The sequence below is a fragment of the Apodemus sylvaticus genome, chromosome 3 (assembly GCF_947179515.1).
Source record: "Apodemus sylvaticus chromosome 3, mApoSyl1.1, whole genome shotgun sequence".
Lineage (NCBI taxonomy): Eukaryota > Metazoa > Chordata > Mammalia > Rodentia > Muridae > Apodemus > Apodemus sylvaticus.
The window spans coordinates 132,615,474-132,752,843 of NC_067474.1; the positions used below are offsets into that span (position 1 = coordinate 132,615,474).

The 137,370-nt window shown below is 52.5% G+C and overlaps 8 protein-coding genes across 18 annotated transcripts in view; 1 reads left to right on the forward strand and 7 right to left on the reverse strand.

The window, feature by feature from the left end:
- Window positions 1-12,676: 12,676 nt before the first annotated feature.
- On the forward strand, window positions 12,677-46,957 carry Slc6a9 (solute carrier family 6 member 9). 2 transcript variants are annotated; one of them, XM_052177143.1, is made up of 14 exons: window positions 12,677-12,920; window positions 20,187-20,304; window positions 33,270-33,343; window positions 34,011-34,142; window positions 34,566-34,836; window positions 40,862-40,994; window positions 41,121-41,255; window positions 41,344-41,447; window positions 42,001-42,238; window positions 42,333-42,467; window positions 42,577-42,676; window positions 42,791-42,891; window positions 45,385-45,555; window positions 45,662-46,957. In XM_052177143.1, exons 3-14 carry the CDS (start codon window positions 33,271-33,273, stop codon window positions 45,854-45,856), a joined length of 1,788 nt encoding a protein of 595 aa, XP_052033103.1. In that variant the 5' UTR covers window positions 12,677-12,920; window positions 20,187-20,304; window position 33,270; the 3' UTR covers window positions 45,857-46,957. The 2 variants fall into 2 exon arrangements, with proteins under 2 accessions (XP_052033103.1, XP_052033102.1); XM_052177142.1 differs by having other exon boundaries at window positions 12,678-12,920; window positions 33,270-33,426.
- Window positions 46,958-47,042: 85 nt separating this feature from the next.
- Window positions 47,043-49,776, reverse strand: Ccdc24 (coiled-coil domain containing 24). Its single transcript, XM_052177149.1, has 7 exons — window positions 49,616-49,776; window positions 49,384-49,500; window positions 48,695-48,820; window positions 48,139-48,193; window positions 47,764-47,824; window positions 47,567-47,645; window positions 47,043-47,489 (listed from the first exon to the last, which is right to left on the reverse strand). The coding sequence occupies exons 1-7, from the start codon at window positions 49,771-49,773 to the stop codon at window positions 47,285-47,287; spliced, it is 801 nt and encodes a 266-aa protein (XP_052033109.1). The 5' UTR covers window positions 49,774-49,776; the 3' UTR covers window positions 47,043-47,284.
- A 979-nt stretch (window positions 49,777-50,755) lies between these two features.
- B4galt2 (beta-1,4-galactosyltransferase 2) lies at window positions 50,756-60,699 on the reverse strand. Its single transcript, XM_052177145.1, has 7 exons — window positions 60,341-60,699; window positions 58,638-58,993; window positions 58,192-58,427; window positions 54,959-55,149; window positions 54,632-54,754; window positions 54,415-54,519; window positions 50,756-51,616 (listed from the first exon to the last, which is right to left on the reverse strand). The coding sequence occupies exons 2-7, from the start codon at window positions 58,939-58,941 to the stop codon at window positions 51,466-51,468; spliced, it is 1,110 nt and encodes a 369-aa protein (XP_052033105.1). The 5' UTR covers window positions 58,942-58,993; window positions 60,341-60,699; the 3' UTR covers window positions 50,756-51,465.
- Window positions 60,700-61,523: 824 nt separating this feature from the next.
- Window positions 61,524-64,537, reverse strand: Atp6v0b (ATPase H+ transporting V0 subunit b). 2 transcript variants are annotated; one of them, XM_052177147.1, is made up of 8 exons: window positions 64,363-64,537; window positions 63,779-63,827; window positions 63,465-63,548; window positions 63,257-63,334; window positions 62,994-63,063; window positions 62,820-62,871; window positions 62,357-62,547; window positions 61,524-61,824 (listed from the first exon to the last, which is right to left on the reverse strand). In XM_052177147.1, the coding sequence occupies exons 1-8, from the start codon at window positions 64,427-64,429 to the stop codon at window positions 61,798-61,800; spliced, it is 618 nt and encodes a 205-aa protein (XP_052033107.1). In that variant the 5' UTR covers window positions 64,430-64,537; the 3' UTR covers window positions 61,524-61,797. The 2 variants fall into 2 exon arrangements, with proteins under 2 accessions (XP_052033107.1, XP_052033108.1); XM_052177148.1 differs by lacking the exon at window positions 64,363-64,537 and adding an exon at window positions 63,929-64,298.
- Window positions 64,538-65,886: 1,349 nt separating this feature from the next.
- On the reverse strand, window positions 65,887-69,436 carry Dph2 (diphthamide biosynthesis 2). Its single transcript, XM_052177144.1, has 6 exons — window positions 69,116-69,436; window positions 68,336-68,448; window positions 67,934-68,157; window positions 67,055-67,738; window positions 66,792-66,968; window positions 65,887-66,712 (listed from the first exon to the last, which is right to left on the reverse strand). The coding sequence occupies exons 1-6, from the start codon at window positions 69,260-69,262 to the stop codon at window positions 66,585-66,587; spliced, it is 1,473 nt and encodes a 490-aa protein (XP_052033104.1). The 5' UTR covers window positions 69,263-69,436; the 3' UTR covers window positions 65,887-66,584.
- A 2,334-nt stretch (window positions 69,437-71,770) lies between these two features.
- Ipo13 (importin 13) lies at window positions 71,771-92,494 on the reverse strand. Its single transcript, XM_052177141.1, has 20 exons — window positions 91,676-92,494; window positions 89,186-89,922; window positions 82,709-82,849; window positions 82,447-82,588; window positions 82,172-82,338; window positions 81,889-82,009; window positions 81,657-81,804; window positions 81,074-81,255; window positions 80,962-80,988; window positions 80,613-80,747; window positions 80,311-80,454; window positions 78,708-78,788; window positions 78,076-78,213; window positions 77,804-77,900; window positions 75,026-75,078; window positions 72,848-72,914; window positions 72,706-72,764; window positions 72,485-72,574; window positions 72,038-72,219; window positions 71,771-71,934 (listed from the first exon to the last, which is right to left on the reverse strand). The coding sequence occupies exons 1-20, from the start codon at window positions 91,757-91,759 to the stop codon at window positions 71,838-71,840; spliced, it is 2,892 nt and encodes a 963-aa protein (XP_052033101.1). The 5' UTR covers window positions 91,760-92,494; the 3' UTR covers window positions 71,771-71,837.
- Window positions 92,495-103,435: 10,941 nt separating this feature from the next.
- Artn (artemin) lies at window positions 103,436-107,272 on the reverse strand. Of its 5 annotated transcripts, none has more exons than XM_052177159.1 (5): window positions 107,210-107,272; window positions 106,616-106,765; window positions 105,210-105,344; window positions 104,733-104,871; window positions 103,436-104,641 (listed from the first exon to the last, which is right to left on the reverse strand). In XM_052177159.1, the coding sequence occupies exons 3-5, from the start codon at window positions 105,267-105,269 to the stop codon at window positions 104,166-104,168; spliced, it is 675 nt and encodes a 224-aa protein (XP_052033119.1). In that variant the 5' UTR covers window positions 105,270-105,344; window positions 106,616-106,765; window positions 107,210-107,272; the 3' UTR covers window positions 103,436-104,165. The 5 variants fall into 5 exon arrangements, with proteins under 5 accessions (XP_052033119.1, XP_052033116.1, XP_052033118.1 ...); XM_052177156.1 differs by lacking the exon at window positions 107,210-107,272 and adding an exon at window positions 106,989-107,076; XM_052177158.1 differs by lacking the exon at window positions 107,210-107,272 and adding an exon at window positions 106,989-107,076 and having other exon boundaries at window positions 105,210-105,409.
- Window positions 107,273-109,323: 2,051 nt separating this feature from the next.
- Window positions 109,324-137,370, reverse strand: part of St3gal3 (ST3 beta-galactoside alpha-2,3-sialyltransferase 3) — a 206,034-nt gene continuing 177,987 nt past the window's right edge. For all 5 annotated transcript variants that reach the window (XM_052177152.1, XM_052177154.1, XM_052177151.1 and 2 more), the window contains 6 exons: window positions 136,822-136,885; window positions 135,832-135,927; window positions 135,190-135,376; window positions 117,915-118,061; window positions 117,585-117,731; window positions 109,324-110,307 (listed from right to left, as the gene is read on the reverse strand). In XM_052177152.1, coding sequence (XP_052033112.1) covers window positions 110,218-110,307; window positions 117,585-117,731; window positions 117,915-118,061; window positions 135,190-135,376; window positions 135,832-135,927; window positions 136,822-136,885 — 731 coding nt within the window. In that variant the 3' untranslated portion in view covers window positions 109,324-110,217. The remainder of the gene's footprint in view (window positions 110,308-117,584; window positions 117,732-117,914; window positions 118,062-135,189; window positions 135,377-135,831; window positions 135,928-136,821; window positions 136,886-137,370) is intronic.

The following is a 137,370-nucleotide window of genomic DNA, read 5'->3' on the forward strand; positions in this document are numbered from 1 at the left end:
CTGAACAGACTCAGCAGGTTGTATTTATGGTTTCGTTTAAAATCATTCCTAAAAGGGCAGTATCAAGTAGAGCAACATGAGCCAGGCAGTGGTGGCACACGCCTTTAATCCCAGCAGTTGGGAAGCAGAGGCAGGTAGATTTCTGAGTTCGAGGCCAGCCTGGTCTACAGAGTGAGTTCCAGGACAGCTGGAGCTACACAGAGAAACCCTGTGTCTCAAGAAAAACAAATGGGGGGGGGGGGGGAGAGAGCAACGTGGATGAGCGAACTGCTGCCCCGCATGAAGTCTTTGTCCTTTGCATCATTCTCCGAGTCACCCAATGCTTTGATCCTGGGGTATCATCATGGGGCCCATCCTGATAAGCTTTCATCTGCCTCCTTTGGGCTATCCTTGTGTTCAACTTCCTAGATTAGACCTATGTCTTCCCTCTCAAGCTACACTTGTGTTTGCCTCATCTGGGCGAAGCAGAACTTAGCTACCATTATACTCTAGCCATAGCCAGTGTCTCCCAAAAGATAGAGCTGCTGGGAGGGTTCCCGGCTAAGCAAATATTCTTTATGTCCGAGAGACAGATATACTTGGTCTGCCTGAGGGGAGAGCTGCCCAGCCCCCGCCAAGCTTAGTCTCTGTATTATTTTATATTCGTGGCTACCAATGGATGTTCATTGACTCTGATGCTCATGGGGGCCACCAGGAGCCAACACATGCCTGCTTCCGTTAGCCACAACCTCCCCATTCGGGGGTATAGGGTTTCTTTGTACAGTTCTGACTGACCTGGAACTCTTAGACCAGGCTTGCCTCCGACTCAAGAGATCCATCTGCCTCTGCCTCCCAAGTGCTGGAATGAAAGGTGTGCACCACCATGTCTGGCCCAAATATTTTAAACATTAACAGTTATCCTGCATGAGCCTCACCTGCAGGGGCCATTAGCCTAATCCTGACCTCCTTCAGGGTAAGGGGAGGGGTGTGCAGTAGGGATCACCCATGGCTTTTGGTTTCTAGGACCTTGTTTCTTTTCTTTTTTAATTACATATCTGTGTATGGGTATGTGCACCAGAGTGCAGGTGCCTCCAGATGACAGCAGAGATAAGTCACCTGGAGCTGGGGTTACAGGAGCTTGGGAGCAGTTTGCTGGGGCTGCTGGGGCTCTCACTCAGGCCCTCTGGAGAGCAATGCATACTCTAACTGCTGAATCAGCTCTCTAGCCTTTCCCCCCACCCCCACCCCAAATGTTGAACAGTTGGTCAGGCCTTATAAAGCCTTTAAAAGCTTGGTGTAAATCTACCCACATTGGAATCCAAGAGTCACAGAGAGGTACTCTTGCTTGGCCTCCTCTCATCTTATCTGCTTTAGCACCTGACGGACCTACACACATGCTGGTCTCAGTCAATTATACCTGACAAAGCCTCTCCTCCCTCTGAGATTATTATGTCCTGCCACAGGGGCTGCACAACATCAAGCCCCTATAAACATCTGTAAACAAATAAATAGGTCACATTCAGCCCCATAAACTGGGCATCAACTATGTCCTCTCACATGCCCACTTCTCTCTGTTGTCCTCCAGTCCCTGACATCCATGGGGGACCTCCGTTGTTGGTAACCAAGAGTCTCTATGGCCCATGCGAGCCAGTCCGTTAGAAACAACTCCACAGCTCTGGTTGTGCAGCCTTCATCTCAAGGAAGGATGGATAATTATATTACTTAATTTTTCTGCCTACAGCGCTTAGACTGCTCCTGTAGGCCCCCATTCCCCACAGCCTCACAAGCCAGGCACTGAGAGACTCTTTTTACTGCTGCGTTTGACGTCTATTTCCAGCTCAACTGGCTCAGGTGCTGCGTACTCCATGATTAACACAGGTTTCTGTGCTGGACCATTGTGAAGGCCTCTGTCTGCATATTGAATCTCAGATAGTTTTTTCTTCTTTATTAAAGGTCTGGCCCAAGATATTTCTATCTTAGAGTTTGTATTGCTGTGATAAAACACCATGACCAAAAGCAACTTGAGGAGGACAGGGTTAATTTCACTTTACACTTCCAGGTAACAGTCCATCACTGAGGGGAGTCTGGGCATGAACTCAGGCAGGGCAGGAACCTGGAGGCAGATGCTGGTGCAGACTGACTTGCTCCTCATGGCTTGCTCAGCCTGCTTTCTCTAGCAGCCAGGGCGGCCAGCCCAGGAGTGACGCTCCTCACAGCGAGCTGGGCCCGTCTACACCAATCATCAAGCAAGAAAATGTACCACAGATCAGCAAGAAAATGCCGGTCTGGTGGGGGCGGTTTCTCGATTGAGTTGATGCTCCCTCCTCTAGCTTGTGTCAAGCTGACAAGACACTGACCAGGACAGTATCTTTTATTTTGTCAACTATGGACTTTTTCTCCTGACTCTGACTCTTCCTATGGACTCTAAGGTTTTGAATCCCATGAAAAGCTCCTTAGCAGAAATTTGACTTGATCTTCCATCTGACTGCTCTTCCACAAATGAATCTCCACTGAGTGGTCATCCCATCCCACCTTACAACTTTTACTACACATAGCAGTGGCCTTGTAACTCAAGAAACCTGTTGACACTCTTGTCCCTTAAAGCCTGAGGAAATTTCATCCCATAAAAACGTCAGGAGCCCCACCCCCATCCCTGCACACCTACAGGTTCCTCTACCTCAGACTGTTCAGCCTCAGCTCCATCCCCACTACCCCTAGCCAGGACCATGCAATCGCTCCTCCCAAACTTATCTCTGGTTCCATCCGTCCCTGCTTGGACACCGTTACGCTGTGCCACATACGTCTGGAGAAATAGAAACAAGCATCTACTCACATAGGGAACCTCTGACAGAACGAAGTCTGGATACACCAGAATCCAACCTGGGAAATCAGTGAACTTATTGGCATTTCTTATAGGAATATGGGTGAGGGGTCACTGACAGGATCAGAAATGACTGAATGACGGCTGCATCCCAAAGCCCAACCCCAGCATCCAGTGCTGTGGTCATGAAAGCTGAACACCTGGGGCCCACTGAACAGCCTGCAGGCTCAGTGGCGTCACTTTGGTGAGGGACGCCTCTTCTCGGCAGCTCAGCTCCTCTGGGAGTATCTCTCAGTAGCTCCTACTGCTTCTGCAAGTTTGAGGAACTGACTCCATCTGGTCAGCTTCGGGACTTCTGGAAGTTTTTAAGTTGTTTGCTTCCTGAGTCTCAGCAGTTTCCCTGTGGAGTGGAGTGTTTCGCCTCCCTTCAGACAGTGCTTCTCAACCTTCTGGATGCTGCGACCCTTTAGTTCCTTGTGTTGTGGTGACCTCCAACCAAAAAATTCTTTTTGTTGCTACTTCATAACTGTAATGTTGCTACTGTTATGAAACATAACATAAGTACTTCTGGAGATAGAGGTTTTCCAAAGGGGTCACGACCACAGGTTGAGAACTGATGCCATAGAACAACCTGCATCTGAAGACGGAGTGTTTTATCTCATAGGAAATGACAAGCACCAAATAACCTGTCCAGCCAACTGTGGGTATTCTTGATGCTCCCGGAAAGCTGGAGCTGATAAGATGGAGGTGATAGCTTCCTGGAGATAAGTAGCAATGAAGACTTTTCATATTTTAATACATTAATTGGTCTATCCATGTGCAGTGAGAATCAAGAGCTCAAGGTTAGAATGGATAACAAGCAAGAGTCGTCTCCAGAAAAGTGTCCGTCGATCTGTCTTGTACTTTGAACAGCTTATTTACACAGCATGATTTTGTAAGAGGCATTAAATCATTTGAAGAATACTGCTTAGCCAACTTACACAGCTCTCTCTCTCTCACTACCTCCCTTCCCCCTCTCCCTTTTTCCCTCCCCCTCCCTCTCTCCCTTCCCCTCTCCCTCTCTCCACAAAATTTCTCATGTACCCCAGGTTAGTCCAGAACTCACCATGCAGCTGAGGATACTCCGAGGTCCTAATCTTCCCACTTCTACCTCCCAAGTGTTGCTCTTTTTCCCTTCTTTTTTGAGCCAGGGTCTCACAGTGTAGCCCAGGCTGGCTTAACTATAACTTATGGACTAAATATAACTTATGGAAATCCTCCTGCCTCAGACTCTCACATGTTTAAATGTTGACACATCTCATTATTACAATATGAGCAGACACGCACATTCAGAACATTACCACTAGTCTCATCAGGCTTGGGAAACTTTAAATTCATGGCAACGATTTTACCAATTTTAATTTTTATGTGGAAGCTCTAATTTTATCTTTGGCAACAAACACCAATACTTTATTTCTTGGACTAGCACACTCATTTCGTTCATTTTAGAGAAAAGGTCTGACAAATAACCAGTCTGAGAATTACAGCTCATCATGCCGGGGAAATCCAGCTCATGAGCTTCCAGCCATCCCAGGCCCTGAGCACATCTCGGGATCTGTCTCGTTCTCAGGGATCCCCACTCTGGTAGGTGGGCACTCTGCTTTCCATGTGGGTCAGCAGCTCAACAGTCTGGTAAATAAAGTATACTTCCCATTTTACCACACACAATATTAAAAAGGTATGGGCTAAATAAAGGGTTAAGTACAGTCAATCATTAAGCAGGGTGTGGAGGCACATACCTGTAATCCCAGCACCCGGAGACCTGTAATCTCAGCACCTGGACACCTGTAATCCTAGCACCTGGACACCTGTTCTCCCAGCACTTGGACACCTGTTCTCCCAGGAACTGGACACCTGTTCTCCCAGCACCTGGACACCTGTAATCCCAGCACCTATACACCTATAATCCCAGCACCTGGACACCTGTAATCTCAGCACCTGGACACCTGTAATCCCAGGATTTGGACACCTGTTCTCCCAGCACTTGGACACCTGTAATCCCAGTACCTGGACACCTGTTCTTCCAGCACCTGGACACCTGTTCTCCCAGCACCTGGACACCTGTAATCCCAGGATTTGGACACCTGTAATCCTAGTACCTGAAACCTTTTCTCCTAGCACCTGGACACCTGTTCTCCCAGGAATTGGATGCCTGTTCTCCCAGCACCTGGACACCTATTCTCCCAGCACCTGGACACCTGTAGTCCCAGCACCTGGACACCTGTAATCCCAGCATCTGGACACCAGTAATCCCAGCACTTGGACACCTGTTCTCTCAGCAGCTGGACACCTGTAATCTCAGCATGTGGACACCTGTTCTCCCAGCACTTGGGAGGCTGAGAGAAGACCAGAACCTTGGCTCACAAAGCAAGTTATTTGGGGCTGGAGAAATGGCTCAGAGGTTAAAAGTATATTTTGATCTTGTAGAGGACCCAGGCTTGATTCCCAGTCACTGCATGGTGGCTTCCAACCACTTGTAACTCCAGATCCAGGAATCTGATGCTCTCTTTGGACCCCTGCAGTCACCATGCACACACACACACACACAGAGGCAAAACATGCATATAGATAAAAAAAATCAGGACATCTCTAAACAACCTAGCCCTCAGTCCCTACTTCCTTTGAAAAAACAATTCTATGCATAGTTCCTAGTCAGTTGCCAAGTTCCTTAACCCCTACTTACATGCCAGAATTTCTACTTGCTGTCCTCAGTGAAAATATCAGCAAGTCAAAATGACAGATACTGATTTGTTATTATTAGCAAATAGCTTCTGCCTGTGGATGCCCAGAAAGGATCTTTGCACTTAGCAGGATTGGTTAACATCCCAGAAGTGTTCAAATTAAAGAATTACAACAGCTAACCCAGACATGGTGGCACATACCTATAACAACCCCCCCACCCCTGCAATGAGACTACAATCCAGTCCGAGAAGGAAGGCTCAATGGGAATTTGAGGCCAGCCTGGGCTTACATAGTCAGCTCCAGCCTCAGCCTGGATAATAAAAGAATGCAATAGCAATATTTACTTTTTATTTTACTTTAATATATATATATGTATATGTGTGTATGTATATGTGTGTGTTATATATGTGTGTGTTATGTATGTGTCTGTGTGTGAAGGCATGTACATGTCACACGTGTGTATGTGGTGTGTGTGTGTGTGTGTGTGTAGGTTAGAGGATAATCTTGGATATTAGTCCTTCCTTCCACCTTGTTCAAGGCAGGATCTCCTGTTTACCATTGTACTTCATGCTCCAGGGTAGCTGGCCTGTGTCTGTGGATTCATTCCCTGTGTCTTCCTCCTATCTCACCATAGGCACGATGGTATTACAGACCTCCATTACCACTTTGGGCATCTATGGAGATTCAGAATTCATCTGGTCAGGCTAGTGCTGCAAGCACCAAGCACTTTCACCTGCCCAGCTGCTCCTCTAGCCCATTTTTCTTTTCTTTGTTCTTTCTTTCTTTCTTTCTTTTTTTCCGAGACAGGGTTTCTCTGTGTAGCTCTGGCTGTCTCACTCTGTAGACCAGGCTGGCCTCGAACTCAGAGATCCGCCTGCCTCTGCTTCCCAGAGTGCTGGGATTACAGGCGTGCGCCACCACCCGCCCAGCTTCTTTTCTTTTTAAATGACTTTTTAAAAAGCTATCATTCCAAAGTACGTAAAATGCTTTCACAAATATCTCATGGAAAAAAAATGAAGACCAACTCCATCTGTGGTATGATTTGCTTTACTTCCTCAAAAAAAATAAAAGTGGGAGGAGGGGAGGAGGAGAATCCGGCCCAGGGGACTGTATCAGGCATGTGAAGCCATCCATCATGTATGTCATGGTGAGCCTTCACAGTCCTGGGACTCAAAAGCCTAGCGGTGCTGGGAACTCAGGGCCCTCCGCCACCTTCTCTCCTCCCGCAACCCCACTAGCTGCAGATGTCCAGAATACAGTCACACAGTTATGGTCTCTGTCTGTGTCTTTGTCTTTCTGTCTGTCTGTCTGTCTGTCTGTCTCTCTCTCTCTCTCTCTCACACACACACTCACAGACACACAGACACACACATACTCACACTCCCTGCTGTGGCTACTCTCACACAACATAAGTAACAAGCTGAACCATGTGTATGTTACAGCTACACAGTCATATAAAAGCCATAGAAAAGTCCCAAAACAGCCAACAGCCAACTGCATAGCGTTCAAACCAGTCCTTACTGTCTTATAGTCACAGACAGAGAGCCTCGACCATCCTAGACTCATTCACGAGCCTCAGAGACCAGCACGGCCCTACGTTAAACATTGTCTGCCTCGAGGAGTATCCATGTTTCCCTCTCTCTCTCTCTCTCTCTCTCTCTCTCCCTCTCTCCCTCTCTCTCTCTCTCTCTGCAGTCTGTGTATACTCTGATAGCATAGACTTTGGACACATGCCAGCCTGGGCTCAAGTTCAACCTTTACCACTGATTAAGTGTATAATTATTTAACCTGGACATCCTTAGCTCTAGAAAATGGAGATTATTTTTACTTTACAAATTTGATGTGAAGATAACATAAAATAACCAGGCAAATGATAGCATACTGTCTGACCCAGTGTGACCTGAGGAATCACTGTAACTGCCATGTGTGGCTCTTGTCACCAGAGGGCACCAGGGCTCCAAGGTGTCTGTGGAATTTGTTGGAAGCAAATATCCCAGGAAGGCTGGGATTCCTGGAGTCTGGGGATATGTGCAGACTAGGGAGGTATACAGGTGTTTTGAGGCTGGGAAGGTTCTGGTAAACCCTGCTAGGGCCCCTGTATGGTTCTGGGCATGCAGGGCATACTCTAGGAGAAGATCCTGACTGGGAAGGAGCATGCTCAGTTCCCATGCACCATGATCCCTTCTCCCACTCCCGCACTGGGCAAATCCTTTAATCCCATACAATGTCAGGCTCTGGCTACTGCTCCTAGCACAGAGGAAGCCGGAAGACATGGGTTCCAAGTCTCAGAAGTAGAGGACCTGGGGTGCCAGTGCTGGGAAGCAGGGTTCTGAACACCAATCCCCACGCCTCACAGAGACAATCTTCCTTCCCTTTCCTGGGTTGCACCAGAACTTCCTGATCCTGCTGTCTTTCCTGGTACGGAGCCAGGCTCAGCTGGCCTTTCCCCTCTCCCAGCCGGCTCCACACCTGCTCCCCAGGGCCAGGCCCTGGTAAGAGGCTTATCAGACATGTGTTGGGGACAGATAAGGCACACCTCCCCTGTACCCCACATGTCTTATCCAGCCCTGCCTTCCCAGCTGCTTGGACTTGTAGGAAGACTTGCCAGCAGAAGGAACCCCACCCACCTAGGCAACAGGCCACCCTGTCTCCAGCCCTCAAGGGCTCTCTTCCCAGCAGCCTCATTCCCTATGATATCATCACTGTGGGGAAGCTCTGTCCATCATTCATGTCCAAGAGAAGCTGGGAAAGTGGGATCAGAAAGAAGTGCTCCCCAGACACCAGGTCAGCAGCTGGACTGGGAGCAGGGGGTGGTGTCACAGGATCCTCCCCCAGGGTAGAGCTATTTTGGTGTTGGCTGCTTCACACATAGCCACTCCTCTTCCTGTCCTCCCCATCCACAGAGGCTCTGGGTTCATTGGGAACAGGAACAGTGGGAAGAATTTATCCCACCACAGGGAAGCACTGGGTATCAGTCTCAGGTCTGGAGCCAGCCCTGTCCTCCTCACAGGGACTCTCAATATTTGGGAGTCTGAGGGACCTCCGGTCTCATCCCTTGAAACAGCTCTGAGGAGGGAGGGGGGATCATTGGATGGCCAGTCTGATGAACATAGCGCCATAGCATAGCCTGCTGGTCATACATGTTAACGTGTGGCTACCGCTCCTGGTGACACAACACCATGTTATTTATGGCATGCCCATAGGAGTCAGTCTCACAGCCATGTCCTTGGCCACACATGGACTCTGGATGGCCTCATATTGTGCTACACCACACCAACACTCCAACAATGATACACCTCAAGCACCCCATGTGGAGGGGGGGGTCCCCTCTTACTCAGGGCCATATTCTCAGAGACTGACACAATTCTCAGCACACAATAGATACTCAGCAATATTTGGTTAAGTGGCCGATGAATTTGACAGGTCCTGTGACCAGAGTTGGGTGGGGCCTGGGGAAAAGCCATTCTTGCTGCAGCCCCTCTCCAGGCCTAGGTGGGAGCATGGGGGTGGGGTGGAGGCGGGGCATCCCTACTGCTACTTCTGTCATAGCTACTCCAGTCACACCAGTCACATAGAGCCACCTCTCCTCTTCTCTGGTGACCTGTAACTATTGTGGTCTGCAAGTTGGATGTCAGGAACGTTTGGAGGTACGCTTGTTCAGCGTCATGAGCACGGATTTTTGAGTCCTCCGCAGTGCTGGGAATGCTGGCCTCCTTGGCACCGTAGAGCTCTGTTAAAGGCATTTAAGAATCTAGGCACCGACCGCTCTGGAGACTTGGAGGGCTACCTGGACAGGCCAAGGTCAATGTTTCCTGCCTGCCCGACTTCATTTGTGGCCACTGAGGTCCTGCCTGGATCGACTTAAGCTGTCATGAGCTAGGGTGTCATGAGATGACCTGAGAGGCACGTGGAGCCCCAGAGGAACTCATGATTTAAACAGCTGTTCCACACTGGCTCAGGGCAGGGATGGAGTTGTGTAATGATGGTTGGGTTTCAAGTTCAAGAGAGGATGATTCTGAGAGCAAAGCCAAGGCAGGACCCTCCTGACAATGCTTCCTAGCCCCCTAGGCTGGGACTGTAGGAGGTAGGGACCACTGATCAAGCCACACTCAAATTTAAAGTACAGAACACCTAGTGTGTGTGACACACCTCCATCAAGGGGTCACTACAAGTGGCTCAAATCTGCTATTCCTCTTCTATACCTATCTGGACTCCAGTTAAGTCCTCTGATACACAGGATTTAATCCTGCTGGCTTGTTGGTGACAACAGACAGGCACCCAGCCAGCACTGGGGGATCTGCAGCTGGGCCCAGCCCTCCCAGGAAATAACTCTGTAACTAGAGGTTCCTGAGACACACCTTAGCAAGCAGTGGGTGTGGTCCAGCACTGCCTGCCCACATGCTGTCCTGTCCTCAGGTAGCAGGCCACTGTGAGCTGCCCCATCCTTCCACCTGTCTATGAGACCTGACCACCTCCTCTCCACTGGCTGGTCATGTTTTTTCTTCCTGTAGGCCAGCTGCCCAGGGCAGGAACCTCCTCATCAAGCATAAAGGCTACCCCAGCTCTGACCTGGGCTAGGCCCAGACCTGTCTCCCCTGAGACTTCATTCTGATTGGAAAAAAACAAAAAACAAAAAAAACAGACACTCTAGTTCCTGTCTCCCAGACACAGCATTTTCCCATGGAGTGTCTCCGTCAAGCCTCTCTTTCAAGACCTACTGCAAGCAACTGTGTGGCTGTCTGAAGCTTTTTATAATCAGATGGATAACATACACATATCTTTTTTGCTTTGTCACTGTTAACCAGCAAAAATACCTCACAGTCAGGATGACCAATTTCTCCAAATGCCCCCTCAAGATAATAATCTTTCTCCTCAAACCCCGAACTTAAGCACTAGGTTGCTTTTCAAATCCCAAACTTTCTGGAAATACTAATTCTGCACGCCTCCTTCTCTTCCTCAAACCTCCCTAGGCCTTAGCCTGGGGCAGGTGTGTACCCTGGGTGTCTCGCATTCAGTATCCCTGCATCAGCTCTCCTTCAAATGGGTTCCTTAGAGTGGATACGGGACCTACTTTTCACTGGGCCATTAACAAGACAGGACTGCCAGAGGTTCAAGGCCGGTCAGGAATACATAGCAAATTCTGTGCCATCCAGAGCTGCATACATAATGGTCACTGTCTCAAAAACCAAACCAAACCAAACTAAACCAAACCAAACCAAACCAAACCAAACCAAACCAAATCAAACCAAACCAAACAAAAAACAAAACAAAAAAGCAAATAAACAAAAAACAAACAAGAACAGAACTACCCCCCCCACATACACAAAGCTCAGCATAAAATCTTTTAATTCCAGTACTATGGAAACAGAAGCAGGTGGATCTTTGAGTTGGAGGTCAGCCTAGTCTATATAGTGAGATCAGTGTCAGCCAGAGTTACATGGTGAGACTCTGACTCCAGAAAAAACAAAACAAAACAAAACCCAGGGAGCAGAGAAGGACTGTGTGTGTGAAGGGGCACCAACAGGAAGGGCTGAAATCTGGATGTAAATTGAATAAAAAAAAAGGGAAAATTTTCAAAATTCAAAATAAAGTTTTAAAGATTTTCTTAGAGCCCTCTTGATGCCTTTTAGGTCCCTTTCATCCCTCTGAGGCAGATGGAAGCCTCTCCCTCAGGCCAGCCTTCCCTTTACCTGGAGGCTTCCCCGACAGCCTCCTGTCCACCTGTCTTGGGAAGGAGCCGGTTTGGGGAACCTGAAGAGGAGGCAGGATATGAGAGATCACAAACATCTACATAGGTAGAGGAACCCAACTCCTGGTAGGAAAGATGAGAAGTATATAGATACTATCTGCCCACATCCAGGACTTGAGCACACACACACAACTACACAGCCTGCTGCAGGACCCACAGTTACACTTCCAGAAGCTTCTACACAAGCATAGTCAAAGGCCACAGACACAACAGACTGCTCAGGTAGATCTGCATGCGTGTCACCTCCCTACTCTATACAAAACTCAGGTAATTAGTTCATAGGAGACAATCAACCCCTAACAGGCTGTATCTGCTGTGCTCAAGGGTCATGAGTGTCTTCCTAGACCTGATCAACTCTCCAGAATGAACAGACTGTGAGGTCCATGACAGTAGAGAGCATTATGTGAAGATAGTTCTGGGAAAAGGCTGTAGATGAGCCGTGTGGTAGAGACAGGCGGAACTGAAGAGAGAGTGCTGGCTGTTGTCTTTTTCAGTGATTATAAATTAATAAGGTGGTTTCTCACACCAGTCGGTCTTGTGCGCGATTTTGGCATGGATGCACCTGCTTTCTGGAGACTGGATGTCAAGTTTCCTGGCCAGAAAATGATGAACTCGGGGTGCAGAGTGGAATACGGAGCATGTCTCTCCAGACCCGGGGCCTGCGAAGCAACAACAGTCCTGTGGCAATCAGAATTGTCTGGTTTGATGGAAGGTTAGCGGTTTGCTCTAGGCAAGCAAATGTGGAAGCCTGCTCCAGACTAGGCACCACTGCCAGTCTGGAGGCATGCGTTTCACGTGGGTATGCATTCCCTCTTCATTTTGCAGAGAAGGAAACTGAGGCTCAACAAAGCATCTTTTGGCAGAGACTGCAATCCAGGCACCTGAAGTAGGCAGCCTTTGTAGCACAACTAACCAGGTAGGGCTGATCGAATCAGTGTTGGAGAATTCCTGGAGAAAGGGCTCCCCAGCCTTGCAATTCCAAGGAGTGGGTCCCAGGCTTTACTCGGCTGTGCCCAGTCTCTAGCTGCTCTACTCCAAAGGGAACGGAATTTGCTCCTGACTTCTCTCTAGGGGGAACGCAGGCGCAGAAGGCCAGGGGCCTGGCGGGCTAACTGCATCCCCAGCCCCCCAAAGCGCCCCAGGCCTTTTGGCTTCGTTCCAAGTCTAGCCCGAAGGGGAGGACATCTGCTTCCTCCAAGGGTCCCAACTGACGGGCAGAGAGGCAAAGGAGAAGGGGACTCCTTTTCCGAGCCCCACTCCCAGGGGTTCGTGAAGATCAATCATCTGAAAACTAGAGCCACTTGTAATCTTATTCCCTGGTAGGAGGAGCCTGAGTAGTCGGCACGCGGGAGGGAGGAGATGGGACCAGAGCGGGGGAGGGCGGCCAGGGGAGCCGCTCAGGGAGGGGAGGGACTTGGCTAGGTTTCTCAAGCCTTCTTCACTCTCCAAACTTTCACCAAACTCTTAGCCCCCGCCTCCCCGAAACCAAAACACAACAAGCTCTGGAGGAGAGGCAAGCAACGCGGCGGGGCGGGAGGACTGGCGGCTGCAGAAGAGCTTCGGGAGGCTGATGCAACTTTCCCTTTAAGAAAACCACCTGGGCGCACCGCGGTGCGGACCCAGCACGCCTGGGCCGGGGGCAGCAGTATGGTAAGAGAGCTGGGGAAAGGGGGCTTTGCGGCCCTTGCCTAGGTCTGTCCAGTCGGGGTTCTGGGCGTTTCTGTGACTCTGGGAGGCTGAGCCCCAGGACCAGCGTTTGGATGTGTGTGTGGTGCGTGGATGCGATAGCGTTTGCTTGCGGGCATCTGTGGTTAAGAGTGTGAGTGCTCGCACTGGGATGTCTGTCTCGCCGTGAAGGTCTGGGTAGGTGCGTGAGTCTGTGTGTCATCGTTGTCACCAAGGAACTAAAGCAGGCGGGAGGGAGGGTGATTTCGGAATGGGGGTGGTGCGCTGCGTGCCGACGCCGGCTCGGTCGGGGGCGGCTGGTACGGGGCTGTGCGCGCAGCGCCGGAACCGAAGAGCGTCTTCGGTCTTTCTGGGGCGCCAGTGGGTCTGCCGCGGCCCGGAGCCCGCAGCGGGGTCTGTGCTCCGCGTGCAGCCTCTCGCCCCACCTCCTCTCCCAGCCGTCCTGGCTACCTATCTGGCCGCTCCAGCCGGCGGCCTTCCTAATCTGCCCGCCCACTCGCCCGCCGGGTGCCGGTTCCCGCGCGCCGGTGGTTCCTAGGAAGCAGCGAGGAAGAGCCCCAGCGCCCTCCGGTTCTCTTTTGTCCGCGGCTCGCGTGGCTGCAGCTTTGGGAAGGGACTGCGGGGCGGAGAGTGGTTTTGGGGGACTGCTACTCTGGGGGTAAAAATCCACGCCCTGCCACTCGAGCCTTCACTGTAGCCTTCCTTCTGGGCACGCTTGGGACGAGTGCGGGCGGCCACAGGTGAGGCCTGTTTTCCCGCAGCTCCGGGGCGCCTGCCCCCAGCCTGTACCCCGCAGCAGGCAGCCACACACGAGCGGGAGCTGAGGCCAGCGAGCCGGGAGGGGGCTTGCCCGCAGACCCGGGAGGGGCCGAGGACGGGCGGGGGCGGGGCAAGGGGGCGGGGACCTCGGCACCCCGGTACTTTTCCACCGCGGGGGGCGGGGCGGCATCCTCCACGCCAGCTGAGAGGCGCACACGTGGTGGCTGATGTAATGCCCGCCCCCCAACACACCTTGCACACTGATTAAAGCGAATCGGTCTCATTTCGAGGAAGTAGGCACTCCGGGCGGTGCCATGGCTCCAAAAGTGACCGCGCCCCACACAGCCTGCCCGTCCCTGGCCTTCAAGTCCGGGCCGGGCTGCTACTTAAAGGGGCCGCACCCCCTCTCGGGCCTGTTTTCCGTAGGCCACGCCCCTCGCCAATCACTCTTAAAGGAGCCGCGTAACCACCCAGCACTCTGACAGCTCCCTCACAAAGCCTGTTCTATTTTTTTCTTCTTGTTTTTTGTTTTTGTAGTTTGAGACAGAATTTCTCTGCGTAGCCCTGGCTATCCTGAAACTTGTTCTATAGACCAAGATGGCCTTGAATTCAGAGATCTGCCTGCCTCTGCCTCCCAAGTGCTGGGATTAAAGGCATGTGCCACCACTGACTGGTACCTGGTCTGTTTCTTAACTGAAGCAAGTCTGAGGCTATGACCGCTAGAAGATAAAGGATAGAGGGCAAAGAATGGGCAAAAAGAACACCTGAGAGGTTAGAGACATCCTCAGAATGAGAGGCAATAGGTTGGAGAGTAGGCGTTAGGACTGGTTAGGGACTAGTGAAGAACACTGAGCATGCCCAAGTGTTTCAGAGACCTTAGAGACCCCCCCCCCAACCTTCTCCTTATGTTAAGTTCTCAGGATACAGAAGACTCACACCTCTTCCCTGGCAGAACTCTCCAGATAGAGGGGGTGTGCAGAAGCAAGCATCTTGCATTAAGATCCGCATGCCTTATTGCATTGTTGAAGGGTAGCATGGGAGGGTTGACAGCAGAAGAAGGTGGAGGAAGATTTCATGAAGATAATGGCATGGGGACTGGCTTTGATGTGGGTAGGCAATGTACCTACCGGTGAAAACTGAGGACCAGAGACCCTTACAGGGGGGATTACTGCCTGAGCACAGGTGGGGAGGCAGGAAGCCCCTGAGAAAGCTGAAGATTGCAGCAGGTAGCTTGCCCAGGGCCCCAAAAAGGACACTTTATGTACCCAACACTGTCCTAACACTCCTGTGGCAGTGAATAGCGACTGTCTCCTCCCTCCAAACTGTGAAGGACTTGAAGTTAGGGAGACCTGTTGCCTTCAGTTACTAGTGAGAGCTTAAGTCATATAGACCCCTAAAACTGGTCTACCTAGGGGTTGGAAAGATGGCTCAGTGGTTAAGAATGCATACTGGGGCTAGCTGATCTTCCAGACGGCCAGGTCATACAGTTCCTGGCCCCAGTGTCAGGAGGCTCACAATGCTTGTAACTTCAGCTTTAGGGAATGTGATGTCCTCTGTCGGCACTCTCCCAACCTCTATTCCATCCCTGTATGTATGCATTCACACACATACATATAAATAAAACTTAAAAATAAACTGGGAGGTGGTGGTGGTACTGAGGACTTTAAACTCAGTACTTAGGAGGCAGAGGCAAGCACATCTCGTGAGTTTAAAACCAGTGTGGTCTACAGAGCTAGCTCTAAAACAGTCAAGGCTACACAAAGAAACCCTGTCTTGAAAAAAAAATTTTAATTTAAAAAAAATTAAAATAACCCAAAAAAATCTATTTTTAAACAAATTCCTGTGTGCCACCCTTGTGGGGACACACAGATTCCCAGCAAACATTTCATGGGGCTCATAACCACCTGGGACTCCAGCTCTAGGACATCCGCTCCCTCTTCCCTGCACACACATAGTTAAGAATAAAAATACATATATGTTTATAAGTTGGCCCACCTGGCTGCTTCCTGCTCCCCAGGAAACCAGGAGCTCCAATGTGGGCACCTTCATGAGGGAGCCAGTGGACCAGTACTCCAGCCTTTGAGGTGACACAAAGCCTTTGCTCTTTAGGGGCGGGCACGAGGTGATTGGACATTCCCATTTTGGGAAGTCACAAGTACTAAAGGGCTCTGTGACCCTCCCAGCATAAGTCTTGGTGGCTCACAAACAGCCCAAAGTCTGTTGGTCCACTTCAGACCTCCTCTCCCATCTTTAAACCTGCAGCAGCATCGTGTCCCTGGGACTGCTACCAACTTCCTCTCACTGCACCAACAGTGGGCAGACACCCCTCATTTTCTCTCACGATCCTCAGGAAATCACTTCATTACCAAGTTCCATCTTGTTACTGTCTGGATCTCTCTTATCACACCCTTCCCTTTCACTGTCATGAGCTTCACCATCCAAGCCCCTTCCTCTCTGTCAGGGCTCACCCCCATGTTTCCTCACTGCTATCTACAGTGATTCATATTCTCTCTCTGACATTTAGTGTGTGTGTGTGTGTGTGTGTGTGTGTGTGTGTGCCCCATGTGTGCAGTGCCCAAGGAGAAGAAGGCATCAGATCCCTGGGACTAGAGTTACAGATGGTTGTGAGCCACCTGTGAGAAGCGAGCTCCAGTCCTTTGAAGGAGTCGCCAGTGCTCTTCACCACTGACCCATCTCTCTCCTCTCCCTCCCTTTTGTTTGTTTTGTTTTGTTTTGTTTTGTTTTTGAGATAGGGTGTCTCAGTGTAGCCCTGACTGTCGTGGAACTTACTCTTTAGACCAGGCTGGCCTCGAACTCAGAAATCCACATCCACCTGCCTCTGCCTTCTAAGTGTTGGATTAAAGGCATATACCACCACACCTGGCTGTTCCCTTGTTTGTTTGTTTGTTTGTTTGTTTGTTTGTTTGTTTTGGGACGGTCTTTCTATGTTGCCCAAGCTAGTCTCATCCTCGTGGGTGCAGATGACCCTACCTTCTTAGCTTCCTGAGTGTCTGAGACTACAGGCAAGTACTACCACGCCCAAGGAGTGGTGCTTTCAATGCCCCTTGCAGCCATCCATTCTCCTCCCGGCTGTTCTGCCTGAAAGCCTTTAATAGCCACCGGTGGTGTCAGGATGGACATCCAGACCCCAAAGGTTCTTGTCCCGCTCATCTGGTTTGCCTTCCTCTTGGGCTACCAGAGCTTTGCCAGTTTCGATTTTCCAGTCACCTCTGCCCTCTTCGCTTCCTGCCCGCTGCCAGTTGTCCTTTTGCCCAGAGAAGCGTCACCTGCTAGAGAGTTCCTCCAGCACACTGTTTATCCACATCCGTGATTACTTACTGTGACTCCCCACTGCCTTCCCTGGGATGCAGGAAGGCAGACAGACCTCTGTGTTCTTAGCCCAGGCCTGCCCAGAGCAGAACTGCAGTAACTGCAGGTCAACAAACGAATGTAGTTGGAGCTAGCCTTAAAATGCCCGCTAAGCGGTTCAGGCCAGTTACTGTTGGCTGTGTAAACCCTAGGAGGGGACTGAAACTTTAGGGTTTTAAGAAGATGAATGGATGGAAAGAGGGAAATATGGAGAACTTGTAATAGACACAGAAATTAGGCAGAGACAACCCTATACTCCCCACCCCAGTCTTAAGGGAATTAATTGTCAGCTACATTCTTCAGACTGAGAATAGAGGTCAGAAAACATTCATCTGTGGTTAGTACCTGAGGCCAAATCCAGCCCAGGTCTATCAGATCCCAGAACTGCCATCTTCATTATCCTCTACAGTGACCGTGACGTGCTGGTCAGTGTTACTCCGTGTCTGGGTTGGAGCAGGCCTGGGGTCGGGTGTTTCAGCTCTTCAGCACGGTCATCTCCACCCCCACCCACTGCTATGGCTCCAGCCCAGGACCCCAGCATACTAGTCAAGCACCTCCACTGACCTCTCCCCCTGGTTCTCCACTGATTCCTTTTGAACATCCGCATGTTCACAAGGATGGGGCCATTCCCTGGAAAGGGTAAAGGCAGGAGAAGCAGCGAAGCCTCTTACTCCCTCATTCCTCTGGTGCAGATGAGGTCATCGCTCTCCTCCTTGCTGGTGCGAAAGCCACCGGAGGGCAGGGACTGCGCTGCAGTTGGTACACATTGCTCCAGGGACTGCCTGGGCGTGATCAGCAGTGTCTGGTGTAACGGTTTGCTTGAGCCTTCCAGGCTAGGTATTGGCCTCTCTGAGACTCTTCAACTGTAAACCTCAGGAGAAGTGTCAGAGTAGCCCGGTGAGAAGACTCTGTGGACGCAGACAGAGGACAGTCTCAGTTTATTGGGATGCCCAGAGGACATGACTTCCAGCCCAGGAGGTGGCTCATAACAATATCGCCCGCCACAACTGCTATCATCTTTGTCATTACTGGTCCTTGGCAGAAAAAGAGTCAACTTTGGGAAGTCTGGTCTACTTGCCAAAGGGCTGACTGATTGAACAGGACAAAGGTATGATTGCTTTTTGAGGGGCATAGCCCTCTTGTGACTGTCACCAAAAGACCAAAGCCAAGAGCATGGCTTCTTTAAGCGAACACCTTTGTGAGGCAGAATCCAGCCCTAGTAGGCACTGGCTGCTTACTGCCCGCCTTACCCTGTCCAGAGAAAAGGAAACGGAGCCAGGACGAGGAACCTAATGAGTCAAGGGCTGATTTGTGTAAGTAAACAGTGGCCTACCTTTCTTCCGGACTTCTGTGACTTCCTGTGGGTGAGAGGTGGCCCTTGACAGGTGACTATTGCTGAGCAAGTGACTCCAGATAGACCCGGCTCTTCAAGGCTCTCTAAAGGCTGCTCCCGTCTGAGACCTAGTCTGTCCACATCCGCACTGATGGTCTGAGCTTCACCAAGTGGCTCATTCCTCCCATTTTCCCTTCTTCCTCAGCTCACCTGATCACCATGGCTCTTAGAAGCTTCCTAAACAACCCCAGGTTGGCAAGAGCCTCATTCCAGGATCTCTGACTCACCAGGTCCCTTTCAGTTTAGCTCAGCCCGTGCCTGCTAGCTGACCACTGTGTCAGGACCTAGGCCCAGAAGAATAAAGGAAACTCAGTTCTAAGCCCTCAGGTAACCACTGACTCAGGGCTGATAGGCTTCTGACCAAATGTGTGTAACATGAGATGACAAGGACCTAGTAAAGGTCTGTACAAACCAGAAAGGAAGAAGGCATATGCTTGGCCTGCTGGAGAAGTGTTGGGAGGGCCATGGAGAGGAGGTGGCACTCCAGCCCAGTGGTAAAGGACTGGCAAAGTTTCACTTGCAAAGTACCATTGGAGGGACCGTGTTGTAAAAGCAGGAGGTGTGACTACATCTGGTGTGTCCTGTATGACCTGTGACACCACCAAAAGCCCAGCCACCTTGAGCCCAAGCCTTAGCACAAGGGTTGGAGGTGGGCATTGTGGTTGCCTGACTGGGGAGTGCCACTTCTTCCTGGGGAAAGGTTGCAACTACTCACACAGATGATGAAGGACTTGGACCCCATCCCAGTTCTCTGCTCATTTTTTATCTTTTATAGGATTGGGCATCTGGAGAGTCAAAAATAGACCTTTGCCCATTGGGACAGAAAGCCTGGAGAATAAGGGATCGGGGGGAGGGCTGAGAAGGCAGCAAGGAAAGGGCTGAACCCCAGGGTCATTAGAAGGCAGTTGGATCAGGAATGGCCTGGCAGAGGGGGTGGGTACAGAGAGAGGGATGCTAGATTCTTCTAGCTGGTGGTGTGGGCTCCGTATCTTATGGTAGAATCCAACCTCTGTTCAGACCACAATGTCTGCAGAGTCCTTGTCTTAGAGATACCCACGGGCTCATGCTGGAATACTGTGACTCCCTAGCTGACAGACATCCCAAGGCCAGGATCTCTCACCTGGGAAGTCTACTCTGGATATTGGTGCTGTATCTCCGGACCCCATTGCCTGCCCCCTGGCTGGGAATGTCTTGTGTTGTGAAACCATCCTCATCCTCAGAAAGGTGTAAGAAGTGACTCCCACTTCCGCCATGCAGGTCTCTTCAGAAACCCTGCCGTTCTGCCTGTCTCTGGTGTGGGACCTGAATTGTCTTCAGAAGCCCTGCCATGGCCTTCTGTGTGTCTGTTCATGGCATTAGTAACTTTCCTATTGTCTATTTCTGTTCATTTATTTGTTTTTTTTCCAAGGGCTTCTCCATGTAGCCATGGAAGTCCTAGAAGACCTGGCTGACCTCGAACTCCCAGAGATCTGCCTGCCTCTGCCTCCATAGTGCTGGGATTAAAGGTGTGGTGCGTTGTCTGTCTCCACCGCCACCACCACCTGGTTTAGTAACTTTTCTAATCAACTTCTTAGTCCCTGGTAATCCCTCTCAGGCCTACTTACCTCCGCCCCCTAAAACAAAACAAAACCTCTTACATAGTACTTGCTCTGGAGAGCCCAAAGGGCCTGCCTGGTCTAGGACCTTACCTCACTCTGTTTTCTCCACAGCTCTTGAGGCCTGTTGTCTGAAAGGCACTGAACACGAGCGTCTACAAGTGTGGTCCAGGTCTCCAGATTCCCCCAACCCACTGCCACCATGGTAGGAAAAGGTGCCAAAGGGATGCTGGTAAGTATAGCGTCCGGACTTTAGGGAGGAGGGGGACTGTAAACACTGCCTGGGAGATCTCCTGCCGGCTGCTTGCCTTGACACGGGGGCCTAAGAGATTCTACAGGACCAGGGATGCCACTACAGGGCTGCCAAGTGCCAGGGCTTCCCCAGGCCTGGGCAGGCAGCCCCTTACCCAGCAGGTTAGACAGCACTGGGCTCCAGGCCTGGGACTAGGCAGGTTCTACCACAGACCCAGTAAAGGCCTGCCAAGGAGCAGAAGCCGTTTATCCCATCCTGGTCATAAGAGGCACTCTAGAGTAGACACAGGTTGGCCTTCTGAGAGGACAGTAGGACACTTAGGATTGTACCTCATGCCCTCCCAACGCTGGGCATGCTCAGACCCTGTCCTGTTTCCCCCACTTGTCTGTGGCCTTCTCACTGCAGGAACTAACAGATGCCTTCCAAGGTTTCTGAGGTAATTCCATCCCTCTACATCCCCTGCCACAGCCCTTCCTTTGCTTGTGACCTTGGAGCTCAAGAAAAGGTTAAGTCCCTCCACACCTCCTCTCCTTTTTGAAAGTGTCTCACTGTACAGCTCTGGTGTCCTGAGACTCCCCATGTGGATGAGAGCTGCCTGCTTCTGCCTCCCAAATGCTAGGAGTAAAGAGAGGTTCTGATCCTTTCTCCAGCCCTGTTCAGAACCTCTCCAGTCTCTGACTCAGTCCCTTATGGCCACTCTAAAGTGAGCCCCTGAATAGATAAAGATGCGCAGCCAAGCTTGGCCCTGACTCAAGTTCTGGAGGGAGAACCGAGAGTCCCCGGTGGATGGGCCTGGTAGGCTGGATACAGGAGCTAGAAGAAAGCTACAGACCCCATCCCGAGTGCTCTGCTGTATGTTTTCCCCTTGGGATCTTGTTTCAAGGAGAAGCCAAAATGGGCAGGTGTTGAGGTGGAAGCCAGTGACAAAAGATAGTCCCTTTCTTAGCGACCCCACATGCTCTGTGCCTCCTACTGACTTTTCCATTCAGTTAAAGGCTGGTTGGCTTGAGGGCTCTACTGAGCCCTCTCCAAATGAATTCTGTCTCTCACCAAAGATTTCTGTGATTCAAGGGCTCTGTCTGGGGAAACAGATTGAGAGAGGTTCAGATCCTTTCTCTAGCTCTGTTCAAAGCCTTTAGACACCAGCTCTTGACCCAGCCCCTGGAGCCTACTTTAAAGTAACCCAACCTGTTGGAAGTGTACCTGGGCCCATCTGAAATCAGGGTCTCAGGACATAAACAGACGGGGAAACCACCCCACCTACACACATAGTCCAGTGGATTCTGTCGTTAAGACCCAAAGAGGACTGGACCTTTTCCTCTGAGAAGTCTCAGATTGGTGTGGGCCTAAGTGAGAGAGGTATGGCTCTGCCTTCTCCTGCCGTGGAGATTCTGAACCAAGTGAAACCCTCTGAACATTCCGTGGCTGCACTGTTTTTCTCTGGCACGACCCTGGAAAGGCTAGACAGACAGGAGAGATGGAGGTGGGGGTGGGGCGCGTGGGCAGGACAGAGACGCATGAATCATGAGGTCCTCAATCCCTGCCCGGGCTGAGCTTCCGGGGCCCTGTCCTCTGCTGGCTAGCCAGGCCCGTCTGTCTGTGGGAGGGAATGCTGCCTTGGGACTCCCATTCCCAGCACTAGGATGTGCCTAAAGATAGCTGAGGCTTGCTTTCTTCAGTGCCCTCTGCCCTTTGGCTTCTACCCATTGCTGCTTTTGAGGCTCAGAGCATCTGTCCCGTGGGCACCCCTGTGGGTGCGTTTATTCCTGCCTCCACTCAGATCTGCCGATGACCTTGGGCTACTCTATTCTTGGGTCTGTTTGGAGTAGATGCTGCCTCTGTTCGGTGTTTGTCTCTAGGATGCAGTCTCAGAGGTATACTGGGCAGCCACCCCTGCCAAGCCCCACTCCTCTCTCTAACCAGAGAGCTAAGTCAGCACCTTTTGGGCACTGTGTTTTCCTAAGGTCAAGGGGCTATGCTGAGGGAATTCCTTCCCAACAGGCTGTTTCTTGGGATGCCCAGGGACGTTGAAAGAGGACTTCAAGGGATGTGCTTGTGGCCCTTGGATCTTTTGGTTCTCTGTGGAAGTTTTGCTCTGTTTGTGCCCTGCCGTGTAGAGCGTTGACAGCCGGCATCGTACGATGGAGCCCTTGTTCCTGTCATCCTTTGACCCAAGTCTGGGTATGAGGAGCTGAACCTCTCAGGTCTCTTCTGTGTTATCCTTGGTACTTCTGCTTGGCCTCTGGAGCAGGTGTCCCATGGAGAAGCAAGTCACTTCCCAGCACGTGCCCAGGCCCACATGCTTGCGGCACGTGTCCCTCCCCCCACTCTCGGCCCAGATGGTCTCTGCCAGGCCAGCTCAGCTGCCTTCCTCACGGCTCAGTGGCTCCTAGGACAGGCCCGCAAGAGAGCCCAGCTGGCCAGGGTGCCTCGGAGCAGGGGAGCAGCTGGGACGCTTGGGGCCACAGGGGGTGGATGAGACGGTCGCTGCATGTAGACCTAGAGCCTCTGTACACGTGTGGGGCAGGACTAGGTCTCCAAGGACAGGAGCTGGAGGAGGACAACCTAAAACACAAGCACCCCCACCACCCCTGTGTTAGCCTCACCATCTCACACTACGTTCCCACATCAGCCATCTTAGTCAGGCGAGCCTTACTTCTTCCCATGTCTTTAAACACTGATCACCTCTGACACTGGGAAGCTTCCCAGTCACTCTGACCCCAGGGTTCTTGGTGCCAGGTTCTAACTCCCAGAAGGCTCTGTAAGTGCCATAGGCCATCTGAGGCTGCCCCACCCTGACCTGTTCCCTTATATTTTGGCATGAGGATTTGGGTACCTCCCGTCTGCAGCATCTATGCAGGTCCTGGCACACAGTGGGTGCTGGCTCACCAAGCCTAGTCTTGGCATTTAGCAAGGGCTCAACTAGTACAGGCTTGGCACACAAAGGGACATCACCAAGCAGAGAGAGCTTAGCACACATTGGATACTCCCCAGGTAAAGGGCCTGACAGGGTTGGGAATAAGTCTCAGCATGTAGCCAGTGCCTAGCCAGTATAGACTGAGCACATGTGGGTGTTTCCTTAGCACAGGGCCCACCACACAGTGTGCACTCATGCAGCACAGTGCTGGGTACACGGTGGGTGTTTAACCACAGATGGTCAGGATTTGGTACACACAGGTTATTCATGTAGTAGAAGACCTTATACAGTACTTCACACAACATGAACTGATACACAGAGCTCTCAGTATTGGACACGATACATAGTAGGCGCTTTTCTGACAGAACCAGGGGAGCACACAGTGGGTGCTCTCCTAGTACACATCTGGCACATATACATTCCTCAGGCCTTGGACTTGGCAAACAGCAGATACTCTGCTACTACAGGTCCTAGCACACAGTGGGTGTTTTCCTAAAACAGAGATTACACACAATCTCTGTTTTTTTTCTGTAAGTATTTTTTCCTCAGTACACACCTGGATCACAGTGTATTTTTTTCAATATTACGCTTAGCACTTAGTAGGCACTCTGCTGACACAGGCTGTAGCACACAGCACCTGCTTTCCTAGCATAGGGATTGACACATGCAGTAATTCCCTTAGCTCAGAAACTACACATGCAAGAGGGAAGCACCCTCCTTCTGGCTAAAACAGACTAGGCAACAGTCTTCCATTGGTCCCAATGTGTAAAGACTATACATGCAAATGGGATATCAAGGTCCAAAGGGAAAAGGGCCTGGCTTCTGGCCTTCTCTAGTCTTGGGTGTCCCCTCCCCATCATCCCTGTAGCCTGTCTTCTCAGCTCCGCAGCCTCATCCCCTCTCATACAGCTTCTGCTAGCCTTCCCCACAGCCCGCATGCCATAGTCCCGGCTCAGTAGGACCGTCTCTCTAGAGCCACAGAGGACAACAAGGTCCCCAGACTCCTTGCCCCTCTGGAAGCATGCCCACTCTTATTAAGAAAAGTCAGAGGCTGGGGCTGGGGGAGTCGGGGGAGTCGGCTTCCTTAAGTGGGGATGGAGCAGCTGGATTCCACTAATGAGGCCTCATTACGGCCAGGGCCCAGCTGGGCTGCTGCCTCCTGTCCCCATGGCCAGAGCCAGGGAAAGCCATCCAGCCAGGGCTGCCTGTTCTGGGCACCCAGCCCAGCACAGGGCAGCCAGAGCCCAGAGCCCACCCTGGGTGGAAGTAGGCATTTGGGCATCATGGGTGACTGGGTCTTCCTGGAGCCAGTGGCCCAGCCAGGGCCTTGGCCTTCAGTCCGTGCCTGCAGGAAGTCAGGGAGTGTCTAGGGGCCTTACTCCATGGCACAGGCCCAGTGAGCAGCTGTGTCAGTGGGCTCTGAAGCCACTTAGGAGGCTTACTCAAGGCCCCCACAAAATGGAGACAGAGTGTGCTGAGCTCAAGGGGCTCCTGAGAGGCCGGTGTTGGTAGGTGTGGGGTGTCTAGGCAGAGCCTGGCTCATAGAAAGCACCTATGGGTACCATCTATCTGTTATTACCAGCACTATCTGACTTCAGTTAGGGGTACACATTCTCCTAGTTTAGAGAAGCAGACACTGAAAGCAGACAGTTGAGCCAGCTGCCTAGGGTTGTATGTGGAGAGAGACCTGACATCTGGGGTTTGAACCTAGGTCTGCCTCATTATTTGTTTTGCTTGTTTGTTTGGTTTGGTTTTTGAGATAGGGTTTCTCAGCCTTTGATGTCCTGGAACTTGTTTTGTAGACCAGGCTAGCCTTGAACTCAGAGATCAACCTGCCCCTGCCTCCCCTCCCAAGTGTGCTTTTTTTTTTTTTTTTTTTAAGATTTGTTTTAACAGGGCAGTGGTGGCGCACGCCTTTAATCCCAGCACTTGGGAGGCAGAGGCAGACAGATTTCTGAGTCCATGGCTAGCATGGTCTACAGAGTGACTTCCAGGACAGCCAAGGCTATACAGAGAGAAACTCAGTCTTGAAAAACCAAGGGGGGGGGGGGGAGAGAGAGAGAGAGAGAGAGAGAGAGAGAGAGAGAGAGAGAGAGAGAGAGAGAGAGAGAGAGAGAGAGAGAAAGAGAGAATTGTTTTGTTTTTAAATCATGTGTCTACTGGGGTTGGGAATATGTGCATGTAAGTGCAGGAGTCCGTGGAGGCCAGAAGAGGGTGTTGCAGGCTCCTGGGAGACACCTGATGTGAGTGTTGGGAACCAGAGTTGGGTCCTTTCTAAGAGCAGTGTGTACTCTAACCACTGAGCAATCTCTACAGTCCCAGACCTATACCATTATGGCTTTTTTCCCCTAAGCAACATTCCCCCATGAGATCACGCTTACAGACTCGCAGGAGAGCTGTGCTTACACTGGAATTTATTCACGCCTCTATTTGTCAGCTATTTGCTAAGACCCCACTGTGTGCCAGGCCTTTGAAGTCTTAGCAATCTCCAGAGGGATGTGCACCTTCCTAGCGCCAGAACACTGTGCCTCGCTTCCCGTGTCTCTGGCTTACAGTGTCTGGGGACCAGCGAGAAACTGACCGATGAGTATGGCCTCAGAGGATGATTGTGTGGGTTCCGTGATGGAGGCTGACACACAGTGCTCTCTTAGAACTGGATATGGCACACAGTAGGTATCTTCTAACACAGAACCTGGCATACAGGTCAGGTGTGGCTAACATCCACCGCCGTCATGAGACATTGCTAGAATGACCCAGCCAGGCAGTGTAGCTCAAAGCTCCACGCGTCCTTATTCCACACCTGCCTCCCTCGGTCTGGACTTTGTAATGACCACTGTCTTAGTCAGTGCTGTTTTTCTTAAGATAACGGCACAGTCACTCTGCCCTCACAGTCTTCTATGGAGACATCCCCTCATCTTGGTTGGTTGGGAAATCCTCAGTTCACCAAAAACAGGTGCAACCATGGGACCCCGTATCTCCTAGTCTACACCACTCACTTACTCTAAATACTGTTGGCTGTGGACCGTGCCCTCCACCTTCCTGTCCCAGCACCACCAGCAGATCCTATAGGGAACAAAGCCCAACAGCCATCTGCAGCCGCCTGCCCTTCTAGGAACCCACTGGTACCCAGCCTGCAGGCTCAGCTCTAGAGGACAGCTCTTGGAAGGGATAAGCCATCCCACTGCCCTGTCCTATGCTAATTCTGTGTGTGTGTGTGTGTGTGTGTGTGTGTGTGTGTGTGTGTTTCTAGTTACTTGCTGAAAGCAAGGGAACACCACAACAGCCCCATGCCTCACATTCTCCAGCTCCGGAGCGGAGCACCCTCGCTGGGCTGCATCAGGACTGGCCAGAGGGGGAGGGCCAGGGAGGGGGGTAGGCTGAGCTTGGGGAGGAGATGAGGTGAAAGTAATTGACGCTGCCCAGCCCGGCAGTGGGAGAGGCAGGGGATGTGTCGTCAGTGTCCTGCTGGAGCTGGCAGAGGTGTGAATGAGCGGTGGAGACCCGTGTGCTGTAAGCGAGCGAGCGCTTGTCCCAGGATGGCTGCAGCTCATGGACCTGTGGCCACCCCTTCCCCAGAACAGGTCAGTCACCTTCCAGAAGGTCAAGGCCCCCTCCCTGCTACCAGGCAGACTTGGTGGCTAGGTTGGTGGTGGGGCAAGGGACTTAGTGGTCTGTGCCAGGAGGGGCAGGCACAGCAGTGAGACAGACACCAGGCAAAGTGACCCAGAAAGCTGGGACTGCAAAGGAGTGCAGGAAGAGTTAGTTGTGTGGTGGGGGTGAGAGGGAGGCGAGTGGGGGTGTCAGGGCTCCCCCGGCCCAAAGACCTGCTGAGAATCTGCCCCGAGTATCAAAGCTACATTGTCCCAGCTCCCGGGGAGACGGGCCGGAGGTGCCCAGGAATTGTACTAATCAATACAGCCTCATTGTCTGTACCACGGCAGTTACTCCTATGGGGAGAGAGGGTGTGGGGGGACAGGGAGTGTGGTACATGGGCTCGGTGGTGAGAGCTGGGGGGAAGGGGACAGGCAGAAGTCTCTGCTGGAAGGAGAGGCACCCTTCAGAGCGTTTGCCAATGTCCAAGGCAAGCGCCCGCATGGGGTGGGAGCTGTGTATCCTCGGCCTTGGAAGTCGAGACTTGAGAAAAGATGAGAGACACCGTACAGCTAACTGCGATGAGGGTGAGGGGGCTGGGAAGGCTGCCCCCCTCCCCTGGAGGACATCCTGACTTGACCTTCTAAAGGCAAGAGAAGGAATGTCCTCTGAGGCCCTGTGGGCTGGTCTTGGAGAAGCATTATGTAGGCTGTTCTCAAACTTCAGGACTGCCTAGAGCCAGGAACCAGGGCCACTTCCCAGAGTACCATCCTGCTGCCAACTGATGAGGCAGAAGCTGCCTGCAGCTGCCTCTGTGCAGTCTTCCAGGCTGCCAGGCTTCTCCAGGAAGGAAGGTGAGGGCATAGCAGGGCCTACCCAGCATCCCCCATCACTCTCCCAGGACCTGGAACAGAGCCTAGCATGCTTAGGGTGCCTGTCTTCTGTCTGCTGCCTGCAAAATTGGCAGGTCCCTCTCTGTCAATCAGGGCTCTGTATGAGCCAGGACCAGGTATATCCCTGCCTTTCTTAGCTGTCATAAGCAGGCCTGGACTCTGCAGGTGCCTAGAAGGAGTCTTGGGCAGGGCCTGGCATTGTTCTGAGCATCCTTGAAGTAGAATACTCTCAGGATGAGCCAGATTTCACCTCTCCGCCCCCATCCCTGTCTCTCTAGCCTCTAGTCATGTCACAGCTAGGTCTCCAAGGCCAGAGATTGAGGTCTGTAGTTGAGTGTCTCGGTCACACTTGATGTCCTGCTGGGGAAGGATGGAAGCCTGCTATTGCCCATGTGCTGCTTGAGAGCCGCTGTGCACCGGTGCCAGGAGGAGAGCATTTGGGAGAAGAGGAACAGGGGGTGCCTTGAGGTCTTCTGAGGCAGTGCTGACTGTGGTAGCCACTCTGCCTCCTTTCCCCACTGGGGCGCCGAGCAAGTTGCCTGTGATCTGATTTGGTTCCAAGTCAGTCTGGGATGTGAGGTCTTGCCTGCTCTCCTCCATTGAGTTTGTCTTGGACAGACTTCATCCCATGAGCAAACCCTGGGGCCAGAGAGTCCCGAACAAGAAGCCTGCTGGGTCCCAGAGGAGCCCGCCTTCCAGGGCAGCTCCAGAGTTCTGTATCCACGGAGGGCAGGCAGAGGGAGTTCACAATTCACAAAAATATCCCCTGAATGCTGACCTAGGAGGGTGGGAGTCCCCAGCCAGGGCAGAGGCGTAGCTCGGCCTCCAGGGCTGGGCTTCTGTGTCCGTATGAGGAAGAACTGAGGGGCTCCTGCCTCATATTGGCTGGAGTTACATCAGGGCTGGGCCTGCTTGCTATCCCTTAATGATTTTCTGGGTTTTCACATAAAACCTTAAAAAAAAAAAAAAAAAAGAAAAAAGCCAGATGAGGTGGCTCACACCTGTAATCTTAACATCCAGGAGACCAAGGCAGGTTCACTGTGAGTTTGAGGCTAACCTGGGCTACAGAGTGAAAGCTTTGCAAACAAAAGCAATCGACAAGGCTCATGGGCACTAATAGGAAGTGGAGGTGGGGAGACATTCAGAAAGACTTGAGTTGAGGCTGTGAGATAGCTCAGCATAACACTACACGAGTCTCGTGACTTGAGTTTGATTCCAGGATCTCAAAATGGAAGAGGAGAACCAATTCCTGAAGAGTTCACCTCTGACCTTTTATGTGCACATTGGGGCACATATATACCTGCACATAAACATACCCCTACACACACACACACATACCTACACACACTCTCTCTTTCAGTATTAAATAGGTTTTGTTGTTGTTTGTTTTGTTGTAAAGAAATAGCTGAATTGCACATGAGGTAGGGCCACAGAACATTGGTAGACCTAGGAGGCTGCCTGGGCTAAAAACCTACCAGGCCTACAGCAGTCTGTCCTCTGGTTCTTGAGATGGGGCACTGAGATACCTATGGGAGAAGGCGCTTGCCCCAGGCTGCTAGGGAGCGGGTTCTAGACTACCTAGGTCCCACTTCCTCTCTTGGCTGAGCCTGGGGCAGAGAGGGAGCTCCTGATTCCAACAAATGTCCTCCAGCAGATAAGCCAGGCAGAGGTCCGTGTAGAGGACTCACGTGAGCGAGCAGCTGGACTCAGTTCAGACAGCCAGGTGCAGGCAGTGGGGCTGCTCACCTAGCAACAATCACAGTCCTGATGTGAGGATGAATACTTCAGTCTTCGTGGCTGGCTCTGAGAGTGTGTACATGGAGTGTGTGTACGCATGGCCATGCATGTGTGTGTGTACGTGGCCATCAGGTTTCCCCGCTCAGCTGTGGGAAAAAAACTCTCAGTCCATGGTGCCTGGCCTAAGGTGAGATACCCTTTCCTGAAGAACCACCTACTCAGGCCATGGCCTTTCAGAGAGCTGCCAGGAGGAGTGGCAAGGAACAGACACAGTCAGAGGAGCGTGTGTGCCAGATCACAAGGGGAGTCCACCTCAGCTGTCCCCTTCCCCACTAAAGAATGAGCAGGTGGGCGACAGGAAGGGCATCGAGGGGCAGCCAGGGTGACATGTGGTGGGCAGGGCAAGACTGGAACTCAGCCATGCAAGTTCTTAGGTAGCAGCCAGGCAGACAGTCTGGGTCAAACCGTGAGCACAAAGGGCTTCGTTCTTTCCTAGGCATTTCAGAGCCAAGGGTATGGTTAATATTAGTGAGGAAAGAGGTCAAGAGAAAGGAGGGTCTTAAAATAGGAAAGATGATTCAGGGAGGGCGAGAAATTATACAGCATTGAAAATATGGAGCTGGGCTAACCCTGTGGTAAAGTGTTTGCTGAGCAGTCATGAGCACACATACACACACACACACACACACAGACACACACACAGACACACACACACACACAGACACACACACACACACACACACACACGGGTAAGGGAGTGAGCCCTTACCTGGATTGATTTGCTAGAACCTCAAGGGAGAGTTAGACAAAGAACAGGTTTGGAGCACTCAAGAAGCCCCCTCTGGGAGGCAGAGACAGGCAGATTTCTGAGTTCGAGGCCAGCCTGGTCTACAGAGTGAGTTCCAGGACAGCCAAGGCTATACAGAAAAACCCTGTCTCGAAAAAACCAAATCAAAAAAAACAAAACAAAACAAACAAACAAACAAAAAAACCAACAACAACAAAAAAGAAGCCCCCATAGAAAGGAGGGCTTCCTCTGTTGACTGAGAACTTAGACCATCTAGCTACTTAAGATGTACCCAAGATGGAGGCCAGGAGCTAGTGATGAGTGAGACTCCTCACATCAGCACCACCATGCCATTGGGATGAACAAGAGAAGGGGACCCTGTCTTCAGACAGCCCTAATTTCATCAATAACTCCTTGTCCGTGCCTAGTGACAGGCCCCGGTCTAGCTCTTATCCTGGGACGTTAACTTCCTTTATTGCGTGCTTGGTTGAATCAGTTAGCACCCGGCTCACTGGTGTACAGGCTTCGTGGTATTTGTCTTGCCAGCTAAACCCTGGCTTTTGAGGACTAGAGGAGCCTATGGCACGTGGCTGGGAACTTTACACGCCCTTCCCCCATTGGTCCTCTGGCCCCCTCAGACAGGGAAAGAGTAGAATTTAGGGATTCAAATATGATCCTGCTATACTTGGTCAGAGAGGCCAGGAGTCTGCTCCTCGTGGTCCTGGATCAGAAGAGAGGCTTTGAACTTAGTTTTGGAGAGATGGGTATCTTTTGGGGCCTCACTCTTTCCTTGTCCCGGACCCTCAGTTGTCCCTTTACAACGGGAACTACTGTCCTGTGACCCGGCCCTTAGACTCTGGAGCTGCCACAGTCCTGCATTGTGCTCCTAAGTAAACAAGCCCGGGACAGAATGAAAGTGTTATTGTAGGGCCAACAGATAGGGGCCTATGTGGCTGATACTTGTTTGAGTGCAAATAAATCACCCCAAGCAGGCCCCATACCCTTCGAAGCATGGTCCTTTGACCCTGTGGTAGACATACACCTGCCCCAAGATCCCTAGAGGTGGTGATGCAGGATTCTAAAGCTGGTGCCACCATCTTCCAGCGCACAGTGTGCCTCCACGTCCCCTCACCAGCAAGCCTTGCCTGGACCTCACCCTGCTTGGTCTCATGTGCTTTGGGAGCTTCAAGAAACTCCATTTTGTGATCAGGCTAAAGTTGCATCTAGGACGATGTGTGCTTTTTGTTTGTTTGTTGTTTGGGTTTTTCAAGAAAGGGTTTCTGGGTGTGTAATAGCATTGGCTGTCCTGGAACTCGCTGTGTAGACCAGGCTGGCCTCAGACTCAGAGATCTGCCTGCTCTGCCTCCCAAGTGTGGGGATTAAAGGTGTGTACCACCATGTTTGTTGATATGCGCTCTTAGTTCATTTATGTCTTCTAGCTCTAGTTTCCAACTGTGTTGACATTGCCTGGCACATAGTAGGGGATTTGTAAGTCTTGATATTTGGTGAATGAATGAATGAGTGAATGAATGAATGAGTAAGTGAGTTAATGAATACAGATGCCTTTAGCCTGCCAGTTTGCTCTGGGTGCTCTGGGAATGAGGCCCCCTCCCTAATTCCTGGTGCTGTGCCCCTCAGCCTCCTTTGAGAATCTGGAGGGCAACGTTTTCTGAGCTGACTTGAGTGCATGGGATAGTCCTCCCCACCAGCGGTGCTCATCTACCAGGCCTGGGTGCTCCCCAGATCTGCATTCCTTACAGGCCTTTTCAAAAGGCACCGGGGGCCCCAGTGAAGCCATTCAGCTTTGCCTGCTAATATTAGGGTCTGAGAGTGTGTCAGAGCGACAGGCCACCTTTCTAATCATTGGCGAGTGGCTGCTGAATTTGAAGATGTCACTTTCACATGACAGTGTCATGCCAGTCGCTTGGCCACTCTGCTCCAGCCTTGATCCACATGTCTTTTAGAGGAACTCCTGTCCTTTGCTCTCAGGGTCACAGCTCATCTCTGGGAAGCTGTTGATGTACAAGGACTGTGTGTTTCTTTCCTGGTGACTCCCAGGACCCTTAGGCTCTCTAATGACACTCGCAGGCCCCTCGAGTCTAGCATATGGTGGTTGATTCCCACTCATAATGGGGGAGGGCTAGGACAGGAATGGCTTGCAGAAGGGCAGACCGAGGGACTCTCTGAGGTAGTTCTACATCTGAAGAAAGGACTCCTCATGGAGTGTCCTCAGTGCGTCCTGGACAGCTTAACCCAGCACTTCCCACACGCAGGCGGAGCACCCATCAGGGATTCATCTGCAGGCCACCCTCGTTCAGTGCCACCCTTTCCTGGAACTACCCCGGTCCTCAAAGTCTGGCATGGTGCCTACAACTCTGGTCTCCTGTCCTAACTCATAGCCCAGCATCTCCTGCTGTGGCTCAAGTCAGATCCCTCTCTGATCTCCAGTATCCTGCCCAGGTCCGGCCTATCCCAGCTGCACAACCTCCTCTTCCATCCAGGCCTGCTCACCGTGTGCCCCTAGGAAGAAGCCTTCACTAGGGAGCAGTCTAGCCACTGGCTGCCCGTGGGCAGCGTGCTTAGCCTGGCAATGTGGTAGGCGGCGGGTGGGGGGGCTGCCCAGACACAGACCCCTTTGTGCCCAGCCTGCCTTGGCTGCTTGGTGTGAGGCTCAGCTGCTCCTTGGTCCTTAGCCTGAGAGGAATGACAAGGGTTTAGAGGGGTTAGCGGGGCCCTTGGCTCAGACTCCCTCCTTGGTGTCCCCTTTTCTGCTGTTACCAGTTCCTCAGGTGGGCTGGTATACCTGGCATGGAGTCTTGAGGGCTGGGCACCATCCAGCAGCGGCACCTCTCCTCTTCTGCCCAGCCAGCCCTCAGCTCCTGCCAGCAGAGAGGGAAGCCCCAGGGTATATGGCGGGGCAACATGGAGGTCCAAAGAAAAGCCACTGGGGGAGACTCGGAGTATCAGACACAGGGTACAAATGCCTTTACTGATGGTAGCTTCTTTCCTGTCCTTACAGAATGGTGCTGTGCCCAGCGAGGCCACCAAGAAGGACCAGAACCTCACACGGGGCAACTGGGGCAACCAGATCGAGTTTGTACTGACGAGCGTGGGCTATGCCGTGGGCCTGGGCAATGTCTGGCGTTTCCCATACCTCTGCTATCGCAACGGGGGAGGTACCCAGTGGGCACAGGGCAGGGACCACCCAGTTGGGTAGAGCCCACCCACCAGGGCTTGTGCCACCGTCTCCCCAGAACAGATACCACTCCAGGAAGAAGCTGGCTTCCAGCCCTGGTGTTCACCCCCATCCCTTGGGCACATCTTGCCTAAGGTGCAGACCGCCCTCAGATCCTGCCAGCCTGTTCTCTGTGCCTGATCTGCTAGCCTGTTCCTTGAAAGCTAGAAGTAGAGAAAACCACTTGAATCTCCTGGGTTCCCTGTCTTAGCACCCCATATTTCAGCAGCTCCCCAGATAGTACAGAGATATTTGAGGATCCCGGTGTGTGTGTGTGTGTGTGTGTGTATATGTGTGTGTACAAGCGTGCACACGCATGTGTGCATGTGCAGACTTCTTGGGAGTTTCTGTTCAGTTCAAAGAGAAGGCAGGGAATGTGTGTCAGCCCCTGACTGCTGCTGCTCAGTGCTGGCACACTCCTGTCCCAGTGCTGGTGAAGCACAAAGGTTTTCCTGCGGGCGTGGAGAAGGGGACCCAGGGAGGGGTCCCTGGAGCCCGCCCTGAGCCTGGCCTCCTCCACGCCAGGCGCCTTCATGTTTCCCTACTTCATCATGCTCATCTTCTGTGGGATCCCTCTCTTCTTCATGGAGCTCTCCTTCGGCCAGTTTGCCAGCCAGGGCTGCCTGGGGGTCTGGAGGATCAGCCCCATGTTCAAAGGTGAGGTTCCGGTGGGACACGTGCACGCACATCTGTGCACGTGCTCATGCAGACCTGCACACACACACACACACACACACACACACACACACACACACGGAGGCCAGCCCGTCCATCTGTACAAACACGAGCATCCCCTGTGGAGACTCAGTGCTGACCCCAAGCTCAGCATCAGAGGCCGAGGCCATGGACGCACGCTGACTGGAACCCATTCGTATTTACTTGGCCCTCACCTTCACCTCCTGCCTTGCATATCCACAAAGCTCCCTTCCTTCTTAGCAAGGCCTGAACCCTCCTATCTGCAGCTAGCTCTCCATCAAAGACGGCCCCTTGGGCGGGCATTAGGAACTGTTAACCTAGCTGTTAGCTAGGTGAGCGAGGCCGGCTCCTCCCCCAGTGCTGCTCACTGTGCTTTTCCCGCAGGCGTGGGCTATGGTATGATGGTGGTATCCACGTACATCGGTATCTACTACAACGTGGTCATCTGCATCGCCTTCTACTACTTCTTCTCATCCATGACGCATGTGCTGCCCTGGGCTTACTGTAATAACCCCTGGAACACACCGGACTGTGCCGGGGTGCTGGATGCTTCCAACCTCACCAATGGCTCCCGGCCCACTGCCCTGTCTGGCAACTTATCTCACCTGTTCAACTACACCTTGCACAGGACCAGCCCCAGCGAGGAGTACTGGAGGTGAGGGGACCGACCGGGTGGCAGCCCTTAGACCCCGTCTCCCCATCTGGTAGCCATCCATGTCTTTATCATTTGCATGTGATGTCTGCTACCCAGGGGGCAGAGGCGGGTTGAAATGGCAGATATACAGAGGGCCATGGAAGACTTGACGGTGAATTGCTAGTCCTTACAGAGTAGTAGTAGAGGAGGGCTCTGGAAATCTGTCTCCAGAGACCAGTCAGGGCAGGGAGAGACAGCATGTTGTGGAGAGCATCGTGAGGGAGGACCAGAGGTTATTCTCAAAGCTGTGGGGAGCCTGCACCATTGCGACTCACACGGATGGACCGAGCCTGTGGGCTTTGGGGTGGCCTTGAAGGGGCACTGTGTTCACAGAGAACTAACAAGAGTTAAGCTCCTTCTTCATACTGTAGAACAGAAGGCATCATGGACATTCACTAGGCCAGGGATGCCAGGACAGTCAGACCCATTCTATTCAGAGGTGACAAAGAGACCGGTGTCTCTGGGCCCTCTGAAGGAAGGCAGCTACTGGAGGGGTCTGTCTGGACCACCTTACCCCAACTGGCAGATGGAAGGCACAGTGAGGTATTCTCTCTGCATCGTACTGGAGAGTCCTGGGGCAAAGGCCCTTTGGATGTGGGAGGTAGGCCTCATCTGTTTATACTGCAGGCGTCTGTGGCATCTGTGTACCCATGGCGGGTGTAAAATGGTTCAGAGCCTCTGCCCCAAGAAATCATCGTCTGTGGGGAAACAGACAAGACTTGGGAGGCTACCAAATCTCCCTAAGTCTTGGGTGTTCACCCCTCAAACCGGATGGCTATAATTCTTCCCTCGTTGCTTGCTGCAGAGGTGAATGTGCTAACATGGTATAAAAACCATAGATCAGCAGCAAAGACTCAAGGGGCCGTCCGCTCAAAGAGGCAAGATCTCTGTACATTAGGAGCGGGTTCCTGGACATAGAACTATGGAGGTGGCTCTAAGAAGGTGCTGGTGACTTCTGAGAGGTGGGGACAAGGGATGCTGATGATAGCTGCCCAGAAATGGGGGAGAGAAGTTAGGAGGGATTAGGAGAAATTCACGAGTAGGTGGGTAGAGGCCACAGGAGGCAAACTGAAGCTGAGGTTGGGAACAAATGGGACACTGAGAAAAGAGACAAGGATGGCATCTATCCCGTGGTGCCAGCTTCGACGGCAGCCGAAAGGCTTGAAGCTTCCCTGCCGTGTGACGGAGGCCAGAGGTGGGGTGCACAGGACCCTGGGCACACGGAAGTTGTTGCAGGTCCTCTAAGTCCAGTCCTGAAAGTGCAAATCCCACACAGCTGTGGGAAGAGAGCAAGACAGAAATCCCACCCAGTCAGAGGAACTGTCCGCTGGAGGTGTGATGTGCACTGGGCAGCTTGACCAGGACGGAAAGGCAGAATATGAACTTCCCTAAAGTTCCCTGAAGCTCCCAAAAGCACAAACCCTGCAAACCAACCTTAGCTCAGGCAGATGCTACAGTTTTGCCTGCCTCAGGGGCAAAGCTCCTGAGACTTTAGCCAGTGAAATCAGTGGGGAATAGCTCTCAGAGAATCTGCCTCGGGAGGCATACTGAGGGGACAGCTGGGCCCTGCTCCGCACCTGGGGCTGTGCCAGGCCTACCTAACTAGCTCAGTTCCTACCCCCAGTGGCTCCCTGCTGCCACCTCCTGGAGAGCCAGGAAAGATACTTCCCCTCCTGTGCCGTTGGTGATTGGACACTGCCCCAGATCTCTAAGCTATATCCCTAACCTTCTTTTTACATTTTCATTTTGAGGTTGGTCTTGAACTTGTGATCCTCCTGCCCAAGATCTAGAGTAGCTGAGGTTGTAGACCTACATCAACAGGTCTGGCTGACAAATAGTCCTTAAGAGAGAGAGCAGTGCGGTTGGAAGGAGCCAGTGGGCAGAAGACTTGGCTAGCATGTCTAGGTCCCTGTGTTGGATTCCCTAGCACCAGAGGGGAGGAATAGAGCTGCCCAGGCCTCACTGATTAGAGTGGGGGAGGGAGAACTGATACTCCTGCCTACTAGGTAACAGTGCATTATCTCAGTAAGCCTTGTTAGCACTGTTAGCACTTCAGATTTATAGACTGACATCCGAGGTTAAGAAACCTAACAATTCTGGAGGTGGCTGGGCTTTGTGTACCAGGCCCTGCCTTGGCTCTGCCTGGTTGTCCAGTCCTAGGCCAGTGGTGCACTGCCAGTGTTCCTAGTCCGAGGTGTTCCTTTAAAAAGTGGCATGATGCCTTTACCAGTTTATGAATAAAGAAAACAGTCTACCAGAAAGATGAGGATGGCTGGGGTATGGCGCCATGGTAGAGCTTGCCTAGTATCGGAGGTCCCAGGTTTGATCTCCAGCACCGAAACGGAAACAGACAGACAGACAGACAGACAGAGGTCTTTAAGTGGAGAGAATCTGGAAGGTCAGGCTTCCAGCCACTCCTCCCTGCTCACCCTTCATGCCCCCTTCCCAGACTTGTTTTATACTCTTCTATGCTTGTCTGAGTACTGCCTCTGAGCTCATGGCCAGCCTATCGGCTCCACAGCCTCTGCCGCAGCCAGCCCCGCCCTCGCCCACCCTGGTGTCTCATGCCAGCTTCATAGTCATGCGGACATCTCAAGTCCTGGGTCTCCCACTAGCCCACTGTGTATTCATGGGAGGCTACCAAATCTCCCTAAGTCTTGGGTGTTCACCCCTCAAACCGGATGGCTATAATCCTTCCCTCGTTGCTGCAGAGGTGAATGTGCTAACATGGTATAAAAACCATAGATCAGCAGCAAGGACTCAAGGGGCCGTCCGCTCAAGGAGGCAAGATCTCTATATATCTGGAGTTTAGGGTTTTGTTTGTTTTGTTTTGTTTTTGACGTAGGGTCTTGTATAGCTCTGGCTGGTCTGAACTCCCTATGTAGAACTAGACTCGCTTTGAACTCACAGAGATCCTCTTGCCTCTCTGACTTCCTAAATGTTGAGATTAAAGGCCCATGTGTCACATCTGTCCCCACCTCCCTTTCTGAGACAGGATCTTACTCATATCTGGAGAAATGTCAGGCAGGAAAGGAGGCGATTCTGGTGGCCCACCTGTAATCTCAGCTACTGGGAGGCGGAGGCAGGAGGGTCATAAATTTAAAGCCAAGCTATGCTTGTGACTAGTAAACCTAGTCTCAGGAAAGAAAAGGGGGGGCAGAATGACTCTTAAAGAGGGCATGCAGCAAGAGCCAGCTTATAAATAAGTCACGTTCCAAGCGCTCTGAGGTTAATTGTTTGATCTCAAAAGCACATGGTCCAAAGAAAAACAAGAACTAAATGTAGAATAACCTAAAATAAAGCTAGAATTCATTCCTCGTTTCCCAGGCTGACCGTCTGAGCTTTGTGGTCCCAGTACAGTAATGTTGCACTCATGCAATAAAAATAACTGAAGACTGCCATTTTAGCGTATGTTATTAGGCAAAGTTTGTTTTCTAAATCCTTTAAGTGAAAAAGGTTTTCTTGACTTGACTGTTGGCACGTGGGAAAAGTGATTCAGTAGAAGCGGAGGGAGCCTGTGGTTATTCTGAAGGTGCCACCTCTCCAGCACTGGTGTCTAACATAGGAACACCGGGGCAGAGCTGGCCTAGGCTGCCAGGAGCCCCAGTCTGTTGCCTTCAGCTCTGAATGGCCTTGTCTGTCTATCTCAGTGGGCCAACAGAGTTGTTTTCTGTGTGTGCTCCAAAGAGGGAAAAGGCGGGAAAGCGAGGCCAATGTGGCCCTGTGGCTCCTGGACTTCACCCCTCTGACTGCTGATTCCTGGGTGCCTGAGCAAGGAGAGGGGCATGGCAGCCTCAGATCTGACAGTTAGGAGACCTGGGTAGAGGGTGGAGGAGTCGGACAGCACCCTCTGCAGGCCACGTTGCCAGGCCTGGGAGGAAGGTAGGAAGCCAAAAGGTTTAAGTCCACTTGGGTGGGTCAGGCAGGCAGGTCAAGCAAACACCAAGTTCCAGCTCTGACAACATCAGTCCACGAAGATCCAGAGTCATATCCCATGCCAAGTCTTCAAACATGTCTGCACGAGGTTTGAGAGCTGAGGTGGGCATAGCTAAGGATGCTGAGCAGGCGGAGAACAGCCTCCAAATGGGATGTATACTGACCGGAAAGAAAGGAGCCTGTTTTACCTAGTTATCCCCGTGTCTCAGGCTGATGTTGGCGGTCCTATTTGCAGATGAAGAAACTGAGGCTAGAGAATGTCTTCCTCACCTCCTTCACACCGCTAGCCTTAATCTAAGTTCCTGGGCCTCTCTCCTTTCTGCCTCCCAACCCATTTGCCACAGTGTCCACTCACTCAAGATCAAATACTGTCTGTCAGCGGCAGGCACTGGGGACGTACAGCCAGGAACACAGTGAGCAAAACCTCCTGCGATCACAGTGGACAGTGGGCAAAAGCCATAAAAAGGGCTGGGGTTGTAGCTCAGTTGCTAGACTGCCTTCCTTGCATGCATGCATGAAGCCCCCAGCACCCCTATAAAATCCGGAAAGCCGGTACAAACCTGTAATCCCAGCATTCAAGCAGAGGAAGTGGTAGGATCCTAAGTTCAAAGTCATCCTTGACTACACAGTTCGAGACCGGCCTGGGTGACATGAGCCCTTGTCTCATGGAAAGCAAACAAGCCATCAATAGCAAAACGTGTGAAACAAGAGGATATGTCTGCTGTCAGGAACAAAGAGCAGCGGGGGCATGCTGGGCTGCGCGGAGAGCTGCATTTTATGTTATAGTCAAGATGATCACCTTGAAGAGTGGCCTCAAAGACTGGAGGAAGCAGGGGTTCCAGACAGGGCCAGCTATATCCTACACTGGGATATAGTGTAAAACATGGCCTATTGTTCACATGTGAAATAAATCTCAAGGTGGCCCAAGGCCTTATGAGCACACAGCTCTCTGGGGAGAAAAAGACGCTACTCAGACGAAGGCCGTGGGGCATGCTAATGTGTTTGAGAAAAACCAGATCCCGTCAGTGCAGGTAAATCTGAGCAAAGAGAAGGAAGGAGGATGGGCGATTGGAGATATGGCAGGTCTGGGGACACTGGATTCTGTAGGGCCTGTAGCCAGTGAGAGGGTTCTGAAAGCCACTGCAAGACCTGGAGCCACAGAGAGACTGTCCCAAAGCAAGCAAACAAAAGCCTCCCAGCTCTCCCATGGCCCTCAGGAGGGAACTGGAAAATTCTTCAGTCTCATTCCACAACCTCTCACAGCGAGGCCCCTTCCCATCCGCTGCCCTTCTCTCTGTCTATCTTCTCTCCTGCTTGTGCTAACCAGCAATGTCCAGGCTGGCCATGCTATCTCCTGGCCCCCTGCCCCAGTGTTCTGCCCACCACCCCTTCACCCACATCCTCACCCTGTAATCCCAGCCTCACCCCTTCAGGGAAGTCTTTCAACCTGGCTTTCCCTCCAGGTGAGACACCCCCTCCGGAGTCTCTCTGCGTGTCCCTCCTGCCCACCGCAGTCCAGCTTGCACTCTTCCACAGGGCCAGGAAGAAGCCGGTCCCATTCTAGGGCCTGGCACACTGAGTATGTGATTGACTGAGAAAGCACAGCCTGCCTGGCATAAGGCCCCAGGTGGAGCCACACCCACATGGGGAGGAGCTAGAAAGGCATCATCAACTCTGCTGCCCACTGTCAGAGCTGGTGCAGACGGTCAGGGTGTACCTCTCCTAACAGCTTCCTGGAGACTGTGCTTTTGAGAGGATGAGTGGGCATTCCTACTGTGGAATGCACGTGAAAGGACCTGAGCTGGGCCCACGTGGAGACTGGGAACATCCTGCCCCGGGAGAGAAGACCAGCTCAAACTTGACTTAATCTTTCAGAGCCCTTGAGGGGTCCCAGGACAGACTCCAGGGCAGAGGGCTGGGGTCCTCAAAGCAGTTTCCATTCTCCCATAAGTGGACTTCTGGGCTCTTGCAACATGGGGCGTGGATCATAAGACTTGGTTGCTGGGCAGCAGAGGATGGCCCTCAGTGACAGTCATCTCCCCATCCCCAGGCTGTACGTGCTGAAGCTGTCAGACGACATTGGAAACTTTGGAGAGGTGCGGCTTCCTCTCCTCGGCTGCCTCGGCGTCTCCTGGGTGGTTGTCTTCCTCTGCCTCATCCGAGGAGTCAAGTCTTCAGGGAAAGCAAGTACCCTCCCCAGGCAGGGTTTGTTCCCACCCTGCCTCTCCCGTCTGGGTTGCTGGGGTTAGGGAGGTAGTACGGGGGTTGGAAGGGCTCTAGGGGAATCCACGGACGCTGTCTTGTCCCAGGTGGTGTACTTCACAGCCACGTTCCCCTATGTGGTGCTGACCATTCTGTTTGTTCGTGGAGTGACGCTGGAAGGAGCCTTCACGGGAATCATGTACTACCTGACCCCACAATGGGACAAGATCCTGGAGGCCAAGGTGGGAGTGGACACCTGACCCCCAAAGGGACCAGGGCAGGTGCATCCAGCATCGGCCTGCAGTGGCTCACTGACCGTCCTCTCTGCAGGTGTGGGGGGATGCAGCCTCTCAGATCTTCTATTCCCTGGGCTGTGCATGGGGTGGCCTCATCACCATGGCGTCCTACAACAAATTTCACAACAACTGCTACCGGTGAGCGAGCGCCCCCTGCCCGCCTGGAGGCCTCCCCTTTTCCATCCTCTCTACAGCCTGACTCTGGCCCTACAGGGCCATTGGGTTCCAGTGCAGCTGGCTGCCTCCCAGTGACCTCCTGCACTCATGACCTTGAAGTCTTGAGGATCTTGTATGTCAAGTGTGAAAGTAGAAAGCAAAGCACTGACCAAAGAGGGGGATGGGGTGGATGAAGGGTCAGGAATCCTGGAGATAGGATAGAAAAGGAGTTAGGGCACCTTTCTTTGTTTTCTTTTAAAGATTTATTTTACTTATATGTAAGTATGCTGTAGCTGTCTTCAGACACCCCAGAAGAGGGAGTCAGATCTCATTATGGATGGTTGTGAGCCACCATGTGGTTGCTGGGATTTGAACTCAGGTCCTCCAGAAGAGCAGTCGGTGCTCTTAACCACCGAGCCATCTCTCCAGGCCTCTTTCCTTTTAGAATGTCTAATCCCCGTGTCGTCTTCTAGCCCAAATCGAGGAAAAGGAAGCAAGCCGGGTCTCCTAAACGGTCGTGTTTCCTCCCCCTCAGGGACAGCGTCATCATCAGCATCACCAACTGTGCTACCAGCGTCTATGCTGGCTTCGTCATCTTCTCCATCCTGGGCTTCATGGCCAATCACCTGGGTGTGGATGTGTCCCGGGTGGCCGACCATGGCCCGGGGCTGGCTTTCGTAGCTTACCCCGAGGCTCTCACGCTGCTTCCCATCTCCCCGCTCTGGTCCTTACTGTTTTTCTTCATGCTCATCTTGCTGGGGCTAGGTACTCAGGTATGACCCGTGTGTGGGGGGGGGGGGGGTGGCAACTTGGGCAGGAGGAGCTGGGACAAAGTGCAGGCTCTTATTCTGATAGCTGTGGCTGTAGTTCTGCCTCCTAGAGACCCTAGTCACTGCCATTGTGGATGAGGTGGGAAATGAGTGGATTCTGCAGAAAAAGACCTACGTGACCTTGGGTGTAGCTGTGGCTGGCTTCTTGCTGGGCATCCCCCTTACCAGCCAGGTAAGAATGGAGATGTGGGGGTGAGGTGGGGCTGCACTTGCCAGGCAGCTGAGAGTGGCCGAGCAGCCGGGTCCGTGGCCCCCTGCCTCACCCGTCCTCTGGCCCACAGGCGGGCATCTACTGGTTGCTGCTGATGGACAACTACGCAGCCAGCTTCTCCCTGGTCGTCATCTCCTGCATCATGTGTGTGTCCATCATGTACATCTATGGTGAGTGCTGCCCTTCCACGGACACGAGTGTCCCTGTCTCGGCCTGGCCCCCTCTGTTCTCCTGAGCTGCTGACAGTATCTCCCACCTCCTCCGCCTCATCGCTGTCTCTCCAGGGCACCGGAACTACTTCCAGGACATCCAGATGATGCTGGGCTTCCCTCCGCCTCTCTTCTTCCAGATCTGTTGGCGCTTTGTTTCTCCGGCTATCATCTTTGTAAGTCCCTTGGGGGCCCTCCCAGGTAGCTCCGGCTTTGGGCATCTAAGAGGCCTGGATGGTCAGATGTGTGCACACTCGGGGGTGCCAGGTCCTGGCCTTGGGTTAGGAAGCATATATTAAGCCCTGCATTTGACTGCAGCCAGTAACATGCACAGAGCTGCACAGTCAGGGCCACAGCCTCACTCCCTGGCATCCCTGCCCAGCTGCCGACAAGGGGCCTGGGGAGCCATTGATATCAGTGTGGCTTCTGCCTGCTTCACTGTTCATACCCAGGCCTCTGTGGAGGCTGCCCCTAAGCAGGGAGACACAGGGGAATGTGGCACTCTTCCACAGCCCCAGGACCTGTGGGTACAGGGCTAGGAGTCAGGTTGGCTCTCTGATGGGGGCCGAAGTCTTAAGCCCTCAAAGGCTGGGAAGTTGGATGGCTTTGAAGGGAGCACCCCCATTTCTTCGAACACCGAGCATCAGGGGAACATATCAGAGAACACTGCACTGCTGTTAGGATTCCCTGCAAGGCAGGGAGGCCGGTCCTTCCTCTACCCTGTTCACATGTTAACTTAAGCAGCCCGCTCTGGATTATCAGTTCTCCCGCTCTAAGGCACAGGGATGTTAAATAGGCCCACCACATGCTTAATAAGGGGCAAGAGCCCTGTTGCGCCTGTGGGCGAAAACAGGCTCATTTTGCTGCTTCTGTTTGAAGTGGGGGTGGGGGGGTTTAATGGCATAATGGTCAAATACAGAGAAGAGGGTCAGAGGACTCACTCGGCGGCAAGGCAGTGCCCAGAGCTACCTGTGTCCTGCTCAGTTCCTCAGACTCGTGGAGAGCTCTAGACCAGACTTCCACACTGGCTCATATTTCTGAAAAAAAGGTCCCTGGAGGACCGAGGCCTCCACCACATGGGGTGTGGGATGTTCCTGGGCCTGGCACAGACAACAGTTCTGGCCACAGGCCCGGCATTGAAACAGGAGGAGCGGAAGTCTCCTTTCAAGGCTGAGAGGCCAGAGAGGGCTGGAACCACTGCCCAGCACCATGCCTTCTGGGGGTGTGGCATTGGCCCAGAACCAGAACATTCTCCTGAAGGCTGGGAGGCCGCACTCTAGTACCTGGGGTTACCCACCAAGGGCCTTAGCCTGCATTCTGTGGATTCCCTAGGCAGAGAGACTGAAGCAGGCAGTGTCCAGAAAGCTGGGCTGGCGGGACGTTACGGTGAGGATTTCAGGCTGTGCAGGCATAGTTCTCTTCCGGGCTTTATGTACCTGTGACAGTTCTTGACAAACCCGGTCTTTCTATAACTGCAGTAAAGGAATTACCCTCACATACATCAGGCTTTGTTAAGCCAGGTACGGTAGCACTCGCATTTAATCTCAGCACTGGGGAGGCAAGAGGCAGAGGCCAGCCTGGTTTACATAGGGAGTTTTAGGTTAGCTAAGGTGACACAAGTGAGACCTTGTCTAAAAAACAAAAAAAGCAAACACACACACACACACACACATAATCCACTAGATTAGTAAACATGCACACACATATATGATGCCGTGGGGAGGATGCCCTAGGTTCCAGGTGGGCAAGGTCAGAGGAACTGAATGCCCAGGATGCCCAGGATGCCCCTCAATGCTGAGGGCATGTTGAGGCCTTCCACGGGTCCTCTGGGTGTGGCCTATGAGCCACCTGGCCAAATCTCCTGTTTCTTTTAGATCTTTAGCTTGCCTCATCTACCTCTGTCGAACGAGGTGTGTGTCTACTGCTGGACACAGCATTTGTCAGCCTCCGGGCACTCTCCAGGCTGACTGTCACTTGTTACCACAGCCACAGTGAGGCAGGACCTTACCTGGCTTGCTCCTCGACCCCCTTCCCAACCTGAGCATCTCCTGGCACAAATCAGCTCACACAGATCAATGAGATTGTGCAAGGCACCTTAGACCCAGAGTCAGTGCGATAATCTCTGGTGCTCAGGCCGTGCAAAATAGGAAACAGCGTGGCTTTGAGTTAAACAAAATGGGAGATGCGACAGAGAGGCCTGATAGGCAGAAAATCCAGAAAGGCCTCCTGAAAGAGGTGGCACTGGCTCAGGACTGGACAGGGATGCCGAGGGTGGGTCTGCAGGATGAACAGGAGGAGGAGTTCTGGCTGCGGGGAAAGCCTAAGGCAGGCAGATGCGGTCAGCAGGCAGAGCTGAAGCCTGCGGCTAGGAAGTTGTCCTTCTCTCTCTCGGCAGTACAGGGTTGAGAGGGCGGCTGCTTTCCAAAGGAGGCAGCAGCTTGTCTGCTCTCTGCCAGTTGAGGACGCTGGCAAAACCCTCTTTCCACTTATGGTGCCTCCATGCCCAGCCCCTTGCTGGGGCCCTACTTCTTTTACGCAGGTGTTGACAGTTGCCCATGCCCAAGCCACACCCCCTTTTGCTGGCCTGGGAAGAAGGGTTGCTGTGAGGAGGGCAAGCCTGGGGTCCAGGAGGGCTGTTGCTCAGCCTCAGTTCATCCTCTCTACTCTAGTTCATTCTCATCTTCACGGTGATCCAGTACCGGCCAATCACCTACAACCACTACCAGTACCCGGGCTGGGCTGTGGCCATCGGCTTCCTCATGGCTTTGTCGTCTGTCATCTGCATCCCATTGTATGCGCTGTTCCAGCTCTGCCGCACAGATGGGGACACACTTCTTCAGGTGAGGGGTGAAGACGGGCGGGACCGGATGGGCAGGCGAAGTGAAACCACTTCGAGCATTAAGGGTTCTCTTGTGACACACTTTTCACTGTGCCCCCTGCCTGCAGCGTTTGAAAAATGCCACAAAGCCAAGCAGAGACTGGGGCCCTGCGCTCCTGGAGCACCGGACTGGGCGCTATGCCCCCACTACGACCCCCTCTCCTGAAGATGGGTTTGAGGTCCAGCCACTGCACCCAGACAAGGCCCAGATCCCCATCGTGGGTAGTAATGGCTCTAGCCGCCTCCAGGACTCCCGGATATGAGCACAGTCGTTGCAAGGGGAAAAGCCCCACCCAATCCTTGCTCCCACCACAGAGACTGGGGAGGCGGTGGACAGGTGGAGGCCTGCCCCATCATGCCCTGGCCAGGTTGGCTGCTGTCACCTTGGCCACCACTGCTCATGTCCCCAGTGTTTACACATCCTTTGGATGCCAAGACAGCAGCTGGGGGTGGGAAAGCGATGGGGGGATTGTGTGGGGGTAGGGCATGGGGCAGCAGTGTCCAAAGCACTCTGGAGGAGGTCTCAGGCCAGGTCCCCAGAGGCCTGCCAGGCTTCCTATGGCCTCTGATACGCTCATGCTCTGACCTGAGCTGTCTCACTATGGGATGAGAGGGTCTGTGTCCACATCCTACCGGTTCCCCTCCAGCCTCGTGACCAGTGTTCCCGACCACAGAACAAACCCTAGCCTCTGCCCAGGTACATCTGTATCTTCCTACTTGGACAAGGTGAGGGCCCTGGGGCTGTACAGTGTTACTTGTTGGACCGCACCACTCAGCCCTGTTTATTTGTGTAATTATTTTTTTAAAAATTGTATTACCTGTGGTTGCCACCCCCTGGCCCACCCCCTGCCCCAGCCTTGAGCCCAGTCTGTCTTCCAGGCCTGCCTGCACCTCATTTGGCTGCTCCAGGGTCCCTGTCCTTTGTTCCAGCCCTGGTTGTCAGGCCCAGCCATCAAAGGCCACGACCCAGCAGTCTGCCCAAAGCACTTGTTTATGGAGGGAAAGAAGGGGACTTCTCTGTAGGAAGCTTGAGCCCAGAGCCCTGGGGAAGGGGACCCTGCACGACATTCCCTTGCTCCCCTCCACCAGGCTGAAGGCCCAGTCTTCCCAGATGTGCTAAAACCCCATTCAATGTGCCAAATGTCCCTAGCCCACATGCCCGACCCCCCTCTGCAGTCAGAGCACCTTCTCCCAAGGCCTACAGTCCGTTTGTCTGTCCTCTGTGCCCTCTGCAGTGACAGCCCTGGCCCAGCCACTTCTAATCCTCTGTAGCAATAACGGTGTGCCGTCCGCCACTGCCCAGTGCGCAGCACTAGGGTTTTAAAGTCCGTAGGTTTTAATGAAATTTCTATTCCTGTCTCTGAGCTGCTGATGTGCTTTATCTGGGTCCCTAGGGGACAAAAGTCAAGCTGGGATGGGACCTCTGTCCTCCCAGCCTCTGTGGAGGCGACGGGCCAAAGGCTTCGATGGTTAGAACAGGTGTCCTGCCACTCCGTTCTCGACAGCAGTGATCTGACAAGGGTGGGGCTGGGACCAGACCAACACACAGCTTGTGGAGGACGGGGTGGGAGGGGTAGGGGGGGACATGTGAGCTCATCTGAGGATGAAGCAGAAACGGAGCTGTGGCAGCTGGAGGCAACAACAGATGGGCGAGTCTCGGCAGAAGCAGAAGCCTGTTTGTGAGCAACCCTTCAGGTCGGTGCCTGGGATGCTGCACGGGAAACTGATGTGGCAGTTGTCTCTTTGCAAGAGCTGTGCCGAAGTTGCCGTCTCCAGCGGCGGGCGCTTGCCTGACCTTGAGGGTGGGGGCAGTGCTCCGAAGGAGGTGTAGGCATGTAGCCATGGAGACAAGGGAGGGGTCTAAGGCCAGGAATGGATGACCTCAAAGGCTTCTGCCTGCACAGGATGGGCAGATGTGAGGTGACCATGATCTGAGCTTCTCTCTATACTGCCCACCCTGTGTCTCGGTGTACCTGTGCTTGGCCACGGTAAAGGAAGGTCCCAGAGAGACCTGCAGCTCCCGTTCCATGGCCTTCTTCTGATCCTTTATCTCTGTGGAAGGGCACAGCTGAGATAGCACCTGGCTCTTCTAGAGTATTTATGGTAGTATGTACAGTATGGGGTAAAGGAAGGGGACTGGGTACCCCAGGGGCTCGCCTGGGGTTCTTACCTCCCAGGGTGGGCATTAGGGTGTCCTGGCCAGCCTGCATCTGCTCCATTTCCAGACAGTGCTGTGGAGAAAGCCTGAAGTCAGAGACCAAGAGCCTGAGTATGGGCTCAGGAATAAGACCATGGAGCCGCTTGGCCTAACTATCATGAGTGTAGCCCGTGGAAAGCCAAGCTCAGCGCGACGGCAGCTAGGGATGCACTCAGACTTAGGACGCAGGAGACCGAGGCTATTGAGTGGATTGGTCTAAAACTGCCAACCATGGCTTGAGAGAAATGGGCGTAGGACTCACAACCTAGATCTGCACATATATACAGACACACAAACGTGGTCCCCACTAAACGGAGACTCTGGGGGAAGGCCAAGGGCTGTGCTCACCTGCAGGTCAGAGATCTCTTTCTGCAACATGTGACACTCCTCCTCCAGGAGGCTTCTAGACAGGAGCATGAATGGCCAGAGCCAGTGAGGCAGGACCTACCCAGCTGACCCACCCTCCAGAACCACCAGGGGGGAGACAGTCCTCCATCCTCAGGCGATATTGTCCTCGGGGTGCTGCTTTCCAGCCCCCCACTGTTACCAGTCACTTCAGTGCTTGCACCCCCACAAACACTCTCTTCTATACCCTGGCCCTGTGGCCCATCCATTAGCCGCACATCACAGCCTGCTTATAACCCTCCCTTGGCTCCGCTGTGCCAGGCTGAAATCCTAGGACCCTGACCCCTCCTGGTCCCTGTAATTGGCTGCTTGTTCGTATTGTAGCAGCCCCACTAACTGCCCAACACACACACACACACACACACACACACACACACACACACACACACGGCAGTCTACCTACCCGGCACACAGTCCCTTTCAGTCGGTCCCACCCCCTTAATTCCCACTCCTGTCTTCTTGCCCCCAGTCTCTACACTCAGATGCCCCGAGGCCTCACCTCAGGTGTCTGACAACCTGGTCAATGTTAGACACGTTCAGTTGGTCCTTGATGACAGTGAGATCCCTGGGACAGCTGCTGACTGGTGAGGTTAGCGTCACCCTCTCTGTGTTGCTCATTCTAGTCCTTCAGGGAACAAATGCCACTTCTAGAGCCTTTTGTTTTTCTCACACAGGCAACAGAGCAGTGCAAACAATAGTCCCAGAGCCCAGGCTTGCACCTGGTAGTTCTGCCACCTTCACCGAGTGACCTTGGGGAAATTGTCCTTTTGAGCATTCATTCTCTCACCCGAAAAGCTGGGGACAGTTGCTCAACTTAGAGGATTGTGAGGGATTTGAATAAGAAATTGGTGCAGTCTACTTATGAGCATGAGGACATTCATTTCCCTCTCTGTCCCCAGCTGAGAATATAATTTGTCACCTCCTCTCAGCTCTTCGTGAACCTCCAGCGCAAGCCTTCAGTCTCATATGCTAGGCCTGAGAAGAACTGTTCACTTGACGTGGCCTCCTGTCCTCCCCTCCCCCTCCCCCTTCCTACAAAAACTCTCCCTTTTATCTTCTTGGAAAAAAACTGCACTCTGCCGCCAAGCTGGCAGGTGTCCCCTAAGGACTTCCACCCTTCTGTGCCGACCCCTATCACAAGTGCTCTAACAGCGTCCAGCCCAGTTGGGCAGAGGCCTCTGTCTTTACCTGGGCTCACCAGCTGGCATCGGGAATGGTTCCTGTTGTGTAGAGTCACACCTGGGCTCCTCTAAGGCAAAGCGAAGGACCCTGGGACTATACTGTGCCCACATCTGGGTCTGATCCCTGAAAGCATGCATGCAGGGACCTGAGGACCTCCTCTTTCAGGAAACCCCAGGAAAGGTAACCCTGGCTCCATATCAGGGGCAGCCCATAAGGAGGCCAAGGCTGAGAATCCCACCTGCCCTCACTGATAGCCTTAAGGCGGAGGCCTTGGAGTAACTGCCGGAGTTCCTGGCGCATGAGGTCCCTCAGGAGGGGGGGTGGTGCCAGTAGGGAGGGAGAGTCAGAGTTGGAAACTTGAGAAGACTGGATCTCTTGGAGCAGCGCCTTTAGCATCGCCACCTGGAAGGAGAGCTGGGTACCTTGCCACTGGGGCAGAGGTTTGTATGTGTTGGTTGGGGGTTGTCAAGGGATGGGAGGAGCCAGACGGAGAGCAAGGGCAGACAGTGAGACAAGGTGTTAGGAGGTCACCGTATAGGCCAGGGACTTGGTGGTGGTGGTAGGAAATCGCGTGAGTGAGTTGCAGGGCAGGCCTGGAATGTGACCCACCCCCACCCACCGGACTCCCACCTCCTCTCGCAACTCCAGGCTCAGGTCCACTGCTGCCTCTCCCAGAATCCTCTTCACTTCAGGCCGCTCCGGGAGTGGAACATGCTCCTCCACCAGCTCCCACAGTGCTGGGGAGTCCCCGGGCATGGCCTGCGTGGGTCGCAGTCCCCTAATCAGACCTACGGGCCCGTCCGCCCGCCCCGCAGGTCAGAGTGCTAGATTTCCTGGGAGATGGCTGGTTGCCCTGGACCAGAGCCACGCCCACCAAGCCCCTCCGGCTGACATCGATATCCCGCCCCTTTCCGCTTATGTCCCCACACAGGAATTGCGCTGACTTTTGGTGGCCTACTGTGGGCAGATCCTTCAGGGTACGGGATCCTGACCTCTTCTGGGGGAAGCCTGGCTGTGGGAATCGGGCCTTAGCCCCTCCCCTCCTAAGAGTCCGTCACCTGGGAAACCATCGCGCCCTGGGATCAGCCCTCGAAAGAGGCCCTGCCCTGCCCGCAGTGGCTGAGCACCTTATACTTATCCCAGGACACCTTTCTGCCTCTGAGGGAGTGGAGCTGAGAAATCTGGCCCCAATGGCCCACTATTTCCTTATCCCTACTAGTCTGAAAGCAGTGTCAAGATACAACTTTCTCCCTAGAACAGTGTAAGTGATGGGGCTAGGAAATTTATTAAGTCACTAGAAGACCCTAGCCAGGTCACCTCCCACAACACAAACTAGCTTCGGGGAACCAGATCCCGTTCACAAACAGATAAGGAGCTGCTCCGTTAACGTTTTTTACTAAAGCACCCACACAAGTTTCTGTGCAACATATAAACAGAGCAGGCCCTGGGCTTCTGCCTCCCTCTAAGGGAGGGAGGCCAGATCGACTGATCCAGGCCCCACCTTTCCCCATGCAAAGGCCAACCCCATGGTCCCAGGAAACAACACAGCACCCCTTCTGGTCCCCTCCTGGGGGGGCGCTCCTCAGTAGGTGGCTCACCAAAGCTTGCCCCCTACAATGTTGAATGAAAAAGGTTTCCCCTCCCCTGGAAGCATGAGGGGTCTCCAGATCCGAGAACTCCCCCTGGAAGAGACACTGCCCCCTAGTCAAACCTCCCACCTTTCCAGGCCCTAGAGGACTCAAGGGGAGTGGGGAAACTGAGGCACAGAGAGGTGGAGTGACCTAGCCCAGGCCACTCCGCGAGGCAGTGCAGGGGCTGGCCCAACCCTAACAGTGAGGAGGTTTGGGCTGGGAAAAGTAGGACAGGAAGAAGGGTTGACCCCAGAGAGGGCCATAACAGGGGCTTGCCCAAACGCCCCTTAAGTGAGTTCTGAAACTTCTAGGTGCAGCTGGCTATTAAGACTCAGAAAACAGCTCACAGTCTCAGTCTTGGGGACACCCCTAGAGCAGCTGTCAGCCAGGCTGGGGGTCAGTCCTCTGGCAGGCAGCCGTCCATAGCAGAAGGGCATGGAGGCCTTGGTCTGGTCTGTCAGCCTTGAGTGAGCCATGGCATGGGCTGTCCGATGTCCACTGTGATGTTGGTGAAGAGCGGCTGCCGAGACACTTCCAAGACTCTGTACCGCACGGAGCCAATGCCGTCCCACTTCATGCTCATCTTCGTGTTTTGAATCTTATTAAACCTAGGAAGGGAGACGAGTTCAGATCAGGATAACCGTCTCTGCTCAGTCCTGAATCTCTGTGGCCAAGGCTCAGGCCATCCTGTCCCTTCAGGGACAGTGCGGCCGAAGCCCACCCACTGCTCTTATATTTGTTCTCAAAGCAGAGACCTCAGCCCCTTTAGTCAGAAACCTTAACAACAGCCTCTCACAGGGCATTCCATTCAGACTTCCACCGTGTGTGTGTGTGTGCGTGTGTGTGTGTGTGTGGTCAAAGGGTGAAGCTGGGCCTTTCCTTCCACCTTTTTGTGGGTTCTGGGGACTCTGGCCTTCCCTATGAGTACCTTCACTCATTGGACTATCTTGCTGTCTCGACTGTATCGACTGCAGTATTTGAGGCATCCCACACGTGCCCCCAATGCAGTCTCTGCACCCCCCCCCCACCCCGAGAGACACATCATCTTCCCTCTAAGCCTTGCCATCTCGTTTCTCTTTCATCAGTCACTCCTTCCATCTTCTCCCGGATGCCAGCCTGTACTCTGAGCAACAGGGACACAGCCGTGAACAGGACACGCAAGGCCCTTCCTCTCACGGCAAGTCTGCTTAAGTACGGGAGACTAGAGGAAAGAAACATTGGAGTGCTACAGTACGGCTCCCTTGGGAGGAGGTAAAGACCAGGCTGGCCTTGAACTCAGACACTAGGCTGAAGGCAGTGGTCAGAGCACATGATGAAGAGGAAACAGACTAGCCTGTCGGTTAGAGCAAGTACAGGCAGGACCCTGGAAGTCATAACGAGTAGCTCATATTCCGTGAGCAAGAACACACCAAGGGATTCTTAACCCAGTTTTGGCAGAAGGGTGGCATGGTGAGGGGCAGGCAGGAAACCCCTTGCAGTCACCAGGGCAAGATCACAGAGACCAGACTGAGGTAAAGGTGGAGACAGGGGCAAGCAGACGGGCGGGCACACCAGCTTTGAGGGCACTCCTGACACACCTTGCTGATGATCTCAACATGTAGTGTAGGGGAAGAATCCTAATTTTGTTTTTATTTTTCAAGACAGGGTTTCTCTGTGTGGCCTTGGATGTCCTAGAACTCTCTCTGTAGACCAGGCTGGCCTTTAACTCAGAGAGATTCACCTGATTCCCCCTCCCTGCCTGACTCTGATTCTGCTGAGATTAAAGGCATGCACCACCCCTGCCTGGCCCCTGCCTTAAGTTTGAGGCAAAACATTAGAATCACCATCCAGACTTCCTTAGCCCAGAAATTTCACGCGGTCTAGTCATATCCATACCCAAGCAGACATCACTAATTGATGACTCGTTAATCCTGAAGGAGACCAGGGGTCCTGGATTCATCGCCTGCCACTCCTTCTCTACTGAGTGGTTTCACCTAAACCACTTGCTCTCCATTGGCTCCCTGGACTTCTGGGGGGAGGGAGTCCTCATGCTTCTGAATTCCAACCCCATCTCTCCACAATCCATATCTCTACTCCTAGAGTGAGATTAGAACAGAAAGTCAGGGGACACAGAAGTCTCCCCTGCCCAAGTCCTTCCAGTGTTATAAATTTAGGCTTGGTCACGGTTCCTCCTAGGTCCACGCAGCAGCTAGGTCATTCCTTCGAACAAAACAAACTCCATGGTGTCTCTTTCCTGTTAAGGTAATTTCTAAGACCCTTAAAGCCCTCTGGGAAAAAAACGTTAAAATCCCCCTGGTACTCAACTACACAGCACTAAAGCCCCTACCATCGCTCCTAGCCTTTTAAGAACCAAATAGCTTTAAGGTTTCAGTATATGGCAGGCATGCTCAGAATCCACTCTTACACAGACAAGTTCCTTCGTCCACTCTGGTCTTCTCCATCAGCCTGGCAGTGCAGCACTGGTGAATGTATATGCCCAAGGGAACGGAGGCAGGTCTCAGTGGAGGAGCAACTCTTCAACCCCACCTTATGTCCCCACCACCTCCTCCGTCTCTGCCAGGAAATCACCTGTTTTCATGACCCATGACATAACTATTTTCCTTGCCTAGTGTGAGCCTCACAAAGGAGAGGGCAATGACTGAGTGACTGCAGAAGGCTTGGCACCACTCACGGATGCAGCTGGAAGCTCAAGGAGTCCGCTGATACTTCCCATGCCTGTCAGAGCTTTCCCAGCCAGCCACAAATACCTAAAGTAGGTATCTCAACCCATACAGGAGTTGGGAGACTAGAGAGATGGCTCAGTGGTTAAGAGCACTGGCTGCTCTTCCAGAAGTCCTGAGTTCAAATCCCAGCAACCACATGGAAGCTCACAACCATCTGTAATGGGATCTGATGGCCTCTTCTGGTGGGTCTGAAGACAGTGTACTCATATACATATAATAAATTTTTTTTTAAAAGGAGTTAGTTGCTCTGATCTCAAAGGGGTTGGTACTGTCTCAATTCTCCCTCCCCACACTTCCTCTGCCTGGTACACCTTTGTTGACTTCCTAGGATCTATGGCTAACATTCACTATCATCCTGTCTGCTTTGACAAGGCCAGTCTAAGCAGGTCATGCAAAGCACCTCAGTGAAGTCTTTGAGAGCGCTGATGGGAATGAGCCTATGCAACGACAACACAAGCTGGAATCTAGATTTCTGTCACCTCTAAAAGCCAGGCCAAGGGTGCCAGGAGTCACCTTTAGAGGTCAGGGAGTCAGGAACACTTGGGTCATTTCTAAGGATCAGTTGCCTCTGGAAAGCTCTTCTCAGGAGTGAAGGATACTCAGAGACCTCCTCTATGGGGTGAGAGATCAAAGGCATTTGGGATACTGGGAGGTGACGTCTAGGGGTCGGGGCGCTGGGTCACCTCTGAGGGTTGGGCTCGTTATGTTTGTCCCGATCGTGCTTGATCATGCGGTAGCGGCCTATCCGGACATCCGGGCGGGAGATCTTCATCCCAGTCAGGGAGATCCTAGGATGGGAGACAGGCAGACTGAAGAGGCACCGGGAAGGGTAGGGAGCCCCATCCCGTCTGTGCCTCCTCACTCCCTGACCAGCCTGCTCTCTGCCCCACCTCTACTTACCGGTTGAAGATGTCGTCATCCTCGCCGCCCCAGCCCCAGTACTCGTTGGGAAAGCCATTGATCCTCAGAAACTGGGCCTTGCTCAGGCCTGACACACCTCCAAAGTAGCTAGCGTAGGGCAGCCTATGACACAGGAGAGCAGGTGTTAGGGTCGCAAGGAGATTCAAGAGGCAGGATCACAGACAGTGTGTAGGGACCATGTGTAAAACAGACCCAAGGAGGATCTGCACTGCAGAGAAGGATCTGAACTAGGGGCCTGAGACTCGGAGGATACTGAGGCTGGGTGAAGTGGGGGAGGGTAGGTCTGAGTCTCACTAAGAGTCTCACCGGAAGCCAAACTTGTCCATGGCAATGGCAAAGTGGCGGGGCTGGTCGCCACAACGGTACAGATTGCGGTCATCCATAGGGACCAGGTCCACATCACTGAAGATGAAGCAGTCGTAGGCAGCGTCCTCTTTCAGGGCCTCTAGGAAGCCCACGTTGAGCAGCTTGGCTCGGTTGAAGGTCTCTTCACCATGCTGGTGGATGGGTGGATGGACACAGGTCAGCTCTGGGGTCCTGAACCGCAAGTACCCGCCTCTTCAGCGTCCCTCCTGGGACCCACACAATTGTCCCCCACCTCCACAACTCCCTCAGATTCTCAGGAATAAATCTGGCTTCTCACCCTAGCCCCTCCCCCCTTTACAGTTTGGCTCCAGTCTCCTCTTAGGTGTTTTAAGAATCTATGGCCCAACCACATTACATTGCTTAGACACCACAGAACATGCTGGACATTTTGGTTACCAGGCACTGGACTGTATATCACTTCCCCCTATCTAGAAAACTCAGGGAAAGGCTGACTTCCAACCAAACCTCCAAGCCCCAAGTACAATTATCCCTTTTCTGTGGAGCTTCATTTACACCTGTGTCTACTGAACCACTATTTAGAGTGCTCATTCCTTCGTTCATTCATTCATTCAAACACACCCTGCAACTTTCTCCTTTGTACCAGGTGCGCCTGTGTACCAGTGGAAAGTCTAGAGCCGAGGAGCCCTGACCCATTTCCCTGCTGAGCCTACAGCGGTGATGCCAGACAAACAAGGAACGCTCTAAGTGTCTGCGCTGACGTCGCTCCTTTGGCCGCAGCTGATCCACTTCCGACTCCCTGGGCAGCCCCGGAGACAACACAGGAATGCGCTAAATGATCGGCTTCCCAACAGAAAAGACGAGCAGCGGGCTGTTGGCAGACCCTACAGGCCCAGGCCACTCTGGACAGAGAGGGGAGAACTGACCAAAACTGGCCTCTCGGCTTCTGCTATGGCCTGTGCTAAAGACAGAAGCGTCTGTGAGTGGGCGCCTCCCAAAGACAGGGGAGACTGTGGACCCCCAGCCCTGGCCAAGCCTGGGAGGCGGGAGCAGCTCCTTCTGGACAGAGACCTGACTACACCTACTCACTGAGCTCCACCGGCCCCAAGAGGAAGTGGCCGTTTTCTCCTGGTTTATTGACCATCATTCTTCTAGCCTCTCTCTCACCAGCCAGGAGCCCTCAGTCTTTCCCATACAGCTCATAAACACACTCAGTTCTCTCTCTGGAGGGGAAAAAAAAACAACAAAAACAAACAAACAAAAAACCTAAACACACACACTCAAAAACAAAAAACAAAACAAAACAAAAGCTTCCCTCCAGACATCACCCTACCTTTTGCCATTCCTTCTCGGCAGAGATTTTTTTTTTAAGAGTTGTCTCCAATTAGTTATTGTGTCAAATCTGATTCTTTCTTCAACCCACTGCAATCTGCTTCCGCCCCCACCGTGCCCCTGAAATGGCTCTCACTGGGCCCACCGTGTTGCTAAATCTACGGACACACTTGGTCCGCATCCCTCTCACGCCCCCACAGAGCTCACACAGCTGCCACGCTTCCTTCCTGACACCGACTGCGGGGCTTCCGGGATAGCCACTCCCGAGGGTCTCCAGGAACATCTTCAGGGCCTCTGTAGCTGCCTTCCTTTTTCCACTAAACCCTTCAACGCTGCCCCCACCCCAATATGCCATGCTCTGCGGGCATGCCAGATGTGGATTTTAAGAAATTTCTAGCTGGTGAGATGGCTTAGCAGGTACAGTAATTCTCGGCATGCGCCTGATGACCTGGGTTTGAGGCCCAGCATTCCACAAAGTTGTCCTCTGACCTCAGAAGTGTTCTGTGGTAATGTGTGTGTAAACAAAACAAAACAATTCAATCTCTAAATTATGGGCTAATGATATATCTCAGTTGATAAAGCACTTGCTGCATAAGCCTGACAATTTAATCCTAGGAACCTCAAACCCAAAACCCATGTAAATCAGGGAAGGAGAGAACCCACAAAATTGTCCTCTGACCTACACATGTGTGCCATGGCTTCAGTGCACGCACGCACGCACGCACATGCACACGCATGCACACACAGACACAGACACACACACTCAATAAAAACTGTAATGAAGAGCTGTCTACACACCAGGGTTTCCAGAGCCCCTCTCCCTCAGAGACGCCCCTCCTAGGTCCAGACTTACAGTCTGACTCCCTGTAAAATGTCCTTCCTCTGCCTCCGCAGGCTCGTTATCATCCCAGAAAGGAGAGCATCCAAGCCGCCCTCCTCCACATGTGGCCTAGCTCCTCTGGTCCCCATCCCACTCACAGGTGTGGCCACAAACACCTCACACAGCCAAGACTACCACCCTTGCTTCGTTTCCACGTCTCTCTCCTCTCTGACAGTGATGTCTCCCTTTACCCCGCACACTGTCTCACCCATAAGCACGTTTGCCCGCTCTGTCCCAGCAGCTCTAATCCCTTCCTAATTGGTCACACTGCTTCTTGGCAACCCCTCCCTCCATTCTTCACATGTAACCACAACAGCATATACAGGTTACCCCACTTCAAACAATGGCACCCCACAAGCTCAGGCTAGACTTCAACTGTCAAGCGTTTCTTGCTGTGGTCTTCCCCAATTTCTCTAGCTAACCTTTGCTGCTCGGCCTGAATGTTGAACTCCACCCCTCAGCCATCAGTCCCTAAACACAAGAGATCAGTTCTCTTGCTATGCTCCGGCCTTCTAGGGTCCTCTTCCTAGAAGGTTCACCTCCTCCTTCTCCTCCTCCCCTACTGCCTGCTCACCTCTCATTGCAGGGATGACCCAGGCCTCTGTTCCCGCTGCCCCTACTCCAATTCCAACCATATCCTGAGTTCCCCAGGGGCAGGGAAAGTATGCATCAGGTCTTCTCAAAGACCCAGTGCCTGGTATCCCAAAGAGACGTTAAAACAAGCCATGTACACACCGCAGGGGTACATGCCAACATGTATATGTTCATATACCTTCCGCGCGCACACACATAATCTTCCCGTGTTCACTGACAGACATGCACTCTCCATATCCATGTAGACTCACACAACCGTGAACAGGCAAGGAGCCACAGATTTCTCCAGCCCCGTGTGCCCACCAACAGGCATGAGGGTGTACACCCCACACCCCTGGGCAAGCACACCCACAGGTGCTTGTGAGTTCCTTGTTGGCTAGTGCACAGCCCAGGCCTGCAGACCACGCACCTGGTTGATGACATAGACTCCGTAACGCAGCCGCTGCCGCCTCAACATGGGGTGCAGATAGTGGAGCCAATAGCGTAGGTGGTGCTCCCGGTGTCTAAAGGGGATGATGACGGCCACCGTTTGGGCTGGGGTGCAGTCTGGTGGAGAATAGCGGCCGCCCAGGAGCACGCCCGGGTTCTCCCTCTGCACCCGTTCCAGAGGCATGGGTGAGGTGAATTCGATGACCACTCGGCCCACTGCAGGCAGGACAGTGTCAAGAGTCAGGGTCTTTGCCAGAATCCAGGGACACTAGCCACCTGGGAGTGGGCGACAGAGCCAGGAATTGCCCTCTTTCAATAGACCTGGAGCCTTGGCGCCCGGGTGGGTCAGCACTCCATTTCCCTAGTCACACCGGTAGGATCCTTGTCCCACCCCTCCAACAGGTAGGCCTTACTCTACAGGCTCACCGAGACCAGGCGGCACGTCAGGACAGGGTGGAATGACCGGAGCTGTGGGACCAGGCCTGGCACTGGGCACTTCAGGAAGCCCAGAGCTAGCAGCAGTGGCGTTGGGCCGAGAGCAGTTGGTACTGCTGCTGGCTGCAGGGTAGAGGGCATGGGCTGGGCTCCGGGTACTGAAGCGGCTGAAGAAGGCCAGGTGCTGGGCGTAGACGTCGAAGTAGAGGATGACAGCCACAAGGAAGTGCAGCAGGCAGAGGAGGAGCACAGCCTTGCAGACCCGCTCCAGCGTCCCCCCCAGCAGTCTGCTCATCCCGCAGGTGGCCAACGGCCCGCCCGGTGGGCCCAAGCATCCGGCTGCCAGCCTGGACAGGGGGAGAGAAACAGATCCCACAGGTCAGGACAGGAGAGGAGACCCGCCTGCCTCCTACTCGGCTGCTCATTCACAGCTCCCTAGCCACACTTACCTCTCATACCCCTTGACACTCACGGCAACTCAGTGTCTGCTATCCCTAGGCACACCCCAGAACCTAGCCCCCTAAGCATACACGTACAGCTCCCACACTCCCACCCACGGCAGTACGGACAGGTGAGTTGAATTATCCAGGATTGCACCTCAGCACCGAACCACTTTCATCTCCAGGCTCCACCTGCGCCCCAGAGACCAGCACCTCACAGGACAGAATCCTCAACGCAGGACACATGGTTTAGGGAATGGGCTACTTACTGAGTACCTATCAATGAGGAATACTTTATACTGTGACTTCATTTAGTCATTCCAAGGGCCATGATGGGAAGTCATTTAGACACGTGGCCAGTTTGGGCACTCAGGTCCCAACAGCAAGCAGGCCTAGCCAACTAGGACCAGGCTGAGAAGGGGCCTTCAGCATTCACCCTCCAACCCAAAAGGGAGAGATGTTTTTAAAAGAGTCCTTCCCACTGGAACGAGGGGCGAAAGCATCCCTTGGGGCAAGCTATAGAGAGCCCCTCGCCTAAGATCTCAGGCAAGCTGGCTCTGGAGCCTGACTAGTGAAGCCAGCTCTGATTCCTGACCCCAGAGGAGTAAAGTTGACAGGCTGGCAGGGGTGGTGGTGGGGGCTGGGGGTGCTCTTGCTTGAACCAGGTCTCCCCTGTAGTTCCAAAAGGTCAACAAACACTTCTGGCCGTACTCCCGAGAGCAGAATATCTCAAACATTCACAAAATCACATAGACAGCTTTAGTACCAGCAGTAGGCACCCACACTCAAGGGACACACAGAGACCTACATATAGAGCTAGACACACTTGGGGTGACAGTAATATACGAGCCACATATATCAACAAACCGCGGCTCGGACTTATACAAGCTTAGCCATACACCCGGACACACGTGCAAGTATCCCCACCCCTCCCTCCAGAGCAGGGTCTCTGGGTCAGGCTAGCCACCAAGCTGAGGGGTGCGTCTGGGCGGGGCTGGGAGGCTGAACACGTGGCACCCCGGGACGGGGGAGGCAGTAGAGGACAGGTGGGTGTGGAGCCCTGGGGAGGGGTGCATGCAGTGGGGGATGTGGATCTGGGGCCGGGGCCGAGCGCCTCTGCGAGACACAAGGCCGGGGCGAGCGAGGACAATGAGGGAGGCCGGATGGGGGCGGACGCCGGAGCCCAGGAGGCTAGCGGGATGGGGGTAGGGTGGGGTGCAGCCAGGCCGGGGGCAGCGCTGGTGCCTCGCTCACCGGGTCCTGGGCTGGGATCTGTGTCGGCGCGCGGGCGGCCCCCTAGCCGGGCCGGGTCTCGGGGCCCTGGGTGGGGGGCCGCGCGCGCCCTCCTCTCACGCAGCGCTCGGGGCTCAGCAGGGGGCGCCGCTCCAGCTCGGGTAGGGATCCCGGCTCCGGCAGCTGTCCATGGCCCGGCCCCACCGCCCGGTCAGCGGTCCCCGAGGCTCCGGGGCCACCTCCCGCCGCCGCCGCGGGCCATGGAGCCGCGCCGCCCCGGGAGGCAGGGCGGGGCCGGGCAGACCCACGGACCGGCGGACCGACGGACCACTGCGCTGCCGCCTCCCTCCCGCGCTACGGCTCCTCGGAGGGGCAGGCCAGGCCGGCGCGCCCGCGCGCGCGCCCCCGCGGCCCCCGCCTCCAGTGCGCCCGCACGCGCCGCGCGCCGCTCCGCCGCCCGCCCCTGCCGTTGGCCCTGCGCGGCCCAGCCAGGCAGGAGGTGCGTTTGCAGATGCCCAGGAGACCCAGGAAGGCCCCAGGAATCCATCAGGTTCCTCCATCAGCTTGCCTTAGGGATGGGAAGAGGCCAGGACCCAGATGGCTAAGCCCTTCAGGTAGTTGGGAGGGGGTCTGGATAGTGGGCGATTCAGAGGGTTAGGGCCTTGCCAACTCTTTCCTGGGAGCATGAGTCAAGGTCAGCCAACCAGGGCTGCCTGCTGGGTAAGACCCCTAAAGGTGATGACTGAACAGGACTTTTTGGGTAAAAGCAGGCTAGGTAAGATTAGGAAGGAAAATCAATTGTATAGGAATAGGTGGAGCTAAACAGGGCCCCAGGAACTAAGATCAGAGAAGATGTTTCTGGAAGAGTTAGGTGTTCATACAGGACTATCAAGAATGTAAAAAACTGAGCTCCAGGAAGGCCCAGGTGAGGGGAGTTTCAGGACTATAGCACCAGAATTAGCTGTAGTGTGTGGGTCTTGTGCACAGGGGTCCAAGGGCACAGGGCTGGGAGGGTCTTAGAGCCCAGACTCAACAAAGGCACCAGCCAGCATTCCAGTCAGCCTGGCACCTGACCGCCACACCCAGGAGCCAACACTATGCAGAGCAGAGATGCTGTGTTGATTACAAGAGGCTGGAGAGAGAGCACCGGCCCTACCCCTCCTCTGTGAAATGGTGTCGAAGGGACAACAGAAGCCTCACCAACTGGGACAAATACCAAGTTTATTTCACAAACACTAGGAAGACGGGCTGGATGGGGCTGGGGGCCACGGGTGCACAGCTGTACAGTCACCATCGGCAGCCCACTCCCCACACGGGTTCAGTCTGGATGGCAGTGCCTCCAAAGTCAACAGGCAGCAAGAGTGAGTGCAGGAGGCCCTGAACACCAAGCCCCAGAAAGGCGGAGGACCACAGCTCCAGCTGTCCCAGGAATGCCAGCAATAAATAACAGCGGGGCACGGCCCCACCCATTCAGTCATCTAGTCACCCATCTTCACTCTGGAGGTCTGCAAAAGAAGAAGAGACATCAGGCAGGGACCAGTGACAAGAACCAGCAGGCCAGTGGGTGGACAGACCACAGATGCATGACCAAACAAGGACAGATACACTGACAGACACAGGCAGTAAGGAGTTAACAACAAAGAAGGGAAGTCTCCCATGGACAGTGTTAGTTCCCCAAGAGTCAACCCAGTCAAGCACCTCAGTCACAGTTAGACCTTCAGGCCAGTCTTTCAGTCACAAACTCACACACTGGAAAATATGAATTTAGATGTGCTATTCTCCTGACAAGCATGTGATACACATATGAACACAGATCCTGAGAGAGAGAAATGCCACAAAGACATTTTCAGAGACAGCAGAGGAAAGAGACAAACGGAAGACTAACCGATGAGCGTATAAAGCAGCAGACAAGGGTGGGGCCAGGAGATGGGAGGGGCCTGGGTGAAGAAGGGAAGCGCTCCTCCTCTGAGCAGAGGAGGCAAGGCTGGGGACAAGGAAAGAAGCCACAGCTCCCTAGGGGGACTCGGGGACTCGCACCTGAAGGATGGCGACGATGACCCCAAAAAGGCCAATGGCACTGCCAAAGATCTCCACGATGAGAATTTTTACAAAGAGGCTGGGGTTCTGGGCATCAGCCAGGGCAGCCCCACTGCCCACGATGCCCACGCAGACTCCACAAAACAGGTTGGACAGACCGACTGTGAGGCCAGCCCCAAACATGGAGTAGCCTGGAGGATAAGAAGCTCAAGTGAGGCCCAGGCAGGCAGGAGATGAATGGTCCGTCGTGGGCTAACAGGCCAATCCCACCCCAACTCTGCAGAGAACACCAAGGCGGCTGAGACTATAAAAAGGAAGTGTGGAGCAAGTGCGGATAACCCAGGTATGGCCGTGTGGTAGGGTGTCTCACTGTAGCTATGTAGTGCTGGCTGGCTTCTGAACTCACTTGGTCCTGCCGGGGACCCATAGCACCCTGCTGGGCAAGACTGTGTCACCCACTTACCTGCATGGTAGTTTCGATGGCCTATGGCCTTGGGGTCAGTAGCACTGAAAGGCTGTGAGGGGCAGAGTAAGTCCTCAGAAGACATTCCTTAATACACCTACCTTCTCCTCCCTCCAATCTTTACGGAAAGCATCGACATTTCCATGCATGCCTATCCCCACTGGTTTCCCTTACCTCAGCCATGTTGCTGATGACAATTGCCATGATGATGCCATAGATGGCCACCGCTTCACAGAAGATAATACTGCCAACAGTAATGGCAAATGTTGGAGGAGGGGAGGAGAAAAGAGATAAGAAGGAAATCCGTCATTTCTTCAGAAACTCCCCAGCCAGCTTCCTTGATTCACATACACGCTACGATGAGATTGGTCACCAGCCAGTGTGTCATCAGACCTCCACCACAGCTAGTTTTGACATTCGAAAGCCTTTACACTTACCTAACCAAGTTCTTGGTTTTGATTCTGGGGGCTTTCACTCCACCCCCAATAATGGAAGAGCCGGTAATATAAATTCCCCTGGTGAAGGATACGAAACTGATTAAAGGAGCCCAAGCGGTCGCTGTCCCCAGGATGATTAAGAGCCCAGTGAGGATTCCACCTGCCCAGACTCCGCACCCCCCACCTGCCCCACCAGTCCAACACTCACCAGGCTGCTCCAACCACAGACAGAGAAATTGCTAGGCCAATGCCCAGATTCGACCACATGAAGGGGGAAGTTTCCGTCAGGAACCTGGTGTGGAAACAGGGAAGAAAGTGATTCAGCTGTGGTCAGGAAAGGGCAGGGATGGAGAGACCCCACAAAACTCTGCTCCCACCCAGCTCCAGCCCACCAGTCCCGGACGTTGCATCTCTAGATTTCATATTGCCCAAAGGTCCGTGTGTCTGAAGGGCTGGGCCGGGGTTCAGACCACAGCAGAGAGGAGGGGCTCCTAGGAGAATCCTCTGTGTGCCCTCCCTTACCATGCCACATCAAAGCGAAAGCCCAGGTCAAAGATGGTGTAGCAGATTCCTGAAGCAAAGAGGAAAGGAGTTAAAGGGTTGCTCTTTCGAGGCACTGTCCCCAACCTAGGGGGAAAAAACTGCCCAACTGTCAAACTGTCAGCCACCTACATCTAATTGGACAAGCGAAGAGTCCCGGAGCGAAACAGCACCTCCACCCAGGCCTCCATTTTTTTTCGGCCACTCCCTAGGTAACCCGTCTTAAGGACACCAAGCCCCTTCACAGGCCGGAGGGAACGGGCGCTGCGTCCAGGCCGCGCCAGATCCTGCCGGCCCAATCGCTGTTTACCCAACAAGCTGTGAATGGGGGGAGGGCAAAGAGGAAAAAGAGGAAGCGGGGCGCCCGGCTACGCGGCTCGCGGACCAGAGGTCGTCAGGAACCTGGGGTCGCGACTCTGGAAAGGCCAGTGAGGCTCTCGCAGCCCAGGGCCGGCCTCCTCCGTCGCGGGAGGGCACCGCGCTGGGCCGGCTCCGGCTGCCACCTGCCCCCCCCCCCACCTAGTCCCAACCAGCAGGCCACCTTGGCCCGCCTCGGCCCCGCTCACCCACGACGACCATGCAGGCCCAGAAGGCCACAAAGATCCCGAGGTAGAGCAACTCCAGCCCCGTCATGGCAGCAGCGACGGCAGGGGTCGGATCGGTGGGACCTGAGCTTCACCGCGTCCACCGTCCGCCCCGCAGTCTGTCGACCCGCCCCGCAGCGCCACCTGACCGGCGCATCATGCGCCGGCCCCACGTGACCCCCGCGCACAGTGGCTGGCTGCCTGAGGCCGCCTGGTAGACGTCATGCCGCGGAGCACTGTGGTGATTGTAGTTTCGCCGGGCGTTCTCCGCGACAGGTACAGGCTCTCCACCTGCGCGCTCTCTGTTCCCTAACTTTCCACTGGACTCCCGGTTTCTCCAGTCACTGCAGATCCTGTCTGTTCTAGTCTTACCTAGTTCCCTCTGCTTTAAGCAGGATTTCACGGTCTTCGCACTGCCTAGCTAATGCCTGCTGGTCATTGGAGGTCATTTTAAGTTGTCTTTCCTAACCCAGAGGTAGGGTGGAGTGCCAGCCATGAATGCCCAGGTGTCGATGTCCAGGTGATCTTACAAGGCCATGCCATTCTCCTGTTCAAATCCCCTGTGGACCCTATTCCAATCGGGACGGAATGATCCTTAGGATCCTAAAGTATGCAAAGCAAGCACTGTAACAGAGCTAAGCTCCCTGCCCCTAATAGACTATTCCTAATAGTCCTAGCCCTCCCCTGCAAACGCCCCACCCTCTAGCTTCCAGCCTTTGCTCCCCTTCAAGCACTTCCTTACCCATTCTGTTTACTATTCCAATCCCAGTCTCCCTTAAACAATCCCCTTTCTTTCCCAGATTTGTGTTTTCCCATAATTCTTATCACTTGATAAATTATCTTCCCATAGTTCTTATCTCCAGTTGATATAGTACATTTTGTTTCTGTCCACTCTCCCCAGAAAGCAGAAGCACCATGGTTTATGTTGGACTTGCTACTGTTTCTAGTGCCTGGCATACAGATGGGTCCTCATAACATGCACACAGAATACATGATTGATGCTTTTTTCAGCCCAGTTCCCATGTCAGTTCACAGCTCTGCCTTTACTATTAGCCTGTGCACTACATGACCTGGATATAAGATTCTTTGGCTAATGTGGATAATAAGTAAATTTTGTTTTCTTCTAGGATCCAACACAAACACACACACACACACACACACACACAGGGAAACCCTAGGACCAACTCTCTACCAAGGGCAAGCACTCTACCAAGATATACCTCAACTCTGTTTAGAACCCAATGTTCTTTTCACTCCATTTATGCTGAATATTTTTTTCTCTACAAGCTCCAGCTTAGGCCTCCTCTGTCTGGGATGCCTCTTGAGTCCCCTTCAGGAGCCTGTTGTGAGACCCAGCTGCCCCTGGGGCTCCTTTCACAATTATATTTCGTGGGGTTACTATTTCCTCCCAAGCACATTTTGAGGACCGTAATCTGGTTAAATATAATTTACATATCTATCCACAGGAACTGTGTAGAACCGAGTTTTAATGAATAAAGACAAACAGGAGAAGTATTCCATTTATTTCAGTTTCTTTGTTGTCCCCAAGAAACAAGTCTGAGTCGATGTAGCCCAGCACTGTCCAATAGAACTTCGTGCTACAAGTCCCACTAGCAGCCATGTGAGTGCTTGAAATGTAATTAGTGTAACCGAGAAAGTTTTTCATCCACTTTAAATGGCAAAAGTCATGTGTCCAATGAACACTGTTTTGGACAGTGCAAGCAGGTCTAGACCAGCGGTTCTAAATTGGCAGTTACATGACATCTGCCAACATCTAGGGATAATCTGAGCTATCCTAGCTCATCGGGGGAGGAAAGGAGGTGCTTCTGTCAGCTGAACCTAAACATCCTTCTCTATATAGAATAGGCTTTGAAGTAAAGAATCACTCTGCCCAAACTGTCAACAGTGCTGAGGTAGAAGAACCCTGGTCTGGATCATCCAATCCTGCCCCTGACCAAGGCCAGAACTACTACTACACACCAGGAACTGGGATTCACCCTGGGACCCCTCCCTTCCCCCCACCCCCACCCCACCCTCAAACAGGCACTTACTGCACTGGTGTACTGAGCCAGTGCCGCACAGGCTACAGGCTAGACAGCTCCTCAGGGAGGAGCTACCTACACTCCCTCTGCCCAAGCATCAGGTCTCCCTGGGGGAGGAAGAGAAGTTGGTCCAGGGGGAACAGGTTCCGGCAGACTCTGGCCTCACAAGGTGCTTCCCTCATCCTCATAGGCAATGGCGACACCTCGTCTTCCTCTGACAGCTTCTTTCACTGGTGTCTGGCCCAAGCGGGGCTCCAGCCCCTGCCAGCTCCGGGAACTAAGGAATGACGCTACCGAGAGAAGGAGAACATGCTGTGTGGGCTGGGCCTGGCCGGGAGTCAGGCAGGGGGAAGGCATCTGCATGCTTACCTGCAGGGCTGCTCTCAGCCAGCTCCAGCGGGGGCCTTGGAGTTAGGGCAGAACATCTAGTGTCCTCTGATGACTTACAAGGAGGTGGTGGTCGGAGCTCCCCAGAAATGAGTGACACATCTGGGATGTCCCACAAGTCTGACTCAGGTGGTGGGAGCGGCACATGGAAGGGAGAACCTGACATGGAAGGAGAAAAGAAAGCTATCCCAGTTTCTCAACTCCAAGCCCCAACTTTCAAGCCAAGGTGTGGCCCCGCCACTCACCAGGCAACAGCTCTGCATAGTGTGTGAGGTGGGGAGCCAGGCCCGGAGGGGGCCAGGCAGGGTTGCAGGCAGCCTCCAATTCACAGGGTGTCAGGACAGGCTGAAAGAAGCCACCAGACTGCTGGAGGGCTAGCGCTCCCAGAGGACAGGCTAACAGCACAAAGACGTCCATCTCAGGGAAGTTGGCAAGCTTGGCCGGTGTGGGCTTCCCCAGGGCTAACACATAGCTGCGTTTCCCAGCAGCGTCAGTCAGTTTCCGCAAGTGCGCTAGCGCGTCAATATGTCGAGCCACGCCTAAGGTGCCCGCCAGCAGCCCTACCACACGGGCATCTCTGGCCCTCTCTATGAGGTACAGTCTTCGGGCTCTTAGTCTCTCAGCCTTGGCACCCTGGTCTTGTGTCTCTCCTGTGTCTGGACAACAGGAAAAGAAGGGCCGTCCTGGTGTCCACCCCAAAAGCAGTCTGCTTAGGTCCAGATCAAGGTTGGGGTCAGAGCTTGCTTGAAAAGCCCCCACATAGAAGGCACCATATTCTTCCAGGCGTCTCCCTGGGTTCAGGGGGAAGCGGCGCCCAAAACGCTCCAGTGACTCAGGCTGTGAGCTCGGGGATCCCGCTGGCACGGGAAGAGCAGGGCTGGAGATGAGCAGGTCTTTGTACTTGGAGCGCAGGAGAGCGGCCAAGGGCTCTGAAAGAGGTGGCATCAGAGTTGAAGTCTGGCAACGTAAGAGACACCTCATCCCCAGGGGCCTCGATGTGACCCTAAAGGACAAGCTAGGCAAACATAGGCCAAGAGCGCTAGGGAAGTGTGCGTTAAGTAGGGAAAATCAAGGTACACCACCATGGACCCGCCCCTCCTTCCCTCACAGGTAACATTTCTCACCTAGGGCATGGGAGCAAGCTGGCTCACTCAGCAGTACTACCGGTGCTGTGGGATCTGGGTTCTGGGCTTCAAAGGCCTTTGCACAGAGCTCTAAAGCAACAGGACGCTGACCAAGGACAAAGGTGATGGGCAACTGCGAGGCTGGGGGGCTTAAACAGGCAGGACCGAAGTGTACAAGGGCTTGAGCTCCAGCCTGCTCTGCGCCCAGCACATCCACACAGCAGCTGCAGGGGAGAGAGCAATGGTGAGAGGTGTCCCCTACCTGGACAGTTGTCATCAGTGGGAAATGTGGCCAGTGGAGAAAATGGTACCAAGCTAGAAATTCACTGTCACTGAGGGAAGCTGGCATCAGGAGCTTCTCATCATGCAGACACTGTCACTGGAGGCAGGGACACCCCATACCTGCCATAAGCTGTGTCCCCTAAAATGAACATCTTAGATCCTGTGACTTCCTCCAGCCGGGCAGCCACAGCTTCAGCATCTCCTAGTAACTGGTCAGGGAACTGCAAGGCTACCTATAAATGTAGAAACATAAGTCAGCGACAACCTCTGCAAAAAACAAACAAACGCAAACAAACAAAAAACCACTAAACTTTCCAAGTCCCTACTTCCAAAGGGACAGTCAGCCCCACAGAGTTGTGGGTGATCCGTGCTGTACTGGCTGGTTTTGTGTGTCAACTTGACACAGGCTGGACTTATCACAGAGAAAGGAGCTTCAGTTGGGGAAGTGCCTTCATGAGATCCAGCTGTGGGGCATTTTCTCAATTAGTGATCAAGGGGGGAGGGCCCCTTGTGGGTGGTGCCATCCCTGGGCTGGTGCTCTTGGGTTCTATAAGAAAGCAAGCTGAGCAAGCCAGAGGAAGCAAGCCAGTAAGGAACATCCCTCCATGGCCTCTACATCAGCTCCTGCTTCCTGACCTGCTTGAGTTCCAGTCCTGACTTCCTTTAGTGATGAACAGCAGTGTGAAAGTGTAAGCTCAATAAACCCTTTCCTCCCCAACTTGCTTCTTAGTCATGATGTTTGTACAGGAATAGAAACCTTAACTAAGCCACGTGCGATGCGGGCAGACTCCGATTTTCTCAACCCACCAGTCCCCACATGGCACCCAAAATCCCAATCTCCGCAACCCATGCCCAGAGGCGAGCCCGCACCCCTCGCCCCCTTCTCTGAATCAGTCTCACCCGCTGACATCCTAAGTCGCAGACAAATTTCGTGACTCGCTCCAGCTCGTACACTCGGTCCAGGTCTTCAGAAGGAGTGAACTGGCCAGGAACGCCCGCCTCCCGTTGCAGGGCCGCCTCCGCGGGGCTGCTGAATGTAGACTCCATGGGGCGCAGCTTGGGTGAGGTGAGATGCAGCCGCGCCCTCAAAAGTCCTCGAGGTCACAGAAGCTCAGTTTGTGGATCGGGACCAAGCTGTTCACGGGTCCTAGGATCCACACGGTACACTTCCAAATTCCCGGCTTTCCGCTCCACATGGGCCTACGGAGATTACATCCGGGTTCAAGGACTACCCACGGAGAACCAATCGCTGGGCCTCTCTCTCAGGACCAATCGGAAGTGCCGCAAAGCCTTGTGGATGTTGTAGTTCCACTGACTAGCGCTCCCTCCCGGATACCCTCAGGCCAGCCTGCGGGTGCCCTCTGGGACATCATTTCAGTCTTTAATTCAGTATGAGCAAGCCCTATCTGCTGGTCACATTTAAACGTGTGTGTGTGTGTGTGTGTGCGCGTGCACGCTCGCTCGTGTGTGCACGTATGTGTATACGGTGAAAGCAGGGGTCCCTTGAACATCCACCTCAGGTCTTCAGGGTTGGCTGCAAGCTCCCTAATCCACCAAGTCATCTCACAGTCCTCATAATTTGAGACAGGGTCTTGCTGTGTGACCGAAGCTGGATCTCCTAGTACTGCTTAATTTCCAGCTCAGTGCCCACTGCTTGGGTTTGAATGTTTGTGGGTAGGTACTCACTGCCAGTAGTAGAATGTCTCTATGCCCTTGACTTTGTCTGCTAGAGGATTGTCCCACAGCTAAATTTACAGAACAGTCTCTGCTGTCCTTAGTCTGCCAGCCAAACACTGAGCCCTTGCTAAGTTCATCAGGCACTACATTATTAGAAGCAAGATTATTCCATATAGATAAGGAGACAAAACCAAACCATGTCTGCTGGTTTCATAAACGGGGCTTTCGAACCCACATTTATTCTCTCCCCACCTCCTTGGGACCGAACCTGGGGCTTCATGCACGGTAAGCAAGGACTCTATGGCTGAGCTGTATCCCACCTTCTCCCACACTACTTTTTATCATGAGGAGTGACGGGAGAGGAAAACTCTCTTAACATGATGTGGTAGGGAAAAAGGACTGAAACCATGTGGAGCACCTCTGTTCCCTTCGGCAGAGCTGAGAGATCAGGACTGTAAGAACGGACTGATGGGGCTGCAGGAAAGCTGCAGTGGCTAAGAGCACATGCTGTTCTTGCAGCGGGCTGGGTTCACACACGTCGGCTCATAACCATGTGTAACTCCAGTTCCGGGGGCTCCCTTCCTAATACCTGCAGGGAACTACACTCACGAGGAACGCAGATATAAACTCAGCCATACACACATACACATAATTTTTTTAATCGGGACTGAGGAGTGGGTAATGATGGGATAAATAATGAGGTGGAAGACACTGATGCTACTAGCTGGCTCAGGAAGACACTGGATGGAAAAGAATGAAAGGAAGAATCAATACAAAAACTGGGGAAGATCAGAGGATGGGATGCAGTTATCCCATCCATCAAGTAGATTCAGATGTCATGGATGGGGTTAGGGAGAACTCAGCCCGCTCTTCTGATCTTACTGATGGGTAACCAGAAGGGCAGGGCAGACCCATAAAAGGAGTCCAGCTGACGGGCGCTGTCCGTGGTCCTGACGGGCGGATCTGATCTGCATTAAAGGGGCTAAAAGGGCGAGCTGGGGATATACAGGCGGTATCAGGCTATCCTTATGCCTCCTTTAAGGGATGAAAGGCCTTCCAGTTCCTCTCACTCCACCTTGCTTTCTACAGCCCCCTCGACCATGTGCAAGTTCAGGTGTTTCAAAACACCTTATCAGGGTGCCAGTGGTACGCTGGCTGCAGCCCGGCTCTCCGACCCTTTAAAATGTACTCAATAGAAATGAACATAAATAAAAATAAAATACTATACCACACATCCGTCCTGGAAATCTAACCTCCATCCCATTCCTTCCCACCCAGGTGGATCCAGAAGGCACATATTCTCCACACAGCCATTCCGCACCCATTCTCTACCGAGTGCAGTAGCTATGATGGGGCCAGCCTGTGTGTGTGTGGATTAGAACCAGGGACCTAGTACTCAGAGTTGCTGATTAAATGTATGCATGAATCTAACAGGAGTGTATATGGGCTGCTGATGGTGCTGTACTGTAGCCTCTCGCCCTGGGAGAAAGAACAGGTAGCACTTGGTTCTGGGTTGGGCAACTTGCACGGTAGCACCCACCTGAGAGCTAGGTGTGCCCTTCTTTCTTTCTTTCTTTCTTTCTTTCTTTCTTTCTTTCTTTCTTTCTTTCTTTCTTTCTTTTTTTTTTGAGATAGGTTCTTATTATTCAACTCTGGACATCCTGGAACTCACTATGTAGACCAGGCTGGCCTTGAATTTACACAGATTCCTCTGGCCTTTGCTTCCCAAGGGCAGGGATTAAAGGCATTTGCTGCCACACCCTCCCTATGTCCCCACTATTCTGAACCAAGGCCTGGGTCCCGGCATCCTTCCATTCTTCCGTCAGGCCTGGGTCCGTGTAGGCGATGGGGCACGGAGAAAGAAGGCAGAGGCAGCAGTGAGAGTCCAGGTTTACTCTTTGGGAACAGGAAGGGGTACGAAGGGGTGAGGCAGGACACATGTCCCTCAGTAGTCAGCTGTGTAGTCTGTGCCATGTAGCCCCCGGCACAGCAGGGTAAATTCCTTCACCATCTCCTTCACCCGTCTCTTGTTCACTCGCTCACTGGGGGGAGGGAGAGCATATCAGCCTTGTCTACCAGCACCAGCACGTCCACATCCCAGCTCAGGCCCACATCCCAGCTCAGGTCCACGTCAGCTCTGCTCACCGAAGTATCTGCTGGCTGAAGGTGTCCTTCTGCTCAGGGCTGAGACGGGCAGATGGAAAACCGGGTGGCTGCAGAGCCTCCTTGATCCACATGCTCAGGAGGCTGAAGCAGTGTTTGTTCAGGGCAAACAGGATGTCGGCAAAACAGTCCATGAGGCTACGGGAGGCCTGGCCCCCGATGGCCTAAGGAAGAGAGGTTCTCAGTCCACCAGAGCCTGTGTCCTCTGTAGCGAGGAGGCCTAGCTATATCACAGGCTCTCTGGGACGCGTGAGCACTATCTTTTAAGAGCCTGCTGATCCTCATAGCAACATTCAGACATTTAACCGTGGAAGAAACAGTCAGAGAGCTTAGGAAAACAAAGATTCAGCACCCCCCAACCCCACCCCACAATATCAGCTGCCTCAGCATGGTCGGTCTCCCCACACCCGACCACTCACTCCACCTCACCTCCAGCACTGCTATGAGCAGCATACGGCCATCCTCCTGCACCACCTTCCCCACAGACTCTATTTCCCCACATCGAGGCAGCAGCTCAGTCTGCAGGTGAGAAGCGGGTCAGCTGCAGCTCCTTCCCACCTCTCCCTGAGGACAAGATCTGTACACCACACCCCTACCCGCTGAGCACTGGGGGTGGGGCTGGGGGGGTCAGGGGTCAGCATGGGACTCACAAAGAAGCCACAGGAGGCCTTGACAGTAGGTGCCTCAGGAAACTTGAGGGCCAGCACAGCTGTGGGAGAGGTAGAGTAAGTCAGACAGGGCCTAGCGGTGCAGGGGAGCCCCAGGCCCGGCTTTGCACTCGGCCCCACTTACCACACTGGAACACAGCTTTGACATCCAATCGCTCACACAGGAACAAATCTGGCTTCCGCTTCAAAGCCTGTAGGAGGTGGAGCTGGTAAGCCCAGCCCCAGCCAGCTCCAAGGACCATCCCCCCACTCACCTGCCACCCAATCTCCTAACTTCACGAATCACAGGTACAGGATATGCCACCCAGATCTCTGAGGAATCCACATCACCCCAGAATTCAGTCACGTGAGGAGCTGCCCCTGGGATGCTGAATGCACACGTAGGCATATCTGAATGCACAGGTGTGACTATTTAGGTTCCAATCACTCCCTAAGCAAACAGCTCCCCCTCTCCCCTCCCGAAGGTTCCAGGTAGCTAGTAGTAGTGACTGTGTTTTGAATCACAGAAGTGGAGCCTCTTGGGTTTGTGGAAGGGCAGCAGGAAGAGGAGTTAGCAGTTGGACATGAAGGTCCAGCCCAGCATCCACTCCCACACTCTTCCCTCTTCTCCCAGCTCCTCTTCAGGAAGAGGAAGAGTAGAACAGAGGTCTGGATCCCTCATCCCTTCTTTCCTCAGGATGCTCTCTGTCCAGGGCCTCCTCAGCCACACCCATCCTGCCAGGGCTGCCGTGGGGGTAGCAGATGGATGGGGCCAGATGGCCTGCCCAAGGGCTACCAGACATGGTTGGCACATCCTTGAGTCACTGAAGGCATTCGGCACAACTCCAGCAGTCCTTAAACCCTGCCCCCAGTGCACATCACATAGACCCGTCCAGCCCCTCATGAATACCCACTCGATCCCCCCATGTTTATGTAAGTGCAAACACCCCTACATACACCCCACCGTTACTGCACACCTGTTACACCTTCAGAAGCCCTTCTGCATTTACAGCATGCTTTCATTCCCGTTACACACCCAACCCTCACTCATCCCAAACCATTCACACACAAGCAGCCCTCTCCCACAAGTATACCATCCCGACATACCCACAAATACAACTGAGACAGCCTCCTTGCCAAAGACACACCTTCACAGACAGCCACACACATACCCATCCAGGGCCAGAAAACCAGCATTCTTCACTCCTCTCCCATATCCCTACCAGGCTGCAGGCTCCAGGAGAGCAAGAGCCACACCCACTGCAGTGCTCATATTCTATCAGAGTCACAGCATTATTACAAACTCAGTGGATGCCCATGGGACAGGTAAGCAGAAAAATACCCATTAACTCCACCTCACAGAAACCCTCCGGTCCACAGGGACTCTCTCACATAGAACCCATCACACCAACCTCCACCCGCCCATAACCCGACACACATCTGCCAAGCATGTTCACTCAATGTTGACATGCCAACAACTCACAACACATTTTTATTCTCATTTAAAACTCACCTCTCCAGTTCAAATACACACACACACATGCACACACACACACACAGCCAACACATATCCATAGTCAATGTCCATCAATTTGTCTAACATATCACACATCAGCATACATACAATGTAGTGTCCACCCTCATCACTCGTCACATCAGATTCACACCTGTCTTAGTGTTCAGCACAATGCACATCCTACTTATACCAGATAACTTCTGTTCCCTTCCAAAACCCAAACTCCAAACATACAAACTAAGGTCAGCACCCTTGAGAGCACACCCCAGACACAAACACATCCTCAAGAGGCCTCCAAGTGGAGCCTGCCCCGCCCCCAACAGTCTCTCCACCGGATGCACTCTGGACCTCACAGTGCACATTCACCTCGAACTCTGCTCTTTGGAGGTGCTTCCAGCCGACCTCTTAGGAACAACCTGGGAGCACTCAAGCAGGCAGTCCCCGGCGGGAGCACGGGGACAGTGAAGCCCAGGCCCTTCAACTTTAACCCTACTCTTGACAGTTCTGGGGAAGCCAGCCACACAGGAACGGTTGGGTACAATTGCCACCCCCTCCCATCTCCTTCCCTCCTTTCAGGATCAGCCTCTCTCTGGTCTCTGTAGGTGACTGAGCTAGCTGAGGCAAAGGGGCACTAAAGGGGGATGTTGGGTTGTCAACTTCCACGGAAACAGATGAAGAAACTCTATTCAACTGAACAGAAAAAAAAATTTGTCAACAGAAAGCTAAAAATAGGCTTAAATTGAATTTCAACATAAGAGAAAGAGAGAGAGAGAGAACAGAACGTGAATGAATAAAACTAAAACACACCTGTGCCAGGAGTTGCATAAATGAATCAACAATATCAGGATGATCCCTGGGCCCTAAAATATAATAAAGATGGAACTTAAGAAAAAATTATACAAACAGCAACTCAACCTCATATAGTTATGTGGGACTGAGAGCCTGCGGGCGACAGCATGGGGCACATGAGCAGCAGCAAGCAAGATAAAGAAACAAAACATACAAAAACCATGAACTGGGAGAAGCCCAACAGAAAGAGACGGCAGAGTGAAGGACAGGCCTGCCCCAGCTCCCCCAGGGCCTTCCACCTATCCCCGTTCCACCTCAAGCCAGCCCCACAGTGGTCTCTTGGTGCTCAAACAATTCTAGAGCCCATAGAGCTAAGGGAAGAGGCTCCACACTCTTGCGTGGCTCTGATCGGCTGGGGTAGCCCTACACTGCTTCTTGGCATATACTTCCCTATCACAACCATCTAAGTGGAAGGCACAGCCGGCTGTAGGCCGGTCCATGGCACTTCATTCTGAGGCTTGGCTAGAGGCCCTGGGAAGTCCAGGGCATGAGATCTTGAGTAAATGTCCCCTTGAGTTTGATGGCTTTAGGGCTTTTGGTCTGGCTAAGGTAAGACTTTTGTTTGCTTAAACTAAAGTACTCTTATTTAGGCAGGGCAGGACCCTGGGTGCTACAGGGCTGCCTAGTCATCGGTAGGGCCAGGGGAATAAACTGCATCATAAGGCCATAAAGAGAGTCCAACCCAGCAAAGTCCCTCCACATGGCAGACTTGGGAGACAGCCAAACTGGGACTGAGGACAGCTCCCAGTATCTGGACACACCGAAAACTGTCATTGTGTCACCCCATGTATGACCCAGCGGGAAGGCAAAGGCTTGAGGAGGACTGAAACTGGAATAGCAAAACAGGTATGGGGACTATCGTGCCCAACAAGACAACCAACAGCTCTGACAAATAACAATGTTGGCTATCCCTGCCTCAGCTCTGACCATTCCTGGGGTAAGAGCAGGGCATGTGCCTGCTGCTCCTGCCTGGGCCCCTCCACTCTCTGTAAGATGGAGTAGAAAGGCACCTGCCTGGGACACCACTGAGTAGCTGTGTGATCTTGTGAAAGTCACAGGTGTTCTGTCTCCCCACCTGTGACACATAACCTCTCCTTCGCCTCCTTCCCCAGGCAACTAGGAGCTACGACCTGAGGCTGATCCTCTATCTCTGAACTCTGCATTACTCAGGTCCTGGAAAGGTCTGATGTGCCATATTCGAACAGTGTCCCCACTGTTAGAATGGTGTGGTCACTGTACCGTTCCCTTCCGGCTTGGGCCAGATAGTGTAGAAGAAAGGTTCTGGGGACAGGGAACCCTCCTTGACTTAACAGTGTCTGAGACTGGCCTCATTCTGGACACAGGGAATGTAGTAGAGAACTGCAGTAGAGGAGATGCAATCCTGTCCCTGGAGGAGTCAGTCCATGAAGAGAGACAGACGTGGGGGTTATTAATCTCATGGCCCGTGTTTTATATTAGCAGTGTAAGTATGGTGGAGTTTTGGCACATAGCTACCAGGGCCCAGTTCTCTCTCAGAGTCACTTGTCTGAGGAGTAACGCCTGCCTTCTGTCTAGGGTGTGAACGAGTGAGAGTTCACCCAGTCAGGGGCGCACTTTCCACTGAAGAAGCAACACGAAGAGTTCAAATAGTGTGTGGTAAGAACAGTCAGCGTGGCTGGATTGCTCCTGTCAGGACACAACTTTAGAGATACACCAGAGCTTGGTCTTGTGGGAATGTGACAATAACCCGAGAGCAATGGGCAGTATCTGAAAGGGCTTTAGCCAGAGAGGAAAAGTGATCACATTAGTGTTTTATGAAGTACAGTATGCTAGATGGGCTGGAGAGAGGGCGCATGTGCACAGAGGAGTTTATGGAGTTAAGTGAGGCAGGGCTCATGGAGGGGGAGGAGGAGTGGACCCTCTCAGGGACTCATCCAGAAAGGGGGCACAAGGAACAGGAGAGATGGGGGGGGGGGGCAGTCACACTCTGGATCTGCTCCATGGCCCACAAGGGACCAGGCACTAACTGTATGAGATTCGAGCACTCTGGGCTCCAGCTGACACCTGCTCAGCCTCAAAGCTCCAATCCAGGCAAGGCTCATGGGGCTGACAGAGTAGCATTGCTTCTGTGCCAGGTTAGAACCCAGGTTAGACCGGAAGTCTGAAGGCCAGGTCCCAACTTTCTCAGGCAGGTCACAGAAAGAGGGACTGATCACTCCTGAAGCCACTTTGGGCTCAGAAAGGACTAAAGTTTGACATGAAGAGGAATCAGCCTTTGAGTACTTCATATGCAAAATCCCAATCCAGGACCCAAGGAACCAGAGTCCCTGGACTAACATGGAAGCGAGGCTCATCGAAGGGATGTGACTTGCCCAAGGTCACACAACTAGTTTGGTGGTTATGCCTTAGATTCTAGATCTACCTGGTTTCAAAGGCCATGCTCCTCCAACTTCTTATTATATCCCAAAGGCAATGAGCCGCACTAGTGCCCCAAGTCGCTCAGAGTCTGAGCCCAACTTCCCGCAGTATCCAGGCTGGCCTGGAACGCAGGCAGGCTGTAAGACACCATTCACCATTTTATCCACTTAAACCTGATGTGTCAGCTACTTATAGGTAACAATTGTGCTGTGTTTCATCCCTCAAATTTCCCAAGTCCCACGTGTGACCAGGGTATCAAGAACAGAGTAGGGCAGCTTTGGCTCCCCAGTGGAGGAGGCAGAGGCGGTGGTGGTGGCAGAGACCCTCATGGGCACTTACCTTGCTGGAAGAGACTGAGTGTGACGGAAGTCACCAGCAGGAAGAGGGCCTCTATTGGGGGGAAGTGGGCAGGCTCGTGGGCAAAGATGTGGACCAGCTACAACAAAGCAGGGGGAGCTGGTCAGCTGAGGTCCGCCTCACCAGGACAGATCAGCATCCCTGGAACACAGGTGGGGACCCCCGCCGTGGCAACCATCTGACACTCCCACCCGGGGACAGGTCTCCAACAAGATGACACCCAGACCACCCATTGCCCAAAGCAGACGGCTTACCTGTCGGGTGAGGTCGAGAGCAGAGGCCTGGGGAACGGTGCTGTACATCCGACCCAGCATCTCACAGAGCTGCGGCACCATGGGGGCAAAGTCATCCAGCAGTGTCTTAACAGACTTCTCAAAGATGGCGCACACCGCCTGAGGAAGGAAGCAGGGAGACTCTGATCAGCGGGTCACAGAAGGGAGGCCTAAGTGAAGAGCCTTACCTAGAAGTCTGGCCAAGCCCTGCAAACCAAGCAACGTTAAGTACCCTACTGAGAAGGGGCAAAAAACTCTCCACAGAGGAGCACGGCCTCGAGCTTTGCCACTTAATTCCCGCTACTAACTTCGCTACCATTTATTCTCAGAATACTGTAAGAACAACCAAAATCTCAACCTAGGGACCAAAGCCAGGTCTCTGACGCTCCAACAGACATCTGTGACTTGACCTATGGTCACTAGCCTTTGACCAAGCACTTCGTGATACTGGAGCAGTGATGGTCAGGGGAGGGAGAGTGTCTTCCCAGAAGACACCTGTTCCTGTCAGTGTTGCGGCCTTCCCTCCTTGTTCTCTCCAGACCACTGCAGGAAGCAGCGAGGAAGCAATCCTTCTGGCCACAATCAGCCCAGGGGCAGAGAGGGTCAGGGCTCACCTCGACCACCTGGGCATCGCTCAGCCACTTGCTCAGCACCTTCTGGATGAGCTGGAAGACCTGCTGCAGCACAACCACCACCTAAAGACACGGGAAGAGTGAGACGCCGCTGCCGCCACGCCACTGCCACGCAGCTGCTACCCAGGGGCCCGGCAGGAGGCAGGAGATAGCGGCTCGACCCATCCCCCTCGACTGCACATGACGATTTGGGACATAGGACCCCTGGGACAAGAAGTGGTGTGCTGAACCCCCAACAATGAAAGAGAAGAGTATCTTGAACTATAGGCCACTTCCGAGGAAGACTCAGAACTAGAAAGCAGAGACAGCCTTAGCTCTTGATAAAATTATGACAGCTTTGCAAACAAAACAAAACAGAAATCACTCTCTCCATCCATTTCTGCTCAGAAAAACCAAAGCAACAGGCCAGCCCCTGAGGAGGAGGTGCTGTCTCACCAAATACGCGTGGGGTAGGGAGCCCCACGGGATGTGTAAACACAGCAGCCTATGGCACAGCAGAGAGCAGGCTGAGGTCCTGGGAGGTAGGGAGGTAGGGAGGGCAGGACAGTTACTGCCACAGAAGAAGAGGGGGTTCTATGGGATCATGGTGGCCCAGGCTTGGCCTAGAGCCCAAGTGGTAACTGAGGCTGAGGTGTGGAGCTGTGCTGAGGCCAGGGTGTCCCTGGCTTTCTTTTTTTTCCAGAAGAAGGCCTGGGCCGTGTAAGGTCAATGGCTAACGCAGTCCCTGGCACTGGTATAGAACTTTGCTGTCTGTCAGTCCATCTCACTCAAGCTTCCTCTGCTCCAACAACCCTGCCCTGAGCAGCTGCAGACCCCAGTGGCCACAGCTGTGGGGGGAAGCTGAAGCTCACCCCACATCATACAGCTTGAGAGGTCGCCTCCAGGGCTGGGGATGGGGACTGGTGGCAGAGTTCTTGCCTAGCATGTCCAGGGCCCTGGGTCCAATCTCTAACACCACAAAAACAAGACTGTCAAGTTACAAATGCCTTTGGTCCTAGCACTTGGGAGGCAGAGGCAGAAGGATCTCTGAGCACAAGGCCATCCCTGTTCACATAGTGTAAGTTCCAGGCTAGCCAGGACTATCTAGCAAGACCCTGTGTCAAAAGAAAAACAAAAAACAAAAAAGCAAAGAGGTCGGCCCAAATCCCCGCCTAGTTACCACAGTGCTTATCACTCCTCCCTGCAGGAATCTTCCTGTGCACTTCCTCTCAATGGGGGCAACTGTAAGGCAAGAACTACTACATGTGGACACATGAACATCCTGAGTGCCTGCAGGGGACCGTGAGTGAGAAAGGAGACCCTAAAGAGAAGGGGTTGACATGAGCTCCGAATACAGCTCTGTGGTACCAAGGGAGAATGTCAGTGTCCACTGGGGGGGGGCGGGGGGGCGGGGCAAATATACCTCAATGACATCATCCCCCATCGGGTTGAGGACAGAGAAAACATTATCCACGGGAGAAGTGATGCAATGACATGGCCACATAGGAGGTGGAAGGTCAAAGGAAGCAATGCTAACATTACCCACAGACTTGGAGGATGACAAAGACATTGCCACGAGGAAAGAAGCAAAGACACTGTCACCTACCGGGTTGGGTCCCTGTGGCACCGGCAGCTTCCGGAGTTCAGGGCCTTCGTGATCATCGTCATGGTGACTGACGTCCAGTGTGGTGAAGAGGTTGGAAAGAAGCCCCAAGATGTGGACAATGGCCAGCTTGTTGGAAGGATTAGGCTACAGGGAGAATCGAATCAAGCTCCAGCTCTCCCAGGCCCAGCCGAGGGGCCCGTCACTCGACACCTGACCTGAGTGACAATCCCAACATCCCCGCTCCTATGGTGACGGAAAAGCCCCGGGTCCCAGCGCTGCCCCGGGTCCCCAGGCTCACTCACTATCTCTTCTGCCAGCTTCTCCAGTTGTTGGATGTAGGGGGAGATGAGTGAGTGCAGGTTCTTCAGGATCTCCTCCACCTGCAGGGCTGACAGCAGGAAGCCCAGGGCCTGCATCAGCCACATGCACTGGCTTGTCTGTGGGGGCAGAAAACAGGGACGGTCCATCCTGACCACAGCTTGTGAGTGAGAGGAGACTGATCTTCTCGGGAAGGATTATAAGGACAAAGATAAGAGGTGAGTGGGGAGGAGGAGGCAGAAGGTAGCATCTAGGGGTGAGCGATCAACCACCAAACACCCCAGGGGACCCCACCAAACACCCCAGGGGACCCCAAGAAAACTTGAGCCGTACCTTGTGTATCTGCTTCATCAGCACGTCCTGGGGGTAGAGAATAACTTATCAGCGTGGATGGGGCACCGTGAGGCCCCACCCAGCTCCGCCCCGCCAGGGACCCCCTGCATACCTGGGAGACAGCTACAATGTTGGCAGCGTAGGGCGGCAGGTCGTACTTGCACTCTCGGCAGATCTTTTTGAGGGTCGACACGGAGGACACAGACAGCTCAGGATTGCCTAGGGCATGCAGCACAAGGGGCAGAACGCTGTTGATCATGACGGGGTGGTCAGCCAGCCATTCAGACAGAGCTCCTAGAGGAGAGAGGAAAGAAAAGGCTCTCTGAGGCAGGCAAGACTTTAGGAATGATTACGTTACAGCTCCAGTACACCCAGAGAGCTCGGAGGACAGTGTGGGCATGAAGGTATTGATGCTCCAGCATGAGCCTCATCACTGAAAAGCAGACGGGGATTACTCGACGGAGGCCCAGCGCTGCTGCTCCGCTGACTGACAACAGATTAGCATGGCTGAGGTGGAGTTCAGTGCACTGCAGAAAAGAGCCCAGCACTTGCCAGTTAGTTAGCTGGCGGCAGTGCTGACTGTGTGGGGGAAGATGTATCCCTCTCAGTTTGGACAGGACCCAGCAGGCCAGCCATGCTTAGGGAAGGGTGCTGTAGCCCTGAGACCGTGCTCACGGAGGTATGCCAGGCCTCACCAATGGTGAACATGACAGTATCCGCCAGCTGCACGTTGCTGATGCTGATCCGTGGGATGAGGCCAATGAGCCCGGGTACCACATCAGAGTAGTTGACATCGATGGTCTCTGCAATGGACTGGAAGCCATAGAGCAGGGCTTCTGTGTGCTGGAGAAAGAGGGTGCCGTGGCTTGACTTAGGAGAAGGGTGCGACGACTTAGAGAGGGCGGAGGGAATCCGGTGGGGAGGTACCTGCCAGGAGTAGGGCTCCTCCGAGCTGGTGAGCAGACGGCCTAGCTTGTCATACAGACTGCTGAGCAGCTCGGCCCCCAGCATCTCATAGACATACATGAGTGTGTCTGAGATGTCCACCCTGAAAAGCAGAAGGCCCTTTAGGATCTTTACCACAAGCCAGGAGCCTACCCAAGGACCCTCATGACTCTGCAGAATTGCCCACAGGCTTCTACAGGAACCCCGGAAGTCAGGAAGCCTGGCTTCTTCCCTTACTTCATTGGGGTTGGCCTGCTGCCATCACCTGTAGATTCGGAACTGCTCCTTTTCATCTGAGGACCAGAAGCCATACTCCTCATCAGAAGGGAACTGGGCCTTGTGCAGAAGCACGTCCACCAGCTGGAAGTAGACTGGCCGGTACACCTGCTGGTACACAGCCTGCTTCTCGGCCTCAAAGGACAGAATGTCATCCTGAGAGAGCCGGGGAAGACAGTTAGCCGCCTCACCAGCAGCCTCAGTGGCCTGTGACCCACCTTCCATCATGAAGACCCAGTCCAACTGACGGTCACACAGACATACCTGCAGCGTGTACCAGAAGGTGAGAGTGAGGGAGCTGGTGGTCTCGTTGACAGGATAATGGCCAGGGATGCCTGTGCAGAACATGATCATGTTGACAAGTGCCAGGAAGCTCTGCCAGTGCTCTACTTGGTCTAGCAAGGCCCTGTGGGGTGGGGTGAGGAGCAGGGGCAGAGAGTCAGTTCGCTGTACCTCTCAATGAAGGCCCATAGCTTGAGTCTTTGAAAGGCTCTGCCATCCCACCAGCAGCTGCCCCACTCCTTACCGAGAGTGGTTCTCGCCCAGGGCCACAGCAATGCGGCAGATGCCATGGGAGGTCTCCATGTCCCCATTCTGCACTGCCTGCCGCAGTTGTTCCTGCAGTCCCAGCACCAGCGGAATGAGTTTCAGGAGTGTGTTCACGTACCTAGAGGCATGAGGTAAGGTGATCCATCAGAGATGTCTGTCCAGCCCCGCCAGCCTTGAGAGAAAGGCGATCTCCCCGCCTTCCACCCAAGCCTTCCTATCAAAAAGAGGCCAAGGCTGCTTTGATGCTGCTCAGGCTGAGAACATTAGGTCAGAGATCTTCAGGAGTGCTCTGGGCAGGAAGCACAAGAAAGTCCAGGTTACAGTCCGAAGCATCTCTGGTAGGGCTGGAAGTTGATGCTGGCATGAGTTAATGTTTGGAGGGAATCAGGATTAACAGAATCCTTTTCTGTGTATGACAGTGACATGAATTTTGGAGACCCAGAGGCTAGATTGTTATAGGTTAAAGTCTCCTAAGAAAACATCTTGAAAGGCTGGGGAGATAGCTCATGTTGTACAATCATGAAGACAGGAGTTTGATCTCCAGAACCCATGTCCCAAAAGCTGGTGTACTTGTGATACCAGTACTGGCGAGATAGAGACAGGAGGATTCCACGGGCTTACTGGCCTGCCAGCCTAGCCAGTGAGAGGTCCAGTCTCAAAATCTAAGGTAGAGAGTTCCTTAGGAACAACACAGAGGCTGTTGTGCACGTGTGCAAACAGATAATGTTGGCATCTTATCCCCCTGTATCTGAAAACGTGGCAACACTTGGAAAAAGCATCATTGCAGAAAGAAGTACACTAGAAGTGTGCTCCTAGTCTAGTATGACTCGTGTCCTTACAAGACAGCCGTGTGACAGCAGAGCCATCATGGGACAATGCCAAGTACAGAGAAAGGTAAACACTCAATCTGTGCAGCTGCAAGCCAAGGAATGCAAACGCTGCCAGCAAACCAGACACCAGGAAGATGCTGGGAAGAAGTCTTCTAAGGTTTCAGAGGGAGCACAGTCTAAGGCTTAAGAGGGAGCACAGTCTAAGGCTTCAGAGGGAGCACAGTCTAAGGTTTCAGAGGTAGCACAGTCTAAGGTTTCAGAGGGAGCACAGTCTCAGGCTTCAGAGGGAGCACAGTCTAAGGTTTCAGAGGGAGCACAGTCTAAGGTTTCAGAGGGAGCACAGTTTAAGTTTTCAGAGGGAGCACAGTCTAAGGTTTCAGAGGGAGCACAGTCTGGCTGACACCTCAATTTCAGACATCTAGCCTCCATAATAGTGTGGCAATTTCTGTCATTCAAAGCCACCTGTTTGTGTTGCTTCATTACTGCAGCCCCCAAGAAAGGAACATAGTGTCAGGGGATTCTGGACAGCGGTGTCCATGTCAGGAACACTGTTAAAGAAGACTTTGGAAGGTAGTGACAGCTCCTAAGGGCACCAGTTCCCATTGGCCACCACCAAGTCCCAACTCGTGGCACTTGGGGCACCAGGATGGCCGTGAACTAGCTGGATTTAGAGCTAACAGGTAAGACAGACAGGACACAATAACCGCGAGTACAGAGGCCAACTCTCCGGAGTCACTGAGACATGGAGAAGGCAGATTGGAGCAGGAATACTTTGCTAAGAGGTGAAACTCAGCATTAGGCAAGGTGTACAAACAGCAGTGTTCAGAAAGAACAGGACATAAAACCCTGATGCCCAGTGTCCAGGTCAGAGCGATGCCCAGTGTCCAGGTCAGAGTGATGCCCAGTGTCCAGGTCAGAGCGAGACTCAGATTCAGAAATTGTTAACTGATAGCTGAAGATACAGGACTCAGTAAGAGCTGACCAGGAGGAAAGTATGGAGTGAAAAAAATGTTCAGATCAGAGTCCTAAAGCACAAGAACAGGCAGAGAAAGCCAGGACACAAAGGGGATGGACCAGGGTTATCCCATCCACTTTGTGAGGATAGAATGAAACAGGGGAAGCTATCCTCTAAGAGATGATCAGTCGTTTGGGATCTCTCTGATGTCAAGCAGTGTCACTGTAGCAAATTATGTACCTGGACAGGAAGGGGGGCTGAGGGTCCATGTTACCTGGATTTTCCCTAAGCAAGTTGCTAGGCAACACCATCTGGACACAGTGAGATGAAAAGACATATAGAGGTAGCCAGACCAGGAAGGTTGCCTTGCTTCTCCACAACACCATTCTAGATTCTGCTGGCAAAAGCTATCCATACCAGGGTAGCCCCAGTTCAGAGACAGCCCTAGCGGGTGTCGCCTGGAGACAGCTGGGATGGCTTCAGTCTCAGGATCCTGACACAGGCTGCACCACCAGACAATGGGTACCTTCAGACCAGGCTCAAGCACAGAGTCAGGGGCAGGGCCAGGGCTCTGACCCATAAGCTCCCCAGCAGTTGAGATGGAGGCTAACTCCACAGCATCCCCACGGTCGTCCAGGGTATCCTCTCCCTGCCAGGTCATGCAGACAGACATGCAGCAAAGACTCTCAGCATGTTTTGAGTCTCAAATAGGATAAATCAAGGACATCATAAACTAGAAGGGCTCAGAGGATTGTTCAAGGTCACACAGTAACTTAAGACACAGATCAGACTGAGAAACTCTTAAACTACTGTATATCTGCTTCCCTTTCAAGGCCCAAATACAATTTCCTGCAGAGGATCTGTGCAGATCTCAGTTTGTATCTCCAGAAGCTATTCCGGCATTAAAAATGTATTTCAAAAGATGAGCATGATGATGTATACCTTTAATCCCAACACTTGGGTTTAAACACTTGGGAGACAGAAGCAAGAAGCTATGAATTCGAGGCTAGCCTGGTCTACGGAGTGAGTTCCGGACAGCCAGTGCTACACAGAGAAGCCATGTCTTGAAAGACAAACAAGAAAACAAACAAACAAACAGTGTATTCCAGGGGGAAAATTCAAGGAAGCAGGAACAAGTGCAGGGGAACCGAAAGAAAGATGACGTGAGTGCCTGCTCAGCTGGAGGGAGGGTTAATACCAGGACACCAGGAAAGACAGAGACTAAATCACCCAGCGTGATTACTGAAGGTCACTTTCTTAAGCCATATATAGCAAACTAGATTGGACAGAGCAGAACCCCAAGCGCCAGCTCCTGGCTTGTAGCCCACCCATAGGGAAACTGCCCATGTAGATTTCCTGCCCCACGTGCTTGAGAGCTCTAAGCAAACAGACCGAGACTGAGGCCTTGAAGGTTTCTAGACTTCTATGGAAGCCTGGGAGGATGACTTTCATGGTTAAAGCGTCTACGAGGCCTGGCTGTTGGCGGTCAGCTCCTGCAGCTGGAGCAGAGCTATTGGGATGTCTTGGCTGCCGATCACACTGAGCTCAGCCCAGACCTACAATTAGAGCTCTGGGAGCAGAGCTGAGAAAATGGGAAGAGTTGCTAAGCAACCAAGGGGCTGCAACCAATGGGAGCCCAGAAGGCTATGGGTTTCCGCACTGGCCCTTCGCTTGTTCATTCGTTCAGAAGAGAAGGGGCATCAATTACTTGCTAAAGCCCTTGAGACAGGCTGGGTAGGTAAACTTTGGGTGTATCCAAAGATAGCCAACATCACCCTGGTACTTACCCTGATAATTCTCCGTAGCCACTCCCTAAGCCCCTGAGCATCCTGAGCTTCATGCTGCCACAAGAGCCCCCACATTAGACTTGTCATCCACCCTATGCTAGGGAGCCAGCATCTTACTAACAGAATCTTACTAACTGTACTTGCAAAGATGATAGCCAATATTAACAAATACAAGCGATATTATGAAGAACCAGGTGACCACACTCAATCTCTCATAGTCTCTTATTTAACCTTCATACCAAAACAGGTTTTCAACCAATACCTTTTCCCTTTTTTTTCTTTTTAGTAGTGGGATTGAACCTAGGGCTTGTACCTGTTCAGCACTACTACTGAGCCTTGAGAGCCACAGCCCTTTAAAGTTTTAAAGAATAGCAATTAACCATGTTGCCCATGTGTGTGTGAGTTTGTGTAGGAGCTCTAGCACACTGTATGTAACAGTTTCGATTCCTTAATTGCTTAAAGCAAACAGTTTTAGTCAGCTTAACAGTAACTGTCTGCCTTTCTCTTAAAGGATAAAAGGTTACCATTAAACTTATCACAAATGGTAGACATACAAAATCATCACACACAGTCCCCAATTTAAAGCCTGTGGCACAGCATAGATGTACTATGGGGGCTGCTGATCTCCGCCCCGAGTAAAGGCCACAAAAGAGCTGCCATCACTCAAGGACCCAGAACACTCTCTACTGAATACCAAGGGCCGGCATATACACATCACCCTGTTCCAGGCACTACAACTACCCTGCGTGCTTTATGTATGATTGCCTCCATTTTAGCTTAGCAGTGGTTCACCCAAGGCCTCACAGTTAGTAAAAAAACTCTGAAATTCAAACTCAGACCTGACTATTGACAAGGCTTGAGCCATTAGCCGCTCCTCCACAGCTTTCAGTGGTTTCCCTCTGTCTCTACCAAGGAGTCCCAAACCCTTCTCTCAAGTGTCAGGTTCTTTCCAGTCCAACAGACCATTTTTTTTTTCCTATATAAAATCCTTCAGGAACTTTATACCAGCCTCAGGAAGGAATTTTTTTTAAAAAAAAAAAAATCTGGTTGGAGAGATGGCTCAGTGGTTAAGAACACTGGCTGCTCTTCCAGAGGTCCTGAGTTCAATTCCCAGCAACCACATGGTGGCTCACAACCATCTGTAAAGGGATCAGATGCCCTCTTTTGGTGTGTCTGAAGACAGTGACAGTATACTCACATACATAAAATAAATATATCTTAAAACACAAACACTTATTTAAAACTTCTCAAGCTTGGCTGCTGAGGTCCTACATGACTTGAACCTGCTTCTTCTACAACGCTGGCCTTTAAGCCTTGCTATTTAGTCGTACCTAATAATTTATAAGGCACCACTAATTCCTCCATACCTTCCACCTTGCTTGGGCGCTTGCACTGCACCTGACTCGCTCTCTCTCACAGCCTTCCAGGTTCAGCTCAGCTGCCACTCCCTCTGGGAACCTCGAACTGGGTTAATGCCTTCCTGGGGTTCCTAGAGCCTCTGCTCTCCACTGGTGCTGAGCAGAGGTGGGTTGCAGCTGCCTGCTTGTGTGCTCACCAGATTGTGAGCAGCTGCCATGAGGGCTTCGAGCCTTCAGACCTTCACCTGTGTGCTGCTGGAGCACAGCATGGGGCCCAGCTGGGCAGGAACTTCGACGGCTGCTTGACAAATGCACACCTCTCTACACCCACCTCGTGTCTGGTTTTTGAATGTGCTGTGACACTGTCCACTCTGGGGTTTTGTACCTCAAGCGAGAAGTGGTCTTTCTCCCCAATCTCTTTTACCTCCAGCCCTCCCTCAGCAGGCAACTCCCATATTTCATCCACTCAAAAACTGGTGGCTACTCCATTTCCTGGGCACAATGAGATAAAAAATGACAAGTCCCTGGCCTTGCAGTTGAGTGGCTAATGAGGAGATGCACATGGATATATAAAGGAGTCACATTACAGGCTTGGGAGGAAAGCCAGGAATCTCACTGAAGAGCTCTGAGATGACACGGTGGAGACCAAGCTTGGCCTTAAGACTCCTTGGGAGGGCTGGAGAGATGGCTCAGCTGGTAAGAGCACCGACTGCTCTTCCAAAGGTCATAAGTTCAAATCCCAGCATCCACATGGTGGCTCACAACCATCTGTAAAGAGATCTGACACCCTCTTCTGGTGTCTGAAGACAGCTACAGTGTACTTACATATAATAAATAAATAAATATTTAAAAAAAATAAAAAAAATTAAAAAAAAAAAGACTCCTTGGGAACTTCTCTACACAAGTGAGGTGAGCTTTAAGTTGAATCGGTAATGTGCCAGGCACCTGTTCAGGGGCTGGGATGGAGCAGGACAGCATAGAAGCACAGCAAGTGGGGAGCGGGCCTCGAGAGGAGATGAGGCTGGGGTGTGTCTCGTGGAGGGCATCTGTATGAGGTACACCGATGACTGAGCTTTCAACACAGAGGAGAGCCAATGGTCAGAAAGGAGAGATCAGAGCCCCTTTTCAGGTCACTCTGGCTGTTGGGCTGACAGAGGTAACTGGAGGGGTGAAGCAGGGGACTGTTGAGAAAGCTCTGCTAAAATCTGGGAAAAGCAACAATGACAGCTGGGATCAGGGAAGTGGTTACAGAAACTGAAAAGAATAGATCTTCAATATGGCCGGGAGCAGGACGCTACAGACTTAGTGACCAGCTGAGAGGAAGAGAACAGGCAAACGTTTTAACAGTCTACCAGATAATTTAGCCGTTTAAAGTCTGCCTCACTTTCACAACCATGAGGACAGGATGTCTCGCCTGCACCCTTGCTTTTGTCTCCACAGGATAAAGCGTATGACAGACACACACATTAAGGCTTATGGGATGGATGGGGCTGTCCCTTTCTGGGAAGCTGGAGTGTAACTCACCTTTGGGCATCGGGCTGGGAGATGGCATTGACAATGGCCTCCACACTGCTGTCAAAGAGCTCCGAGTCCTGCAGAGCAGCGAAGGCAGCCTGAATGAGCGCCTCACAGTCCTGCAGGGGCACTTCCAGCTGCACCCAGCTGGAGAAGCACTTAAGCACCTTCTGACGCACACAGCTGGGCGAGCTGGGCTGCTGCAGCAGTTGCTCCAGCAGTGGGAAGACAGCCCCACACTCCACAGCCAGGCTGGTCCGCACCAGACCTTTGCGGTACTGGGGCAAGCGGCTGGTCTGAAACTCCTCGGGCAGTACTGTCAGCAGCTCTAGCAGGGCCAGACAACGGCCCTGGCTATCCACCGGTGAGTCCTCAGCCTGGAAGAGCCGAACCATATCCGCCACAGCGCACGGCCAGGCGTCAGGCATCATGCTGAGAGCTAGTGAGGCCAGCGCCACGCACAGCCGAGTCAGCACAATTTTGGAGCCACTGGCGAAGCGGGTGATCTGGGTGAAGAGCTGCGCCTTTAAGCTTTCATACTGGTCGGTGGGGATGTCACTCCAATAGCGAGAGATCTTGATGTGCAGGGCACTGGCCCCAAAGTACTGGATTTCAGGCACCTTGTCTGGCTGGAGGAGCTGCCAGCTGAAATGCCAGGCCTGTGGAGAGACCTGGGCCTGCATCAGCCACTTCTGAGCCAGGTTCTTGTTCTCAATATTGGGGTCGTAGTACAGCTGGTGCAGCGCCTGCAGGACAGCACAGGACTGAGCAGGTGCTGGCTACTCTGGATCCTGCCAGAGCCCAGAACAGAGGGTGTGACTTGGTCCTGTAAGATGCTGCCTCTCCCTGACTTGGGGGGGGAGGGGAGGAGTGAGCAGGAAGGGAGAGCCCAGGGCTTGGCAGACCTTCTGAAAGCCCAAATCTTGCCCATGCTCTATTATATTCTCTTCTTACAGTACGAATGGGTTCTGAGGGGGGCTCTCCACCGGAAAGCAGAAAAGGCAGGGGCTGGGCTCTTCCCACAGGGAGCTATGTAAGGGCAAGGCCTAAGAGGAACGAATGGCTCCACGGGGATAAACGTAAACTCGAGACAAGCACAGAACCGACTGAAGGGGCCTGGCCCTTCCAGATACAGCTCCTCCCATGGAGTCCAACAAGCAAACTCCATTTGTACCCCAGAATCATCCTGAGGTCTCTGGGGAGGCTGGCACTAAAGCCAGTGTGAAATCTGAGAAGGACTGCTTCAGGCTGGGTAGCCCTGGAACAGATACACTGGAAGGGAGGGTGCGAACATCTTCAGAGAGTACAAGTAAGCTTCCAATCAGATGATGCAGAGAGGCCTTGCCCCTCGGCCAGAAGCAGCTCAAGCAAGTGCCTACCGGGAGCTGTCAGCGGCAGAACCCCAGGGCCCAACTCCACTGAGACTTCATGCAGAGAGAAAACAATGGCTCCTCTCCCTGGCAACACATGAGACCATGTGCCACCATGCCAACACTGTCCAGCCCCAAGGGCCAGGTTCCCTAAATGAACTCCATGAAACCAAGATTAACCAAATCTGTACCCCCTGAAAGCCAGTTACGGCTACTGTCCCTTGTTCAGCCGCTCAGGGATGCAAAAGGAGGCAGGAAAGAGAAACAGAAGAGATGCATTCTCAACATTTGTTAGGCAAACAAGCCTCAAGAACAACAAATGTGTTTCGATAACTGCCCCTTGCTATCCAGCAAGGTACCCCTATCTCTCTGTTCATCCCTCGGAGTATGGGGAGTGGGGTGGGTGCATTCCTGCATTCCAGGCTGCTGGGAGAAGAACAGAATATAAAAAGATGGTCTGGGCAATGGAGAAGTCTGGAAGGAGGCCATGGCAGAGAGCCATGTGGGCAGGTAAGGAAGGAAGGGCCCTGTGAAGTTGCCAGCAGAGCCAAGGCCCTTGGACTCAGCACAAAGCAAGAGCCAGACACACTCCTGCCTGCCCAGGGTCGTTTGACTTCCATCCAATAAGGAAAAGACCCTTTCTGAAGATGAATGAAAACGTAACTCAGATGGTTTTAGTTCCAGATATCTTTGTGAGCCTTTGACTGAAAAAAGTGAGTCCGGTCCAGGATTGTCCAGCGTCAGTGAGGTTTCTAAGGTGGGGGTGGGGGTGGCTGAGTGGCAGGTCTTGTGAGTTTCTGGTTTCCTCCAGAACTCCTCCTGCTTTTCTCCTGGATCTGGACAGGAACCAATTTGGTTATAAGTCTAAGCCCTTCAGCACCCTAAAGGGACAACCTAAGATCCTAGAATATCTATCCAAACGGGGACCTGTGTCTACAGGAAGCCAAAAATAGCCCATTAGGCACTGCAACACTGCTGTCCAAGCAGGCTGCCCGAGAGACGGTAAATACCAGGTGCTCTGGGGGCATCATCCCAGCGGGCACTGAGCCCAGGCCTGAGCTCTGGCATTAGTGTCAGTCCCCAGAACTTCTGCGCTGTCACTGGAGTGCCCACCCCATGGCCCTCATACCTTCTCCACGTTCTCCACAGTGAAGTCCAAGGCTGGTGCTGCTCCAGCCCCTGCAGCCCCCAGCTGCTCCTCCCGCCGCTCCATCTTTGCTCCCTGCCTGGCAGGGAGGTGGACCCTGATCTCTCCCTTGCCCCAGCCCTTTGGCTGTCGGCCCCCTGCTAGACCCCGGCTTGAGTACCCAGGAAGTGGTGGGATGAGGGGATGCCCAGGGCGGGCATGGCTGCCGAGGCCTGCCCACCTCGTTTGGAGGGGTGGGGGTGTGCAGAGGTCAAAAGATGTGCTCTTTGGAGGAGACCCGCTAAGGTGGCTCCCAAAAGGGAGGCGTCAGTGAGGTGCTCCCAGACAAGGGTCCTAGTGGGAGGTCACAGCTCTGTCCCTTGAATCAAAAGTCAATAGGGGAGGGAGGCCTACAGGGGAAACAGAGGCCCTGGCCCGTGAGGGGTCACAGAGTCAACGGCCTGTACCCATAACACCCTAGTCTGGATGAGCTTCTAGATGCTATGAGGTCAGGGGGGCTGGGAGATCACCCGGGAGAGAGCCCTTCGCGAGAAACGGAGACGTCCAAGGAAGCACGGGGTTGCAGTTTCGTGAGTCTGGGGCAAAGTCGGTAGAGTTGGGGGACTGAGCTAGGTCCCGTCCGTTCGTCTGGCCCGCGATCTGTTCGTCTCCCGGCTTTGGCCCCGCTATGGTCGCTGCCTCCGCCCCAGTGACTGACAGACGTGCCCGCCCGGCCGGGACGGGGCGGGGACCTCAGCAAGACGCGGGCTGTCCCGAGCGCCTGTCCCCAGTACCGCCAACTCAGGCCCCCACCCACGCCTGTCCTGGCCCGGCACGGCCAAGCACATCCAGGTACAGCTCAGCGGAACTACGCGGAAACTCATTCCGGGTCTTTGGCCCTGTCCTCGTGCTAGCTCGCGCGCCCCCGAACAGGCGACGGAACGGCACACCGCCAGGGGCCTCTGCCCGAAACAAGGACCCGCCTCTATGCACCCTGGGAAATGTAGTTTTGGCTGGACCGGAAGGCAGCTCGTTAGGAGGGAGGCTCGGAGCACGTGGGTTAGGGGTCCTATAAAGACCTATCCCATTCTCGGTTTACAGCAGAGGACCATCTTACTCAGTCACATTGCCTGGCAGTGCAGCTCTTGTGAAGACGTGATTCTTGGGGCCTCTGGATGGAGTTGGAAGCCAAGAATGGAGGGGAGAGGGTCACGTTTGGTCGGCGCTCAGGCACAGGGTGAACCATCAGCCCCTGCCAAAGAAGAGGAAAGATAGGAGTTACTTGGTTCCCCACAATTAAAAAAAAAAAAAAGCACTGTGGATCAGTTTGTGAGCAACCAGGAAATCATGTTAATCTGCTCGCGCGTGCGTGTGTGTGTGAAGAGAGGAGGAGAGGGGAAATCGTAAGGTTTTCATTATGTTTCAAGTAAGAATAGCTCATGAGTTACCTTGGGTTCTGTTCTCTATTCTGCTGTGATTGGTTGGTTGGTTTTGAGATGTAATCTCTTGCCTGGAGTGCTAGTGCACATCTTTAATCCCAGCACTCCCGGAGATTACAGGAGTGTGCCACCAATCTGGGTGTCTGAGGTGCTGTGAATTTCACCATACCTTCTGCGCACCCGGTCAACTGAACCACATCCTCCACCTTCTTTGTTTTCAAGTGTGGATCTCACTATGTAGTCCAGGTTTGAGATGAGTATTTTTATTCCTTGTCTTCAGCTAAAATAGGAAAATCGAGGTTGGGGGAAGGCAGACCCTGCTCCCAGCAGGCCTTTCCTCTCCACCCTCAACTTTGCCTTGCTTTGACCTGTCAGCAGGGAAGAAAATGATTTCAAACTGAAGGATATTTTTTTTTGTTTTGTTTTCTTTCTGTTTTTTCAAGACAGGGTTTCTCTGTGAGGCTCTGGCTGTCTTGAAACTCTGTAGACCAGGCTGGCTTCCAACTCACAGAGACCCAGCTGTCTCTGCTTCCAGAGTGCTAGAATTAAAGGTATGTGCCACCATGCTCAGACTAAAGCTTTTTTTTTTTTAACTAAATTATATTAAACTCAATTTGGGCTTACTATATGGCTTCTCTCTCCTTATTGATTAAACTTTTCCCAACACAGCCTTCTAGAAATAGCAAAGTTGGGTAAGTATGAGAAGGGCTGGTGCCTTCGGGAGGAGCGGCTCTGTAAACCTGGGGAGGAAACCGATTACGACAAGAGACGACCGACCGTGCAGGGCTTTACATGGTCCTGGGCAGGCGACACTTGTGCTCCAAGGGAGGAGGCTGGCCCTGGAAGTGGCTGCTGAGGCCAGAGAAGGTGGGAGAAATGGACAAGATCTTGAAGACTCCTCAAAGCCTGAGCCAGGAGAATGACTCTCTTGGCTGCTAAAAGAAGTCTATCCATCGCAACCAGTAAGCAAATAGTTGTCAAAAAAAAAAATTGTTTTAAGTCTTTTAAAGAAGCCTATCAGATCCCTGTGAGTTTGAGGCCAGCCTGGTCTACACAGTGAGTTCCAGAACAGCCAGGGCTCAAAAACAACAGAAACCAAAACATGTTTAAAGAACACTAGTGACTTCAGATCTGCTTAAGGGACTCTCTGAGAGTAAGGAGGAGGGAGGGGATGACTGACGGAGGTGGTTAGTTGTGAAGAGCAGCAGTGTAGACCTGTTCCTGAGTGCGTAGGAGACTTAGGTGGTTTTTCAGATGAGCCCTCATGACTACGTTTATGTTTCTGAAAAATCTGTCTACACTGTGAAGGAAATTGGAGGAGGAAAGGGAAGAGGATAAAGGTAGAAGACTTCAAAAGGAGGGAGTCAGGGGTCAAAAGAAAGAATCGGCTCCAGGCCTTAGGGTGTGCACTATGCAAGGTCTGCTGCTGGCTGAAGGTTCCTCAGTGATATGAATCCTCAGAAGTAGCAGGGTGAACAGGGTGGACGGGGCGGCAACAGGGCACAAATTCTCCACTTAGACCTGTTTTAAAACCGTGTGTGTCTTCCCAGCTCTGAGGCCATGGCTTCTTTGGGAGGCAGGTGAGAGATTTGTCCAGTGATGCACAAACTGAAATAATACATGAACAGGGACTGGCCCACAGGCTGCCGCATGGCTGCTGTGTTTTCTTCATGTTTACAGCTAAAAGCTAATTTACCTCGCTATCCCTGTTCCTGTTAAGGTACCTAGACAGTCACCTGAAGGCTTGGAGACCAGTGAGGATAAGTCCCTTGCTATGAGCTTTGAACCCACCTCCCGCTTTCTGTAACACTGGCAAGTGTCACAAAGATTTAAAATGTCATATAACTGGGACGATAGCGATGGTTCCGTGGTTAAGAGCACTGGCTATTCTTCCAGAAGAGTGATTCCCAGCACTCACAGGAGGTTCACAACCATCTTAGGGTTTCTATTAATGCAACAGTACATCATGAGCAAAGACCAAATTTAGGAGGAAAGGGTTTATTCATCTTACAATTCCAGATCGTAGTTCATCACTGGAGAAAGCCAGGACAGGAACTCAAGCAGGGCTGCCGGTGTGTGTATGAGACACTAGCCTCAGACATCTTTGGCCAGCCCGGAAGGAGTGTTCAAGGGAAGGGGCTCCAAGTCTTTTGTGCGTTCAGAACTTAGCCCTCTGCTCAGCGAGGTGCAGGGGGGCTTCTGGTGGTGAACGCTTCAGGAGAGCCTTCTCTTCCTAGGCAGTGTGACAGCTCTTGTGGGACAGATGCTCTCAGGCAATGGAGTAATTCTCACACACCTTTATGCCTTCTGGATAGGATCTTATATACAATTTTAGGGTGGGTCGGGGTCTGACAGAGGTGCTTCCTATTAGCTTGTTCTGAGATGTTTGGGATGCCTCATCTACATGTGGGGAGGGCCTTGGGGGCACTGCCCCTATGTGACTGATGGTCACAGGGGCTTGGTGTCAAGAGCAGGTGAAGCTCCTACCATTTCTTTGGGTTCTGGGACTTCCAAACCAGCTCAACCTTCAGACTTCCTGTCACAGTCTGTCGCCCCACACAGGGCTGGAAGCAGGAACTGATACAGAGGCTATGGTGGGCTGTTTACTGTCTTGCTTCCCATGTTCAGCCTGCTTTCTTATAGAACCCAGGACCACTAGCCCAGGGATGGCACTACCCACTATGGGAGGGCTAGGCCCTCCCCATTGAACACAAATGAGAAAATGCCTTACAGCTGGATCTCATGGAGGCATTTCCTCAACTGACGCTCTGTGTTGACTCTAACTCGTGTCAAATCGACACAAAACCAGCCAGTAGCTCCAGTTCCAGGGGAGATGACTCCCCCTCTGGTCTCCACTTGCACTGGGCATACTGTGATGCACAGAGACATACAGGCAAAACATCTATACATAAAAAGTAAATAAACAAATAAAATGGCATATGAAAAAGTGACGATACCAAGGTTTCGTGAAGGCCCATTAAGGGAAAGCTACTTCCTCCTGATCCAAAGAATGGAATCTGTCTTCTGTATTGGCTTTGGATAAAGACATGACATTTTGGTCTGACTCAGCAGGAAACAGAACTTTCTGTCCAACCTGAGGACTTGAGTTCAATTCTGGGACCCCACATAGTGGAAGAAGGTAACTGAGTCCCAAAGCCTGTCCTTGTATATGTACCCCTGCAACACTGAATGAATGAATGAATGAATGAACCAATCGAGTTTTCAGAAAGTTGATTTAATTGGACCTGCCAATCGGCTGACTAGAAGACTGATCCTCAGGAAAGCTGATTCACCTGAAGACAAGCTGAGAGGATGGGAGGAGTTATCTCCTGTCTTAGGGTTTCTATTCCTGCACAAACATCATGACCAAGAAGCACGTTGGGCAGAAAAGGGTATGTTCAGCTTACACTTCTGCATTGCTGTTCATTACAAAAGGAAGTCAGGACTGAAACTCAAGCAGGTCAGGAAGCAGGAGCTGATGCAGAGGCCATGGAGGGATGTTCCTTACTGGCTTGCTTCCCCTGGCTTGCTCAGCCTGCTCTCTTATAGAACCCAAGAGCACCAGCCCAAAGGTGGTACCACCCATAAGGGGCCCTCCCCACTTGATCACTAATTGAGAAAATGCCCCACAACTGGATCTCATGGAGGCACTTCCCCAACTGAAGCTCCTTTCTGTGATAACTCCAGCCTGTGTCAAGTTGACACACAAAACTAGCCAGTACATCTCCTCAGTGGAACAACTTGGTATCTCCAAGACGTTCATCTCTCACAGCAGTTCCTTGTAGAGCTCCACTGCTCAGCCTAGAGTTTGTAACTTAGAGTATCCACTCTTCCTTTTCTATTTCATTTTCAGATGCTGGCCAAAAGCCCAAGCATGCTTTCTCTGAGACTCTGGACTTTCTCACTGTTTCCCTGCAGCCACGCTATGTTTCTTCAGCTGCTGCCAATCTCCTTGCCTAAGGCAAAAGGCATAACTTTGTCTCCTCTCCAGCCCCTGTCCACCCACCCCCATGCCCTCATGCCCCCAACAGTTGTTGGGACAATCAGCTTCTCTCCCATTGCTTTTCTCTCTGACTTTAGTGAAAAATGGCTCCAAGCTTCCTTCTGTGTGTGTTTTCAAATTATTCTATCAATAAGACTAACAATTCAAAAAAGAGACCCCTGCCTCTCTCCTCCCGCTGTCGTCCCCCCCATTCCCATCACTGTGCATGGGAGCCGGCGGTCCATTGGTCCATCAGTCCATCAGAAGCATACTGTCTCCATTTACTTTTCTGATGCAATGATAATACTGGGGCTTATCCGTTCTGACCGTAGTCCATCATAGAGACAGAAGTAAAGGCAGGAGCAGGAACCCAGAGGCGGAAACTGAGGAAAAGACCAACCACAGAGGAACACTGCTTCCCGGCTCAACTTCGAGAGTTTGCTCAGCTTGCTACTGCAACCCAGGGCCACTTGCCACCCACATCAGTCATTAGTTAGGAAAATGCCTCACAGACATGCCCACAGGATGAATTGATGGCGGCAGCTCCTCAGCTGAGAGTCTTCCTTCCCAGGTTTATCTAGGTAAACTTAGACATAAGCATGGAATTGACAAAATCCAAGCAGGACATACACCTTGACCAAACCCACCGGGAGCCCTTTCGTAGTCCCTTGGGACAAAACCCAGGTTCCATAGAATAGCACTGAAGGCCTGTGTGGGGCCTCCAGTCCTTGTCTTAATCCAGTTCCTCCCCAGGTTTACAGAGCAGATCCTCCTGATGGTATTCCAGCCATTCCCGTGCTTGCCTAACTGTGCTTCTGCTAGAAGGCTCTGTTAGGAAAAGTTCAATCAATACAGAGAAAGAAGCCATACAGTAAGTCCAAATCGAGTTTAATATAGTTTAAGGCTTCTGTTTTGTTTTAATGCTTTAGGCTAGGCATAGTGGCACACACCTTTAATCCCAGCACTCAGGAGGCAGAGGCAGGTGGATCTAAATTTGAAGCCAGCCTAGTCTACATAGTGAATTCTGGGACAGCCAGGGCCATGTAGAGAGGACCTGTCTCAAAAACCAAAAAATAAGTAAAAATGAAAATATTTATTAGCATATATTAGTTATATATAATGGTTTCACTGTGACATTTTCATACAATCGTGTTATATATAATGTATTTGAATTATATTCATCTCTATTTTCCGCTGATAATTCCTTTTTCAACTAATCTTTCTTTTATGCTGTGTTTGCCTCTCTCTCTCTCTCTCTCTCTCTCTCTCTCTCTCTCTCTCTCTCTGTGTGTGTGTGTGTGTGTGTGTGTGTGTTGGTTACAGGAGCATGGACATTTACTACTGAAGAAAATGTCTCTCCCTCACACATATTGTATCAACACATATACAAGTGTGCCTCTATATTTCAACTGTTATTTGCGGTGCGGGTGCGGTGGCCCCAGGCTGACAAGATATGTAAATGTTTGCTGCTTCTTTATCTGACCGCACACACACCAAAAAGACAAGCTGCGGTGGTGGAGGTGACAGTAGCCCTCAGTCTGGCCAAAAGGCAACACTACAGATGTCGTCTGGCTGGCTGCTGATTGGTTGAGAGCGAGTAGCTGTGAAATCTCTCCCACTATGCTAATAGCTTTTTGTATGGGAAAGAAGCTTGGCATTTGAGAAATAAAGAGTTGTCTGCTTTAGCTGAGGCTGGAAGAGAGAGTCACGGGGTTGAAGCAGGATGGGCACAGGGCAGGGAGGTAAAGCAGAGAGCGCCCCGGTGGAGACTCTGGCAGGGGAGTCCGTTGCGTCAGATGGCTCACTGAGACCATCTCAGCAAACAGGCCAAGAGCCTTATACTATACACATGTCTCCGTGTCTGTATTCTTAAACCCCAAGCAGACCTTCCAGAAGCCTGCAATACCGTTCCCTACGAACCACTAGCTGACTATAATCCTCATGGAGGAATGTGGCCCCGTGAGTCCCTCCACGATCCGTACCGTGGTGTTGATGGAACAAATGTTGTGCAGACAACCGTGGCTGCTGACTTGCAGTCTTCGCTTCCCTTCTTCTGCCGAGTCCCTGGGCCTTGGAGGCTGTGGTAAGGCTGTCCCACTTAGGGCTGTGCATCCAAGAGTCACTCATGCTCATCGCTGACCCAGGATGAGTCTCTGCAGTTACTGATGCCCACCGCAAAAAGACTCTTCTCTGACCAAAAATGACAGCAATACTAATCCAGGGGCATAAACATAGTTATTTGGAAGGTAATTTGCTGGGCACATCGAGTCAATTTAGCAAAACAACAGAGGTAGTGTCCCCATTAGGGCCTATGAGTTTCCTAGTCATGAATTTCTGACTAGGTTTACAATAACAGTATGGCTTTTCCCTTGTGCAGTGGACCTCAGATCCTATCAGGAAGTGGTTGTTGGTTGTTTACCCCTATACCATGGTTGCCACTATTTCACCAATGGGTGCATCTTGCCTGGCAGGTCAGTAGTGCGACATGTGGAGCTCACGACTAAGGGAGAGTGCTGATGGTAGTTCTCTTCCAGAAACCTACCCAGAATTCTTTGGTACTATCCACCATGGAGGAAGCTTTATCTCTCTGTGTCCTACAAGTGCATGGTATTGTCAGCAATAGAGGTTTAGCGTACAGCCTTAGTGAGCAGCCAACAGGAACGGCAGTTGTTGTTTTGGGGCCAGTGGGTAAGCTCAAGGAGTCTAGGGTGTTGCCCAGGTTTCTGTCTTGTGCCTTCAGGCCAAGATTGCTAAGGGGAGAAAGAATTCTGGAGTGGTTGGGGAGCTGGAAAGCAGGGAAAGTTACCAAGGTGAAGTACACAGAAGGTGGGCAAGGAGGGGAAGCAGAACTGACGGTCAGAAGACGCCAGGATGCTTGAAGATACGCGGTGGCTAAGCACTGGCTCGCTTAGAGCTCAGAAGGGTCTGGGATGAAGGGAATCACTGATCAAGCACTGTTAGCATGACGTCGGGAACTGTAACCCTGAGAGTACATAACGTGTGTGGCGTGTCCAGTTACAGAGCTCTAGGGCCACACAAAGTGCGGAGAGAGGAAGAGGAGCCCAAACATAGTCAGAAGGAGCAGCTGGGGTGGTGAGAGGGAACGCGAGGGTGTGAGATCAGAGAGCCACGGGAAGTTTTCTAGGAAGTGGCCACTGAGCTCCCTGAAACCTTGGTAAAGTCTCCCTTAGAGAAAGAAAGTCAGAGCAGATACTCCTGTCCCATCTTCCATAGTTGCAATATCAATTCCTTTTATGCGATTCTATTCTGGTCAGTATGAATTCAGAGGAGACACGCAATAGAGAAAGGCTGAGTGTGGAGTGTATTATAAATAATTGAGTCCTGATATCAGACCCGGGTACATTCAGAGAATCAATTCAGCTACATAAGGTACCTAAAATTGGGCATCACATGGGGGCCAAGGACTCCATGGGGCCTGTGAATGAGCCTCAGAGGGTGTCATCTGCCCATCCCCCTTCCCCCCAATACACCTAAGTTTCCTAACCAGAAGTGCATGTATCAGTAACCTTTAGGGCATTTGGTGGGGGACAAGGCCTGTAGCTCTCACTGGTCTTCTCAGAAGGCTCTACTTCCAAGGTAGGTTGGGACCCTCCTGAGAATGACAAAGATACAACCATGGGTCACAGAGTCTCTTACATCTTTTTTCTCAACTTTCTTTCCTTTTCAAGACGAGGTCCTGGTCAGTGTTCAGACACCGCACCACAGGGATCTATGGTCAGGGGTAAGTTAGGGTCCCTTGGTGGGAAGAGAGTCGCTGATAAGGGCGTCTGTCAGAGCAGGTAACTGGGTGTAGGGGAGTGAGCGGAACCCAGAACCACGCATCCCAGATGAACCTAGAGGAAGGTTGGAGGTGCTCCCTACGGCCAGAAAGACACATCTCAGAGCATACACATTCAGAGGAGACTGCTGGTAGGTTCTAAGACTACTCACTGGGAAGTGTGGTTTTGTAAGTGAAACAGAATTCAAGGTCAGAAATGGAGCACCCTGAGCCTCGAGGAGCCCGGTGTGCTGCCTGGCAGCTCACATGACTAGTTACCCAGCTGGCGTGTAATCAATCGGGTGCGGCCCTGCTGCTGTTCCTTTAAACAGAAAGCATCGTTTTCAAGAACGGCCTGATAGATGGACTTGGAAAGGGCTGCTGACTCCCCGTGGGAGCGAGTCCATCTTGGAGGAGGTACCAGGCTGGAAGCACGATGCAGCTCCCAGGTGCAGTGGGGCCCATTCCTCAAGGACTGACAGTTGGGGTGTGTCAAGAGCCAGCACTTTGCTGATCATACCTCCTACCCTACGCTGGGGGATGCTGAAGCAGGAGGATTGCCGCAAGTATGAAGCAAGATTGAGCTAAAGTAAGGACTTATCTCAAAAAACAAACAACCCCTCCCACCCATCCCCACCCCCCAAAACAGAAAGTGACAAGAGCCAGTACTTGGCTTGGGCTGGGCTTTGGGCCACTCACTGAGAGCATCCTCACGAATGATCCAAAACAGCAGTGCCCGTTGACAGCTTTTGGCACGAAGCTCAACGTCTTCTCAGCAGGGTTCTCCCTAGCCAAAATCACCTTAGAATTGAAGGAATTTCCCCAACCCCTTCAAACAGCTCTCTGTCAACAGTAAAGCTCTTGGACAATCTTTTCTTCAGGGAGTGTGTGTGTGTGTGTGTGTGTGAACTGAGGAATTTCAGTCAGTTTGGTGGCAGAGAAAGGGGCAAAAGGCATATCTGAGGGTGGAAACCACCAAGGTTTGGGGAACATGTAGGACTGGAATGGAGACTACAGAAGAGAGCACAGGCGTGGTTTGTCCTCTTAGCCCAGAATGGGCCCAGTCCTCTGGACTCTCGCTGCCTCTTTGTAGTCTGGGTGAAGAGCTCCTGGGGCAAAGCCGGCAGGCTCACAGGTGGGAGGGAAGGACTCTGCAGACATTGTTAACTGGCCCAGATGGCCAGGATCCTACCTTCCACCTAGTCTTAGCTCTGGGCTTTCATAGCCCTGGCTACAACCTCACTGCTGACAGCTCACAAATCTACCCCACCCAGGCCTCCCTCCTCTGCTCCAGACAAGCATGCTTCCCAACATCCCGGTTGTTGGGAGACAACATCTTTTCCGAATGTCACTCTCTTGGAGGCCCTGGAACTGGTCAGTAAAACGCATATGACACAAACAGGAGAAGTGAGGATCTGAATGTGATCGTCTTCACCCTCACAAAAGTCCAACGCGGAGGCTCAGGCAAGAGGGCTCCTCAGGTAAAAGTACCTGCCACCAAGCCTACTGACCTTAGTTTGATCCCGTGACCCCATGGTGGAAGGAGGGAGCTGACTCCCCTGAGTTGTTTCCTGACTTGTAAGTGTGTGCTGTGGCATGTCTGCCTACCCCAGCATACAAAATAAGATAAACAAAATGAAATTACAAATTTGTAAAAAAAAATAATAATAAAAATGTACATGCTTGTAATTCCAGAGCTGGGGGGAGGGTAAGAAATAAGAGGACCCCCGGGTTTCCTGGCCGGCCAACCTAGACAAATTGGCCAGTGCTCGGTTCATGGTCCTCCTGCCTCCAAACCTCAAGCGCTGGGTTACAGTGTGACATCACAACTCATCTGAGACACTGACTGTCTCAAGGGCCACACAGAAAAGCTCAGACGGTTGCACTGACCTTTTGGAGACAGCCGGAGACAACACTGACTTCCTTTGCAGAAGCAAGTGTGTTCCTCTTAGCCTCCATCAGCCACATCAACTTAAGTGACTATGTATGTCATTACTTGTTGTCTGTCCTGGTTCAAGTTTAAGGACAGAGATTATGTTCCTTTTACTTCTCTATCTTCTTTCCTCGAGACAGACTGTCATGTAGCCCAGGCTAGCCTCGAACTCAATATGTAGCTAAGGATGCCTTTGAATTGCTGATCCTTCTGCTTCTGTCTCTTGAGTGCTGGTATTCCTGGTGTGTGCCACTACACTCTGTTTATGAGGTGCTGGGAATCAAACCCAGGGCGATGGGTGTGTCAGGCAAGCACCCTACCAAGTGAGCTACATCTCCAGCCTCACTTGTGCATCTTCAGTGTCTACATCTGTTTGCTGGGTGAGTAGATGGTTATGTTTGCTGGCACCCTCCGCTTTCCTGGGTTCCTAGCCTGGAGAAGCTCTGGGCTTCTTTCCAGTGAGCCAGCACCTTCCCCACCCCGACCCTGGACCCTCCCCCATCCTCACCCTTCTTCAGCTAGTCTCTTGGCCTGGCTTGCTTTGGGGGTTGACTTGTAAATGAAGCAGCCTGTGTACCTGTCAAGGAGCCTTCAAGATAGGTCCTGGCATGGTAAGACACGGACATTGATGGAGCGTCACAAAACATGTTTTTCTGGGTCTTTACCCACTAAGCAGGGGCCCCAAGTTGCCAGTGGTCACAGGGTGGCCTTTCTCCATAGAAAGCTATATTGTTTATTTCCCACAGGCAACCCAGGCCCCCAAGTACTGAGGACAGCGCATCTGTGTTACCTGTGTGCCTCCCACCCATCTCAGAGCCACCTGAGGGGCAAGAAGTAGGAGATCCGGGTGACACTATGACTGTTGAGTCAGTGTAAACTGTGGATGGGGTGGGGGCGGACACGTCTTCATCTAGCTTCTTCTACCCATCCCCCATGTCCAGGAAAGGATCTGACAAACCAGCAAAGTAAATAAATAATTTAGAAATAATAAATAGGGCTTCGGCTTCCACGAGTGAACACAGGACTGGTTTCAGCACAGGCTGGTCCAGCAACGTGACTACAATGTATATCTCCTCAAAATCCATTCCCCAGGATGTAGGGCCATTTCTGGATTCTCCCCGAGGAGTTCTCTTTAGCTGAGGTTTCTGCTGTGTAGAGCTGGGGACTCTACAACCTTGGGACTGTTGGTCAGTGGTTCCGTCATCCTTCCAGGCTTGATGTCTGTCCCTCACCGGCTTGGGGCCTGAGCTCTGTAGCCTCCATTTCCTACCGAGTTGAGGCTCCTGGCTAGCGAGGCCCAGTGGGGCTGTTCCAGGTAGGGCAACACATGGGTCCAGTGTGCAAAGGCTTGGAGAGCATCCTCAGCCCAAACAGCCGCAGGCGGTGGCGGAGAGGTGGTCCACGGTCCTCCAGGTGCTGTTCACGTCCATGAAGGAGACGGCCTCATAACGAGTGGGCCGGCAGCAGGGCTGGCTGATCGGCCGGGACCCGGGAGGCGACCGCAGGGCCCCGGCGCCCAGCAGGCTGGCCAGGCTGAGATCGTGCGGGGAGCGCGCTCGGCGGCACGAGCCGCTGCAGAAGCGGAAACGGATCAGCTCGTCGGAGCTGTGGCCCAGGCCGAGCGCGCTCACCGGCACCAGCTGCGAGCGCAGGCGGCAGCTGCGCGCATCTGTGGTCCGTGCGCGGCTGCTCCGGGTTCCTGCACGCGCCGCGCGTGCCCCGCGGAGCGCAGCGGGAGGAGACTGGAGCGCGGGACCCGGCGGCGGGGGTGCGGGCTGAGGAGACTGCGGCGGTGGTCGCAGGGCTCTTTCGTTGCACAAATGCGCAGTGTGTCCCCCTGGAATGAGACTTAATCACTTGCGGAGGTGGGGGTGGGGGCGCCTAGAGCTAGCCTCGCTCCCGCCCCGCCTTGTCGCGCTCTCACCTACCAGGCAGATGGTCCGTGGGGGGCGCCAGGACCGGGGAGGGACCATCGCGAGTGGCGGGGCTGCGGGACATCGGGTCCAGGGATGCTTCTGTGACGCAGCTCAGCAGGGCTAGAGCAGCGAGGGTTGGCCACCAGGTTGGCTGCACAGAGAAAAGAGGAGACTCGGGGAGGAACAGGACACTTCGGGGGGCGGGGGCTGTCTTGCCTTGCCCAGATCAGAGACCAGTCTAGTTGGGCGCCCAGCTGGGGGGCAGAGTGTAAGGAAGAGCTTAGGTTTAATAAGCATTTACTGCTCCCACGAGCCCAGGGGAGGAGTAACCTGAGGGCACCGACCATCCAGAGAAATCCCGTTCCTTTCCTGACTGGCCCCTCCCTCTTGGCATTTCCCCTGCCATATCTGACCCCTGCTGACCTAAGCCATGTCCTACTCTCTCTTTTTCAATTAAAGCCAGCCGGGAGATGCAAGGGAACGACTCACCTGCCCCCTAGGCCGGAGGCAGTGGGACAAGGCAGTAGGCTCTCCAAGTCCCAGTTCCATAGCTTTCGGCTCCAGGAGCTCCCATCAGCCTTCGTGGACCCGGTTCCCCACCCTCTTCCTGAGGCAGCTTGCAAACTGGAAGATGAGTTAGTTATTTTTGGGGGGTATTCCTCCTTCCACTTCCGTCTCTCAAAGAGACCCTGGAGTTTGGAGTAACTAGAGTCAACTCAGAAGCAGTAGCTGCGAGGGAGAACCTTGCTGTTAGGCGCTTGGCAGGACCTCTTCCTTCACGATGCCACCCGCTCAACGGCTCACTTCTCCAGCCTGGCAAACAAGGCTCAGCTGAGCTCAGCGACCGTCTAAGGTCTCGGGGGGCGGGGGTCTCACACAGCTGTGGTCCTGTCTTCTAAGACCCTTCTGCTCTGTACTTCAGGGCTGAGGGTACCAGGGTGGTTGGAGAAAGTAGTAACTTGAGCTCCCTCCGCTCCATGTTCAGCACTCACTCCATACCTCAGGGGACAAAGCAGAGCCCTGAAGAATTTGAGTGTCAGTTGGTCACTGGGTTATCTGATGACTGGGAGCCTAGGCCTCCTGAAATCTTTCTAGACCCACTTGTCACCTGAATTCTCTCTTATGTCCACAGATGTCCCCCAAGAGCTTTCCTATTATCTAGGGAAGTGATGGTCCTTCTGAAAACACAGGGCCTGGACCATGGCTTCCTGCCGCCACCAGGGGGCAGAGCTGGTCAAGCCTGCCGACTTAAGGGGAGGGGGCTCCTGCACACGCTCTGCACTTTGAGGTCTGAGCCATTGCCAGGAGGAGCAGCTAGTCCTCCACACCAACCTGGTCTCAGAGGGCCGACCACTCCGAGAGCGTGCCCAAGCCTGGGCCATCTGTCCTCTGCGGACCTGGCACCCTAACCTCGCTCCCAGGAGTTTCCCCCACGAACCATCCTTCCTGACCCCAGCCCGCACCAGCAGTCTTTGTGAACCACCGCCCTGGGACCCCTAGAACCTTTTAGAATTCTCATTAGCTAGTCTCTTCTTGGGTCCCAGATGTAACCCTCCATCCTGCTGGCACACAGAATAAATACATGGGGATGGGGAGCGACATGTGCCGACGCCAAGACAAGACGCATACCTCCCAGGCCTCTTTATCTAGGAAGTGGTCCTCCAGAGCTAGGTGTGGCCTGCTGCTAACTAGAATCAAATCCCTGGCGACCATGCTGGTTACAGTTCTCCCAGATGGAGGGAAAGCCAGGCAGGGCAGCCTTAGGGATCTCTGCGCTAGGGGGAGCCTAGGAGTAAGTCCCTCGAGGACAGCTCTGACCAGTTTCTACTTTCTTACCATTTGGGATATTTGGTCCTCCAGTCCTTGCCACCCCTATCCACCAGCCCTGTACTCACCAAAGGGCTCCTGGTCTGCGTCCTTCTAGGCACCTTTCCTGGGACCAGCGCTGGGCTTTCCCCCGAAGCTCAAATGGATCATGCCCAGAGTTGTGCACCTGGTAGCGCCTCTTTTAGTTAAAAGTGGGGCCTTGGCAGCCGGTCTGTGCCCTGTGGCGGCAGCAGGAGCCTCACATTACAGCCAGCCAGGAGGGTTAACACAGTCCAAGAGGCTAGCGACAAGAGTAACTGGAGGGGCTGGGAGGGGCAAAGAGCTGCGCTGAGGGCCCAGAAGAGAGAGAGAGGCTGAGAGAAAAGGGGGAGGAAGACCTTTCTGCCCTTTCTCTTGCCCTTTGAGCGACCAACAAGGGGATGGTCAGGAAGGCTGGCTTACCTCGGGTGCTGGACTCCAAGCCCCAGTCGCAGCGAAGGCTGGGGCCGGAGGGACTTGTTGCTGGCAGAGCCCGCGGGCCGCATCTGGGGGCCGAGCCCAACTCCATCCCTCGGCAGCCTCCTGCCCGCCGCCGTCCGGTGTCAAATTCCAGCCCCGGCGTCACCAGATCCCGGGGTGGGGCCCAGAGCGGCCCCCGCCCCGCCCCACCTTTCAGGGCTCACCTGGCCGCTCCACCCTCCGGATCCGGTCCCCGCTGGCTAGGCTAGGTCCCCCTAGGTGGGGGCTAGACATTTGGAGAAGACCCCAGGAGGCCGAGTAGAGATCGCGGGCTGCAGCGAGGCGCCGAAACTGGGAATTCGAAGTTGGTAGTCACGCAAAGTAGGGAACTGGGAGGCCTGGCCGAGGGCGGGAGGGAGCAAGGGAGGGCGGCGAAGGAGGGGCAGCCTGGAGGAGAGTTCCCGCTTGGGCTGAACGGACGTGGGGGTTCTGGCTAGCTACTCTGCATCCTCAAGTGGTGGCTCTAGGACCCTCAAAAGGCTCAGCTGCCTCGGAGCGGCAGAGCTCTGCGTTAGACTCCCCCAGTCCAAGGACAGTGTGTTTGCCCAGTTTCAGGGCCCGGGCCTCCCAGGGACTCACGCACACCCAGTGAAGGCAGTGAATGATTAGTGTGTGTTGGGGGGGGACCAGGATGAAGAATCAGAGAACCTCAGAGTATTGAACTGTGGAGTCTGAGGTACCATAAGGCAACTTGACAGGTGTCTGGAGGTTGGTTGACGGCCATGATCAGAACAGTTCTGCTCTACAGAATGGTCTGGACTCACTAGATGATGCTGGGGAACCACTGACCTAGTCTGAGTGTGGTCAGGCACGCATTTCCGTTGAATGACTGCGCAGGAGAGTGTGGTTTTGAGACAAGCAAGACAGAAGAGACGTGCAGGCTGCTGGGGACAATAAGATAAACGCCGAGTAGGGTTGTGGGGAGTTGGGGGTTCCAGGACCCAATCCTCAACATTTCCTTTTGCCCTCTTTGGGTAAAGTGAGGTGGTAAAATGGACAATACCTTTAGTTTTGGCCTGGGTGACCACAGAAGGATGAATTCTAGGAACTGGCTCTCCCCGGGAGAGGTTCAGATGTGTGTGTGTGTGTGTGTGGGCATGTGAAACTAGTGTTGGACATGCTGAATTAGAAGGCTCTGTGGACTCTCCTGCCAGAAATGCCCCCGAGAGCATCTGGATTTATAGCCAGGAGTAAAGCGAAAGCAGTTGGGCTAGTGATGGAAATTCAGCATTTGCCAACCAATACATGCGACAACGGATGCTGGCGGTGGGGGAGGGTACCCAGGGGATGTGCACGGACTAGATGTGCCCTGGTTATGTTGCAGCACTGCTGTGGACCTTTAAGAACTACCCACATCTGGGCCCCACCCCAGATCTGAATCAGAACCTTGGGGTGGGCAGGTGTAAATTCCCAGGGCTTCACCTGTGATTCTGGCACACAGCCAGGGTTCCTAACCACTGATTTTGAGAGCAGTTTTGTGCGGTGTTTGAGGCTGGTCTGCAAGGGCTACCCTCAGGCTCCACAGGACTGCATGGAGGGAGGCTCACGGGACAACACAGATGGACACACAGCACACTGAACAGTTTGTTCTCCTTTCTCATGAAACTGGCTGCTGAAAGAGATGAGGTGGCCGTGCAGCCAGGGCCACCACTGCCAGCATGCGGCTGAAGCTGCATGTCCCACCTACTGCCGCAGTGGCCAGGAAGCTACCTCCATCATTAGATGTCTTTGATTCTCAGATCTACCGGGGGTCAAGAGGGGTCAGATTCCAGAGCCCTATGGAGGTGAAACGCGGCAAGGATGTCCTTTCTAAAGTTACCAGCAGTGACTAGGGCTGGGTTGGGGGCTTTCCTGTTTTCTGTTGAAGTGTAAATAGGGAGTGGGCCATATTCTAAAGGGAGCTATGGATGGCAGGAATGGAGGTCTGTGAGTTTCTCTGTGCTCTGTGGGCCTCTTCTGCTGGTTTTTAATTTTGTGTGTTTGTGTTTCTGGGTGTGTGTTTGTATACAACAGGAACCCTAGAGGTCAGGAGGGGACATCAGATGCCCTGGAGCTGGAGTTCCAGGTGATTGTGAGCCTCCAGGCAGGTGCTGGGAGTTGAACCTGGGTCCTCTGCAAGAACAGCAAACACTTTTAACCACTGAGCTAGAGGACTCTGATGTCCTACACTAGACACGAGAAGTGAAAGGGACTCAGGAGTCCATGGGCTGCAGAGAAGACCCTTGAGTCCAGTGCAGTTTCTGTTTCTTCCAGAAAAGTCAGAGAAAACAGCAGGAGGCCAGGTTCAGAGCTTTATTGCTTCCATGAGCGACAGCTGCCCAGGATGACTGCGGCAGCCTGGGTAAGGTCCTTGATTGAGCCTCACTTCCCTCTGGTCCTGGGTGGGACCCATGGGGCTGGCTGTCTCATCAAGAAACCCAGACCATCTGACAGTCCAGGAAGGAGCACTGCCCATGGATTGGGGACAGCTATGGACTGAGCCACTCATTCCCGTCAGGCTGGGCTGGGCCTTGCCTCCTGAGTTCTCTCTGCTCTTGTCCAAGAGCTGTTCTGTTGGCTTTAAAGGGATGGCTCTGGGGTTCCCCTGTGGGACACTGGTGGCTGGTGAGAGGGGGTACTCCATCTTCTCCCCAAGGAAGGCCAAAGAGTGTCGTGAGCTGGAGATAGCTGACATGAGATGCTATCCACCTCCCTGTCCCTGAAGCATGGTCGCCACACTTCCATCCTTCAGGGAGTTCACTGGTACCACTGCCTGATGGGCCCTCTAGTGGGCCTCCTTCTGCACAACAAGTGGACCAAACATGACATCTAATTTAAAAATAAATTATCCCTCCCCTCCCCACACCCAAATTCACGAAATGATAATACACCAAACACTGATTAGAGAAATGATTCTGGCAGCACTCTTGCTACCAAATGTCCCACCTCCTGCATGCTGGGCCTGCTGGCCACAGCCAGTGGCCTCCTGGCCCTCTGGCTTCACGGACCCAGGCTGCAAGGCAGGATGCTGGTCTCTGAAGCTGGCCTGTAGTGGGCACAGCTCTGGTGCCTTGCCAAGGCCTCACCGGCCCCAGGGCCCTTGGCACTGTCCTTCTCTGGGTTGGAAGGCTCCTGTGCAGGTGGCAGCTGCTTGGTCCTGGCATGAGCCTCTCTGGCCCAGTGTCCGGCCCACTCAGATGCCGCTGCTTAAGTCAGTGATGACGCGTGCTTTCACTAGCTTCCGCAGAAACTCTTTCTCTCGCTGGATGTTGTGCGTCCAGGACTAGAAGGGGAGAGATGGAGAAATCATGAAATGGGCAATCCGGAGGGCTGCTGGGACTCAGCCTTGCTTAACCCTGAGCTGGTTCTCACTCCCAGTCACCACCCTCTGAAGCTCTGTGACTGGGAACACGCAAGCACAGCATACAGTTGTCCAACGTATCCCTACAAGATCACAATAACTGTGTTAGAGAATGCTCCAACTGACAATGCTTCCCTCAACAAACAAGCCTGGCACCCCTTTGTCATCCCAGAGGAACTCTGCCCTGGCTTCCTTCCAAGCCTGGAGTGGTCTCGGCTTCCCAGTCCCCTCAGACAGCAGCCCACAGAGCCTTGGCAGCACTTGGGTTCTAGACACCCCTAAGGCAAGGAGGTGAGTCACGGGACCGCACGGCAAGGGGCCTGGGCTGCTTCTCTGGCCTGATGCAATCGGTCTCCAGGCCTCAGGCAGCTAAGGAGAGCCTTCCTCCCGTGCACAGAAACCAGGGAGCCTGAGGAGCACACCTCAGCTTTCTTTTTAAAAATGTTCTCCTTCTGAAGCTAAACATTAAAAATGTATCTGTTTGTTTGTTTTCAATATATTATTAACTTTCTCTCTCTGTGTGTGTGTATTTGATGTGTGGGTCTTTGTGTATGGGCCTGAGTGGAGGTCCAAGAATGACTTTGGCAATGGGTTTCCTCTTCCCATTGTGGGTTCCAGGGAATGAACCCAGGCCACCAGGCTTACACAGCTAATGCTTTTACTTACAGATGTATCTCACCTGCTCTAGGTTTTAAAGACCGAGTCTCAGTAGCTTGGGCTGGCTTCAAACTCACTATGTCATCTAGGCTGGTCTCAAACTCACGATCTTTGTACCTCAGCTTCCCAAATGCTGGAATGCAGATGTGAGCCCATCTGTATTCAATAAAGCAAATGAATCCATATCGGCTCACATCTGCATTCATTTGCTCTATTGTTCCACAGCAGTACCTCACTAACTCACGCCGGTCCTGAACCCCTAAGACCACCAGACTGACCCTCAAAGGCTGAGCACCTTCCACACCACTATCCTTGAATAAAATAAACCAAAAGTGCTATATACTTAAAAAGTGCATCCTACTAAGTTAGAGAAGATGCCACCTTCCAGGGCTTAATGGGACTGGATGCCTTCTGATTCCCAGAAGTCTCCTCAGGAAGCTGGTGACTAAGTCTCTCAGGAAAGGAAAGGCTTGACTGAAAGCTGAAGGGATGAGTGTCATTCGCCTCATGGCCTAGACCCAGCTGGCCTCTGCATGTGTCAGCGCTGGGCCACTCCATGCTGTACTCACAGCCACTATTTACTGGTACTAAGAACTAGGGACTGTCCGGCCCTTATTTTGATTCCCACAATACTCTTTGGCCTTCCAAACCTCTGTAATCTAAAACTCAGTCACCAACCAGAGACCCTATAGTCCTCTGCTCTGAGCGTCCTTGAGGCCTCTTGAGTGAATCACAAACTTGGCTGCCCTGAAGCCTCCACATCCCCAAGTGGTTTCCTTCCTCACAATCCACAGCACAGTGCCTGAGGTGGTCCAGTCTCCCTCAGCATCCCCCCTAATTTCACCATCTGTCCCCTCAGACCTCTAGAAAAACCTAGACCAGGCTTTTGTCATTCTGCCTTGCTGCTGCCTCTGGAGTTGCTTTCCTTGTTTCAGACCCCTGGGCGACTCACATCCATTCTTTGAAGGTTCAAATCATTTTTCCAGAACTTTCTAAGGGCAGGGATGGTTAGACACACAGTAGGCACTCCATGAAATTTGTTCAATGAAATTAGATTGAACTTTCTTTCTCTTTCTCTCTCTCTCTCTCTCTCTCCCTCTCTCTCTCTCTCTCTCTCTCTCACACACACACACACACACACACAGTGTGTGTGTGTGTGTGTGTGTGTATGCATGTGTGTGCACTGTGCATTCCTGTAGAGGGGAGAGGAGGCTGTTGTCCTGGTCTGTCACTCTATATCCTATTCTCTGAAGACGGGGTCTTTCATTGACATTGGAGCTCAGCTGGTGTTCAGCAAACCCCAGCGACCCTCCTGTCTGGTGCTTGTGCAGGCATTACCTGACTTTTTTTTTTTTTGAGACAGGGTTTCTCTGTATAGTCCTGGCTGTCCTGAACTCACTCTGTAGACCAGGCTGGCCTTGAACTCAGACATCTGCCTGTCTCTGCCTCCCAGGTGCTGGGATTAAAAGCGTGCGTCACCACCGCCCGGCCTGACTTTTTTTTTAATTAAAGATTTTTATTTAAATGATTTGAACCTGGATCCTCTGGAAGAGTAGTCAGTGTTCTTTTTTTTCTTTTTCTTTTTCTTTTTTCTTTTTTTTTTTTTTTTTTGGTTTTTCGAGACAGGGTTTCTCTGTGTAGCCCTGGCTGTCCTGGAATTCACTCTAGACCAGGCTGGCCTCGAACTCAGAAATCCACCTGCCTCTGCCTCCCAAGTGCTGGGATTACAGGCGTGCGCCACCACGCCTGGCGTAGTCAGTGTTCTTAACCACTGAGCTTTCTCTTTAGTCCCTGGAATTAGAGATTTTATTTTCATCAACATCTAATAATGCAAAACAGAAATTCCAAACAAATTTACTTTAAATTCTCCTATGAATTCCTTCCTTGACTAAGAAATTGAAAAATACTGAAACGAAGACAGATCTCTCCTTGACTACCGGCCCTGATTTTACTGACTTCCACATTTAATGGGATTTTATGGTTGAAGCTTTGAACAAACGGATGACTTGTTATCTGTGCTACAAATTGAAGGGAGCCATCAAATACGAGGTTTGTCTCTTAGGTAGGCGAAACTCCATCAGAAGGCGTTCATCCATGTTGAACCAAGGAGACCATGTTAGACCTAGGACAGGAAAATTCCTAGAGAATAAAAAGAATTTGTTTATAAGCGATAAGAAGGGCTGGAGAGATGGTCAGTGGGTAAGAGCACTGACTGCTCTTTCAAAGATCCTGAGTTCAATTCCCAGCAACCACATGGTGGCTCAGAACTGTCCGTAATGAGATTTGATACCCTCTTCTGGTATGCCTGAAGATAGCTACAGTGTACTCACATACATAAAATACTATTTAAAAAAGTGATGGGAAAACCTTGCCCTCTGACTTTCATTACTCCCTCATTTTTGGCAAAAAAGATGAGGGTGACCCTCCCTTTTTGCCTCAAGTAAAGAGAAAGACGCAGGCAGTGGTGTCACATGCTTGTAATCCCAGCACTTAGGAGGCAGAGGCAGGCAGATTTTTGAGTTCGAGGCCAGCCTGGTCTACAGAGTGAGTTCCAGGACAGCCAGGGCTATACAGAGAAACCCTGTCTCAAAAAAAAAAAAAAAAAAAAAAAAAAAAAAAAAAAAAGAAAAGAAAAGAAAACCAAAGAGAGAGAGAGAGAGAGAGAGAGAGAGAGAGAGAGAATTCTTGGAGTATATTACCTTTTGCAGCTTCTAAACAATAACATGAAGATGGAGAAAAGCTCCTTTGGTAGGGGAGCAACAGGAAACTGCTAGAAATTGAACTATATCAGGGTTGAAGAGATGGCTCAGTGGCTAAAAACACTGCTGTTCTTCCAGAGGACCTGGGTTCAATTCCCAGCACCCACATGGCAGCTCACAACCATCTGTAACTCCAGATCTAGTGACAGCCACACACAGACATGCATACAGGCAAAACACCAATGCACATGAAAATAAATAAATTATTTAGAAATATGGTATTAAAAAAAAAAGTTGAACTTTTTTTTCCATAACCGGTTAAAATTTACCTGACTCCTTTACCTTGGGAAAGAACCAAGCAGCACAGAAGAGTGAACCCAGAGCTCTTTAAACTTTTACCCCAGAAAGATGGTGGAACAGTGAGTGCATCAGGTTCCAGACACAGACAGGAGTGGCCACCACCAAGAATTCTACAAACTGAAAGGCAAGTGTGCCAGCTATGAAGACAGCACTGTCCTTCGAAGACTCCAGATGGGAGGGTGGCGGGCTGGGCGGGCCCTGGGAAGCTCTTTCCCATTTGGGAATGCAGTTACCCTTGCAGATGTAACTGTGTGGAACTTCAGAGTCTACTGGAGGAATCCAGCTTCTGGAGAACAGAGGAGGTTGGGTGGGGCTGGTGAGGAGGCTCAGCAGTTAAAAGGCGCTAGCTGCTCAGGCCTGACATCCTGGGTTTTATCCTCAGCAGTCACGTGCATGAAGGTCCACGGCTGACCTCTGACATTCTGACTTCTTGGGATTTGAACTTAGGTCCTCGTGTTTATGCAGCAGGGGCTCTTATCCTCTGAGCCATCTCCCCAGACAGAAATTAGATTTTATAGGCAAGAGCAAAGCAGCAGCAGCAGCAGCCGTCGCCACCACCAGGCTCAGAAGAATGGCAGGACAGGGATTCAAGCAAACACAGCCACTCATAAAACTGTGTTTATACTGCGTCTTCTCTTTCTTCCAGCAGAAGTAACCAAGGGATGAGTCAGTTTCAAGAGCACCCACTAGGAGTCACTGAGGGCTAACAGGTCAACAGAGTACTGGATATTCCACTACATTAAGAAATTATTAACTTTTTTACATGTTAATAATTTACATTTACTTTTTTAATCATTTAGAGTTAACGGAATTTCTGGCCATAATGTTGTATCTAAAGCCTATGGTCACTGGGGAGGAAGCATGAGAGGAAACACAGACAGAAGCCTTAGCCATGTATGGATAACGGACATGGGAGTTCTGTACTCTCCACCAGCCTACGCTTATGGACATGCTGAACAATTTGCCCTCCTAATGAAAAAGTAGGCACGGGACTGCAGAGATGGCGCAGGGGCTGAGAGCATGCACAGCTCTTATAGAGGACCAGAGTTCAGTTCCCAGCAATGCTGTCAGCGGCTCCCAGCTAAAACTCCAGCTCCGGGAGATCTGACACCCTCTTCTGGCCTCAGTGGAAACCTGTACCCGTGTGCACACATGCAGCTGTATCCCCAGGACAACATGTATGGACATGGTGCACACACACACACACACGCGCACACACACACACGCGCACACACACACACACACACACACAGACATGGTGTACACACACACACATATACACACATGCGCGCGCGCACACACACACACACACACACACACACACACACACACTAAGTCTTGAAAAAAAAAGGAAATAGAAGGATGAAAGAAAAAGGCTCCTGGAGCCAGACACTGCTGAGTACTAGGGCAGGATGTGATCAGACTTCTGTCCACTCCTACAGTCCATGTTTTCAGCAGGGTCTTTTCTGATAATTTAAATTTAATTTAATGTATTTCAAGATATGTGTTTTTTAGCTGGGCATGGTGGCACATGCTTTTAATCCTAGCACTTGAAGGTAAAAGCAGGTGGATCTCTGTGAGTTCAAGGCCAGCCTGGTGTACAGTGAATTCTACGACAGCCAGGGCTACACAGAAAAACTCTGTTTCAAAAGAAAAAAAAGAGATTCATTTTTTTAAATGAGTGTGTGTATGTATGTATGTGCATTCATGTACGTATATATATATGTATATGTGTAATACTATGTCTATATGTGTCTATATGCTATATGTATGCTGGGAATAAAGTTGTACGTACTCTTTTTTTTTTTTTTTTTTTTTTTTTGGTTTTTTGGATTTGGTTTTTTTGAGACAGGGTTTCTCTGTATAGCCCTGGCTGTCCTGGAACTCACTTGGTAGACCAGGCTGGCCTCCAACTCAGAAATCCGCCTGCCTCTGCCTCCCAGAGTGCTGGGATTACAGGTGTGCCCCACCACCGCCCAGCTAGTTGTATGTACTCTTTACTGAGCCATCTCTCTGGATCCAGCCGCACAGTGGCTTCTCTTCTTTTTCTGAGACAGGATCTCACTGTAGCTCTGGCTGGCTTCGAACTCACAGAGACATCCCCCCCCCCCCCACTCTAAGATTAAAGGCCTGTGCTACAATGCCCAGCCTAATGCTGATTATTAAGAGCTAGAGCAAAGCTGAGGAATGAGAAGAGGAGAGGAATGAAATAGGGGAAGAGAGGAGAGGAGAGGGGAGAAGAGAGGAGGGAAAGAGGGGAGAGGGAAGAAGAGAGGAGAGGAGGATGAGGGAGGTAAGGAGCATTAGAAGTTATGGGAGCCTACACAGGAAGAGGTGGTCACCACAAAAGGTTTCCTAGCACTCAGGAAAGAGGACCCGTGATGGAGAATAGAAGCGCTGGCCCGTCAGCTGGGCGTGGTGGTACATGCCTATAATCCCAGCTTTCTGGGAGGCAGAGGCAGAGGCAGGCGGATTTCTGAGTTCGAGGCCAGCCTGGTCTACAGAGTGAGTTCCAGGACAGCCAGGGCTACACAGAGAAACCCTGTCTTGAAAAAACAAACAAAACAAAACAAAACTAACAAACAAAAAAAGGTGCTCGCCGTGTAAGCCTGAGAACCCACCGTGGAGGGAGAAAAGAGTCTGAAAAACTGTCCTCTGACTTCCACACATGAACCATGGTACAATGCACCCCACAACAATAATAAATAAAACAGAGGACGAAGGCATAGACATGTCCACTGGCTTTAGCATTCTTCAGACAGGAAGTGAAGGCAGGTGAGGGAGCGAAGGGTTTAACCAGCATGAAGAGTGCAATGGAGCAGTTTCTGCAGCCACACCCACCCTCCAGGCTCAGTGAGGCCACAGCAGACGCTGAGGCTAAGGCATGAGAAGGGTTCACCCTACCCTTCTCCCGGCCATTTCCCGGCCCTGGGGTAGAGGGACCTGGACAGCTAGAAGCTACCTGTACTACAGACGGACTGCCGGAACATGCTAGGTGAGTTCTGTGCTTGGTGTAGGGAAGGGTGGCGTGCGCATGGGAGTCCCTGGGAGCAGGAGGCTTTGTTCGCTTGTGGGCTGTATAAGGGGTAAGGGGTCTTCTGGGGAAGGCGGCCTGTGCAGGAGGAAGATCTGAGCTGGGGGCAAGAGACTATGATTGACAAGTGTGTAAGGCACCAGGCAAGGGCAAGAGGCCCATGAAGGGAGCATCCAGAGATAGAGCCAAAAGGGGGTGGGGTGGGGCTCTGGGCCTATGGGAGGCTGGGGAAGAGGCTGCACAGAGGGCCAGAGGCCTGCATGGTGGGTAGACCGCAGCAGTGGCTTCTTAGCTGACAGTGGTCCTTCCAGAAACTCTGGGCAGCAAAAGCAGCTGGTGGTCCCCTTTAGCATTCATTTATACAGATGCTGGAGTTCATCCTTCCTACTAGATGCCCACCCCCGACCCCCGCTCCACCCAAAGACTGCCCCCCCTTGCCCAGGCCTCACCTCTCTGATGGCTGCCATGCGCACAGTTTCATAGTAGTGCAGGGGTGCATTGGGTGTGTTCATGTCATAGCCAAAGCCCGCGACTGCCACTTCATCACAGCCGTGGAGGGCCATGGTCACTGCCACACTGCCAAGGGTTGGGATGTTCTGGAAGGAGAGAGAAAGCATGGAGAGCTCTGTGGAGGGGTGGGGGAGGGGAGAGCTGAGGCCTCCACTGCTAACGAAGCCCATGGGCCTTCCTACCCACGGAGCCTCTCTCCCCAAGCAGTGCCACCCGCTTCCCTCCCAAGGCTCCCCTGCCTAGTCCTCCTCCCCTCCCAGGAGTCTCACCCCTCTGCCCATGAGGCCGTTGTTGAAGGGCAGTCCGATGAGGGTGAAGGCAGCCTCCTGGATGAAGTATGGGTTGAGGATGCGGATCTCAGGGGGCTCCTTGGGCACTCGGGTGGCCACAGACTTCCAGAAGCCATCGGATGCACTCTGTAGACGACAGAGCACAAGACGACATGAGCTGGGCACCTGGTGATGTGCTCAGAGGAGAGGCAAGGACCCACGCTGGGTATAGAGATGGAGCAGTGAGGAGGGGTATGTATGGAAGGGCAGCCTGAGGACCGGGGTAGAAACCAGCACAGGAAGGCTTCAGCAGGTCAGGGGTCGATGGATGTGTGACCCACATATACATGTTGGGGAAGGATGACTGTGTGGTAGGCCCGGGGTCTGTAAGAAAGGGCACAAAGTGAGTTTTGAGGCAGAGTGTGGGACAATGTTTGGAGTGTTTCTCTGGCCTGTGTGCTGGGGTTGGGTGTCCTTGGGCCAGAAGAAGACCTGCAGGCCCAGCTGCCCCACCTCCCCAGCAGAGGCGAGGGCCCACCAGAAGCCTGCGCTCTTTCGCCTATCTGCTCTGCTGAGCTCGCCGAGCCCAGCTCCTTCTGTCTTTCTTGGCTCTCAGTCAACTGTGCTAAAGTGGACCTGCAAAATAAAGACACTGCATGAGCTATCACAGAACATCAGAGCAACATTCAGACCTCAGTCCTGCCTCTGACCAGAGCTGGGGCTTCAACCCTGTTGTGTGCAGAATAGTTCACTCTCTCTGTTGTGTGTTGAATGGTTCATTCTCCCTCACAGAGCTTGGTCCTAAATGTAGAATCATTTAGTGTCTGGCTGGGGGCCACAGCCTCTCCTCTGTAGCTTCTCCCTCCAACCTATCTAACTTCACAGAGACCTCTGACCTCCAGCTTTTCCTGGTCCAGACCCCAACTCAGTCACTTCAGCTACTCTCTCATGATCTCCTCTCTCTCCACCCTTACAACAGAGTCCTTCAGTATGTGGGAGGAAGCGGTGAGCCCAGCAGGGGCACACGGTTACCAAGGCCTCTAAAGCGGGAAGTTTGGTGCTTGCCTAGGGAACATGAAAGAATCAACTAAACTTAAGAGTGGAAAAGAATTGGACACGCCAAGAGGGAACAACCATTGAGTAAGAGAAAAGAGTCTCTGCGGGTAAAGGTGCTTGGTCCCTAGCCTGCCTGACGACTTGAGTTTGATCCTCAGAACCCACATGGAGGGATGAGAGAACCAAGTTGTCCTTTGACTGCCCTCCCCATATGCATCCACACATATATATGACCGTCTGTCTGTCTGTCTTTCACACACACACATACACACACACACACACACTAAATACATGCATACATACATACACACATATTTTTTAGAAAGGAGAGATTTCCCATTTTCAAGCACCTTTACCTGCTGATCTACCTCACTGGCCCTAAAAAGATGTTTTACTTCTTTTTTCTCCAGCACTGGGGATCAAACCCAGGGCCTCAAGCATGTTAGTAAATGTTCTACGACCAAGCCGCATGCCCAGCCCAACTTTACAAGCATTCTTACATATGTACTTCAGAACATGCACGAAGTGCACATACACATAGAGTTTAAAATAAATAAATCTCAAAACGATTTAAAATAATACAAGCAAACTCAAGAGAGAAGCAAAAATGTGGAGAAAAAGTTTGTCACAAATAAGAGGTTCATGATATAAAAGTTAATGAAAAATAGCCAGACATGGTGATGTATTCTGGTAATCTCAGTACCTAGGAGTCTGAGGCAGAAGGCTGGCCTTGGCTTCAAGGAAGGCTAGCTTGGGCTACATAGCAAGGCCCTGTCTCAAAAATACCCCTGCTCCAAAAGACAAACAGAAAACCAAAAACTATGAAACAAACAAACAAACACAATGAGATCTCACAGACACGGGCAGAAGATGTACAAGGAGGCTAGGCGGCAACCCGGGGCCATCCTCAGGCCAGCCACGCACAAGACCAAGTCCCCACAGCCCTGGGCTTTATTATGGCGGTCCATATGAATGTGAAGTGCCAGGAAATCTCCAGAAGTTTGCCAAAGCAGTTCAGCTAAGTAATTCCGTATACAACCCCATAAAGGAAAAGCCAGACATCAGAATTATGCTTTTTTGGGAGTTTTGTCACATAGCTATCATTTGACATCTACGTTGTCACATCGTTTCCTCCTCCCTGTCCCCTCTCTCTCCTCTCCATCCATCTTCCAAGCCTGAAGCCTGGGAGTACACTTCAGAGTCTCCTATACTCCTAGGCCCATCCTGCTCTGCTTCTTGCATCTCATCTCACTGATGATGCCTCTCCCACGAGGTCACTGCTGCCACCTCGGGTTCAGGTCTTGTTACTGGCCCACTCTATGTCTGCTAAGCACCCCAGAGCCCTGCAGAATGAATGGAACATATGTGACACATGAAAGTGATTGTTGAATTCTAGTTGCTTATTTAACACACATGGAGTTGAGTGACTAGGTCGGTCTCTGCCTCCCAGGCCACATTACCCTGCCAGAATGATCTTTCCTAATACAAACCAGCTTGTGTTACCTCCGGTGGCCACTCAGCTCATACCCCAAGCCCTCTGACAGAAGCCACTGCTAGCTAACTCCTCCACACTTTTGCTACTGCTTATCTCCAATACCTTTCCCCTGGACCACATGATGCATCCACCTAGACCTGCCTCCTGGTCGTCTTTCCTGATCTCCTGTACCCCAAGGAAGAGGTGCCTCCTAGTCTCTGAGGGATGGCAGAGTTAAGGGCTTTGGTCCTGGGCTTCAGCTACAGCTCTGCTCCCTGGGGACTCTGGGCAAGGAAGAGATTCCTAATGGCTAAATCAGAGGCTCTCAATATTTACCTTGTGGACTACTGTGAGAATTATCCAGGGCTTGGCTCCTCGCTGATTAATTTCTGTAGCCCAGGGCCCAGCACAGCTTGTGCAAGGCATGGTTACTGAAGGGGATACAACAACAATCTTACCAAGTTCCTTCTTTGGCCTCAGGAGCAGAACAGCACCCAGTTGGTTGGAACCCCCTCATCCCTGTCTCTGCTTCACCATGTTCTCTTTGTTTCCCACTCAAGACAACATTTCTTTCTCTGGCAGCTGTTTCCTCCTTTCATAGATCAGATCAAAGGACAAGCCCTTGAAACTGACTTCTGGGTCTCTATTGTATTAACCAAGTAGGTACCAGTTCCTGTGGCTTCTGTGACCCTCCCTAGGTCTGTGGCTGTGTGTGAACCAAGGTAAAGGTAGGGACAGCAGGGTGGCGCAGGACCAGCATGGACGAGAACAGGCTAAGCCATGGGGTAGTGTGATGGAGAAGCCCTTCCTGGATGGGCCAGCTGTGATGGATGCCCAGGAGTGGCAGTTGTGCTGGCCACATGTCTCAGACCTCCTGCCTTTTCTCGAGCCCAGCAGGCCCCAACAACCCACCCCCAGAGACCGCAGGGGTGGGGAGAATGGGCACTGCAGGGGAAGGAAAGGTATGAGGCTCCAACACTTCTCTCTTCTTTCATCTACTTCATAGACACAAACAAAACACGTTCAAAGTCACACAACCTATGAGGTTGTGCCTAGACTGAAACCTAGTGTCTTGGTCCTAAGACACTTCTCCCGGGTCATTATATGCTCTTCCTGCTTAGGGAGTCTGTGGTATAGATGAGAGATATCTCCTTGTTGCTTCCCAAGAGCTCTGAGATGGGTCAGGGGATCACTCGGTGCCCCTGATGACCTGTTCTACAGAGGGAACATGCCAGGGCACATATACTGCAGGCATGGCGGGTCACATAAGCTGGATTCCACTCCGGAAGCAGGAATCTGCCCAGGACCTGTGGCACTGTCATCGAAACCATCATTCTCAGCCTTCCCCATGTTTTTAAAGGTCCAGGATCTAACCACTAAGTGAAACTAGGGAGAAGTAGCTTATTGCAAATCCCTCGAAGAATCTGAAGAAAGCACAGGGGAAGGGCAGGCCACAGCCTTGCTTCTTGCCTTAATCTTCTGGAAGGAGAGATGACTAAGTTGATGAAGAGCTGAGGACACAGAGCACCCCATTTCCAGTAGCGATGAGTGGTCTCTTACACATATGAACACACATGTGAGTGGGCTTTCTAACTTCTTGCTTCTGTGTTGTGGTGGGTAAGCTGAGGCAGGGCCTGTGTCCTGGGAACATTCTATCTGTGCCTCACATGTGTGCAATCTCTGTTGTCTGTACAGCCTTGGGGCAGGCACAAGTGGCTGAGGATTGGGTCCTTGGGGAAGGGTCCCAAGCCTCACAGTGGAGGACCAGGCAGTGTCATAATCAATCTTTCAGTTTCTTCTGTTTCTTCCCACTGGCCGTTGTCTCATATAAAGCTTCCTTGGGAATTCAGGGAGATGCAGAACAGTAAGAACAAGGTGCAGTGTGAACCTTTGTTTCCCTAGCTATAGAAATATCCTGTATCGGGGCAGGGGAGATGGCCCAGTGGCTAAGGACACTGGCTGCTCTTCCAGAGGACCCAGGTTTGGTTCCCAGCATTCATGTGGCAGTTCACAACTCTAGTTTCAGCCCCCTTCTGGCACCAGGTATACATGGAGTATACACATGTACATGCAGGCAAAACACCCATACCCATAAACATAAATAGATAAAGAAATAAACAAAGTCATCAGGTACCAACCAAATCTCAGCCTGTCTCCTAACATGGAGCAAGCAAACACCCATGGCTCCAGTTCTCTGAAGTCTACATGGGACCGGCTCTGTAGTACAGAAAATTGAGGCTCACACCCCAATTCCACATCTCTGTGACCCCGGGGCACATCACGTCATCTGTTTAAGCCTCAGGTTCCTCTTGCATAAAACAGGGATGACAAGACCAACTTCCCAGAAAGCTGAAGGGATTAAAGGCGATGCTCTGCTTGATAGCATTTGGCAGTGTCTGGTATACAGTGAGAACTCAATAAATCTTTCCTATTATGACCGAGTGTTGCAGAAGCCAAGAGATTGAAACAAGGGTGTGGCTGGAGGTGTCAGCCACCACAGAAAGGCCAGCACCACCTGCACAGGCCCACACCTGCACCCATTCAGACTCGGGAGTGTGAAGCCAGCTTTGCTCGCTGACTCCCGCAGGCGGCAGTGGTGCTGGAGGCCTGCCTGGTGCCGGGTGTGCGGTCAAGGCCGTCGCTGGCATGAAGGCTGCTTACATACCATTTCTCCCACCCACAGGACACAATGCAGAGGCCCTCCAGTGCCACCGCGCCTCTCCTGGAGAGGACAGCTGTGGGCTGCATTCCCTGTCACTCCCTCCTCCAGGAATGTCCCTGCCCCAGTCAAGTCTGGACTGGCTCCTGTGTGTGGAGCTGCCAGGCTCCTGCTGATGCAACCTGTTCTGCTCTTCGAAAAATAGCCAGAACCAAGTGGAAAAAGATCTGGGAAGAAAATAAGGAAGTGTATCCCCACCAGGGGATACCCCTGCTACCCTGATATTTCTTGGTCCCTGTGGAGGATTTCTCTGGAGGAGTCTGTGGTTGGCCTGGCTTTCTGCAGCCTCAGATACAGCAGATGTGTTCACGCCTCCTGCTGCCCACTGCTATTGCTTCAGGGTAATCCCAGGCTCTCCTGGGGTCTTGGCATCAACTGCCATCTTGGCTTAGTCCACTGTGCTACCCTGCATAGGTCTGGTCTTCACCTCAGGTTTAAAATCCTCAGTGGCTCCCCCTGCCCTCTGGGACAGCTGGTGCTAAGGGCTAGGAGTGTGGGTCTAAGATTCCAGCGAGACTCCCAGCTCCCAGCCGCACGGTCTAGGCCCCGGCAATTCACTTCCCTTTCTACATCTCATCATCTTCAACTGCAGGATAAGAATACCAGTTCCAGTCTTAAGGTGGTTTCTTGTTATGACAGTTAGAAGCCATGCATATAAAATATTTGGCTCAGAGTCAGCTCCTGTTAGCTTCTGCTATTGTAATTCTTGAAAATAATAGGTCCAGAGACTGGAGAGCCGGCCGGTGGATAAGAACACTTCCTGCTTTGCCAGATGGGGCTAGCGCAGTGGTAAAGCACTGGCCTAGTACGATCAAGGCCCTGGGCTTGATCCCCAGCATTGCAACAATAAATGAGAAAATGAAACCCATATTCTAGGCATTAGAAGTTATAAGTCAGTCTATCAAGCTGTTAAATTTAAAACATGCCACGGAGGGCAGAATTGGAATTTAGAATCTGGACCCGAGACCTATACCAACCATGCTACTGAAGGGAACGTAGGCCAAAGCACTCCTCCTGTCTAGGTCCTTCCCAATGGTAAGGCCTGCCCTTACCTGTGGCCTCACTCTGTATATCCAAACTCTGCTCAAAGCCCCTACAAACAGTCTTCCTGGGGTTGGAGGCGGGGTTCCGAGCAACAGTCTACCCTCCAGGATGAAAGTGGGCTAGTCCTGTGGAGGAGGGGACATGGAGGTCTCTGGGACATGGTAATGGATTCAGAGGGGAGAGCAGAAGGCCTGAGGTGACCACTCTGCTCTTGGTCTTCCATGTTTCCTCAGCCATCTCACTGGCTTTGGCCAGAGTGTGATGAACATACACTTCTTTACCCACTCTAAGGGCAGCAGCCTTCTGACACACCAGTTGGAAGATAAGTTTTATTGTTGTTGTTTGTTTGTTTGTTTTTTGAGATAGGATTCTCTATGTAGCCCTGGCTGTCCTGGAAGGAACTCACTCTGTAAATAAGGCTGGCCTTGAATGCAGAAATTTGCCTGTCTCTGTCTCCCAAATGCTGGGACTAAAGGTGTGTGCCACCACTGACCCACTGAATGCAATGGTTTTTAACTCACTAAATATCCTGGCTGGTTTTGTGAGTCAACTTGACACAGGCTGGACTTATCACAGAGAAAGGAGCTTCAGTTGGGGAAGTGCCTCCATGAAATCCAGCTGTGGGACATTTTCTCAATTAGTGATCAAGGGGAAAGGGCCCCTTGTGGGTGGTGCCATCCCTGGCTGGTATTCTTGGGTTCTACAAGAAAGCAAGCTGAGCAAGCCAGAGGAAGCAAGCCAGTAAGGAACATCCCTCCATGGCGTCTGCATCAGCTCCTGCCTTCTGACCTGCTTGAGTTCCAGTCCTGACTTCCTTTAGTGATGAACAGCAGTGTGAAAGTGTAAGCTGAATAAACCCTTTCCTCCCCAACTTGCTTCTTGGTCATGATGTTTGTACAGGAACAGAACCCCTGACTAGGACACTACAACCCACAGCTTGCCAGGGCCATTCTCTGTGCTGGAAACCTTGTTCATCTGGCCAGCCCGTGCAAGAGGCCAGAGACTGCAGAGCAGTCATTTAGGACCTGGAACCTGTACTAAGTATCCCAGGGGCAGAGATGAGGCAGTTGGACCCCTCTGACCAAGGCACCCTCTGTTCCCTTTGCCAGGCCAGGCGGCTTGCCCTGAAGAAAGCTATTCTTGGCCCTGAGGCTGGGCCTTCTCCCAGAGGGCAGATGATGTCTCACATCTCTGAAGGCAGTTGGTCTTGCAGATGAGTCCAGAACATCAAGGGTTGGCATGTACACTGGCTGAGGCAGAGGATAGTTGTGGTGGTCTGAAAGAAAATGGCCTGCCGGGCAGGGGTGGCGCATGCCTTTAGTCTCAGCACTTGGGAGGCAGAGGCAGGCAGATTTCTAAGTTCGAGGCCAGCCTGGTTTACAAAGTAAGTTCCAGGACAGCCAGGGCTACACAGAGAAACCCTGTATGGAAAAAAAAAAAAAGCCCCAGAAGGCTCATGGGAAATGGAACTATTAGAAGGTTGGCCTTGTTAGAGGAAACGTGTTACTAGGAGGTGAGTTTTAAGTTCTCAGAAGCCCAAGCCAGGTCTAGTGGCCCAGTCTCTTCCTTCTGCCTGTGGGTCCAGATGTAGAGTTCTCAGTTTCATCTCCAGCACCATGTCTGCCTGCATGCTGCCATCCTCCTGCCGTGACTTAAACCTCTGAACCGGTGAGCCAGCCCCAATGAAATGTTTTCTTGTATAAGAGTTGCTGTGGTCATGGTGTCTCTTCACAGAAATAGAATCCTACGACAGCAGTTTTAGTGCCTGACACAGAATCCGGCTCTATGTCCACCAGCCTTCCTCACATGCAAAGGAGAGGAGAGCAAGCGTGATGGCGGGCCCACATGCCCACACCCACTGTAGGCTGGCTATGTGGGCTGCTAGTGCTCCATTCATTGGTGGCAACTGTAATTTGCATAACTAATCCCTTGGGTCACATTTGGGTTTGGCTACTATAAATGCCACCATGATAAAAAAAATCTTGTATGCAGGCTTTCCCTTCCTCTGCGACAACTCTTGGCACAGGGGAGCACTTTCTTTCCTAAACCCATCCCTCACAGGCACAACCTGAGAGCACCTGTCTCCCACTCTCACCAGTGTACTATGTTATAATTTCAACGTAGATTTCTCAAAATGTGCTGAGTGACAAATGGCACCCTGATACCTGCACACGAATGTCTGCAACTGCTAGGTGGGCCACATGTGTCTCTGCTGTACTTTCCTCTGCCATCTGTATATACATCTTGTACAAGATGTATACAAGGACAGGTCCCCTCAGCTGCTGGGTTCTGGTGGCTTCCCTGAATGCCCTCGGAATAATAAATTTTTGTCTATCATATTTCCTAAATATACTTTCAAAATGTTTGGTATAATATTTTTGTTTGATTTCAATGGATATAGTGCCAAGTTTCTTCCAGCACTTCTATGCTTTAAAAGTTTGTCCCGCTGGGCGGTGGTGGCGTACACCTGTAATCCCAGCACTCTGGGAGGCGGATTTCTGAGTTTGAGGCCAGCCTGGTCTACAGAGTGAGCTCCAGGACAGCCAGGGCTATACAGAGAAACCCTGTCTTGAAAAAACCAAATCCAAAAAAAAAAAAAAAAAAAAAAAAAAAAAAAAAAATTACAAAAAACAAAAGTTTGTCCCTTCTTGCCAAGCATGGTGGCGCATAGGGAGACTGCCTGCCTCCCAGGAGCCTGCACTGGCCCGAGGGGTGGGGCTGGGTATGGCAGCACGTACCCTTAATCCCAGCACCTGGGAGGCAGTGGCAGGTGAATGTCTGAGTCAGGACAACACAGTTAGAGCCTATCTCCAAACAAAAGGCTTGGGGTGGGGCAGGAAGATGGCTCAGCAGGTGAGGAGGCTATGCCAAGCCCAACAAGTTGACTTTGGTCTCGAGAACCCTTAGCTCAGTCTGATCTACTGGACTCACACCGTGCAAAGAGAGAACTCAGAACTCATTATCAGAAGTCGTTCCCTGACTGTCATATGAGAACTGAGGTGCACTCCCCCAATAAATTAATATTTGGAAAATAATTTTTAAAGTTTTTTTAAAAAAGAGTTTGATATCTATTCTATTTTCTTCAAAATTTCCAGCTAGTTGTGGTGTCTCACCCCTGCAGCTCCAGAATCTGGGAGGCTGAGCTGGGAAGATTGTTCAAAGTTCAAGCCCAGCCAGACTACATGGTTCTGGGCCAGCCTGGGCAACACAGTCTTACGTATGTGTATATATATTATGTGCTGTTCTTTATATTTTGCTGTTCAGTCCGCTTGGGATTTATGGTGATGGATGCTATGAAGAGAGGGCCAAGAAACCTTTCGGAAAGCTCTATTTGGGAAGAGCGGGGAACAGAGAAGGGCCAGCCCGGGGTGGCTGTGGGCGGCAGGGAGCCAGGGACTGCTCAGCTTTCATTTCCTTTATCAAGGAATCTTCTTGGAATCAGTAAAAAGGATCCTCAGGAGAAGCAAGAGATCAAGATACGGGCGCGCCCAGAATTCAAAAGAATCATTGTCTGGGATAGCACGGGCAAGAGGCAGCTAGCCATGCAGAGACCAGGCTGAGAGCCCCACGTTCTGGTTAAACTCCTCAGAAGCTACGAGCCTCGTTTCCATGTTCATTCATTTAAGAATGTCAGCTCTGCTCCACTGTTGCTGAAGGGTCCTAGGCTTGCAACAGACAAGATGGTTCCTGCCTCCGGGGGCTTATGGGGGGAAATCCCGACAGTCCTGGGTGGTGCAGGCTGAACTCAGCAGTGTGAACAGGATATACATTTTGGTGTTGCCAGGAGAGAATGTAAGCGTTGGCCTGAGACAGTGGTAACAGGGGAGGCTCTGGGGATGCGGGTGTTTGAGCTGATCCTGTAGGCCAGTGGCTCTGACACTGGAGTTTCAATCTGTGGACTTGTTAAACAGACCACAGACCACCTCCAGGTTCCTCACTCAGAAGTTCTCAAGTGGGACTCTCCCCAAACAACAAGATTCCAGCTGATACGAGACCTCACACTTACACAGTGGCAGCCATTAGGTAAAGGAACAAGCCAATCACAGAGATGCTTTGGCAGGGTTTGAAGGCCGGTGAGCAGACCGGAGGAGAGCTATCCAGAGCAGAAAGCTAGGAAGCTGAACTCACGGGAGCGAGCCGTTTGTGGAAGGGCTGGTTATGCATCGGGATAATGAATGACTGAAAACACAGGGTGAAGAGAGGCTGGAAGGAGTGAAGGCTTTTCAGGGTTGATCACCCCTTGTGAAAGCCAGAGCGGTCCTTAGACAGTCAGACAGACAGTCAGACACTTAGACAGCCGGGTCACAATAAAGGCCCTGAGGGTACTAGCTGGTGAGCTGGTCCTTTAACAAGAGGGGCTGTGAAGCAAAGGGGCCGACTGACTCTCCCCAGCACCTGAGGCAGAGGGGAAGAGGGTGAGTAAGGCACAAAGGAAGGGCTTAATTTTTTTCAAGTATATTTATGTTTTCATTCAGTGTGTGTGTGTGTGTGTGTGTAACTCAGAAATGGGACCCACCCATGGCATGCTGGTAAAGCACTTGCCGCTGTAGTGTTGGGGAGTCAGAGGACAGTCGCAGTTCCCTCTCCTCCCGCCATGAGGCTTCCGGGAACAACCTCAGGTAAGCAGGTTTGGTGGCAGTCGTCGCTACCCACTGTGCCACCCGGCTAGCTCACAGGCTTATTTTTAAGGGGAAAGACTTGAACGACTAGACTGATGTAAAAAGAGGCTCAGAAGAGAGGTGAGAAGAAGGTTGAGGAAAGAAGACCCCCCCCTCAGGAGGTGAGAGGAGAGAACCTCCCCACTCAGGAAAAACGTGGATGCCAATCAAGGCCAGGGGTGGTGGAAGAGGAGAGCAGAGGCAGATGCGGGGTTACTGTGGTTTGAGTGAGTGTCCCCACAGGCTCAGATGTGAGGACATCTGGTCTCCAGTTGGTGAAGTTGTGTGGGAGGCTTTGGAGGTACTCCTCAAAGCAACTCAGGTTTACTCTCTGCTTCCTGCTTGTGGCCGGAGATATGAGCTCTCAAACTATCCGTGCTGCCATGCCTGCTGTCACGGTTCCTGCCATGATGGACTCCTAGCCCTCTGGAACCAGAAGCCCCATTAGCGCTTCCTGCTCTAAGTGCCTTTGTCATGGCGTTTCATCACAGCAACAGACAAGGAACTGGTGTGCATCTGTGGGCAGAGGCTGGGAAGCCCACTGACGGTGGCCTGTATTTACCCTGCATGCTGGCTGTGGGGCTCCTCCTGTGTCTGCTGGACACACACAGGTCCAGCAGAACTGAAGACGGAACGAAGAAGGCTGACAGGGTCAGGAGGTTGGCAAAGCGACATCACGAGTTACAACCTCCACTGCAGTTTATCCGCGGTGACATTCAGTCTCCGGTACTAGAACTGATAGATGCAGAGAGAAAGTACGACAGGGTGACAAATAGGAGGGATGTTGCTGGCAGCCCAGGACAGGGCGTGGCTTTGCTGTTTGGTCTGAATTAGAATGAATGGACCGATGAGTAGGCAAGAGGGGCTACAGTGATCGGAATGATGGGCAATGCAGTTCACGATGCAGCTCTCCCGCTCGCTAGTGCTAACAGCACCTGCCTCTGCCAGCCGTCTGCCCGCTGTGGGTGGGCATGCTCTGGGGCCTTACATATGTTACACATCTTACACATGTTATGTGTAAGAACTCCGTAAACAGGGTCTTCCTAGGCCATGGCAGGAAGGGGGTGATACGGAGGATTCTAAGCGGGAAGGTGCATGGTCAGACTCCTCCCTGGGATTCCTGGGGCAGTAAGTGTGGGTTTCATACCCACCTCTACTACATAACTACTTAACTAACCACCAAGCCCAGACCATCATCTCTGGGCCTTGATTACCAACACTGAGGATGGTTAACAGTGCTGTCTAACTGGGCTGCTGTGAGAACCGAGTTCAGGGATTCAAGGAAAGCTGAGAAGCGAGGAGCTTAAATGACAGCAATGGTGAGACAATGATGATGGTGGTGGTGGTAAAAGGGAGAGAGGGAAAGATGCAAGGAAGAGGACTGGGAGGCTCAGGAAGAGAAGGGTGATGAGTATCACCAGGCGGAGTAGCAACAGTACAGAAGGCGGTAATGAGGAGGAGCAGACGTCAGCAGTGACAGGTCCTGAGAGACTCTGTAGGGAGGGAGCAACGGGCACAGCACGGCAGGGAGGAGGAAGGCCTCCTGATGCCTTCCAACTCCAGTACCTGGTGGAAACAGCATGGCCACTGGTGCTGGCCTACAAGGAAAACACGACCAGGGACATGGGGAGGACTCTGGACCACTTGCTCTCCAGCTAGGGCACACGGGAGCCCTGCCAGTGTCTCCTGGAGGAAAGGTAAAGTAGACTCCACCCAGCTTCCCCTGAGCAAAGTTCCCTCAGGGCAGAGGCTCAAGCACAGATGTCATCTAATGCCCAGCTTGGGCCCTGTCCAGTAAGGCCTTGTGTTGGGGACCCGATGGCTCTGCTGTTGTTCTCCAGGGGGCCCCCTTCCCTTGGGCCTGGCCTCTGACTCCTCGTTTTTTGGGTCACTCTCTAGGCAGACCCCACAGCCTAGACAGAAAACTGCTTCACTCCCGGGTGTCATGAGGCTCTTCTACCTGCAGCCACCAGTAAGAAAAACCACCAAGAAAGGTGGAGGGGCCAGGGCCTCAGGGCTCTGGAGGTGTAAGAGGACTGGCAACAGTTCAGGCCCAGCCAGGGCTCCTGAGGGAACCCTTCTCATAAAAACAAACACCAGGAACTGCCTGCGGCTGAGAACTTACTGCGACTTTTGGGCTAGGTTTTGTCTCTATTTCATCTTAATTTTTAAAAACATCAGCTGAGCTGGTGACTCACATCTATAATCCCAAACACCACCTTGGAGGCAGAGGTAGGACTACCCTGAGTTCAAGGCAAGCCTGGGTTACACACACAGTGAGCTGCGGGCCGCCTAGCTGAAAACAAAACAAAAACCTAGACAGAAGCCACCTCTTGAGCATGAATGTGGGATTCTGGCTGGCCCCAGAGATCTTGCCCTCCCTCCGTCCCTGAGGAAAGAACACAGTGTCGTAAGGTCAGGCCTGTAGTGACTGTCTAAGGGCTATCTCAGGCCTTCCCTCTGAATGCTGGGGCCACACTCCACACTGGTCCAGTCCAGACAGGGGGCTGCTCAGTACATGCCAGTTTCCCAGTGTTGTTGGGAGGACGACAGGGGAAGACAGGAAGGCCCACAGAGGCTCTGCGGCCCTGGGCCACCAGGCATCCTGGACCACAGCTGGGGAAGCAGCAGAAACACAAGGTGATGGCCTGAGTGACCAGAGGAGGCGCTCCGTCCTTCATGTGTCCTGCCCTACCCAATCTTCATCCGGGGCCAGGATGTCGGCCACAGCATCCAAGACACTAGGTCTCAAGCTCAGACCTGTCCGTAGCTGGTGTGCTGTCTGCTGTCTTAAGATGTCCAGACTGGGGCGTGGCCCCTCAGGCTCTTCATGTATATGATCCCTTTGTCTGAAATGCCTGTCTCCAAGCTCTTCCTTCCCCTTCCGTTAAACACGTTAAACAGTGTCTCTCGGGAGGCCTTCTCCTGGCCTTCCCTGTCTGCCCCAACTTGCTTTACAGAGCGCTCCTTACCACTGCACATCCTACATTGCACACTAATTCTAGTTTGGGGACTGTGTCTCCCTTTAGACTGTGAGTGACTTCTGGTCTGGAACAGAACTGAATTGTCCTTGAAGTCCTAGGGGGTGGCTCAGAGCTTGGACCTCATCAGTGCCTGGAAAGCAGGTGACTGACTGACAGGGGAGGCGCAGTCTGACTCTGAGAAGAGCTTTTTCCTAAGCTGTGGCTCCCATGGGGACCGAACCACAGGCTGCTTCTCCTCCTCCCAGCCCCTGCCCTCCCTCTTAGCCTTACTTTCCTATTCAGTATCGTCAGTGCTTGGTTGGGCACACAGCCTACTGGGAGTCCCTATCAGACATCCTTGCTGGCTTGATCAAGGTTTCTGGGACCAGGGAGTCTAGTAAAAGGTCTTTTGGTGACCCGTTTAGAGCTATCCGTGGCACTGTGCAATGTGGTAGAGAACCAAATGGTTACACACAGGAAAAAGCAGAGCCATTGGGCATCTTCCATGTTCCCAGACCTTACCATGACTCCTGGGACCAAAAAGGCGTATGCTGTAAGCAACACAGCAGCAGATAGCAACTCTGAGCGACACCTGCTCCAGCCCTGCCCAGACATCCCTGGACCTGGCAGCTGAGCTATGGCCTGCCAGAATTCTGCAGGTGAAACCCTAGACAGGCATAGAGCTTGCCAGCAGCCAGAGGCCAAGCAGTTAGAAACATCACTGCATGATCAGGCGAAGCCTGTAGCTGAACCCCAATCAGGGAGGGCTGGGACAGGCAGCCTGGCTTAACATCTACTCTACCTAGGTCTCAGAGGCCTGGGAAGTGATGTGCAGACTAGAGATGGTCCTGTCCCAGGGAGCACCAACTCAGGCTTGGGGGAAGGGCACTCAAGAACAGGCCTCAGCAGATTCACCAGATGTGGTGGTTGAATAAAAATAGCCTCTATAAGCTCACAGATTTGAATGCTTGATCACCAGGGAGTGGCACTATTTGAAAAGATCAAGAGGTGTGGCCTTGTTGGAGGAAGTATGTCATTGGGGGTGGGCTTTGAGCCAGGCCCAGTGGTTCTCTCTTCCTGGTGCCTGTGGATCCGTGCAGAACTCTCAGCTCCTTCTCCAGGACCACATCTGCCTGCCTGCTGCTGTGCTCCCTGCCAGGAAGATAATGGACTAACTTTGAAAGTGTAAGCAAGCCCCAACTAAAGCTTTCCTTTATAAGAGTTGCTGTGGTTAGTCGGGTGTGGTAGCACCTGCCTTGGATGCCAGCACTGGGGTGGGGGTGGGGGTGGGGGTGGGAGTGGGGGAGTGGGACTAAGGCAGGCAAATCTCTGACCTGGTCTACTCTGACCTGGTCTACTATAAGTTCCAGGATAGTCGGAACTGTTCAGAGTGATCATGTTTAAAAAACAAAACAACAACAACCCCCCAAACCAAACCAACCAAACAAAGAGAGTTGTCATGGTCATGGTGTCTCTTCACAGCAAACAGAACACGGATAAGACAGTGCGGATGCTGAGAAAGGCATGACCATTACTGCCATTGCTTGGTGGCCCATTCAGAAGCCTAAAGTCATCCTTGACTGTAGTGCCACAGAAAGACCGCAGCATTCCAGAGGACTCCTTGCCACCTTCCCTCTCCCACCACACTCAGGAAGGCGTTCTCCCGGACACAGGCAGCCACATGTGGCCAGGACAGGGCTGAGCCTGCCTCACAGGGCCTCACCTACTGTGCCGAGTGAGCACCTCTGTCTTCCGGGAGAGCAGGGGCCTGCGCTCTGCTGTCCCCCGCTCTCACTTCAGTCGACTCTCCTTCCTGTCTTGGATAGGAAGGAAAGGCTTTGACTCCTCTGACCTTGGTGCTCTCGGAGATGGAGGTGACCATACGCAGCGGGCTGCTATGTGTCTGGTCGGCTGTCCCCAAGGAATTTAGGCTGCCCCCCCCCCCTTTTTTTAGACTGCCCCTCAGGAAGCAGGAACTGGTGTTCGAGACACTTTCAGACCATTTATAGTGACTGGGAGTGGGGGACTCAGTGGGATCAGGTCCCTACCCTCTGGCTCTCCTGCCCTGAGAATGCCTTGGGCTTTGCTAGGTGTCTGTGGCAGATGAGCAGCAGCGTACGTGAGAAGAGCAGATCCGCTCACTCCCATGTTTCCCTCTGAAGTGCCTGCTTGTCACCTTAAAGCAAATAGGAAGGCTTATAGGGATTCTGCGAGGAGAGAGGTGCTTTCTTTCCCCAGTCCCATTCCCTCCCTAGCTTCGTGGACAAGAGGCCTGCTTGAGGCTGGGGGCTTCTTCACCCTTTCCTTCCCTTTAGAGATCTGGGCTGCGCCCAACACAGGCAGCGGCCTCGCTCGGCCTGGCTCGGCCTGGTTCTGAACGGGCTCCCTTTCCTGCTGTATAGCCTACCTGAACTTCTTGGACTTGACTTCTGTCTTCTCTCTTGCTTGTTACCAGGCTAAGGTGTTCTCAACCCTGACTTCTAAATCTAAAAGAGCAACTAGCTTCTTCCTGAAGGCAGAGAAGGCAATCTGTCGTCAGTCTCTACTATGAGGCCCAGGTACTGGGAAATTAATGGCTACAGCTCTGCAAACCCCTCCCTCAGGTGGCTGATGACAGCTGGAGGGGGAGGAGATGAGGGTGGGGGAAGGGAGACAGACTCAGACAAGTTGACAGGTGTCCCCGCAGGCCCAGAACTGGGAAACAGAGGTCTCAGGGGGGACCCAGGGGGTGGTCTACTAATGGGCATTCTGACCTTACTCTACCAGACTCCTTAAACACATGGGCCCACATCCTGGCCCACTTAGAGCAGTCAGCACAGAATCTGATCATACCAAGAGGAGAACCAGATCTCATGGCAGGCTAGAGACCAACCTACGGGCTAGCAGTTAAACTACGAGGTAGAGAATGGTCTAGATTCATGAGTTCGGGAGCTCACACCCTTGAATTGAGAGGCCTGCTGTCCCTGCAGAATGACCCCAGAAGGTTTTCTTTCCCCACTGAGAAGGAGGTAAGACTGTAAGAGCAGTCAGAATGGTCTTGTGGGGTGGGGTGGAGTGGGCCGGGGAGGCAGCTATAGACCAGGGCGGGCGCCTGTGGAAGGAGAGTTGGCCACAGGCATCCCAGCTTTGCTCCCAATGGATCTGAGACACAAGCACCAGCCCTGGCTATCTAGAAGGAGCAGCGGAGCAGGTGACCCTTAGGCACCCTGATATTGTCTGGCCTCCGCCCCTCAATGGATCTACTGCCTTTTTAGCTTTGGGTCATTTTGAAGTTTCCTATTTGTTCTTTGTGGGTCCGGTGGGGCCTCCCTTGGAGGCTGGGAGGCAGGGGCAGTAAAAGGAGTGCTGTGTAGGGGCTTACCACTCTCTCCTTGTAGACAATGTACTTCAGCCACTTGAAGTCCTGCCACTTGAAGCCAGCGAGGACAAAGAGAGAGTCCCGTTCATACTGCTCTGGCCGCTGCATGGCGCCCTCGGGGTAGGTGATGCGCAGGGTGGTCTTGCTACCCACGTCCTTCTCAAAGCCCCTCACAGGTGCTGAGTTCAGTCTACAAAGAGCCAGTACAGTCAGGCTTCCCTTGGGCCTATGTTGGGGAGGTACCCTGAACCCCAAGCACCTCAGGCGTAGACTGGGAACCCAGGCCACCTCCTCGTTTGTTTTAAAACCTGCCGACCTGGGGCTGGAGAGATGGCTCAGTGGTTAAGAGCACTGATTCCTCTTTCAGAAGTCCTGAGTTCAATTCCCAGAACCACATGATGGCTCACAGCCATCTGTAATGGGATCTAATGCCCTCTTCTGGTGTGCATGAAGACAGCTACAGCGTACTCATATACATAAAATAAATAAATCTTAAAAACAAACACCACCAATCCTGCCAACCCAGCAGCATTCTCAAGGCTTCTGTTAACCCCAGGCTAGGTGATCAGACAGTCCTCAGCACACAGATCCTCTAGACCTGCGTGACCACATGCATGTGCCCAAGGAGTTGTTTAGGGACCTTACCTGATCACAATGTCATAGTCGTCAATTCGAGACCCCAGAGACTTGTTGGCAAGGACTCCTCCGTTGCCTACAATGATGCAGCGGCGGCAGTGGAGGCTGAGGGGAGAGAGCAGAGGCCTGTGAAGGTGCTCCCCAGCTTGAGTTCCCTTTGTCTCTGCCCTGGACTCTACTGTGACTTTGGCAAGATCCATGCAGTCCTTCTGGAAGGAGTCCAGAGCCATACCTCAGGAAGACACTCTGACACTGCTAGTGTCTGATACTTCTAAGAAAGGCACAGGAGAGGCTTGGTAGCCTTAGAGGATAGGGAACAGTGAGGGATGATTGAGGAACTCAGAGAAACACGGGCAGGGTAGAGACTGGCGCTCTAGGACTCAAGACCGGGCTCCCCCGCCCCATTCTCTCTTACTTTTTTTTCCCTTCAAGACAGGGTTTCTCTGTGTAGCCCTGGCTGTCCTGAACTCACTTTGTAGCCCAGGCTGGCCTTGAACTCAGAGATCTGCCTGCTTCTGAGTGCTGGGACTCAAGGTGTGCGCCACACCCTCTGGCTTACTGGGTTTATTTCCAACTCAAGCCTGTAGGCTCCAGTAGCCACTGGCCGTCTTGCTCAGAGCTTCTCGTCTCCCATCCTGACCTGCGGTTTTCCCCTCCAGGGTCCATGGCCTTCAGAGCTGTCATTACCTCAGACTTGAACTCTGTTCCCTGTTAGCTGCCTCTGTCAGCACCCCCACCCCCCCACCTGTCACCTTCAGTACTGTGCCCAGACCACTGATGTCTGAGGATGGAGAAGCCTTGTAAAGTGCTTTACTTGGCATGGGACAGGTCCAGAAGAGTGGTCCTGCTGACATAATCTACCCACAGCGTGTGTATGTGTGTGTATGCACGTGTGTTTGTGTGCGCGCGCTGTGTATGCATGGGAGGCATGGTGGAGAACCTGTCTAATCCAGCACCTCTGCACATGCCAGGCAGCCAGGGGGAAGGGGGTTGGCTCACCTGTCCAAGGCAGGGGTCAGGCGGTATTCTTTGGTGACTGACAAGATGGCTTTGATCAGATTGTCTGTGGACAAAGGAAGAAGGTGACTGTTAGCGGATCACTTGAGTCCCCAGCATGTTGCTAGTAATCTTACTGGGAATAGTCTTACAGGTCTGGGGCTAGAGCAGGGGTGGGTGTGAGTAGCAGACGCAAGGCCAGGCCAGGCCAGAGCTTTCACTTTTCCCTTGAGCCAGGTGATGGAGGCAGGAGAGTGGTCAAACTCAGCTGTGTTGGGACTAGGCTCAGACCTCAGCACGCATCTTCCTCCCGTGACCCTTCACCTTCCATGGAGACTCATCTGGTTTTCTGAGGCTCCATAGCTAGACCATAGGACATGTGTCACTAGGCCAGGGCCATGCTTGGAATGTGAGTATCTAATCAGAGATAGAGCATTGATGTCTTACAGCCATGCCTCACGGAGCAGACTCCAGGGAACGAATCAGACAATTGATGGCTGAAGGGTTCACCCCAGTAGACTGCCTACCTTGCTTTGATACGGCCTCCTCCCT

Excerpts from the sequence above, each read along its gene's own strand:
- B4galt2 (XM_052177145.1), bottom strand. The coding sequence starts at position 58,941 with ATGAGCAGACTGCTGGGGGGGACGCTGGAGCGGGTCTGCAAGGCTGTG. Across the intron at positions 58,428-58,637 it reads TGACGTGCCGCCTGGTCTCG|TGGGCCGAGTGGTCATCGAA; the intron begins GTGAGCCTGTAG and ends TCCTGCCTGCAG. Across the intron at positions 54,520-54,631 it reads GATGACGACATCTTCAACCG|GATCTCCCTGACTGGGATGA; the intron begins GTAAGTAGAGGT and ends CTCCCATCCTAG.
- Ipo13 (XM_052177141.1), bottom strand. The coding sequence starts at position 91,759 with ATGGAGCGGCGGGAGGAGCAGCTGGGGGCTGCAGGGGCTGGAGCAGCA. Across the intron at positions 72,220-72,484 it reads TGCTCATAGCAGTGCTGGAG|GCCATCGGGGGCCAGGCCTC; the intron begins GTGAGGTGGAGT and ends TCTCTTCCTTAG. Across the intron at positions 71,935-72,037 it reads TTCAGCCAGCAGATACTTCG|TGAGCGAGTGAACAAGAGAC; the intron begins GTGAGCAGAGCT and ends CCCTCCCCCCAG.
- Atp6v0b (XM_052177147.1), bottom strand. The coding sequence starts at position 64,429 with ATGACGGGGCTGGAGTTGCTCTACCTCGGGATCTTTGTGGCCTTCTGG. Across the intron at positions 63,549-63,778 it reads TTTCGCTTTGATGTGGCATG|GTTCCTGACGGAAACTTCCC; the intron begins GTAAGGGAGGGC and ends TTTCCACACCAG. Across the intron at positions 62,872-62,993 it reads TCATCAGCAACATGGCTGAG|CCTTTCAGTGCTACTGACCC; the intron begins GTAAGGGAAACC and ends TGCCCCTCACAG.
- Ccdc24 (XM_052177149.1), bottom strand. The coding sequence starts at position 49,773 with ATGCTAAAGGCGCTGCTCCAAGAGATCCAGTCTTCTCAAGTTTCCAAC. Across the intron at positions 49,501-49,615 it reads AAGGCTATCAGTGAGGGCAG|GGATCAGACCCAGATGTGGG; the intron begins GTGGGATTCTCA and ends GCATGCTTTCAG. Across the intron at positions 47,490-47,566 it reads TTTACCGTGGCCAAGCACAG|GCAGAAGCCTTTGAGGTCAT; the intron begins GTACACCGAGAC and ends CATCCTGTGCAG.
- Artn (XM_052177159.1), bottom strand. The coding sequence starts at position 105,269 with ATGGAACTGGGACTTGGAGAGCCTACTGCCTTGTCCCACTGCCTCCGG. Across the intron at positions 104,872-105,209 it reads GCCTCCGGCCTAGGGGGCAG|CCAACCTGGTGGCCAACCCT; the intron begins GTGAGTCGTTCC and ends TTCTCTGTGCAG. Across the intron at positions 104,642-104,732 it reads CCCCACGGACCATCTGCCTG|GGGGACACACTGCGCATTTG; the intron begins GTAGGTGAGAGC and ends GTCTCATTCCAG.
- Slc6a9 (XM_052177142.1), top strand. The coding sequence starts at position 20,275 with ATGGTAGGAAAAGGTGCCAAAGGGATGCTG. Across the intron at positions 33,427-34,010 it reads CTGCTATCGCAACGGGGGAG|GCGCCTTCATGTTTCCCTAC; the intron begins GTACCCAGTGGG and ends CCTCCACGCCAG. Across the intron at positions 45,556-45,661 it reads ATGGGGACACACTTCTTCAG|CGTTTGAAAAATGCCACAAA; the intron begins GTGAGGGGTGAA and ends CCCTGCCTGCAG.
- Dph2 (XM_052177144.1), bottom strand. The coding sequence starts at position 69,262 with ATGGAGTCTACATTCAGCAGCCCCGCGGAGGCGGCCCTGCAACGGGAG. Across the intron at positions 68,158-68,335 it reads GGGGACACAGCTTATGGCAG|CTGCTGTGTGGATGTGCTGG; the intron begins GTATGGGGTGTC and ends TCTCCCCTGCAG. Across the intron at positions 67,739-67,933 it reads AGCTTGCTCCCATGCCCTAG|AGCCCTTGGCCGCTCTCCTG; the intron begins GTGAGAAATGTT and ends CACCTCTTTCAG.